At 44.0% G+C, this 122,328-nt stretch overlaps 2 protein-coding genes across 4 annotated transcripts; one reads left to right on the forward strand and one right to left on the reverse strand.

Moving 5' to 3' along the window:
• Positions 1-4,475: 4,475 nt before the first annotated feature.
• On the forward strand, positions 4,476-42,323 carry zdhhc18a (zinc finger DHHC-type palmitoyltransferase 18a). The gene is made up of 9 exons (XM_068011434.1): positions 4,476-4,857; positions 9,357-9,517; positions 10,447-10,596; positions 13,865-14,002; positions 14,661-14,709; positions 15,979-16,081; positions 19,445-19,557; positions 21,437-21,533; positions 40,184-42,323. Exons 1-9 carry the CDS (start codon positions 4,637-4,639, stop codon positions 40,415-40,417), a joined length of 1,266 nt encoding a protein of 421 aa, XP_067867535.1. The 5' UTR covers positions 4,476-4,636; the 3' UTR covers positions 40,418-42,323.
• A 7,311-nt stretch (positions 42,324-49,634) lies between these two features.
• On the reverse strand, positions 49,635-84,182 carry LOC137347209 (uncharacterized). 3 transcript variants are annotated; one of them, XM_068011435.1, is made up of 18 exons: positions 83,920-84,182; positions 78,944-79,171; positions 76,074-76,421; positions 73,730-73,794; positions 72,138-72,300; positions 71,150-71,220; positions 68,957-69,293; positions 68,773-68,869; positions 64,419-64,627; positions 63,035-63,171; positions 61,946-62,111; positions 61,616-61,857; positions 61,367-61,495; positions 58,616-58,793; positions 55,508-55,645; positions 55,336-55,425; positions 53,999-54,124; positions 49,635-52,999 (listed from the first exon to the last, which is right to left on the reverse strand). In XM_068011435.1, exons 1-18 carry the CDS (start codon positions 84,083-84,085, stop codon positions 52,698-52,700), a joined length of 3,192 nt encoding a protein of 1,063 aa, XP_067867536.1. In that variant the 5' UTR covers positions 84,086-84,182; the 3' UTR covers positions 49,635-52,697. The 3 variants fall into 3 exon arrangements, with proteins under 3 accessions (XP_067867536.1, XP_067867537.1, XP_067867538.1); XM_068011436.1 differs by lacking the exon at positions 71,150-71,220 and having other exon boundaries at positions 68,957-69,349; XM_068011437.1 differs by lacking the exons at positions 68,957-69,293; positions 71,150-71,220.
• Positions 84,183-122,328: the final 38,146 nt, after the last annotated feature.

Below are 122,328 nucleotides of genomic sequence, written 5' to 3' on the forward strand. Positions count from 1 at the left end.
TCTCACTATATTAGTGTCAAACATAGTGACGAGAAAGTAAGTCAATAAATTTGTCTTTTCATTTAAAGGTTCTTCAAAAAATGCACATTTGTTGTTTTGATTCACAGTACGATAAATTTATCTTTCCTAAATTGTCTCTCTGCCCCCTTTGAAAGACAAAAATTGTAATGTGGCCCCCAACCCCTCTCCTCCCCCACCACGCAAAAAGGTTGGGCACCCCTGCTCCAAACTTTTAACCTAGCAGCTAGGTTATTTTAAAACACAAGTTTAAAGGCTTGTGTTATGTAAACTCATTTTAAAGTGGCAAAAGTCACTTCGGGAATGTCTTGATTTCTATGCTCTGGCACGCGTTACTTCCACTTGGGACACAAGCTTAGTGACCTGTTGAAGGTTGCTGAAATTGTACTTCTATATAAATGTCGCAGTTCCGCTGCTATACATTTGAAATCACATTGTTCCAGAACTTGTATTGAGGGAAAAACAGGTAGGAAAATCCAAGGAATCTCCAGAAGTCAGCATTGTATGTTCCCCATGAATACAAGGCAAAAACAGGATGCTGCTGACCCATATACAATAGTTAGTAAATACAATGTAACGGTTAGTTTTAATAAACCTGAGTCTATGATGAACTGTCTACGATTCTGTAACACAATCGATGCTGCATTTGCAGTTTAAAAAAATGTTGGGGAAGCCAGAGTAAAAAATTATCATGTTTCAATAACCATGTTAGAAACGGTCTTTAACTGATTTTTTTTTTGCTGTGAATTGGATTAAAGAACAATTTTATAAGTATATCGAAGATCAGTAACTGTGCATCATTTACTATCCAGTTTGAGGGCATATAACCTGAGTGGCCAATGTCATTTGAAAGTTGTCTATCATTTAGTTACATTACATTAAAAGTGCACCTTTGCTGACAGGCGAGAGATTTGACTTGGACATAAATTGGTTAGTCTAGAGTACAACCTTACAGATAATGACTCAACATTTTTTAATAGAATAATACGTGCAGTAACAACTGCTCAACCTTCTGCAGAAAAGCTTTTGTTAATTATCTTATCAGAGCTGAATCAGAATCGATATTGATGGACTGCGATATAGACATGTGAATTTAAGAGAATAGCCTTATTGGAGGAATTGATGGGTGTTCTTTATTTGTAATTGTGTTTATCTAATTTTGTCACTAGCTTTGGTGAATAAGTGACATTTTATCCATGAGAGATGCTGTCTCAGGCTCCCCTCTTGCCCCGTCCTTTTATTTGATCTCAACATAGTTTATTCCTTTTAAACAGTGGTTGTGCTTACCACCTCCGTGAGTGTTTTACCTTTTTCCTTTACTGTGATTGTGAAAGAACCAATTGGACAGGTTTTCTTGAGTTTAAACAAGAAAGAGGTAAGTTGATTATACTTAACACTCTAACCCAATTTAAAAAAATACTAAAGATATGCTACACATTCACGCACACATTCACACGAGAATCTCACACACACAAAAATAGACTACAGAAGGGAAAATAAATTTGGTGGTTGGGTTAAAGTCCAGAATAAATGGAACTTAAACACAGTCTGTAAAAGTGGATGATCCAGTAATCCTCGGCTGAAGCTGTATTCTTGAAGTTCTTTGTTGGTCAAAGTGTACTTTGGCTGGCTTGCTTTGCTCAGGGGTTTCCTGAAGGCAGAATCTGTAGTTGGCTATTTTCCCCTGGTTGCTGGCTGTAGCAGTCAGTAGGCATGGAGGGTCCCCCAGTCGCAGACAGCTTTCACCCTTGCTTTTTTCTGGGGAGAGAGAAAGATCGAAAGGGAAGCACACAGCCTTTTGCTGCTGAACACCCTTACAGCTTGCCTTCTGTCTGTGTAACAAAACTTCTAGTTTCTTCAGAGATGAACAGGTGGTCACGTGGTCATTTCAATCCCCTTTGTTTCTAATGAGGTTTTTCTGGAATCTTCTAATGAAATTCAAGGTTCTATATGCCCAGGATACCCATTCACACTTGTAGGGGGTTGCTTCTTTCAAAGTCAATGTGTGGGGATGGCCTTGACTGCCATACTAATGAAGCCAGTTTAGATAATTCAATCAATTAGAGCAAGCCATTGCCCTGGCTGAGCTTCTTGTTAGACTTTTTGTCTCAAGTTCAGTCTCCTGGTATTTCAGATGTAAATGGCAGTGACCATCTTGCTGCTTGATTTTAAAGGTTACTGTAGTGCTTCTTGTTAAAAGTCTAATGTAAGTTTCCAACCGATTAAATTAATATTTCCCATTTGGCATATATGATTTTTCCTGACACTTCCATACCACGCAGAATGAAATGCGACGATGGGAGCATTTCATTAAAGGAGTGGAAAAGAAAAGGAGGAAACCACACATTCATTCTCATTCACTCCCCAAATTCACTCATGAACCTTCAGCTGCTTTTTCTCTGCAACAGCAATGCTGTTTCACTTTTCCTTTTTGGAGTTTGTCTGGAATGGTTGTGTTGGGTTAGACCCCGGACATTGCATCAGCAATTATATTGTTTTTCCCTGCGATGTGAGAAATTTTTACATGGTAGGGTTGTAACAGCAGGTTCCCTCGAAATAGCCTGGCATTTTATTTTTTGAACTTCTCCACAAAAGTTCAGGGATTATGATCAGTGTAAACCACCGTCTCCCTATATCCATTTTGCACATAGATGTCAGTGCTGGAGAGCGAGTAACATTCCAAGTGTCACTCCTACTCCACAGTGGAATATCTCTTTTGGTGTTGGTTTAACTTTTTGGAGAAGTACCCTACTGCTTCTCAATGCCTGCCTCATTGTCCTGGAGCAGGACAGCACCTACTCTTAGGTCACTAGCATCAACTGCCATTTTAAAGGGTTTATTAAAGTTGGGAGCTGCCAGAACCAGTTTGTTAATATGGCTTTTAACCTCTCAAAAGCAGTTTAGCCCTTCTCTGACCACACTACCTTGGCCCTTTTCTGCAGTAAGTTTGCCAGAGGGGGCACTATAGTGCTGAAGTTTGGTACAAGCTTGCTGTAAAACCCACACATCCCCAGAAAACACACAATTTGCCTTTTTGTCATGGGGATGGGAAAATCCATCAGTTCTTGTACTTTTGCTGCCCTGGGCAGCATTTGACCCTGACCTGCAACATGCCTGAGGTAGGTCATTTGAGTTTCAGGAAACACACTTTTTGTGAGGTTTACTACTAGGTTAGCTGACTGTAACTGTTGGAAAAGAGCGTCTAATTGGACAAAGAGGTCCCCCCGCGTCTCGCTGTATACCAGCAAATCATATAGGTATACTGCACAGGGGGTAAGGCCAGCCACTACCTGGTTTGACAGTCTTTGAAAGGTGGCTGGGCCTTCCTTAAATCAAAGGGCATCACTCGGCACTGAAATAGGCCGTCTGGTGTGACAAAAATTTACATCTCCGTGGCTCGGGGGTTAAGGAAACCTGCCAAGATACTTTCAGTAACTCTATTTTTGTTATGTAGGTGGCATTCCCTACTCTATCAATACAGTCTTCCAATCGGGGAATGGGATAGGAATTAGCTCTGGTCACTGCAGTAACCCTCCTGTAATCAATGCAGAGCCTTAAAGAGCCATTGGGTTTGGGCACCAGCACAACCGGGGCACTCCAACTGGGCTCAATCAGGTTGTTTACTAGCATGTACTGAATTTCCTTCTGAACTTGAGTCAGTTTCTTGGGATCAATGAAATAAAGGTTCTGTTTAATGGAAGGGGTCTTACCTACTGCCACATCATGCAGGGTTAAGGTGGTAGACAGGACGTTAGCTGGCTTATGCCCTATTGCTCATTTTCTACAGTTACATTGCTCTCGGTTGATTTATCATTTGAAGATGTGTTATATAATTATTGAGTACTTCTACAAGGCAAAGTCTTTCTACAGCCTTGTCTACATCACAGACGATTCCTGATTTGAGTTTTTAAACCCACGGAATTCAACAGTTTTAACAAATATCGTTCTGATATCCGTGGGAGGGGGTGAAAGTAGACTGTACAAAGATCGATACGGCTTCCTGCAGCATTGCTGCCTGTACTGTACTACCCTCCTCTTTCCGTCCTCTGGCTGACCTGCTTAAAGTGGAGGCCGGTTCTGCGTCTTTGAGACAGCAGGCGGCGGTGTAGAAGGAAGTCAGCGCGGTCTCCTTCCACCAACTCTGAGCCCCAGCTGGTGCAGGAAGGTGCTTCCTTGTCTCCGAGCCGCCAGATGGCGGTGTTGGTGAAGGCAGGTTCCTTATCTCCGAGCCGCCAGATGGCGGTGTTGGTGAAGGCCGGTTCCTTGGCTCCTAGCCGCCAGATGGCGGTGTTGGTGAAGGCCGGTTCCTTGGCTCCGAGCCGCCAGATGGCGGTGTTGGTGAAGGCCGGTTCCTTGTCTCCGAGCCACTAGATGGCGGTGTTGGTGACGGCCAGTTTCCTGTCGCCCAGCCGTCAGATGGCGATGTTGCTGGGGGTTGGCTTTGTCGGTCCCTCCTGCCTCTGATGTGTGTCGGCTCCTCGGTTAGTCTGAATGTCGAGCGCGGCTTGTACCGAGAGAGGGGGAAGCGGAGCGGCCGTTGCTGGGCGTGTGGCGTCGAGTGACCGGGTCTGAGAGCGGAGACCCCGGGCCGTAAGAGGGAGACCTTGCGGTTCCGGTGATGAAGGAGTGCGAGTACCGGCAAATCGCGCTGGGGCCCGGGAACGGCTCCACCTTGGTCCCGGCCTCAGAGAAGCAACGGCGCCGGCGGAAGTGGGAGTCGTTTGCGGGAAGAAACCGGTTCTTCTGCGATGGGCGGTTAATGAGCGGGCGGCAGAGCGGCGCTTTCTGCTTGACCCTGGGCCTCATCCTTAGCACCAGCGGCCTTTTCTTCGGTTTTGAGTGAGTGCGTCTCCTGTTTTAAGTTGCATCGCTGCGGGAGTCGATCTGGAGATAGTCACCTACAGTCAGTGTGTGTTGGTCTGGGAAGCGTTTTGGAGATAGTCACCTACAGTTGCCATATAAATACCGTGGCTACAAGAGCAGGTCAGAGGCTAGGAATCCTGAGGCGAGTAACTCACCTCCTGACTCCCCAAAGCCTGTCCGCCTTCTACAAGGCACAAGTCAGGAGTGTGATGGAATACTCTCCACTTGCCTGGATGCGTGCAGCTCCAACAACACTCAAGAAGCTCAACACCATCCAGGACAAAGCAGCCCGCTTGATTGGCACCCCATCCACAAACATTCACTCCCCCCACCACCGATGCACAGTGGCAGCAGTGTGTACCATCTACAAGATGCACTGCAGCAACTCACCAAGGCTCCTTAGACAGCGCCTTCCAAACCCACGACCTCTACCAACTAGAAGGACAAGGGCAGCAAATGCATGGCAACACCACCACCTGAAAGTTCCCCTCTAAGTCACACACCATCCTGACTTGGAACTATATCGCTAGGTCAAAATCCTGGAACTTCCTTCCTAATAGCACTGTAGGTGTACCTACCCCACATGGACTGCAGCAGTTCAAGAAGGCAGATCACCACCACCACCTCAAGGGCAATTAGGAATGGGCAATAAATGCTGGCCTGGCCAGCGACGCCCACATCCCATGAATTAATTTTTTAAAAAGTCAGTGTGTGTTGGACTGGGGTTGTTTTGGGGACAGTCACCTACAGTCAGTGTGTGTGGGGTGTGATGAGCTGGATCTTGAGTTGGTGGATTTGAGGTGTAGGATCTGAGGGTGCTTGAGACGAAGAGCGTGAGTATCTGATCCCCACGATGTCTGGGAATGGACTATGCAAAACAAACTCAGTAGATACTCTGGATGCTGGAAATCTGAAATAAGAACAGAAAATGCTGGAAAATACTTAGATCAGACAGCATCAGTGGAGTAAGAAGCAGGTCGATGACCTTTCATCAGAATTGGGAAAAGTTAGAAATGTTTAACAGGTTTTAAGCAGGTGAAAGTGGGGAGGGTGGGCAAAGAACAAAAGGGTAGGCCTGTGAGAGGGAGGTGGGCAGGAGAGATTAAATGACATAAGGGTTGGTGATGCAGGGCCAGAGGGAGTGGTAATGGAACAAGTAAAGAAAGAAAAGAAGTGTCTAGAGGCGCTGTCAATGCCATCAGAAAGCAAAAGCAAGGGAAAAATAAGATACAAACTGAAACCTGCAAACAAAATGGGGCCAGTGATTACGATCTGAAATTGTTGAACTTGATGTAGAGTCCGGAAGGGTGTAAAGTGCCTAATCAAAAGGTGAGGTGCCATTCCTTGAGCTTACTTTGAGCTTCATTGGAACGTTGCAGGAGGCTGAGGACAGTGTGAGAGCAAGATGGAGAACTAAAATGACGAATGATCGGAAGCTCGGGGTCTTGCTTGCAGACTGAACAGAGGTGTTCCGCAAAGCAGTCACCCAACCTGCGTTTGGTCTCCCCAGTGTAGAGCAGACCGCACTGTGAGCAGCAAACTAAATTGAAAGGAGTATAAGTAAATCATTGTTTCACCTGGAAGCAGTGTTTGTGAACTTGGACGGTGAGGAGAGAGGAGGTAAAAAGACAGGTGTATCTCCAGGTGCCATTGGAAGGGGAGTGGGTGTTGGGGGTGACTGAGGAGTGGACCAGGTGTCGAAGAGAGAACAGCCCCTTTGGAATGCTGAAAGAGGAAGATGTGTTTGGTGGTGGCATCATGCTGGAGGTAGCAGAAATGGTGGAGAATGATCCATTGAATAGAGGCTGGTGGGTTGGAAGGTGAGGACAAGGGGAACCTTGTGTGTCATTTTAATTCCCCACCTTGATCTCATGCTGACCTTTCTGCCCTTGGCCTCCTGCAGTGTTCCGAGGAAGCTTAACGTAAGCTCGAAGAACAGCACCTCATCTTTAGATTAGGCATTTTACAGCCTCTGGTCTCAACATTGAGTACAACAATTTCAGATCATAACCTCTGTCCCCATTTTGTGTCCTTTTTCTTTGCAGGTTTCAGTTTCAGTCTCGTTTTTCCCTTGATTTTGCTTTCAGATGGCAGCGTTCGTCATTCAACCATTGACACGTTCTGTAGACACTTTTTTCGTTTCTTGGCCCATTACCATTCCCTTTGTCCCTGTACCACCAACACTTTTCTCAGATATTTTCACCTTGTTGACAGTTTTATATTGTGCATTTCTCTCCAGACATGGGTTGATAATCTGTGTCAGTCAGTGCCTTGCTCCGTGATTGCCAATGCTTGGGATGATCTCACTGACCTGTGACTCGCCCTCCTGAGGAAGTCTCCACAATATCAGGAATTGCTAGCTGCCTGTGGTTTACTGGCATTGTGTCATTAATTGCATTACTGGAGATATAACTGAGTGTACGAGAATTGCTTGTCCCAGCTGAAATGCTGCATGCCACGTGGTGTCATGTGACTTTCAGTTCACCTGCACAAGATGACGATTGAATCGGGTGGCAGTGTTAATCTGCAGTGTTGGTGCCTGTCGGTTAGTTGTATTGAATCTGTTGCTGCTGCTTCGGATTTTTGTTGTTCGGCTGCTCACTGCAGAGTTGCAGATTTTTAGATTAGAAATGCAATTTTTTGAAATGTTAGTTGGTGAACCTCGCATGGCGAGACACTGACTGTGCCCGGCACAACACTGCCTTATCATATTGCTTGACTATGCGGGGCCGTACCTATGGTATACTAGAGTAGCCAGTGGGGAGTGTAACTCAGTTTGAATGTCTGCTGTCAGAGAAGGACGTTGCAGAGCTCAATGGAGGGTTGTAGAACTTTATATCAGAATTATAATTTTTTGAAATGTTAGTTGGTGATACTCAAACTGCCTGTGCCAGGTCCACACTGCACGATGCTGCCTATGCCTTGCGCAACACCTAACTAATTTTGTCTAACCATGCAGAGTTATACCTATGATATGCTAGAGTGAGCAGACTCAATTTGAATGCTTGCTGTCGGTAAAGGATACTGCAGAGATTGGTCAGCCTCTGTTTTATTCATTAGTGAAATAATCAGGATCTTGTCTGAACTCCGATCCTGCTATTCCTTTCCCTCCCTCAATCATGTGCCCCTGGAGGAGCTGCCTCTTGAGGCTGTGGCAGCGTTAGCTGCCTTTCCCAAGCAATGCTTCATCATGTGTGAGGTGAGAGACTGAGTATTGCAGAATATTTAACCATGGAGGTTGGACCTGTTCTCACTCTCTTAGTGATTCAAGCAGAGACCGGTCAACTTTATGAATGGATTAGAGGGGTGGCTAAAGGGATCTTGGGACACAGCAGGCTCATGGGATTAGGATACTGTTTGGAGGATAAACACTAGCTCAGAATTATGGACGGAATGACTTGTTTCCATGTTGTAATTTCTGTGTAACGTTCCCACACTGGCCGTAGCAACAATCTGACTGATACAACCCTTCCCAGAGGACAAACAGAATCCCGCCCTGCTGCTTCATCTGTGATCAGCTAACAGAACAGACAGGCAGGGTAACTGATCCTCTGCCCTGCACAGCCCACTTGCACACTGAGAAATTGGGAGGGCCCCGGGACAGGTGACATGGGAACCCCTCCAAGCATACAGAGTAAAATAAAATACACTCTGCTGGTAATGAGATGTACCGGGTCACTCTAGTGAATTTTCTCAGCCAGGACAGGAAGCTGCACTGTGGTGCTTGCTGTGGACTATGAGGAGGTTTTATGTAGAATGGTCTGAGCTTCTACTCACACCTCCCTTCAAACTTGTAGACAGTTTTGTGCAATTCTGCTGTTTAGTCATTGCAAGGGGAGAGGTGACCCCCACTGTTCACAGAGTTCCAAGGTTCGGCAGGACCTGTGTCTGGGACTGACTGGTTCCAATGCTGCATTAACTCTGGCTGGAGAACTACAGACAATTTCTTGATTCTGTATACTGCAGTCACTTCCAGATGTACAAAAAAAAAATCCATCAAAACTTCATATTGTGACGCCTAAAGGAGGAGGTTTCAGCTGTAACTCTCCCGCTGTAGTGAGGCCAGTCCAGCACTTGGAGGGCAGGTACAATACAGCTGAGATACAGAATAAAGCTCCCTCTACACTGTCCCAGCAAACACACCCGGGGCAGGTACAGCACGGGTTAGATACAGAGTAAAGCTTCCCTGTACACTGTCCCATCAAACACTCTCAGGGCAGATATAGCACCGGTTAAATACAGAGTAAAGCTCCCTGTACACTGTCCCATAAAACACTCGGGGCAGGTACAGCACAGGTTAGATACAGAGTAAAGCTTCCCTGTACACTGTTTCATCAAACACTCTCAGGGCAGATATAGCACAGGTTAGATACAGAATAAAGCTAGAATAGGCACAATAGACCGACGGGCTCCTTCCTGCTTGTGTGGTTTTGTCAAGCATGTTACCCAGTGACCTCTGTATTTTGTTTTGACAGCTGTCCTTACCTGACGGAGAACCTAACTCTGGCCATTCCGATTATCGCGGGGCTGCTGTTTGTGTTTGTGGTGAGCGCCTTGCTGCACACGAGTTTCAGTGACCCTGGGATCCTGCCACGAGCCACACCGGACGAAGCAGCTGACCTGGAGAAGCAGATAGGTAGCTAACTGCCTTATAACTTAGGTAACTGACTGCTCTGATTGACCTCCGAGTGACTGAGGTGACAGGGCACCGGAGTAAATGACTGTGCAACCTGCATTCCAGCATGGCACTGGAGGGCTGGAGTACAGAGAGGTGGAAGTTATGTTAGTTATGTAAATCCCTGGTTAGACCTCATTTTGAGTACTCATTCTGGGCAGTTCACCTCAGGGAGGATATATTGGCCTTGGAAATGTTGCAGTGCGGAGTCATCAGAATGGCACTGGGGCTAAAAGGGTTAAATTATGAGCACAGGTTGCATAGGCAATGCTTGTATTCCCTTGAGTATAGAATATTAAGGGGTGATGTAATTAAGATGTTTAAGATAATTAAAGAGGTTGATAGAAATAAACTATCTACCCTATTTCCTCTGATCATTGGTGGCTGTACCTTCAGCTGCCTGGGCCATAGGCTCTGGAATTCCCTCCTTAACCCTCTCTGCCTCTCTTCCTTCCATTAAAATGAGCCTTAAAACCTACACTTCCTCCCTAATGCCTCCTTATGTGGCTTGGTGTCCACTTTTGTTTGATAACGCTCTTGTGACATTTTGCTGTTTTAAAGATGCTTTATGAATACAAGTAGTTGTGAGTCCTGAACAGGGGAGCATAACCTTAAAGTTAGAATTAGGCTGTTTGGGGTAATGTTGGGAAGCACTTCTTCACACGAAGGTTAGTGGAAACCTGGCCTTCTGTTATGATGCATGAGAAACCCATGTCCCAACAGGGGACATTACCTTCAGGAATGGAGGGAAAGGGCAATTGGGAGGAAATTGCTTCTAAGCCACAGAAAAACTGAGCTCCTGCAGTTTAAACCATCCTCAGGTTCTAGCAGGGTGAACCCCTAAGCCCAGTACACTACAACAAATCTTGCTCCTTTCTTTTCTTTTCCAGATAACTCTGGGGGATCGGGTTACCGCCCCCCGCCTCGCACAAAGGAAGTGGTGATCAACGGGCAGACAGTGAAGCTCAAATACTGCTTCAGCTGCAAAATGTTCCGGCCTCCACGAACATCACACTGCAGCCTGTGTGACAACTGTGTGGGTGAGTGCATGGTGAGGGCAGGCCTGAGTAGGAAGCTGGGTGAGGGCAGGCCTGAGTAGGAAGCTGGGTGAGGGCAGGCCTGAGTAGGGAGCTGAGTGAGGGTAGGCCAAGGGCACAGGGAAGCCCCTCTTTGTGTTGGTGTTGACCCGTTGCTGGAATCCAGTGCCACGGACCACAGATGCCAGTGGCCCAGCTGGTACTTTGCCCCAGTGAATGGCCAGACTCTAACGCATTCAATCACAGCCTGGCCTGACCCTGTCCTCATCAGATGCCCTCCATTCACTTTCCAGCAATCAACGATTATGATCGAGCTGATTTGCCCTTGCTGAACCCAGAGGTGAAAATGTTAATTTCACCTGGCTGAGATCGCTGGACTTTAACAGGGCATCAAACCTGGCACCTTGTGTGTGTTTCTCAGTACCTCAGCATCATCTTCACCTATTAGGCTGTGGGTGGAAATCCATCTAAAGCTCTTGATTCGACAGCATTTTATCTCCAAACATCGTCTATCAATTATACAAAAGTGAAATACTGCAGATGCTGGAAATCTGAAATAAAAACAAAATGCTAGAAATATTCAGGTTAGGCAACATCTGTGGAGAAAGAAACAGAGTTAACATTTCAGATCTATGACCTTTCATCAGAACTGGAAAACTAGAGATGTAATAGCTTTGAAACAATGACAGAGAGAGGGAAAGAGGGAAGGGGAGGAGAGTCTGTGTTAGGGTGGTAAGCAGGAGAGATTAAAGGACAAAAGGGATGATGGTACTAGGCAAAGGGGATGGCAGTGGGATAATTAAAGAAACAAAAGATGCATCTGGAGAAGGTGTAAAGGGAATAACAAAATCAATAGCAAAAAAATAGGGGTAGTGATTATGATCTGAAATTGTTGAACTCAATGTTGCACCAGGAAGGCTGTTAAGTGCCTAATTGAAAAATGAGGTGCTGCTCGGAGAGGTCAGAGTGATAGCGAGGCGGATAATTAAAATGACTGGCCTCCGAAAGCTTGGGGTCATGTTTGTAGACTGAACGGAGGGTGATCAAAGTGATCACAATCTGTGTTTGATCTCCCCAGTGTTGAGACTGTATGTGAGCAGCAAATACATTGAAAGAAGTAGAAGTAAATTATTGTTTCACTTGGGAGGAGTTTTTTGGGGCCCTGAACAATGGGAAGGGAGGAGGTAAAAGATAGGGGGGGTTGTTGCATCTCCTTTCCTTTCACAAGAAGGTGCCATGAGAAAGGGAGGGTATGTTGGGGCTGCTTGATAGTGAACCAGGGTGTTGCGTAGGGAACCTTCCCTTCAGATTAGCATGGAAAGCGTGGGAAATGGGGTAGTCATGGTCGAGGGTCCTGTCAATCACTGGAGAGGAATCCTTGGTTGAGGAAAAAGGAAAACTTATCGCAAATACTGGTATGGAAGGCAGCATTGTCAGAACAGCGATGGAGAGAGAGAAACTGGGGGAATGGAATAGAATAGAGTCCTTACAGGAAGTGGGGTGGGAGGAAGTGTAGTCAAGGTACCTGTGGGAGTCAGTGCACTTATAATGGATATTGGTTGATAGCCTAACCACAGAAGTCGAGGAAGGAAAGACTCTGAGCCGTGCGAAGGTGAGAAAAGTTGGAAATTGAAAGCAAAATTGATTAAATTTTCTAATATTGAATGAGAGCAGGAAATGTCACTGATACAGTCAAAGGAGAAGTTGTTCAATGTGAGAACAAATTCAAATAAGCAGAGGAGGGTGGTGGTGAATGGGGATTGGTTGGGCCTCTGTTGAGGAAAGCAGTGGAGGGCCCTCAGGCCCTCCTGATGGGGGATGGAGTAAAGGCCGGCTACCTGACCCGGACCTGACGACATGTTTGGGCCGGGTTGGGTTGCACTTCTGGGTCCAGCATTCGGGCCGGGTCGGACACGCTCTATCACAGGTAAGTGTCTCCAATGTTAATTTAGTTTTTGGACTAGAAAGGTGGTTTTGTTAGTTATTTTAAGCTTGTGCAGATCAGCAACAAAGTGAAAAATGGAAGGTAAGTTAACTGATGGTCAGGTCAGGCGCGGGTAAAAATGGAAGGACTCTGGCCAGGTCGGGCTCGGGTTGTTTTTTTTTTTTTTGCAGACTCAAGCTGGCCTTTAGGATGGAGTTGTAGAGGAATTGGACGTCCATGGTGAAAAGGGGACGATTAGGGCCAGGAAGCTTAAACTGATGGGCAATGTCGGAAGAGTCATAGAGTCGTACAGCATAGAAACAAACCCACCGCGTCCATGCCGACCATAATGCCTATCTATACTAATCCCACCTGCCTGCATTAATTCCATATCCCTCTATGCCTTGCTCATTCAAGTACCTGTCCAGATGCCTCTTAAATGTTGCTACTGTTCCTGCCTCCACCACCTCCTCAGGCAGCTCATTCCAGATACCCACTATTCTTTGTGAAAAATATACCCCTTTGATCCGCTTTAAACCTCTTCTCTCTCACCTTAAATCTATGCCCTCTAGTTTTAGTCACCCCTACCATGGGAAACAGACTCTGGCTATTTACCCTATCTATACCTCTCATAATTTTATATACCTCTATCATGTCCCCTCTCAGCCTCCTTCGCTCCAGGGAAAACAGACCCAGCCTATCCAATCTCTCTTTATAACTTAAGCCCTCCAAACCAGGCAACATCCTTGTGAATCTTTTCTGCACCCTCTCTAGCTTAATCACATCTTTCCTATAGTGTGGCGACCAGAACTGCACACACTACTCCAAATGCGGCCTAATCAACGTTATGTACAACTGTAACATGCCATCCCAACTCTTGTACTCAGTGCCTTGGCCAATGAAGGCAAGCATGCCATATGCCTTCTTCACCACCCTGTCTACCTGTGTTGTCACTTTCAGGGAACTATGTACTTGCACCTCAAGGTCTCTCTGCTCAAGAACACTCACCAGGGCCCTGCCATTCACTGTTTGTGTCCTGCCCTGGTTTAACTTCCCAAAATGCATCACTTGTCATGAATGTGGGTGGGATCTTCGATGACTTGTTTTTCTCAACCTTGGGTTTTGAGAGCTAAAATCAGCTGAGGTTCTAACTGCTTCTCACTGTGCAGTGGTCTGCTGTGGAATAGGAGGTGGCTGGGTTGGAAGGTCACTGTGAAAGCTCACGTGTGACGTCTGGGAGGCTGACTGTGGAGCCCCAGTATTGAATTCCTCTGTCTAGAGAGAAGAGGGTGATGCTACGGCGAGTGTTTTATTGTACTACTGTGAACCTTTGTCCATCTTTTGCAGAGCGATTTGACCACCACTGCCCTTGGGTCGGAAACTGTGTCGGGAAAAGGAACTACAGATTTTTCTACATGTTTCTACTCTCACTTTCCTTTCTAACTGCTTTCATTTTTGCCTGTGTGATAACTCACCTTACACTACGTAAGTCCTCCAAAGTTTGCCTTGGGACATTTTTATTACTTTAAAGGTGCTATATAAATGCAAGTTGTTGATAAAGTGCAATGTAAATCAAGGCAGAGGCCAGGCTAGGATTGAAGACTTTCCAAGAAACAGGGTAGGATGGAGCTGGTATGTGAATGAACTGGCCTTGGAGACCAGGTTGGGAGGCCAGTGTGTGGGTCAGTTTCCTATCTGAAATGAGGTGGAAGGGCCATGGTGCGAATTGCCCCTCTCCCCAGTAGAAATTAGGTTACGAATACTCTGATGAAACGAGTGAGGGTCACTTATAGTTGGTGCTTTGCTTCTTGTGCAAACACTGCCTATGGCGAGTTTCATCATCGCGTGACTCAGGAGCCTGTGACCTGGGCCAGTGTGGGGGGAGCATGACCCAGGTAAATCTTTACGCTTACAGTCTACCTAGGCCAGAGCTTTGATGCCACCTGGCTGGAAGTTTACACACACGTGAAGGACGGGCATGAGGAAGTTACTCTTTGAATGGGTTTAAACAATTTGCACCAATTGACCTCCCCAAGGAGTCTGACCCAGAGTTTAAGCCTGTTACCACGGTTACTGCACCGTAGCTGTATGTTGTCAGCATGGGGAGTCCACACTGCACTAACTTTTCTCGTTTCATCTCTAGGATCCCAGAACATTGGGGTATTAAATGCACTCCAAGAAACTCCAGCTAGATATCCTTTTCCTTGCTGCTGCATGGTGTCACCAGCATAGCTGTCCACTTTGGAAGGGAGTCATGTGATCGGGAAGGGGAGGCTGCCAGTTTAACTGCATTAAATTCTGATTTTTGTTTTTCATTTTCTCCCATCTGAAGGCACTGACTCACTGGGGTCTTGCTCCACGGGCACTGACTCTCACTGGGGTCCTGTTCCACGGGCACTGGGGTCGCATTCCACGGGCACTGACTCTCACTGGGGTCTTGCTCCACGGGCACTGACTCTCACTGGTGTCCAGTTCCATGGCACTGACTCTCACTGGGGTCCTGTTCCACGGGCACTGGGGTCGCATTCCACGGGCACTGACTCTCACTGGGGTCGCGTTCCACGGGCACTGACTCTCACTGGGGTCGCGTTCCACGGGCACTGACTCACACTGGGGTCGCGTTCCACGGGCACTGACTCACACTGGGGTCGCGTTCCACGGGCACTGACTCTCACTGGGGTCGCGTTCCACGGGCACTGACTCTCACTGGGGTCGCGTTCCACGGGCACTGACTCTCACTGGGGTCCTGTTCCACGGGCACTGGGGTCGCGTTCCACGGGCACTGACTCACCAGTTCTACAGGTTTTGTCTGTTGTGCAATACCACAAGTGCCAGTTTTATGTGAGAGTCTGGATAGCGAGAAATGGTAGAATGCTTGAGGATGTCGAGTGCTGTCCTTGACTCTGTCCATGCAGGAGTGACTGGAAGTGGGGATGCTGTCTGATTGCTCCTTCTGTCCTAGGACACTGAGTCTAGTTTCTAATGACTCACCAGCTGAATGAGTGAACGCAGCCCAGAACTGTGATAGAACCTGGCACCTTGGGCCCTGTATGTTTCAGTAGTTATACTGGATGGTACTAGGCTGGTGGAGGGGCGGGCTTTGTACTTTTGTACTTTTTTCAAGGTGAACTGGTAGGTATTGCGGGGGGGTGTGGTCTTGGAGCAGGTACTTTGCCCAGGGTTGGCTACAGACAGTGCTTGCAGAGGGCTGAATACAGCTCTACTATTTTTTCCCCCTCCCTCACCAGGGAATTGTTAATATAAAGGAAAAAAGCAACAACAGTGAAACTGCTGGAAGAATCAGCTGTGAGCAGTATGAGAGACTGCATGGTCGGAGACCTGAAGACCAATTGAGTGGGCCATCTGTGGACAGTGGGTGATGCATGTGGGGAGGGGACAGGGAGGATGGATAGTGGGTTGTATTTGGACTCTGTGATGATCTTTTCCTTGATTCCACTCACCGCACTTGAGCTGGTGGTCTGTTTTTTCTCCGTATGGTCCATTCTGGGCCTCTCAGGGTTCCACACGTATCTGGTGGCTTCCAACCTGACAACAAATGAAGATGTGAGTAGACTGACTCCTGTGTGAGCAAAACCAAACTTGGTGACGGGCCTTGTTAATTGTGACCTTTCTTGTTATTGTTCCATCAAGACAATAGGGATGGAGTTGCCCATATGATTCCATGTGATCAGTTAAATGGGCCACAAAAGAGCACCCAGCCAACCCTGCCTTTTTGCCATTAGAAAGGAGAACGGAAGGGCCAACACACATCTACTAGCCAGTTCCGTTTAATACACACCGTCACCCTGGTATCCAGTCCCATTTAATACACACTGACGCCCGGGTATCCAGTCCCGTTTAATATACACCGACACCCGGGTATCCAGTCCCGTTTAATACACACCAACACCCTGGTATCCAGTTTCGTTTAATACACACCGACACCCTGGTATCCAGTTTCGTTTAATACACACCGACACCCTGGTATCCAGTTTTGTTTAATACACACCAACACCCTGGTATCCAGTTTCGTTTAATACACACCGACACCCTGGTATCCAGTTTCGTTTAATACACACCGACACCCTGGTATCCAGTTTCGTTTAATACACACCAACACCCTGGTATCCAGTTTCGTTTAATACACACCGACACCCCGGTATCCAGTTTCGTTTAATACACACCGACATCCCGGTATCCAGTTTCGTTTAATACACACCGACACCCCGGTATCCAGTTTCGTTTAATACACACCGACATCCCGGTATCCAGTTTCGTTTAATACACACCGTCACCCCGGTATCCAGTTTCGTTTAATACACACCGTCACCCCGGTATCCAGTTTCGTTTAATACACACTGACACCCCAGTATCCAGTTTCGTTTAATACACACCGTCACCCCGGTATCCAGTTTCGTTTAATACACACTGACGCCCGGGTATCCAGTCCCGTTTAATACACACCGTCACCCTGGTATCCAGTCCCATTTAATACACACTGACGCCCGGGTATCCAGTCCCGTTTAATACACACCAACACCCTGGTATCCAGTTTCGTTTAATACACACCGACACCCTGGTATCCAGTTTCGTTTAATACACACCGACACCCTGGTATCCAGTTTCGTTTAATACACACCGACACCCTGGTATCCAGTTTCGTTTAATACACACCGACACCCTGGTATCCAGTTTCGTTTAATACACACCGACACCCCGGTATCCAGTCCCGTTTAATACACACCGACACCCCGGTATCCAGTCCCGTTTAATACACACCGACACCCCGGTATCCAGTCCCGTTTAATACACACCGACACCCCGGTATCCAGTCCCGTTTAATACACACCGACACCCCGGTATCCAGTCCCGTTTAATACACACCGACACCCTGGTATCCAGTTTCGTTTAATACACACCAACACCCCGGTATCCAGTTTTATAAATCCAGGAACTTTTGATTTGTCAGAAGTTGTTCTTTTATAACTTTGTTTTTGCCATTATTGCCTGTTGCTAAATGTTTCTGATCATTTTTCTCTGACGCAAAAGTGTACAAAAGGTATGGATGAACTTCCTGACTTTCACTGTTGAAGTGGAGCTTGTTTTGTTCTGTGGCTCGATAGACAGTATTAAGCTGTCCATATGAATGGGCAATTAAAGCTGCTCATTAATGTGTGGAGCCGATCAGTGTTCACTCAGTGGTAACATTTTGAGGCCGCTCACCAAGCACTGGGAGCCTCAGGCATGACTGCAAGCTACTGTCCTGGTTTTGCTAGGAGAGATGAAGCAGTACTAATTATAATGCCGTTGCACATACATGCCTCAGCTTCCAGAGTTCCGTTTAATTTGCTGGTTTACTGGAGTTAATAATGATATGGATTGAATGTTAGCTTGTTCCTAATATCGCAGAGTTAGCGGTGCAGTAGGTGATTGTACCTCTAGAATGTGAGTTTGATTCGCATATTGATGGGATGAAAGTCAGTCAGCTGGGCTTGCTCGTGCTCTGTTGGTAGGTCGGGCTCGCTTACTTTGCTTGCTCTCTGTCAGTCTGTCTATTTTAACTTAAAGTAAAGCAGGGATGAAAAATAAATTGACTGCAGTAAATTGGGCTGGACAGTTAATGGGTGAATATGCAGACCAACAGCAGGAAGTACTATTAGGGTTAGAGTTTTATACAATGCAGAACCAGCGCATGCCCCTTGCACTACTCCTGTAGTTAAGCACTGATGATCAACAAATGAGTTAACGGACAGCATCAAAATAAAAGAAAAAGCTGACACAAATGCAAGGAAAAGTAGAAATCTAGCAGACTGGAGGAGCTATAAAATGCAACTAAAGAATACAAAGAAAGCAGTAAGAGATGCAAAAAAGGGAATATGAAAAAGAAACTAGCAAGGGATATTGAAAATAACAGCAAAGGCGTTTATAAATCTATTGAAAGAGAGTGTGGTAAGGAGCAATGTTGGGCCCATTAAAGGTGGATGCAGGTGAGACTATAATGAAATGGCAGACTTGTTAAATGAGTAAGTTGTATCCATTTTCACAATGAAAGAAAGGGACAAAATACCAACGGTACAAAGAAACCTAAAAATAAGTGAAGGGGAGAAACTTAGTAGGTTTAATACGTAGATTTAATGTGTTTTTAAAAAAAAATTCTAATGGTGAAAGTAATGGGACTTAAGATAGATAAATTACCAAAATCTGATCGTTTCCACCCTGAGTGAGCACTTGGCCAAGTATCAGTAATCAGAGAGTTGGCATTTCTTAAGGATTGTTTATGTCTGACTAATTACATTTTTGAGGTCACTAACAATGTGGACATGAGAATATCTAATGATGTCGTAATGCCTTCTGTAAGTCAATATAGACATAGGTTCCTGATTCCCATCACAAGGCTGCACCTAATTTCACTCTGATTGAGAATTTCAGAGAAACCATGGAGTGGCTTGTATAGGAAATGAAAATGTCACATTGATGCAGGAGTGGCTGCAGATTTAGAGAAATGCAATGGGAACTGCTGTTCTTGATCTGTGTAGAGCTAAACTCGTTCCTTCTGTGGCATCCCTGTGAGTGTTCAATGTGACAGCATAAAGGGAGTTTTTCTCTGTATCTGACCCATGCCATACCTGCCTTTGGAATGTTTTATGGGACAGTGTAGAGAGAGTGTTTGTATGTACCCCTTGCTGTATAAGGATGACACTGAATGTAAAGAGGATTATATGCTTCATATCCCTGAACTGTCACCCGTCACTTGACTGGAGTGATGTATCCCTAGGGTGATGGCCTGCCAGCTGCTAACCGGTTTGTACAGAGGGGAGAGCTCTGCAAAGAGGCATTGGAGAAAAATGAGTTTAAAAGCAGAAATTGTGACATGAATGTTTTGATGTTGGTCATCCTATAATGTCATGTGCTTCAATGTTTTAACAGATTAAAGGCTCGTGGTCCAGTAAGCGAAGCTCAGAGGAAAGCACGAATCCCTACAGTTACAACAGTATTGTCACTAACTGCTGTGCAGTCTTGTGCGGACCAATGCCACCCAGGTAAGGACAGAAACCTGCTAACTCTCGCTCTCTCTGTCTATGTTTGTGTCTCGCTCTCCCTCCAACTCCCCCCATTGATGTTTCTGTCTCTGTCTCTCATTTTGTTTCTCACTCTCATTACCCTTCTTAGTGTGCATGTCTCTGCCCCCTGTCCCTTCCTTCCTTTTTGCTGATCCCTGGTAAATTGGACAGCCTGTACTCTATGTGCAATGCTGCCCAGTGCTTTGTGCCATAGGAACATAAGATCGTAAGAAATAGGAACAGGAGTAGGCCATTTGGCTGCTCGAGCTTGCTCCACCATTCAGTAAGATCATGGCTGATCTGATTGTGGTCTTAACTCCACTTTCCTTCCTGCCAGCCCCCATAACCCTAGACTCTCTTGTAGATCAAAAATCTGTCTAACTCAGCCTTGAATATATTCAATGACCCAGCCTCCACTGCTCTCTGGGGAGAGAATTCCAAAGATTAACAACCCTCTGAGAGAAGAAATTCCTCCTCATCTCTGTCTTAAATGGGAGACATCTTAATTTGAAACTGTGCCCCCTAGTTCTAGATTTCACCCATGAGGGGAAATATCCTCTCAGCATCTACCCTTCAAACCCCCTCAGAATCTCTTATATTTCAATAAGATCACCTCTCATTCTTCTAAACTCCAATGAGTATAGGCCCAACCTGCTCAACCTTTCCTGATAAAGCAACCCCTTCATCCCAGGAATCAACCTAGTGAACAGTATTGCAGCACAGTGGGATTTGTTCGGTATTTCCTGCTGCTCTGGTTTAATGGTCAAGTGTTGGAGCTCTTGACAGTCGGAGTTTTTGACTTTGAATTGGAGGGAGAACCAGGTGCTTATATATTTTTGTATTTCTGCACCAGATGAACTTTTAAAATAGCAAATATGTTTGATAGCTCTTGAATTAAAGGATTGACTGAGGAAAAGAATAAATTGCAAATACTTGTGGTATCAATTCCAACAGGCCCAAAGGTTTAATTAAACCTAGAGTGCAATGCGCTTGTGCTGTCTTATCAGATGACAGCGACCCCTCTCCTTGGCCTGTCAGCACTGCCTTCTTGCTGCAGATGGTACAGTGTATCAGCACTGCTCCTTTCTGCAGACACTGCCCCCTCTCCCTAGTGCATCAGGACTGCCCCCCCACCCCCTGCAGACACTGCCCCCTCTCCCTGGTGTATCAGTACTGCCTCCCTTTGCAGCTGCCTTCCCACCTCTGCAGACGCTCCCTACTCTTGCCAGTGACTACTTGTGAAAATCAAATTTAAAACAGATACAAAGATTTCTTTCTGTGGAGAGTGGTAAATATCTGGAATATTTGCCAGGGTATTAAATACACAATCATTAGTGGAGTTCAGGCTGGGCAAGTTGAGGCATGAGCTTCTATGAAAATGAAGGGAGGGCTTCAATGGGGGAATTGGGATACTGGAAGGATGGGATTCTATGGAGATTTGGAGTATTGGAAGGATGAGCTTCAATAGGAGAGTTGGGTATTGGACGGATGAGTTTCAATTGGAGAGTTTGGGTATTGGAAGGGTGGGTGTCTATGGAAGTGTTGGTATTGGAAGGATGGGCTTCTGTGGAATAGTTAGGGTATCAGAAAGATGGGTTTTAATGGAAGAGTAAGGGTAGCAGAAGGATGGGGCTCATTGAGGGAGTTAGTACATTATAAGAATGAGATTGAATATCTGAATGGTCTTTCTGGTCCTGCTGTTATTCTAATGGAGAGAATTTCCAAAGGAATGTCCCAGACTATATTTCCGGACCTGTTTAGCCAAATTAAGCTTGTATGAGTATATTGACCAGTGCTTTGATATGTTCATTGATGCATTGCTGCAGATCTGTCACTACTTTTTCTCTTTGTTCCCCAGTTTAATTGACAGGCGTGGTTTCTTGGACCCAGACACAATACAGCTGTCTGGGCACCAGCATAAAGTTTCTCAGGGAGCGAAAACAGAAGCCAACCTGGTAGGAGGTGACGCCTGATGATGGTGTGAATTAATGCCATGCCTGTCGTGTTTGAGTCCACCTTCCCTCATGCATCTACCCATTTCCCTCTTACCCATAACCTCACCCTGAGCATGAGCAGAAACAGAGGCTACCTGGGGTGGGAATATTTAGCTGCCTGACTCGGTGACATTTTGTATGCAGTTCCCGTGGCTGGAAATGTCACTTGAGCCAAGCTCTCAGAAACAGATAGACTCCATATGTACAAGTGTGTGGGTGCTGTGAAGGATCAGCGCTGGACTGTGCTGCGAATGGGCAGTAAGGACCATGGGACTTGTCATTGTCTGCACTCATCTGCCTGATCAGTTTGGGGACATTTCTTTGGAGTTCCTCTCCATTACAATGAAATAAAAGCAGGATCATCCTGCTGGAATGAGCTAACACGAAACGCTGAAGGCAGCTGTGTGTTTAGACACAGCGTAGCTACTGTTGATGCTGAATCATGTTACTGTTACAGAAAAGGAACTAGTGTTAAAGGGTTATGTTGCATTTGAAAGGGGGAGGTGGAGCCTGAGGGTGGAAGAGGCTATCCTTTTAATCCAATTATGAGCCGCTGAGTTGCATCATTTGCTTCAAAAGGGATTGAGAGTTGATGAATATCATGTGATTGTTACTGTGGGTTGGCACTGCCCAGCAGAAATCAGAATATTCAGGCTCTGTTCATTACCCTGGGCACTCGGCATTAATGTGTTCTGGGTGTTTGAAGGGAATGGACCCAATAAAACACTCCAGGGAAGAGCTGTTGCAGAGTGTAGGTGAGCGTTACTACAGTCTGAAATCTGGTGAAGGTTGGGTCAAAAGGCCTCTATCTGTACCACGGGATGAGGCTGCAGGATTGAAAGTTGCACTCCAGGATCCTACCTGTGCTTTCAACACTATCTTTGCCCATTTGCATACCGCAATGAGAATTGCACAAGAAACCTCCTGCCAATTTGTTCGACCGTGTTGTATTATTTTCAAATGTTTTGTTTAAATCCTCTGTGCCAGCATGCTGTCTGTACAGAGAATGTTATCTAATTATTGCTGTTTTTTTTCCCCATAAACTTGTATTTATAATAAAATCGGTGCTATCCATCTCAAATTCTCCCTTGGTGAACTCTAAGAAATAAAACTGGAGTTGGATCACAGGTTGTGAAAGGGAGTGGAGAAATTGGGATAGACAGAGCTGGCTGGCGTCTGAGAAGATAGAGATGGTTGGTTGGAGTGTTCAACTGTATTATCGTGCATTCTAACTCTGCTCTCGCAAGCTGTATGTTTCTTGTTGACGTTACCACATTGGTTTCCCTACAATACGTGCTTCTGTCAACGTGCTTTTGGGGAAAGAAAGGCAAAATCTGAGGCGTACCATCTGAATGGCAAATACTGTCCAATCTGGAGATATTCAGGTCTATTTTCTGACTCCAAAAAAGGCTTTCCCTGAATTAAAACTGGTGCAGATTCCCTGATGTCTGCATTGGTAAAAGGACTGCCTAAAGTGGTGCAAAGCAAACAGAACAAAAATGGCCCTGTTTCCAACCCTAATTTGTGCTGATTTGGCTCATTTCAGTTGAGGCTACAGTTGGCCCAGGATCGCAAGGAGACAGTCAGCCAGGGTTCACACTCCTGATCACAATCCAGTGACCTTTTTGAAGTGTGTGTGAGTTGAAAAAGGCTGGAATCGTGTTCAGTTGTGATGTTCCCCCACGGTTGAATAACCTGCCGACACTCATGATCTCAGTTCACATGATGAATGGCTCTTGAGGAACACAAGAAATAGGAGAGGGAGATGGACCATATGGCCCATCAAGCCATTGAGAGGAGAAAGCCTACACCTTCAAGGGGATAAGAGGGAGGAGATCTGTTTTAAAAAAAAAACAGAAATCTTTAGGTTTGGAGGAAGGTTGATGTCTAATACTAGTGACATTGAAGTTGCAGAGACCTGAAGCAATTTGACAGAAGGAGTGATGTTGCCCTGATGAAGTAAATGAACTGCCTTACAATCAGGGTTTAAATGAAGATCAGAGGCCCAGTGAGTACACAAAGCCTCAGTGGCAATCTGACCCCCATGCTGCCAGTGGTGACCATCTGTCTCAACCCACAGTCCTCATGACACAAGGTGATGTTGTCTATTGGGGGTGGGGATGAACTCCATTACAGCATGGAGACGAGGCAGCTGGGTCTGTGATGGCTGAATAGAGGGCCAATGGTGGCTAATCAGTAAGAGGCTTGGGATAGGATGTGAGGTTTGAAGCTCAGCTCCAGGTCATATAGGACACCACAGCTGTGCACTGTTGGGTTCAGCTTGAACAAGAGGGATGTAATTGGGGACTAAATACTGGGAGGGGTGGGGGGGGAGGTGAAGATGAAGATCACTTCAGGTTTACATGTGTTGAGCTGGAGAAATTGTTTGCTCATCCAAGATTTCATTTTGGCCTGCAACAAATTCAGAGGCAATAATGGAACACAAAACACTGGCTCCCCATCCCTCTGAGTCAGTCTTGGGGTTAGGCCTAGTGTGGTGGCCTATACAGGTTTGCTAGTAACTAAGGAATTCAGGCAGAATCCAGTTTGATTGGAGGTGGAGATCTCTTAGCTTTTGGACCGATGGGCTCTTGCTTGAACTGTTTCATACGATAGAAGGACATTACTGTGTTTTAATTCTTGGGATGTGTGCGTCGCTGGCAAGGTCGGCATTTATTGCCCAACTGTGGTTGCCCATGAGAAGTTGGTGGTAAGTCACCTTCTTGAACAGCTACAGTCTGTATGTTGAAGATGCTCCCACAATGCTGTTAGGTCAGGAGTTCTAGGATTTTGACCCAGCAAAGATTTTTTTTTAAATTTCCAAAATATACTTTATTCATAAAAATCTGTAAAAATTACATTACCAGTTTCAAACAGCACCAAGTCAAAAAAAACAAACAGTGCAAAGGAGGTCCGTTTGCTTCATTACAATCATGAGTTGCCTCACAACCCTTCCATTTCACATTTGTCATGCCAATTACATTTTTACATTTTACAGCAAATGAAAATTTTCCCGATACAGTTCGAGGGGTTTCCAGCAAAGATGAAGGAACAGCAATATATTTCCAAATCAGGATGGTGTGTCATTTAGAGGTGAAAGTATTCCAATGCACCAGTTGCTGTAGCCCTTCTTGGTCGTGGCAGTCACAGGTTTGGGAGTGTCATTGAAAAAGCCTTAGCGAGTTGCTGCAGTGCATCCTGTGGATAGTACAAACACCCGCCACGGTCGGCTGGTGGTGGAGGGAGTGGGTGGTTAAGGTGGTAGATGGGGTGCCAATAAGTGCACTGCTTTGTCCTGTAGATTGTTGAGCTTTTGAATGCTGTTGGACCTGCACCCATCCAGGCAAATGACAAATATTCCGGCACACTTCTGACTTGTGCCTTGTAAGTGGTAAAGAGGCTCTGGAGAGTCGGGTGGTGAGTCACTTGCCACAGAATATACGAACATACGAATTAGGAGCAGGAGTCGGCCACTGGGCCCCTCGAGCCTGCTCTGCCATTCAATAAGATCATGGCTGATCTGATTGTAACCTCGATTCCACATTCCCGCCTACCCCCAACAACCTTTCACCTTGCTTATCAAAAATTTATCTACCTCTGCCTTAAAGATATTTAAACACTCTGCTTCGACTACCTTTTGAGGAAGAGAATTCCAAAGACACCCGACTCTGAGAGAAAAAATTTCTCCTCATCTCTGTCTTAAATGGGCAACCCCTTATTTTTAAATAGTAACCCCTAGTTCTAGATTCTCCCACAAGGGGAAACATCCTTTCCACATCCATCCTGTCAAGATCCCTCAGGATCTTATGTTTCAATCAAGTCGCCTTGTACTCTCCTAAACGCCAGCGGATACAAGCCTAGCCTGTCCAACCTTTTCTCATAAGACAACCTGCCCATTCCAGCTATTAGTGTAGTAAACCTTCTCTGAAATGCTTCCAACGTATTTACATCCTTCCTTAAATAAGGAAACCAATATTGTACACTACTCCAGATGTGGTCTCACTAATGCCCTGTATAACTGAAGCATAACCTCCCTACTTTTGTATTCAGTTCCCCTCGCAATAGACAATATCATTCTATTAGCTTTCCTAATTACTTGCTGAACCTGCATACTAACCTTTTGCGATTCATGCTGTAGGTCACCCAGATCCCTCTGCGTCTCAGATCTGTGCAATCTCTCACCATTTAGATAACATGTTTTTTTATTCCTGCCAAAATGGACAATTTCATATTTGCCCACATTATACTCCATTTGCCAGACCTTTGCCCACTCACTTTACCTATCTATATTCCATTGTAGCCTCCTTATGTCCTCTTCACAACTTACTTTCCTACCTATCTTTGTGTCATCAGAAAGTTTAGCAATCATACTTTTGGTCGCTTCATGCAAGTCATTTATATAAATTGTAAAAAGTTGAGGCCTCAGTACTGATCCCTGCGGCACACCACTCGTTACATCTTGCCGACCAAAAAATGACCCACTTATGCCTACTCTCTGTTTCCTGTTCGAGAGCCAATCTTCTATCCATGCCAATATGTTGCCCTCTACACCATGAGCTTTTATTTTCTGCAGTAACCTTTGATGTGGCACCTTATCAAATGCCTTCTGGAAATCTAAGTACAATACATCCACCGGTTCCCCTTTATCCACAATACATGTAACTCCCTCAAAGAACTCCAATAAATTGGTTAAACAGGATTTCCCTTTCACAAGACCATGTTGATTCAGCCTGGTTACCTTGAATTTTTCTAAGTGCCCTGCTGTAACGTTTTTAATAGCTTCTAGCATTTTCCCTAAGACAGATGTTAAGCTAACTGGCCTGTAGTTTCCTGCTTTCTGTCTACCTTTCTGAATAAAGGAGTTACATTCGCTGTTTTCCAATCTAATGGCGCCTTCCCCGAATCTAGGGAATTTTGGAATATTAAAACCAACGCGTCAACTATCTCACTAGCCACTTCTTTTAACACCCTAGGATGAAGTCCAACAGGACCTGGAGACTTGTTAGCTGTCAGCTCCAACAATTTGCTCAGTACCACTTCTCTGGTGATTGTAATTTTGAGTTCCTCCCTCCCTTCCATTTCCTGATTTACACCTATTTCTTGCATGTTACTTGTATGCCCTGTAGTGAAGACCAATGCAAAATACCTGTTCAATTCATCTACCATTTCCTTATTTTCCCTTATTAATTCCCCAGACTCGCTTTCTGTAGGACCAATGCTCACTTTGTTAACTTTTCTTTTTTAAATATCTATAGAAACTTAGTATCTGTTTTTATATTTCTAGCTAGCTTTCTCTCGTACTCTAATTTTTCCCTCCTTATCAATCCTTTATTCATTCTTTGCTGTTTTTTATATTCTGTCCAATCGTCTGACTTGCCGCCCATCTTTGCACAATTATTTTTCTTTAACTTTGATACTATCTTTAACTTTTTCAGTTAACCACGGATCGTGGGTCCTCCCCTTGGAATTTTTCTTTCTCGTTGGAATGTATCTATTCTCTGTATTCTGAAACATCCCCTTAAATGTCTGCCATTGCATCTCTATTGACTTATCCCTTAACCTAATTTGCCAGTTAACTTTAGCTAGCTCTGCTTTCATGCCTTCATAATTGCCCTTATTTAAGTTTAAAATATTAATCTTGGACCCATTCTTCTCTCCCTCAAACTGAATGTAAAATTCACTCATGTTATGATCACTGTTGCGTAGGGGCACCTTCACTATGAGGTCATTAATGAATCCTATCTCATTGCACACTACCAGGTCTAGTATAGCCTGCTCTCTGGCTCCAGAACTGCTGTTCTAAGAAACGATCCCGAAAACATTCTATGTACTCCTCATCAAGGCAGCTTTGCCGATCTGATTTTTCGAGTCTTTATCTAGATTATAGTTCCCCATGATTATCACTGTACCTTTCTGATAAGCTCCCATTATTTCTTCCTTTATACCCCGTCCTACCGTGTGGTTACTGTTAGGGGGCCTGTACACTGCTCCCACAAGTGACTTGTCTTTATCATTTCTCATCTCAAGCCGCTTCTGCATCCTGGTTTCCTGAACTTAGGTCATCCCTCTCTACAAGAAGGCATATGGCATGCTTGCCTTCATCGGTCGGGGCATAGAGTATAAAAATTGGCAAGTCATGCTGCAGCTGTACAGAACTTTAGTTAGGCCACACTTAGAATATTGCGTGCAATTCTGGTCGCCACACTACCAGAAGGACGTGGAGGCTCTGGAGAGGGTACAGAAGAGGTTTACCAGGATGTTGCCTAGTCTGGAGGGCATTAGCTATGAGGAGAGGTTGGATAAACTCGGATTGTTTTCAGTGGAACGACGGAGGTGGAGGGGCGACATGATAGAGGTTTACAAAGTTATCAGCGGCATGGACAGAGTGGATAGTCAGAAGCTTTTTCCCAGGGTGGAAGAGTCAGTTACTAGTGGACATAGGTTTAAGGTGAGAGGGGCAAAGTTTAGAGGGGATGGGCGAGGCAAGTTCTTTACACAGAGGGTGGTGTGTGCCTGGAACTTGCTGCCGGGGGAGGTGGTGGAAGCAGGTACGATAGCGACGTTTAAGCGGCATCTTGACAAATACATGAATAGGATGGGAATAGAGGGATACGGTCCCCGGAAGTGCAGAAGGTTTTAGTTTAGGCAGGCATCAAGATAGGGCGGCACAGTGGCGCAGTGGTTAGCACTGCAGCCTCACAGCTCCAGGGACCCGGGTTCGATTCCGGGTACTGCCTGTGTGGAATTTGCAAGTTCTCCCTGTGTCTGCGTGGGTTTTCTCCGGGTGCTCCGGTTTCCTCCCACAAGCCAAAAGACTTGCAGGTTGACAGGTAAATTGGCCATTATAAATTGTCACTAGTATAGGTAGGTGGTAGGGAAATATAGGGACAGGTGGGGATGTTTGGTAGGAATATAGGATTAGTATAAATGGGTGGTTGATGTTCGGCACAGACTCGGTGGGCCGAAGGGCCTGTTTCAGTGCTGTATCTCTAATCTGCGCAGGCTTGGAGGGCCGAATGGCCTGTTTCTGTGCTGTACTGTTCTTTGTTGTTCTTTGTACTGTGCAAATACCATTATTAATTAACAGAGCCACCGCTCCACCTTTTCCTAGCTTCCTGTCCTTCCTAAATGTCATATACCCTTCAATATTCAGACCCCAATCTATGTCATCCTGCAGCCATGTCTCTGTAATGGCTATCAAATTGTACATATTTATTTCTATTTGTTATTTGTTATCTACTTATTTATTTCTATTTCCAGCCTCTGACCTGCTCTAGTAGCCATGGGATAATATGGCTGGTCTATTTTGTGTTTCTGGTCAATGGTAATCCCATAGAATGGTGAAGTTGGGGGAAATGTTGATAGTAATTCCATTGAATGTCAAAGGGAGGTGATTAGACACTCTTGGAAATGGTCATTGCCTGGCACTTGTGTGTCTGAGACTGAGGCATAAGGGCAGCACCTGTGATGCTAAGACTCCACAACACAGTGCGGAACAGACTGCAGGGGATGCTGATAACTGCAGCTTCCTTTGAAAATGTTTCCTTTCTTCCTGACCCTCTTACTGCAGGTTCAGCTGTAATGGACTCTTTGCAGAACCTTAATCTGCTGTGACTTTATGACCCATTTATTTGAGACTGTTCGAAGCAGAGATGTGCATTGTCCCTAGTAGTGATTTATTTTACTACCAACAATCTGCCTTAATCACTATATAGTGCAATGACAGCCTCATTGGTCTGAGTTTCCTGTCTGGACACCAGCTAACACAAAAATAGGGGAAACTGGTTCCATCTGTGAACTATAAATTCATTTTAAGCTCTCCCAATTTCTCTCTATGGCACTGAATTGTGTTGAGGAAGAAGGTCCCAGGTTTGTTCCCTTCCGTTTGCTGGGTTAGTTGATGGCAGTAGAATGCTAGAATTGACCTTGGCAGCTGTGGGTTAGGGAAGGAAGAAATCACCCACAGTTTCTGCTCCTGACCACTGCATGGCCCTGGTGAGGACAGGATCAAGGCCAAAATATCCAACTGACACGACTGACATCTGAAGAATGGCCAGTTGTACGAGCTACTGGAAATGTGTTTGAAGCTTGTGGAACTGCATCTCAGCAAGAGAATTGTTTAGATTGAGTTGTCGAATGACTCAGTGAGCTGTATCCTGTGGTTTTCAAACTATTACCGTTTATTGGCTAAGTGAACCTGAACAAGAGGGAATGTTTCTTGGGAAGCGAGTTACGTATTTATCAGGATTCTGCTTGTTATCGGGCTTTCATCCAAACATCTTTCCCCGTCCCCATGTACTAGAAGAATTCACTGTACTTTCAAATGGGAGCATTCAAGTATCCTGGTGATTCGAGAAAGAGGCTGCCTGGAATGATAGCATAAATGATGGCATCTGTGCTGTGAAATGCAAGCCAAGTGGTCATTCATCATGTGTGCGTTGATGTGATATTCAACCATTGAGAGTACTTCATTCTAGCCAGGCTGAATTGAGAGCAGGGAGGGCGGGGCAAAGACAGAGAGGTGTTATTTATTTATTTTTTTATTTAGAGATACAGCACTGAAACAGGCCCTTCGGCCCACCGAGTCTGTGCCGACCAACAACCACCCATTTATACTAACCCTACAGTAATCCCATATTCCCTATCACCTCCCTACACTAGGGGCAATTTACAACGGCCAATTTACCTATCTCCTGCAAGTCTTTTGGATGTGGGAGGAAACCGGAGCACCCGGCGAAAACCCACGCAGACACAGGGAGAACTTGCAAACTCCGCACAGGCAGTACCCAGAATCGAACCCGGATCCCTGGAGCTGTGAGGCTGCGGTGCTAACCACTGTGCTGCCCTTGGGCACCTCTTTAAATCTCTGGTTAATCACTTATTTCCATGCAATGTGTGTTGTTGGGGCGGAGTGCTTTGGACGAGAGAATCCTGCTCACCCAACTCAATTCTTAACAAGACCAGCCTCACTGAACCTGCCCAATTGACTGTTGTTAAATCCCAGTGGAACTGCCTCTAACTCCTATCAAGGTGCACTAATTACATACAGCTTTTTTTCTATTTTCTTTCCAGCTTTTCTTCTCCCCAAAGGTCCTACAAATAGTCCGCAGCCGTGTGCCTACAATCTGACATCACATAGCTGCTCATTTCAACACTGTTGAAAATCCTGCTGTTCTGCCTTCATCCTTGAGCACAGCATATCCTCACCTGCTCCCAAGGGTAACTATTTGAAATGGGAAAGTCAGAAACATCCAGTGCACAGACACAGCATGGTGTTTCTGATGGCACCATTTGATCTGCTGCCACTGCCTCTCTGTCATTTTCCTGGCCAGCACCATTCCAGCCATCTCTCTCTTTCTCCCATTGCTGTGTCTGTACAGCCCAGTGGCCCTGCCCCAACATCACCCTAAAAAAAATTACAAGATTCACCAGCAGCTATAAATTTCATACAAATATAGATTTCTGCCATGACCAGGTGAATTTGGTGCTTGCGGTCTGTGTCAAGAATTGGGGCTGGAATTACAGAATTTAACTTCCTATAAAATGTACTTAAATTTCATAGGCAATTTAACCCAATTCTTCCCTTGGGTTTAAAATCCCACATTCACACCATTCCTAATAGCAGCAGAGCTATGACCTCAATCCTGGCCTGATATGTAAGCATCACAACACTAGCAAGAACAGGTTGTTCTAAATCCAACTAGAATGCTTGGGGACATGGATAAACTCTTACAGGGTCTGCACATCTTTCCCAGAAATCCCCGTTACATTCGAAATAAAGCCACCTCTCCAAGGACTCTCCGGTCCGACCCAGCTCACGGCCCCAGTCAGCGTTCAGAGTAACACAACAAGAGACCAGGAATTGAAGCAGGAGTTTTCTAATCTTTGTTCTTCAGTGCTAGATCACAGATGGCAATTTACCCATTGAGGTATCAGGGAGCTTTAGTAAAAGTTTAATTTCTTGTTGAAATGACAGAGATAAAGATTGGAACAAACTGCACATTCAGTGTACACCAGCCCAAGAGGAGGTATCTATGTGGTATAACCAGCTAGCTTTATTCAGGGACATTCCTTGTGCTGTGAGTCTGTACTCACAATGTCCATTATGTTCAATCTCTGGTGTCTGCCCATTCTCCAATGGTTTTACTGTGGGCTATAATTGGAGGCTGACTCATTTCAGCCGTGCTCACCTCAGGTTCCTTTTTTTCTCTGTATTGGTAGAAAGAAATTGAAAAAGAGACTGAAAAACCCAGCACAGTTCAGTGCTGGTTGAGTGAGCAGTGAGTGTTGATACATACGCTGGAGTGAGCCACCTCAGGACAGTGTAACAATCCAGTGGGTAATTGCATTGAAATCGAAGATAAAATGCTGTTGATGTACAGCTGGCAGCACCTGAGAGAATCAAGCTAATGGTTTGGGGTGGGGGGGAGAGAGAGAGAGAGTATTTGGCAGAGTGGGGGGGAGGAAAGAGGGGGTTCAGAGGAGGCCCTCCAACCCTGGACAGGACAGTTCATTCCAGTCTGATGTAGATTCCCTGGTGACACAGCTGTTGGGCGAGAGAGAGAGAGCTGGAGACACAGCAGTCATTGGTCTGTGTGTAATGTTGAGTGTTTGTTCCCTAGGAGGATACTTGTGAGGATTTTGCAGTTTCATGCACGGCCTGATGGAATGTAAGAGGTTTCAGAGTGAGGCTGGTGCTGACAGTCAGCTGGTAAGCGTGCTCATACTCTCACTCAACGCTCACATTTTTCATTTTCATCACCCGTGACCACTGCATGCAGAAGAGGCACATCAGCCACCAACTGGCTGCTCTCGCATTAACCTGTTAGATGCCAGATCCTTGTGTGTCTGTTGTGTAAAGGTTTTCCACTTGTCCTGATGTGAAATGTCAGTTCTGTATTTCTGAGAGTGAAACTCTGTTAGCACAGAGAGCTGGAGGATGGCCATTTGAAAGGTGCAGCTCTCTAGAGAATTGTTTTTGCAGGTGATGGTACAGACACTGAATTAAACTGAGAATCTGTGGTCACAAAATTATGACTGCAAAAATGACCTTGCTCCTAGATCCCAGAAAGCTTTCCTTGTATTCATCTCCAGGTACTGTTCCTGGCAGCTTTCTTACTGTTTTGGAATCCCCTGACTTAAATTTAAAGAAACATTTGTTAAACACTCTCACTACCGCTGGCCTATAATTAGTCTCAGAACTCCTGGGCTAAAGTGAGGAAAAATATAAATCATGGTTCCTGCTGCTGACCCAGCAACTCTCACTGGAAAGTCATGTGACTGAGATTGGCTTCCATGCAGCTAATAATTGAATAGCGTACATGTTGCATGGTCAGTGGTGTGGGGTGTCGGGGAGTAATTGGTACCAGTGAAATGTGCATTACAGGGAGAGCCGGTGCTTTTAGGAGAGGGAGAAACTTGGAGGATGTAAACAAAACAAAAAGAGCTTTAAAATTACGGATTAGGTATGTGAGAGTGACCCTTAGTTACAACGTTTACATTAAATTGCACTCGGTATACATAGAAATTTAAATAGTCTTTTCAAAGAATGTGGTCCTAACTGGTACTACAGACTGTACATCTAGAAATAGCTCATTGTCCTACCATCTGTGCTTGTAGTTACAGGAACCGCGCCTGGAAGTGGTTGCGGTCCGGCCAGATGTGCACCTGTCAGTAGTGCAGACTCTGGCCAGAAGCCTGCCTGTAAATAGTGTACGGTCCATCTTAAGTGTATAAATAGTGCACTGTCCTATTGGAAGTGTGACTATTGTTACGACTGAGGTGAGAGGAGTGCACTGTTTATTCTAGTCCCACTTCTCAACAGGTCACAACATGTATTTTAAATTTTCCCACTTACTAATACAGTCAATCCTATACTCTGTTTTTCCCAGAATAGAGCACACTAATCAGGTTCCTTTAATGAACAACAAAATCATCAGTTTATTGTAGAACAAGTCTTAACTAGTCATGAAGTAAAGCATAAACACAAATATTTAAATTTTTAAAGTCCCCTTTTTACCTTAGTTCCTCACACACATACACACATGTACACATATATACATACACTGGTTAACCAGAAAAATAAAAGGGATTATTTTTAAATTTGTGGCTTTGTTACAGATAAAAAGAAACACTTAGGCTGATTGCTTGCTCATTTTTGATGAAAACAGCAGATCAGATATATTGTTCCAAAATTAGCATACAGTCTTGGCTCCGAGTAAATGTAGACAGGTTTCTAGGCTCTTTTAAAACAGTTCTTTCCAGGCGGCATTGAAAAGTAATTTAGCAGGCTTTCTTCAAAGACAGGAGACGAGATGAATTGACACAGCGGACTTCTCAGGGTCTTTTAGAGATGCTGGAAAGCGAGCTGATTTGTGGTCTTCTCTCCTTCCTTGACGACTTCAGCAGCAGGCAAACTTTATCAGCCGCTTACTCCAGAAGGTAAAACATACTCTGACTCTACAACCAAAAGCTTGAGAGTTTTCCGCCCTCGGGTGTGTGCTGCTGCTTTTGAGTTTGTCCAACCATGGGGCGCTACTGACTCCTCTGCCCACGTTTTTCCCTGTTACAAGGATTTCTGTTCTATTTTTAACTTGGGTCATGTGACAACCAATATACATTGTTGTCAAACTCGTTCTTTCAGTGCCCTCTTGAAAAAAAAACTGGTCCAATATTTGTTCAGTTTGACTATGAATTCCTTTAAAAAAATATATATTTTTAACAAAAAACAGAAGCACCTTCATAACACTGTAAATAGTGAACTGTCCTACTGGAAGTGTATAAATCTTACCATGTGCGTCTGTAAGTAGTGCACAGTTCAGCCAGACATGTGTCTCTAAGTAGTGCAAGGTCTGGCCAAACGTGCACCTGTAAGTAGTGCGCGGTTGGCCAGATAGGCACCTGTAAGTAGTGCATGATCCGGCCAGACATGTGCCTGTAAGTAGTGCACAGTCCGGCCAGAAGTGTGCCTGTAAGTGCACAGTCCGGCCAGACAGGCACCTGTAAGTAGTGCACGGTCGGCCAGAAGCCTGCCTGTAAATAGTGCACAGTCTACCTTAAGTGTGTAAATAGTGTGCCGTCCTACTGGAAATGTGATTGTAAATAGTAAACTGTCTTACTGGAAGTGTATGAATAGTGCACTATCCCATGTGTGCCTGTAAATAGTGCACAGTTCCACTTGGAAGTGTGTAAATGTTGCACTATCCTACTACAAATGTGCCTGCATATAGTGCGTGGTCTCACCAGAAGAGTGTAAATAGTACACGGCCTACTAGAAGTATGTTTGTAAATAGTGCACTATCCTACAGGAAGTGAATCTGAGTGCAATGTCCTTCCATCTTATACCTGTCAATAGTGCCTCTTAAACTGGTGACGGGCTGTAAGCGCAATGTCTTACTTGTGACACACGTGTAAATGTGTATGGTCTCAACCACACCCCTCACTTGTGAAAAAGCAGGCTGAGAATGTGCAGTATCGGTGTTCACACTGAGGGTGCCCCTGAGTCTCTGAGGCTGGCAGATGGGTACCATTCTGTGAATATAGCTCACTTAATAATGGCTCTGATCTTTCAGTTTAATGCTGCCCTGAGTTGTGTTATCTAAAATTCCAAATTATTACTGAGTAAAACAACCCCTGCCTGGTTTTGCTGCCAACTACCATGTGCAGGTAAAATGTACAGGGAGACCAACTGAAGAACTTGGCAGTGGAAATATTTGGCGTGATGTCCAAGACCAGTTCAGTCTCAAACATTTGTACAAAGTTTCCAGCTGTGATATATTGGTAATTTTGACATGGTGAAGCTGCTTTACAGTGTCACACGTGACAGGTTTTTATTTCCAGCGGAATTTCCCAGCTATTTAAAAACCTGCTCTGCCCCAATCTCTGGCATCATTAGTACAGGGCCTGGAGGGGGTAGTGTCGTGTTAAAGAAAGATGCTTATTAAACCCCTAAGCAGTTAGGTTACTTGTCTGGACAGTGCAAAGGCTGCCAGCTGCATTTAAAACTTGACACTTGGCAGAGTACTCTCCTTGGCAGCAGGAATGAAGCCCCACTGACAGGTGCAGGTACAAGGGAGGCTCAGACTAGTATCTAGAATCCAGGCGCTGTACATTTTATATTTAATTTCATCTCCACCTTTCTGTATCCAGGACATTGTCTGTGGCCCTCAGTCCAGCCTCTCCAGCTCCCTTTTGAAATTGAAGAGTTAGAGATCCTACATTTTATTTACAGCACAGAAACAGGCCATTTAGCACAACTGGACTATGCCTGTGTTTATGCCCCAGATGTGCCTTCTCCCATCCCTGTTCCTCTCACTCCATCACATAATTTCTATTCCTTTCTCCTTCATGTGTTAATCCAGCTTTCCCTTAAATGAATCAATGCCAGTTGCCTTTACTAATTTATTTATTTAGAGATACAGCACTGAAACAGGCCCTTCGGCCCACCGAGTCTGTGCTGACCAACAACTACCCATTTATACTAATCCTACATTAACCCCATATTCCCTACCACATCCCCACCATCTACCTACACTAGAGGCAATTTACAAAGGCCAATTTACATATCAACCTGCAAGTCTTTGGCTGTGGGAGGAAATCGGAGCACCCAGCGGAAACCCACGCAGTCACAGGGAGAACTTGCAAACTCCGCACAGGCAGTACCCAGAACCGAACCCGGGTCGCTGGAGCTGTGAGGCTGTGGTGCTAACCACTGCGCTGCAGTACAAGTAGCAAGTTCCATAGTCTAACCACTCTCTGGGTAAAGAAGTTTCTCCTGAATTCCATTACGAATTTATTTGCGCCTATCTTCTTTTACGGCCTCTAGTTTTAGTCTCCCCACAAGTGGGAACATCTACTCTGTCAAACCCCTTACTCATTTTAAAGACGTCTATCAGGTCAGCCTCTCTTGAGAAAAGAGCCCCAGCCTGTTCAGGTTCTGTTTCAGTGGGGTGCCAGGGAGAGTGGCCCTATTTAGGATTGAAGGCCCCCCTCCCCACCCCCAACCCCCATCCCATCAGCTGCATGGAGGGAGTTCCTGACCAAGTCAATGCAGTCACTCGACTCCCTTGTACCCGCTACAAATGAGCATTGACATTCACTGGTGTCGGGAGGATGGTGCTGGTAAATGTGCATCCTGCTGTCACGCACTTCTGTGGTGTTCATCAAGAATGATACAAACATAAACTAGGAAATGCTTGTTCTCTGGGAGGCATCATTTCAAGCACTGTACAGAATCATTGCCCTTTGAACACACCATTTCACTGTGTTTAAGTTGCATGGCATTCTTTCCTTGCAGATGAAAGTGGCAGCAAAGGATCAGCAAATAGATACTAAGAGATCCAGGGTGAGGTGCTGCTCAGTGTGCCCATATAGTGACATTCTGAATTAGTGTTGGACTGGTATTATATTTAACAAGCAGCCTGATGGGACTAGGGTTTCTTGCCTGAGATCGTGACTTAGTGCTGCTCTGTCAGGTGTAAGTGTGGTATTAGCCCAAGGGATTCCACCTTTGAGTGGGCAGGCTGTAGCCCCAGCCTTCCGTTCCCACTTTGCTAATTGAGACAAGGCAGTGTGAGCAACTTTACAGACATCTCCAGCCCGTCCCCGTAGGTGAGCATTCTGCCCAGTGTCTCATTGGCCCAAATCAGAGGGAAATGTTTTTTAATAGAGATAATTACACTGCAGAAAAACACTCCAAGCAATTCTTCCATTTTTCCCCTCCAGTTCTACCTCCACCCCTGTTCTCTTCTGCTCTCCATTGTCTCTCTTCCTCTCCTATCTGTGTCTTGCTTTCTCCCCAGTCTCTCCTTCACCTCTCTCAAATATTTATTTTATTTATTGATACAGCACTGAAACAGGCCCTTCGGCCCACCGAGTCTGTGCCGACCATCAACCACCCATTTATACTAATCCTACATTAATCTCATATTCCTACCACATCCCCACAATTCCTCTACCTATACTAGGGGCAATTTGTAATGGCCAATTTACCTATCAACCTGCTAGTCTTTGACTGTGGGTGAAAACCCATGCGGTCACAGGGAGAACTTGCAAACTCCACACAGGCAGTACCCAGAATCGAACCCAGGTGGCTGGAGCTGTGATGCTGTGGTGCTAACCACTGCACCACTGTGTGTTGACATGTTCCTTTTCTCCTCTCTTCCTCTTCACCTCTCTAGAAGATGTTGATCTCATTTTCCCTTTCCTGAACACATTGATTCCTCCTTTTCTCCCTTTCCCTCTTGCTTTCCTTTCCTCTGCAGGTTTTAACTTTTTGCCCTCACTCCTTACCCTCCTCTCTCTCTTCCTCCCCTGAAGATGACTATTCCTTGCTAGATGATGATTCTACTGCTACCTCACTCAAGTGGCCATTTTGTGTTGTGTCTGAGATCAATGCTGCTAATTCATCAGAGATGAGGGATCTCAGCAGTTTATTCCTGTTGGGAGTCCACCATGTCCTGTTCCAGGTTTGTCCATGCTGTGTCCTTCTCTTTCCCTTTCTCCTCCACATCCTGAGCGGTGTCTGCTCCATGTGATGCCATTTTGATTCTGCATCAAACCTGATGTGGCTGAGCTGAGAGCTGGTGAAATAGGCAGGTCTGAGTAATGAGCTGCTGTGGCACAAATGCCTCAGTGGCAGATGTCCAGAAACTGTCATTGTCACCTGTTGCTGGGGTTTGACTGCTAGGAGCTACGGATCTGGTTTAAAAGAATTTGTTAGTTTGCTTTTCTGCATGAATTAATTCACAAATTGCCACATGCAGTGATGTAGAGTTTAACCCATGACTGAAATCTGGATAATTCACAGTATCAGTATTTAGCTGTAGTCTATCACGCTCTGTGTTGTTGACCGTGTGAGTGTTGTTTAGTTGCACTCAGGCCTGTTACCCTGGATGTGAATGATTAGCTTTTCTTATATCCTCGTTTAACGACTTGTTTGTAATATACTGATTGCAACATACTTTTTCATTTGTCCTTTCTGTGCACGTTTCTGTAGGCCACAAGCTTCTGGAGCTGGGAGGTTATTTGGTCCTCGGCCTGTGCCAGTGTCTGTAACCCAGCCTCTGTCTCGGATTTCTTGTGCCTCCAACTGTGAGGAGGTGACAGATGTCTGAGCCCCGCACAGCACTGAGATTGAAATTGGGAGCTAGTTGGACTTCCTCTATCACGAGCGCCTCACCGTTACATTCTGACCTATGACTTTTAACCTGGCTTGTCATGTGAGACTTTCACTTTCGAATCAGTTGGTTGTGTGACTGTTACAGAACATCCTCATTGAATGACACTATCCAACTGTTATTTGCTCCCTTTTAGTGATGCTGACATTTGATTTAAAGCCCTGAGATGTTGCTTAGATTTGATATGAAAGAAACAGGAGGATATTCAACCTCTTGAACCTGTTCCAATATTCAGTTAGATCATGGCTGACCTGTAGCTTTACTCCATTTACCCGCCTTGGTTTGTAACTCTTAATACCCTTTCCTAACAAATTATCAATTTTTAAATGATCCCCAGCCTCAACAGCTTTTTGGGCAGAGTTACAGATTTCCACTATCCTTTGTGTGAAGAAGTGCTTTCTGACACTACCTCTGAATGGCCTAGCTCTGATATTGAGGTTGTGTTTCCTTGTTCTGGACTCTCCCACCCAAGGTTTGTCTTGCCTGGTTTCCCCCAGTACACTGGGTTCATCTTGGTGCAGAATGCAGATGATCAGTCTTAGCGGTTCTGGTTCAGTTTAATGTACACAAGTAACACTGCCAGACATGGAGTGCAAACCTTCTCACTTGGGTTTTGTTGTGCTACCAGCCCCAGTGCACAGTTTAATCATTAGGAACAGGACAGCAGCCAAGACCTTACCAAAGGCTGACCTGGACCCACACACACTCATATCAAGGACGCTTGAAGGAACTTTCTGCTGGAGTGTAATCTGATCCATGTCAGGTCATCAGTGCAGATTTTGTGATGTGGTAAAAGATGATTTAAATGATTGTTCCCAGAACCAGGTGATCATGCTTCTCAGAAGTCTGTATTGGTTATTTTTACCTGTTTTATTCTGTCCCCTATCTGCTGTACCTATTATTGCTGCAGGCTACCCTGAGCCAGCGGCGTGGGTTAGTCTGTGTCACGGGCTCTTCCCCATCATTGGCCAGTCTGCTCCAAAGTGACTGATGGAAGTTGACCTTTGTGGGTTGTAGCCGGTCCTTCTTTCTCCAGCACAAGCTGCTCCATCTATTGTTGCAGGCAGTAGTGTGGGTGAGTTAGCTGAGTCACATCCAGGACTGTAGATTTAACAGTGATGATGGAACTTCTGCTCAGTGCTAAATTTAAACCGTTTTCTTTGTTTCAATAGTTGTGCTTTAGTGAGATAACTGAGCCATTGTAAATATCCACTCACAAAAACTGATACCGTAAAAATGTTAATACTTTTAAATAAACTTTGAATCGAGTCTCAACCAATTGCGGGATTAAATTCTGTTGATCGTATCCTGTTTCTGGTGCAGTTTTTGAAACCTCTATCTAGGAATATTTTTGAATGTTACTAAAGGCCTTTCTCTTTTCTCTCTCTCCTTTCCAATCCCTTTAAACCCTTTGCTCCTTCCTCTTTTCTTCAGTTTGACCAGGGCTCTTGTGTTCAAGGTGTTAGATTATTTTTCCAGAGTACACCCACCTCCCTTATCCAGACAGGTTTGTGTGTCCTGAATAAAACCGTGCCAGAGAAGGCAGCAGGTGCTGTGGCCTGTGCCGCTATGCCCCCTGGCTACATCAAACCTTCACATCCACAAGGAAAAAGTACGATGCAGCTGAAGTTCCAAGCATCGAGGACCGGCTCTTCCCCCAGTGCATGAGCCGCTCCCAATCGAACCATCGGACAACTGCAGATCTTGGACATAGCTAACTGTGAGCTATCGCAGAGACCGCAACCCTGGGCTCTGTTAAAACAGAAAGCTATTTGATTATTGCTGCTTTGTGTTGGAGAGCAGTGGGAGACATAAGTAGCACAAGCTGCTGGCTAACTTGGTGACTGACGTTTCAGTAGAAAGGATTTACAGATGTTTGGACAGATTGAATCCTTGCTGTAGAACCACAGTTGGACAGACTCTAAATATACATGGAAGCGAATGATGCAGGTAGGCTTTGTGCCGCATATTGACTGGATGATAACCTTGGACATTGGGTCAAGTGCTGATTGGATTGATAATTGTGATCGTTTTACTGATCTCTCAATGGATCAAATAATACTGATAATGTGCTGGTTGGGTGAATAAACTTGTTTACTGCATCATGATTGGCTGAGAAACCAATTAATCCACTATGCCTACTGATTGGATGGATAAAGCTTCCTTGAGCACATCTCTTTCGAAGCAGAGCTGTTCATCACTCCACCCACTGGGTTGAAATGCTTTGTTCATTTTCATATAAAATATAATCAATTACTATCCACACTATAGAGGTTTAACACTAAATACTGCTGCAATATAAACACAATATCAGCAGGGTAAATGGTGCCAAGTACCAAATGGAAAATAAAATGTTTGTGCTCATCCAATGTACCACCAAATACCATCAGACAGCCAACTCTTAGCTGTAACTGTGCATACTGTTCACACTGTGCAGAGTGTCGCTTCAACCTGGATCCATAGCAAATTAAAGTGTCCAGGAAAAGCTGTGTATTTAGTCCATAACACTTGCATTGGGTGTAACTGGCTGTATGCCTGATCAAGGAGTTGTACAGATTTAATAATTCAGGTCTCTTATGCACCAAAGTATAACAGGTTAAGAAGTTGATGAATGTGTTGATCACTTTGTGGATTAGGATTATAACAGTTATCTAAACTGCTATGCTCAATAACTCCCACCATTGCTGCACTCGTCTATGAAAGGTGTTTGTTCTCAATCAGTGAAGCTCTCGGGAATCAGTGTCTGTAATTGTATAACACGGCTCATTGCTTCTCAAATGTGTCTGTGAGGATGAGGTCGTGGTGTTTAATTGGCACCAAACTCTGAACAGACAAATCTTATTCAACATCTGCCTGCTCCTTGAATAGTACCCTCAGGCCCTAGCAGTTATCCCATCAAACTCCCCCAGCACCTTACATCTTTGAAACACAATTTATTGTCTGATGCTTTGAGCTGGTTCCACCCATGAATAAACAAGGAAAGCTATTGGAATTGGCCACTTGAATGGCCAGCTCATGTAGATGCTGCATTCTAGAGGACAATTCAGTGAGAATAGAATTATAGTCATAGTGCATTTATAGTGCACAGCGGCGCAGTGGTTAGCACCGCAGCCTCACAGCTCCAGGGACCCGGGTTCAATTCTGGGTACTGCCTGTGCGGAGTTTGCAAGTTCTCCCTGTGACCGCGTGGGTTTTTGCCAGGTGCTCCGGTTTCCTCCCACCACCAAAGACTTGTAGGTGATAGGTAAATTGGCCATTGTAAATTGCCCGTAGTGTAGGTAGGTGGTAGGGAATATGGGATTACTGCAGGGTTAGTATAAATGGGTGGTTCTTGGTCGGCACAGACTCGGTGGGCCGAAGGGCCTGTTTCAGTGCTGTATCTCTAAATAAAATAAAATAAATTTCAAATGGCTTTACCTATAATCTAAATTACTGAGCAATACTGGTGCCTCTGATTTATATTGTGCGTTGCTTCAGGTGATATGAAGTGCCTTGTGCAAATGCTTTGTACATATTTCAGAATGCATCTACTTACTATAGATTGTTCATAGTCTTCCTGTATTCAATTCAATAAATATAGGTACACTTCATACTATATATTGCAGTGGATTCTTGTGTGTGTGTGTCAATCATCTCTCTCTCTATTACACAGACTTTTAGCAGATTCCTTGGCTTTTGTCTCACTAAATTGATATAAGAATGCATACTGCCAGTATTCTCAGAATAGTCCCATGTCCTGAGATTTAGCATTTGATCAGAATTGCAGACTGGATGATGCAGTTGCCTCAACCATTCATCTTTGGAATCTGAATATTCTTTTTATCTCCTCCTCCTGACTTTTGTGTGAAATTAGTTTGAGGTAGTCTCAGCTCTGATTTTTGGGTATATGTGGGATTAAGGTACAAAGAACAAAAAACAGTACAGCACAAGAACAGGCCATCCGGCCCTCCAAGCCTGCGCCGATCTTGATGCCTGCCTAAACTAAAACCTTCTGCACTTCCGGGGACCGTATTTGTCAAGATGCCTCTTAAACGTCTCTGGTACCTGCTTCCACCACCTCCCCCGGCAACAAGTTCCAGGCACTCACCACCCTCTGTGTAAAGAACTTGCCTCGCACATCCCCTCTAAACTTTGCCCCTCTCATCTTAAACCTATGTCCCCTACTAACTGACTCTTCCACCCTGGGAAAAAGCTTCTGACTATCCACTCTGTCCATGCCGCTTATAAAACTTTGTAAACCTATCATGTCACCCCTCCACCTCCATCGTTCCAGTGAAAACAATCCGAGTTTATCCAACCTCTCCTCATTACTAATGCTCTCCAGACCAGGCAACATCCTGGTAAACCTCTTCTGTACCCTCTCCAATGCCTCCACGTCCTTTTGGTAGTGTGGCAACCAGAATTGCACGCAATATTCTAAGTGTGACCTAACTAAAGTTCTGTACAGCTGCAGCATAACTTGCCTATTTTTATACTCTATGCCCCGACCGATGAACGCCGTATGCCTTCTTGACTACCTTATCCACCTGCGTTGACACTTTCAGTGACCTGTGGATCTGTACGCCCAGATCTCTCTGCCTGTCAATACTCCTAAGAGTTCTGCCATTTACTGTATACTTCCCACCTGCATTAGACCTTCCAAAATGCATTACCTCACATTTGTCCGAATTAAACTCCATCTGCCATTTCTCCACCCAAGTCTCCAACCGATCTATATCCTGCTGTATCCTCCGACAATCCTCATCACTGTCCGCAACTCCACCAACATTTGTGTCGTCCGCAAACCTACTAATTAGACTAGCTACATTTTCCTCCAAATCATTTATATATAACTACAAAGAGCAAAGGTCCCAGCACTGATCCCTGTGGAACACCACTAGTCACAGCCCTCCATTCAGAACAGCACCCTTCCACTACTACCCTCTGTCTTCTATGACAGAGCCAGTTCTGTATCCATCTTGCCAGCTCCCTTCTGATCCCATGTGACTTCACCTTTTGTACCAGTCTGCCATGAGGGACCTTGTCAAAGGCTTTACTGAAGTCCATATGGATAACATCCACTTCCTTCATCAATCATCTTTGTCACTTCCTCAAAAAACTCAATCAAATTAGTGAGACACGACCTCCCCTTCACAAAACCATGCTGCCTCTCGCTAATAAGTCCATTTGTTTCCAAATGGGAGTAAATCCTGTCCCGAAGAATCCTCTCTAATAATTTCCCTACCACTGACGTAAGGCTCACCGGCCTATAATTTCCTGGATTATCCTTGCCACCCTTCTTAAACAAAGGAACAACATTGGCTATTCTCCAGTCCTCTGGGACCTCACCTGTAGCCAATGAGGATGCAAAGATTTCTGTCAAGGCCCCAGCAATTTCTTCCCTTGCCTCCCTCAATATTCTGGGGTAGATCCCATCAGGCCCTGGGGACTTATCTACCTTAATGCTTTGCAAGACACCCAACACCACCACCTTTTTGATAATGAGATGACTGAGACTATCTACACTCCCTTCCCTAGACTCATCATCCACCAAGTCCTTCTCTTTGGTGAATACTGATACAAAAGTACTCATTTAGTACCTCGCCCATTTCCTCTGGCTCCACACAGATTCCCTTCTCTGTCCTTGAGTGGGCCAACCCTTTCCCTGGTTACCCTCTTGCACTTTATATACGTATAAAAAGCCTTGGGATTTTCCTTAATCCTGTTTGCCAATGACTTCTCATAACCCCTTTTAGCCCTAAAAACTCCTTGCTTAAGTTCCTTCCTACTGTCTTTATATTCCTCAAGGGATTCGTCTGTTCCTAGCCTTCCAGCCCTTACAAATGCTTCCTTTTTCTTTTTGATGAGGCTCACAATATCCCGCGTTATCCAAGGTTCCCAAAACTTGCCAAACTTATCCTTCTTCCTCACAGAAACATGCCCATCCTGGATTCTAATCAACTGACGTTTGAAAGACTCCCACATGTCAGATGTTGATTTACCCTCAAACAACCGCCCCCCAATCTAAATTCTTCAGTTCCTGCCTAATATTGTTACAATTAGCCTTCCCCCAATTTAGCACCTTCACCCGAGGACTACTCTTATCCTTATCCACAAGTACCTTAAAACTTACGGAATTATGGTCACTGTTCCCGAAATGCGCCCCTACTGAAACTTCGACCACCTGGCCGGGCTCATTCCCCAATACCAGGTCCAGTACGGCCCCATCCCTAGTTGGACTATCTACGTATTGTTTCAAGATGCCCTCCTGGATGCTCCTTACAAATTCTGCCCCATCCAAGCCCCTAGCACTAAGTGAGTCCCAGTCAATATAGGGAAAGTTAAAATCACCCACCACTACAACCCTGTTACCTTTGCATCTTTCCAAAATCTGTCTACATATCTGCTCCTCTACATCCCGCTGGCTGTTGGGAGGCCTGTAGTAAACCCCCAATATCATGACTGCACCCTTCTTATTCCTGAGCTCCACCTATATTGCCTCGCTGCATGACCCCTCCGAGGTGTCCTCCCGCAGTACAGCTGTGATATTCTCCTTAACCAGTAATGCAACTCCCCCACCCCCTTTACATCCCCCTCTATCCCGCCTGAAGCTTCTAAATCCTGGAACATTTAGCTGCCAATCCTGTCCTTCCCTCAACCAAGTCTCTGTAATAGCAACAACATCATAGTTCCAAGTACTAATCCAAGCTCTAAGTTCATCTGCCGTACCTGTTATACTTCTTGCATTGAAACAAATGCACTTCAGACCACCAGTCCCGCTGTTCTCCGCAACATCTCCCTGCCTGCTCTTCCTCTTAGTCTTACTGGCCTTATTTACTAGTTCCCCTTCATTTCTTTCACTTGCTGTCCTACTGCTCTGGTTCCCACCCCCCGCCACACTAGTTTAAACCCTCCTGAGTGACGCTAGCAAACCTCGCAGCCAGGATATTTGTGCCCCTCCAGTTTAGATGCACCCCGTCCTTGTACAGGTCCCATCTGTCCCTGAAGAGATCCCAATGGTTCAGATATCTGAAACCCTCCCTTCTACACCAGCTGTTCAACCACGTGTTTAGCTGCACTATCTTTCTATTTCTAGCCTCACTGGCACGTGGCACAGGGAGTAATCCCGAGATTACAACCCTCGAGGTCCTGTTTTTTTAAACTTTCTACCTAACTCCCTAAACTCCCCCTGCAGGACCTCATCACTCTTCCTGCCTGTGTCGTTGGTACCGATGTGTACCACAACCTCTGGCTGTTCACCCTCCACCTTCAGAATGCCCCCTGTCCGTTCAGAGACATCCTTGATCCTGGCACCAGGGAGGCAACATACCATCCTGGAGTCTCTTTCACGTCCACAGAAGCGCCTATCTGTGCCCCTGACTATAGAGTCCCCTATAACTATTGCTCTTATGTGCTTTGTCCCTCCCTGCTGAACAACAGTGCCAGCCATGGTGCCACTGCTCTGGTTGCTGCTGTTTTCCCCTGATAGGCCATCCCCCCCCAACAGTATCCAAAACGGTATACTTGTTAGAGAGGGGAATAGCCACAGGGGATTCCTGCACTGACTGCCTGCTCCTTCTAGCGGTCACCCATCTATCTGCCTACACCTTGGGTGTAACCACTTCTCTAAAACTCCTGTCTATGACACTTTCTGCCATTTGCATGCTCCTAAGTGCATCCAGTTACCACTCCAACCGATCCATGCGGTCTGTGAGGAGCTGCAACTGGGTACATTTCCTGCAGATGTAATCGTCCGGAACGCTGGAAGTGTCACGGACTTCCCACATCTCACAGGTGAAGCACTTCACCCCTCTAACTGACATTTCTAGTACTAATTAGTTAATTAATATAAAATAAATAAATACTTATTAAATCCTTACTAAATTGTTATATTAACTATATGGTCCCTAGTGCTAGATTTCTACTATAAATATTAAATGCTGACTAAATACAGTAATCTCCCCCCTCTGGTTTTGTTACTCTACTTATTAATTAGTTAATTAAGGGTTTTAATCAATTTTTAACCAATGTTTTATTTTCAAATTCAGTACAGATTCCCTACCAGCCAATCAGGTCACAGCTTTCCTGTGACATCACTTTTCAGTTTTTTTTTTACCAGAGGTAAGTTTTTTTATACTTACCGGTGTGAAACTCCGCCCTCCGAGTCTTCTCCCTGGATGCAGGCCGCGAATCCCCGAGGTACGTTTTTTATACTTACCGGTCCGGAACTCCGCCCTCCGAGTCTTCTCCAAGAATGTAGCATTGTTGAGAGTACAAAAAAAGGAGTTTCACTCTGTATCTAATCTGTACTGTGCCTGCCCTGAGAATATTTGATGGCACATATGGGAGTATTTGAGTGTACTTGGATTTCCAGAAGGCATTTGACAAGGTGCCACATAAAAGGTTATTGCGCAAAGTAGGAGCTCATATTGTAGGGGTAACATATTAGCATGGATAGAAAATTGGCTGGCTGGCACAAAACAGAGAATATGCATAAATGGGTCTTAGATGAGGGCAGCAATGGCTTGGTAGCTAAATTTGCAGATGACACAAAGATTGGTAGGAAAGTATGTTGTGAAGAGGACATGAGGTTACAGACTGATATAGATAGGTTGAATGAGTGGGCAAAAATCTGGCAGATGGAGTATAATGTGGGAAAATGTGAAGTTGTTCACTTTGGCAGGAAGAATAAAAAAGCAGAGTATTACTTAAACAGAGAACGACTGCAGAACTCTGAGGTGCAGAGGGATCTAGGTGTTCTAGTGCATGAGTATGTATGCAGGTACAGTAAGTAATAAAGAAGGCTAATGGAAAGCTATCCTTTATTACGAGAGGAATTGAAAATAAAAGTAAGGATGTGATGCTTCAGTTATACAGGGCATTGGTGAGACCACATCTCGAATACTGTGTGCAGTTTTGGTCTCCTTATTTAAGGAAGGATGTAAATGCATTGGAGGCGGTTCAGAGGAGGTTTACTAGATTGATACCTGGAATGAGCGAGTTGTCTTGTGAGGAAAAGTTGGACAGACTGGGCTTATTTTCACGGGTGTTTAGAAGAGTGAGGGGAGACTCGATTGAAGTATTTAAGATCCTGAACGGTCTTGACAAGGTGGATGTGGAAAGGATGTTTCCTCTTGTGAGTGAGTCCAGAACTAGGGGGCACTGTTTTAAAATTAGGGGTTGCCCTTTGAGGACAGAGATGAGGAGAATTTTTTTCTGAGGGTTGTTTGACTTTAGAACACTCTGCCTTAGAAGGTGGTGGAGGTGGGGTTATTGAATAATTTTAAGGCGGAGGTAGGCTTTTTGTTAGGGAAGGGCATCAAAGGTTATCGGGAGGTAGATGGGAGTGTGGAATCCGAGACACAAACAGATCAGCCATGATCCTATTGAATGGCAGAGCAGGCTCGAGGGGCCGAATGGCATACTTCTGCTCCTAATTGGTATGTTCGTACGACAGTGTAGTGGGAGCTTTACTCTATATCTAACCCTTGCTGTACCTGCCCTGGGAGGGTTTGTTGGGACAGTGCAGAGGGATTGTTTGTTGGTTGGGACATCTTCTCATTCTCCATCTTGAGCCCAAAAATGCAACATTGAAAATTGTTAAATGCCAATGCCCTTTGAACACTAAGAACCCTCAAAATATTATCCCCAAATTATGGGAATTCATATCCTGGAGTGAGTTATCTGTTGGTTCGAACTATCTGTTCATTCACAACGGACAACTTCATGATTACAAGGAACCCAATGGAAACAACACACTTGGGGAGGCAATCTGAAATCCAGCTGATGACATTTCTGGATCTGGGATTAACTGCAACATAATTTCAGCCTATGTTTGATGTGGGGAAGGGAGTTAAACAACATAACTGGAACTGATTAAATACAATTATTAAATAGAGGAAGAGACGGCAACAGAAATGGCACTGTTTGTCTATATAACCTTAATTAAATATGTATATTAACATCTCAATGCAATTATAAGAAATAGGAGCAGGAGTAGATCATACAGCTCCACAAGCCTGCTCGTCCATTCAATACAGTCATGGCTGTTGAACCCCACATTGCAGTATTGCAGATTTTTTAAAATATACATTTAAATTAACAAATGACTAATCATTTATATGAATAATACTTTTTTAAATAGTAAATTTGTTCACTTTTCAATTTTTTTAATATGCTAGGATATATTTAAAATAGATTTAAGGCTGGAAGCTATGCGATATTAAATTGATATTGAAATAGTTCCCAAGAAGTTTTAACAATAGAAATTAGAATGTTGTTGCTTTTTGTAAATTATTTAAATTATTGGCCTCCTATGGGTTATGTCCCTATAGAATAATGAATTTTTCTATGGAGAGATTTCCTATCCTCTTCAAAATGTGATGCCGCTTGCTCTTTCTTGCCACATTTTGCACTGACTGAAAGCTGTAGGCTAGTTTGACAGCGTAAGGTTCAAGTCTGCAAAAAAAAAAAACCCGAGCCGAGCCCAACAGAACCACATCTGACCTGAGCCTGACCTGGCCCATGTCCTTCCATTTTTCCCGCGCCCAACCCGACTCAGCTATCAGTTAACGTACCTTCCATTTTTCACTTTCTTGCTGATCTGCACAAGCTTAAAATAACTGTAACAAAACCATCCTTCCAGTCCAAAAATTAAATTAACATTGGAGCCACTTACCTGTGATAGTGTGAGTCTGGCCCAACCTGACCCAAGACCGAATGCCAGACCCGGAAATGCAACCCGACCTGAACCTGACATGTTGTCGGGTCCCATCGGGTTCAGGTTGGGTAGCAGACCTTTAGTGGTTGGTTAATCCTTAGGTGGTAAATGGCTGTGGAAAGTTGTATCTGGTTTGAGGATGTGAAGTAATCGATGACAAGTTTGTATTTGTATTTATATAGCACCTTTAATACAATAAAACATCCCAAGGTACTTCACAAGTGCATTATCAAGCAAAGTTTGACATTGAGTAACATGAGATATTAGGGCAGATGATCAAAAGCTTAGTCAAAGAGGTAGCGGTTTTAAGGAGTGTCTTAAAGGAGGAAAGAGAGGCGGAGAGGTTTACTGAGCGAATTCAGTTCAGTGCACCACACCTCAGGAAAAATATACTGACCCTGGAGGAGGTGCAGCACAAATTCACAAGAATAATACTGGGATTTAGAGGGTTAAATTATGAGAACAGGTTTCATAGAGTCAGCTTGTATTCCCTTGTGTATAGTAGATGTAGGGATGGTTGGCTCAAAATGTTAAAAGGATTTGATAGGGTAAACAGAAACTATTTGCTCTGGTGGGGGTAGCCAGAATGGGAGCACAAACTTAAAACTAGAGCTAGGCCATTCAGGAGTGAAATCAGTAAGCATTTTTTCCACACAAGAGCTAGTGGATATTTTGAACTCTTCCCCCAAAAGGCTGGTGAACTCAGGAGGGGGGCAGGTGGTTTGGGGGGGTTGCCGGGTGGGGTTGGTCAGTTGCAATTTTCACATTTGAGCGTGATGCCATTGAAAATGATGGGAGGTGGAAGGACTTTCTCTTCCTGGAGATGGTAAGTGCCTAACACAGATGTTACCCGCCCAAGCCTGGATGATGACCAGGTTCTGCTTTAGGCTGGAATAGACTGCTTTATTATTGAAGGAGTTGTGAATGGAACACTGGAATTGTTAGTGAACAGCCACTTATGATGGAAGCAAAGTCATTAATGAAGCAGCTGAAGATGATTGGGCTGAGGATGCTTCCCCTGAGGAACTCATGCAATGATGATTGGCCACTGACAACTAGAACCACCGTCTTTTGTGTCAGGTATGATTCCAGTCACTGAAGGGTTTTCCCATTTAGTCCCACTGACCTTATGAAGTCTCCTCAGTGTCACATTCAGTTGAATACAGCTTTATCCCTCCCATTGTCATTCAGCTCTTGTATCCATATCTTGAATTAAGATCTGGTGCTGAGTGGTTCTGATCACTAGTGAGCAGCTGTCACTACTGATGACTAGGAGGAGGCTGAAAGGACAGTAATTTGCAAGGTTATTTTATCTGACTTCTGTCAGTAAGACACATTGTATTGTTAATGTGCACCAATCACACCACCTCCCTCATTTTGTTTTATAAGCTGAACTTCCGCATCCCCTTCCCCAGGGATATGCGGAGATACAACATCACCTCTCAACCTAGCCCCTCAGTCATTTCCTCACAACTAACAATTGTCCAATTTTCTGTAATAGTTGGTTTTGTTTCAATTGGTAGAGTTCAATAAAATAAAAGCAATCTACAGTACCCATCTATGGAAGAAAAGTGTTACCTGAGCAGTGTCATGTTTGCATTTTACCCATAAAATCTGACAAGTTCATTTGTATGTTGCAGGTCTCTGCTCCGTAGTTGTTAACAGCATAGGAAGGACTGCTGGGAGCTACAGTTCACCTTCCTGCTGTGTGATATCAAGGTACAGTGTTGCTAGATTATGATTTTCACACCACACAGCCTGAATTGTTGTAAAACCTAAGAGCATAAAACTTTATATAATCGTTTTTTAAAGTTGTTCTAAAAGTGGATCATAGTAGCCTTGCGCCTTACAATCCCAAAGTTCTGCTTTTCCTATACTGACTCCTGACAGAGGTGCATACCCAAGGAACTAACACTTGCCCCAATATATAATCATTTGCTTAGTGGATTTAATGCAGTTTCACCCTGTGCTACCAAACTCTTCGAAATGACAGAAGGCACACTCACCAACAGTAACAGATAAGAACAACTTGTATCTTTATTTACAATGGTACCATGGAACCAAAAAAAAAGCAAGTATTAAAAATGCACTCTCTAATGAGTGAATAAACCTTCATAGAAACATCTTTGGATGGAATATCAAAGTCTCTATAGACTTTGGTCTCAGCTGTGGCTCAGTGGGTAGCACTTGAGTTAGAAAGTTTCAATCCAAGGATTTGAGCATAAAATCTAGGCTGATACTCCAGTGCAGAACTAAGGGAATTCCAATTTTCAAGTGAAATATTAAACCTTGCAGGTGGATGTAAAATATCCCATAGCACTATTCAAAGAGGAACAGGGGAATTCTCCCCAGTGTCCTGGCCAATTTTTATTCCTCATCCAACATCACTAAAACAAATTATCTGGTCATTATCACATTGCTGTTCATGAAATTGGATGTCACATTTCCTCCATTACAACAGTGGCTACGCTTTAAAGTACTTTGGGACATCCCGAGTCATGAAAGGTGCTATATAAATGCAAATCTTTCAATATGCAAACCTCTAGCCTTTACATGGCAATTTCTGTTTCATCTCACTAAACCCTGACACTGCACACTCACCAGTTATGCTCTTAAATTGATCTCAAATTTATGGCATACAAATACTGACTCACCAATCAGCGAAAATAGTTTGCATTTACCTTGTCAAATCTCCTCGAAAAAGACAAGCAGATTTTATATACTTTTATGGATTTTATGTATGATACTGCCTATAAAAACATGGAATTTGTACGGGACTGCGGTGAACGCCGTAGTTGTGGTACTCACTCCAGCTCTGGGTTTTACAGGAACTATATTAGAGTTATGGAAAGGGGACAGTAGAAAAGTGAAGGAGGAGTTCACAGAAATGTCCTCCACTTGAGGGTTATTAGAACAGAGAATGCTTTACCAGAAGGGGCAATTGAGGAATGAGCAGAACATCGCTTAAGAGAACTGAACGGGAAGAATATTAAAGGCTACAGGGAAAGGGAAGGAAATAGGGTTAGACAACTCCAGTTGAATGGCTAGCACAGCTTTAATGGGCTAAATGGCCTTTTGTGCTGTGATTTCCATCATTTGAACTCTTGTAAATACTGAACATTTGCAGAAAATAAATTACTTTTGTACTTTACAAGATAACCATTTTCTGACTCTCTTCTATAAGCACTTGCGTTAGACTTTGCACCTGGTAAAGGTGTGTTGATAGAGCAGGTATCTATATTCTGTACTCTACTCTACTGATGATTCCTTACTTTCTATGTCTTTAATAAGCAATGGATGATATCTGTGAAGCAGGTCATGAAAATAATTCATTGCAACACTTCCCTTTTTTATGACACAGTTCAGTGTTTCTCTATTTTGGTCTGAAAGATATTTGGCAGTGAGCAACTTCTCATATTCAATCTCATTGAGAATATCCTTGTTTTTCAATTCCTCAATGATGCTGTGGATTTCCGTGAGCCTGTTTATGAGCTCTGTCTTATTTTTCTGCAGAAAGTGTTTCGGTGTCCCTACACTCTGTTGTGTTCTGCCTGGAAAAATAGAAATACAGACTGTAAATACATTCCAATTCCATTCTGGTGCAAGACTTGTGTAGTGCTCCACAGCCGTTCACTTGTATAAGTGAAAATATCATAAAGACTGGTGTTGGACAGAAATGGCTGCAGAATTTCCCTCAGAACAGTGAGGGCATGTCACAGAAGGAATCTTTCTCGTTGCCTAGTGCAACTAATTACAACTGAAACAGGCTAAGCAGCTCCACTATCTGGGGGGCAGATAAACTCGCATTCCCAGTACCTGAGACATTAATGACAGGAAGGATGTTGTTTGATGTATTCCTGTCTTTACTTATGATGTAAACACACCCGCCCATATCTGGGTGCTGGACTGGCTACAAAACAACCTCCCTGGGTCACACCCAGACCGCTCTGCTACTGCCCAAAAACAAGCATGGAAATGCAGTAAATCCACCCAAGGTGAATGCAGCATGGGAGTCACTTGCCGTGAGTGAATGTGTTTACAAAGTGTTGTTTTACAATAAGTTGTTGCGATCTGGAATGCAGGGCCTGAAAGGGTAGTGGAAGCAAAATCAATAGTAATTTCAAAAGTAAATTGAATACTGAAAAAAGGAAAAATTTGCAGGGTTATGGGGTAAGAGTAGGGAGTGAGTCCAATTGGATAGCTCTTTCCAGGAGCCTGCATAGGCATGATAAGTTGAGTGGCCTCCTTTTGTGCTCTATGATTCTATGATAAAAGGGAGATAGTATACAAGCACCTGATAGAAAATGATTATACAGTTATCCTTTCTGTGCGCTTGTTCTGAATTTCCTATATATAATTCACATTTTGCCTCGCCTGTGTGAACCAGCACCAAAATACACAACTTGATGCACAAATTTGCACGGGATCCTGTATGTGCCCGGCAGCTGGTTGTCACTAATGCCCTGCTGTGATGTAAACCGCCAGTAGCTACAGAACGTGACCAGTCACTGACTGACAGACCACTATCCTGATCCACTTCCTGTCTGTACCTTGTGGTCTTGGGATCCTGGATGACTTGAAGCTCCCTGACTGACTGGATAGCCTTCCCTTGAGTTCATTAAGTGTTGGATCCTCCTCCTCGCTGGTTCCCTCTGGCCTGGGACAGGGAGACTGTTCTACAAAAGTAAATTAATTCAGAGAGGCAGTTCAGGCTGATCCGTCAAATGAGTTTTTACCTCTACACATTTAGGCTACTCTTAACATATTTGATGAACAAGATGCTAAATATTACAGAAGGAAGAAGCAAGGTCAACATAGACAGGACTGAACCAGAGTCTGGACTGAAGTTAATTGAACATTCATGTGTCTCTCAGGTGGTGTTAGAACATTCTTACCTAGAAATACATAGAAGTTACATCATGGAACTGGGCCGTTCGCTCCAACCAGTCTGTCAGCATTTACTATCCATGTGAGCAAATAGTTGCATTCACATCTACCTGCCCTGCTCCCTTCAATGCCATTATCTTCATCCATATATCCAATCACTAATTCTGAAGCAAATCCCACAGCCTCACAACTGTGTGAAGAAGCTTCTCCTGCCCTCTAAATCCGTTGCATTTAATCATGTATTCACGGCCTCATATTAGATCCCTCAACTACTGGAAACAGTCTGCTTCTATCTACTCTGTCCCATTGTTACATAATTTTAAACACTTCCATTATATTGCCCTGTAATCTGTGTTATAATAAAAACAGACCAATTCTTCAAGTCTGTCTTTGTACTTATGTTTCCTCACACCAGCTAGCATCCCATTGAACCTTTGCTGTACCCTCTCTCATGCCACAATATCCTTCCAATAGTGTACAGCCCAAAACTGTACACAGTCCTCCAAAGGCTTTACTGAAGTTTTATGAGAATGTTTCCACTTGTGGGAAAATCCAAAACTAGGGGCCATAAATACAAGATAGTTAGTAATAAATCCAGCAGGAAAATAAGAAATTCTTTACTCAGAGTGGTTAGAATTTGGAACTCACTACCACAGGAAGTGCTCGAGGAAAATAGCTTAAATGCTTTCAAAAGGAAACTAGACGAGTACATGAGAGAAAAGGGAATATAAAGAGATGCTGGAAGGCTGAGATGAGGGAGGTCAAAATGGGAGGATGCCCATGTGGAGTACAACACCAGCGCGGACTAGTTGGGCTGAATGGCCTGTGTCTGTGCTGTATATGCTATATAATTCTACTTCCTTTTTAAAAAAAAACCCAGCAGGTTAAATTAGGGAACACAGACAGGACGAGACACTCCTATGGAAACACGAGAAGCTCACAACTCCAAGTAGAGACATGGGATGTTGCATCAGATTGGCCTTGTATTAGCAATTTTTACCTTCAGCTTCTAGGACAATGTCCCCCATCCTGCAGTGTTTGAGGAGGTACTCTATACTGTTCTGTCCATTAATCAGCAATGGAAGATCTCCTGCAAAACAGTCCAAGCACCTCTCATTAACCAGTGGCTATTCCAAGCTGCATGTCACTGACATATTCCATAGTTACGTCACCTTTTCGTTTGTAATATACATTGAATGTCTCTGCTGGGAAAGTCAATTCCATTTCGGCTGTGAATTGCTGGTAGGTGATGTGATTGTGAATTCTAAGGATGCAGTACTGCTTTCCGTCCACCTTAACAAAGATGTACTCTGTAAAAAAAAAAAAGAGTTCAAGATGATGGGAATGTGTCTCATTTTTTGGGTACAAAATTTGTTAGAAGACCTGTATTTTAATGAATTCCCTTTAAATTGTTATGTTGCTTATCCTGCAGTATTACAGATTATAGTTGTCCAACATACAGCCCGGAGCCAGAGTCTGATCCACCAAAGGTTTCAATTCTGCAGCCCCCCCACCCCGATCATCTGTGACTGACACCAGGCTGCCCGGCGTGGTGAGTACTGATTGGTGATTCGCAGAGCAGGCACGCTGGGATTGGCCGCCCAGTTTTTGCGTGGATCAGGGAGCGAGCAAGCAAATGGCTGCTGCGGGGGAGAGGGAGACTGAAGGAAGTGGGCCAGCGCATGGCCAGAGGTGCGGGGTGCAGCAGCACTGAGGGAGCGCAGAGAGAGAGTGAGAGTCAGGCATTCTGCACAATCACGAAGTTAAAATTCCTACCTAATAATTGTGGGGAATTTAGAACAAAGAAGATTGAGGAGAGATTTAATAGAAGTGTACAAGATAATGAAAGGCTTAGATAAGTTAGACAAGGAAAATCTATTCTCATTAACATATGGTACAAGGACTAGGGGACACAGATTGAAAGTTTTGGGCAAAAGATGCAGGGGGAATATGAGGAAGCACTGTGTTACGCAGTGGGTGGTAATAACCTGGAACTCGCTGCCCACAAGGCTGGTGGAAGTGAAGACCATCAATAACTTCAAGGGATGGCCACCTGAGAGAAATAGACTTGCAGAGCTATGGGGATTGAACCAGGGAGTGGGACTGACTGCATAGCTCTGCGGAGAGCTGACATAGACTCGATGGGCCAAATGGCTGCCTTCTGTGCCATAAATGACTCTGACTCCAAGTGCCTGTTAGAGACCTGCCAGACTTTCATTGGGTGTTTTAATAGCAAAAATGAATGCCACCAGGGTCAATGTTGATTTTTAGGGAGGCTGATTAGTGCTGTGCCCTGGACACCCTACTTTCTCCCTCCCACCTCCACCCTCACCCCAACCACACAACCAGATCCTGCATTAAAAAGAGACTCTGCGATTTTCATGGCCTTAGTCTCGATTGATTTGGGCAGGCGACAGGAGCCCCGGTGCAGCTTGGCGCTTTGCAGCTTCAGGAATGTTGTCTGGTCAGGACACCAGCAGAGACCTACGGGGGGGTGGGAGGGGGGGGGGGGGTGGTGGCCGACAGCTGCTCACAATGTATTTGTGGAGCCAGGAGGAGAATTCCCACTCCTTCAGCTCCATGAAACAATCACCAATGCTAGGGGAGGAAAGACACAGTCAAATAAATCGGACAGAGCCTCCCGTCCCCTCCGTGGGTCCCGATGACTGCTGGTGACCCCTTAGTGCCAACAGCTAGCCACATCGTGTGCCTGTCAGAAAACTGTACCCCTCTCCATGAATTTAATCCATCACCAGCCCGGGGAGTGGGGGTAAGGGAGAGATAGAGGGAGAGGAGTAGAGAGATAGAGAGAGATGAGGGGGAAGATAGACAGGAGGGGAAAGTGATAGAGGGATAGAGAAAGGGAGTGGGGGGGTGGGGGGGGGGAAGGGTAGAGAAAGAAATCAAGATCATTCCTGACAGATGGACATCTATCCGGAATACTCCGCATCATTATATCAAGTGTGCAGGCAGAAACTGACTATTTGTGCAAGCAAAAACAATGCCAGGTAACTCACTAAATCAGTGTTCAACATAGTGATGAGAAAGTAAGTTAATAAATTGGTCTTATTTATAGCTTGTTCACAAAAATGCACTTTTTCTGTTTTAATTAATAGTAAGATACATTTCTAATGCCTCTTTCTGAAATTTGCTCACTGGCTCTCTATTTGGAGACAGTGGTATCGTGGTAATGTCACTGAACTAGTAATCTAGAGGCCCAGGCTAAACCATGGGTTCAAATCCCATCACAGCAGCTGGTGGAATTTAAATTCAATTAATTAAAAATAATCTGGTTTTAAAGCTGGAGTCATTGATGCCATGAAATTATCGATTGTCATAAAAACCCATCTGGTTCACTGATGTCCTTTCGGGAATGAAATCTGCCATCCTTATCTGATCTGGCCTACATGCAACTCCTAACCCACAGCAATGGGGTTGACTCTTAACTGTCCTCTGAAATGGCCTAGTGAGCCACTCAGTTGTCAAGGGCCATTAGGGATGAGCAATAAATGCTGGCCTTGCCAGCGATGCCCCCATCCCATTTTTAAAAATGTAGGACAAAAATTATAACGTGGCCCCTCGCACGAAAAGGTTGAGGGACACCCCTGCTATGGAGGAACACAGCAGTGTATAGAATTGGGTGAGACTATTGTTATCCATCTCACAGACCCACAAATACCATAAACTGTACATCTCAATCCCTTCAGTTGTTTCCTTTGAACTATCTATCCACCTCCCCCAGGCACTATGCACCACTCATTCACCACCCTCTGTCTGAAGTAAGGAAATCTAAACTGCTCATGTTCTGTTTATGTGGAGTCAATACCCAAAAGGACAAAAGCAACTATCTCCAAGACATGTGTCCAGTGGTTCCGCCCATAGACCAGAAGGGGATAGGAAAGACTCACAGGCGGGTACTTTTTGTCAAAATAGGATGGCAGTGAAACCGGAATGGTTTGGCTCCTGGTATAGCTCTGCTGCTCATTTTAGTCGCTGTCTGCCTGACTACTACCAGTTCCTGCTCCAACACACCAGTCCACACAGGCAGTACAAGTTAGCAGGTGCCCATTCCCAGTGACAGTTAAAAGGGATCCTCAGCTGCTGCCAGGTAAAGCTGGACAGAGGTATTGGAGACATTTTTCTGGCAATCACTTGTGGGTTTTTCATAGTAATGGGTTTGAATGCGCTTGTAGTTTCTGCTGTAGTTCAGCACTCCTGTTTCCCAGGGCAATCTTACAACACAACCTCTCCCCGCAATGAAGAAAAACAGACAGGGATACCTTCATTTTCCTGTTGCAGTTGTTCCTCAGTGATGAGCTCATTTAACACCACACAGCTTTTATCCTCCTGTATCAGCTGAAACACCAGGGGCCAGTCATCAAAATGCCCATCTATCTGCAGGACGTATTTTGTCTTTGGCACATTGAGACACAGTGAGTGTATGAACGCTGTGGCACCCTGTGAACACAGTTTAGGAAGGAGTGAGTTGAAAAGCAACATGGTGGCAAGGAGTGCGATGGGAAAGAATGACAATGGCCCTGGTTTTTGGGGAGGTGGGGAGGGTACATTGTGTGCGAGCCCCAAAGCAGGGGTGTCTAACCCTTGAAATGCAACCGACCTTAACAGCTGGGGCTCATTAACTTCGATCGGAACCCTGTCCTAATCCTGCCAATACACAACAAGCCGCTGGCCAGGAGTGAGAGATCGCTGGCAGAGACCTGTGGGATCTGTCCCTGGCATTCAGGTAAGTGGTAAGCGTCGGGTAGGGGGTGTAGGTTATCTCGGCAGGGGGAGTAAGGGGGGGTATGACGGGGGCAAGTGAGGCCTATGGCTTCCTTATGGAGGCCAGAAGAACCATTCCTCCTCCTGGCCAAGGATACCCCTCCCACTCAGACCTAGCCCTAAAATAGCAGCAAAGACATGATCAGGGCTTTGTTTCCATATTTAAAGAGGACCCATTCCTTCCCATGGGCGTCCTGCTCATGTGCTCAAACGAACAGATTAATAGTCAAAGGAATATACAAAGGAATATGGTTGTGGTTGTTGGAAGCCAATCATCTCAGCCCCAGAACACTGCTGTAAGAGTTCCTCAGGGTAGTCCAACCATCTTCAGCTGCTTCCTCAATGACCTTCCCTCCATCATAAGGTCAGAAGTGGGGATATTTGCTGATGATTGTACGATGATGTTCAGTACCATTCATAACTCCTCAGATACTGAAGCAGTCAGTGTCCATATGCAGCAACAACTGGATAACGTTCAGGCTTGAATTGCGAAGTAGTAAGTAACATTCGTGCCATACAAGTGCCAGGCAATGACCATCTGCAACAAGATAGAATCTAACCATCTCCCCTTGACATTCACTGGCATTATGATCGCTGAATTCCCCCACTATCAACAGCCTGGGGGTTACCATTGACCAGAAACTGAACTGGACCAGCCACATAAATACTGTGTCTACAAGAGCAGGTCAGAGGCTTGGAATCCTGTGGCGAGTAACTCACCTCCTGACTCCCCAAAGCCTGTCCACCATCTACAAAGCACAAGTCAGGAGTGTGATGGAATACTTTCCACTTGCTTGGATGAATGTGGCTCCAACTCAGGAAGCTCAACACCATTGAGGACAAAGCAGCCCGCTTGATTGGCACCCTATCCACCAGCTTAAACATTCACTCCCTCCAGTACCGTTGCACAGTGGCAGCAGTGTGTACCATATACAAGATACACTCCAGTAACTCGCCAAGGCTCCTTCAACAACACCTTCCAAACCCACATCATCTTCCACCGACAAGGGCAGCAGATGTGTGGGAACACCACCATCTGAATATTCCCTCCAAGCCACACATCATCCAGACTTGAAACTATACAACCGTTCCTTCACTGTCGCTAGATCAAAATCCTGGAACTCCCTCCCTAACAGCATTGTGTGTATACCCACACCTGATGGACTGCAGCAGTTCAAGAAGGCAGCTCACCACCACTTTCTCAAGCAATTAAGGGATGTGCAACAAATCATCAGCGATGCCCACATCCCATGAAAAAAATATATATTCAGAGATTTCAGGAAGGCAGTACAATGGTGGGAGATTAAGTCCTTCCTCGTATTTTAACTGCCCCTGCCCAGTTTCTGCCAGGCTGTGGAGCGTTAAACTTGGGGCCTGCGCGTCAACATTGCTCAAATTTGCACTTTTTCCTAATTTGCCTGGTGCTAATTCATCTGAACAAAAATGTTAAGACAATGAATGAAAAGATTTAACATCTCTATCATTATTGTGTCCTCAAACTTAGAGTTTCCACCTTTTGAAGCATTAGGTAGACACACATGTACCTGAAGAGAATCTTCATCAGAGAGATTCCAAGCCCAGCTTTAGGGAGAGGACCTGTTGATGCTGCAGTGATATCCTGATCTCTGTAATGGCATCAATTCCAATCCCTACACTCAGCAGACCTCAGAAGTACCAGATTCCCATGTACCTCTACAGGTCCCACTCACTTCCCTTTCACGGCTGAAGACTCAAGGTTTTATTTTAACCTTTCTACATGTAACTCTAGAAATTGGTTGTGAAAGATGAACATAACTTGAAGTGGATACATCACCAAGTCCTGCCAGTAAGTCAGAGAGGAGAAATATCTGAGTTGTCAGAAGGAATCCTGCGACAGGTTTCCATTTCAGTCAAACCCATCCAGATACTCATGGCAGGTGCCTCTTTGGAATTTGGTTCAGGGAATCAACTGCCAGCAGCAAGCCAAGTGACCAGCTCAGCTACAACTGCACAATTTTCAATTTCTAGTTCAGGACTTGATTCATCCTGCAGACAGAGGTGCACATACCACGGGTCCATGGACCCATAATTGTGATATGGTTGGTGACAGGTTGATGCAGGAGGGACACAGGATCCATTCATTCAGCAGCCATACACCATCCTGGAAGTGACCCATAAACTCTCCAACAACTAAAGTGTTTGAAATGACAGTCTTTGTGGGAGAGGGATTGCCGATTCCAGAGCTTTGGTTAAAGCAGTGTCAAACCTACCTCGGGGATGACAGAGATTATGTTGGCTACATTTGTATTTCCGAACTGCAGTCTGTATGACGTATTCTTGTGTACTAACAGTTTTGTTTTAAACACTTGTTTGTAGCTGTCATGTTGTTTGTTTAATGCCTGATAGAAGAAGAAATTAGAATAGAGTGTAGTTCGGATTAAGGAGGTACAATGTAATAAGCAGTTTTGAATACTTGCTTAGAATTTTTGAAGTATTGAAATCGAGTCGAGGTGATATACCTGAACCAAGGCGTCACAGTTGGGAATCAGATATGCAAACATTTTGATTTTGTTCTTTATATACAATCGTCCCACTGGTTTGTACAACAAACAATAGGCCTCACAGTCAGTGAAATAGTTCCAGAGTTTTTCCACCACAGCAATGGGAGAATGGGAGTGAAGCAGAACCCAGACATGCGATCCGGTATCAGCCAGAGGGACAAACAGCTCGAGGTTTTCATCTCTGATTTGTGCGACTCGAACTGGGGGAAAAACAACAACTAGTTTGTAAATAGAGTTCAAAGAGAACAGCAAAATGGGATTCTTGGTAACCTTTAAAAGGAATATTACTTTCTTTGGTTTGTAGCAGGTTCTGATATCTCACAGGCCATGCTCTAATCAGAGCCCCGAATTCCTGCATAACGTCCCACAGTAGATGCAAATGTCGTTTTCCTTTCGATACAGTGAGGTCAACAATTGCACCAACCTCCTCCAGCAGCAGGTAAGTATGAAGAAGCTGAAATATAAAAACAGAGTTCCAACATTTCATAAAAATATGACTCCATAATTTGAAAAATATAAGCGCACACACACTGTATTGAGAAAACACCTTGACTGAAACTTTTCACTGCTTTGTTTTTAATGCAATAACTTATTTTCTACCGCATATCCTCAGCAAACAAAAGGTGGCGATCAGGATAAGGGCGACATTGGGTAGTTTCTCCCCATTTTATCTAGAGCTTTGTACATGGTGTCCCTATGGACACTATCCATTTTCAATCGCCAGATACGTGGAAGATGACTTGGGTGACCACTGCAGCGGAGGAGCTGGGTATGGACCAGACTTGCACCACATACAGCAACACCGAGAGTTCATAGGTTTGATTTTGATACCGTTTTCTGGGGATTTTATTTTCCAGTTTCCACTGTGATATGTGATCATATTGCTGATCTCACTCCATGTTTACACATCAGTGTTAATGTTACAGGTCAGCTGTTGAAAACCTAAAGAAAGCTTCCTTTCTGACTGCTGTTCCTGACACATGTACCCTAGTTAGGAAGCTACCAAGGCTTCTCTGTGCAGGCCTGGGCTTAAGATTCGATGCAGGTCCCAATGACTGCATCAGGACCCGATCTGCATATTTAAACATAGACCCCGCTGGTCTTAGTTGGGTGTTTTTGGCATTTAACAAAATTGTAATTGGCAGGATCAGTGCAGGGAGCCAGGGGTCTGACTCCTGCTCCATTTTAACTGCTTACCCCTCCTCTCGTCTGGCTTCTGCCTCGAAGGGTGAGTTATGATTCTACCTCTGTACCCCACCCCACCCCAAGTATCACAGGAAGATTGTGTTGTAATTAAAATAAAAGTCTGAGTGGATTTCTAGTTGTACGCTCTCTGCTTCCATAGCACTCTAAGGTTTCATTGAAGAATCAGATTACCTTCTGCTCTTCTTCACTAAACAACTGCTGCAACTTTCTGAATATGAGAGTTTTCAGGTGCGTTTTCTGACCTGGATATTTCTCTGCCAAGAAAAGTGCGAGGTTGTGTTTTACCTCAGTAGGATTGATGTCCAGTCCTGTAATCGGAAGAGATGATGTCAAACTCATTGGAAACTTCGACTGTCAGTTTGAGACACTTTAAAGGAAAGTGTAGTTTTAGGTCAGTCCTTATTTGGGCAGCTATTATGGTCCATCCTATCATTAGTAAATCGTGAGTTCTTTAAATACTAAAGTTGGAATGAAATATAAAGTCACATAATCAATCCAACTCCCAATTGCACTGGGATATGGAACGGGATACCCCAGAAGCTGAGCATTTCAAACCCAACTTCCAGCTTCCTCACTTCAGGGTAAAGGTGATCTGGGTTAAAAGCCCATATTTCCTCTTGTGCTCAGCTTTGTAAATAACATCAGAACATATTGGGGCAAAAAAAAAAAAAGCTCTGATTTGAGGATCTGTGAACAAGAGCCAAGTAAATCAGCTCCTTAAACCTACAGTCAATTTGAGTGATGAGCAGACAGTTTGCTGTTCAGTGTAAATGTTCACCATGCACAGAGTGTAAACATCTGTCTGGGGCTATCGAAAACTGTGACAAAGATTGTGAAAGGCCAAAAAGATGAAATAATGCCAAAAAGATAGGCAGACAGATGGCAGATGCTGTTCAGTGTGAAAAATATGAAATATACCTTGGACAAATAGGGAAATGAAATGCATCTAAAATGCTAAGCTTTTAAATGCAATAGAGAAGCAGAAAAATCTTGGTGTGGAGATACACGGCTCGTTGAAGATGGCACTGCAAGCAGATAATGCCATAAAAACTAACCAAATACTTGATTTTGTATTTAGAGCCATAGAATACAACAGCAAAGAAGTAATGATAAACTAGTTGACCCCGGTTGGGGTACTGTGTACAGTTTTAGGCTCCCCATTATAAAGGAGGGTATAAAAGCAATTGGGATATTACCAGGCCCGAGTAGAATCGTAGGCCCTGTTTCTCATGGGTCTGTGATCAGAATAAGTAGCATACACATGGAGAACTGGTTCACATACAACTATCTCCTGCAATCTAAACTAAAAAAGCAGAACCAAAACAGCTTTAATTTAAAATGATTGTAGAATGGATTTGATTTGTCCTTTTAAGTGTTGGGAATATGAAAGAATGTGAGTGTTGCTGTTTAAACTCAGGAGCAATCAATCTATGTTAATCCCATAATAACTCCACCGGTACTTATGTATTCTGAAAGAACAAATACTTGATTAAATAGAAAAACACAACTCTCATGAAATAGCTTTTCATATTGTTCTTCATGATCTGAGACTCACCTGAGCATGATGGGTATTTGGGCAGTATCAAGAGCAGCTGTGTATTAGCACTGGGTGCCTGCACATTGAAAGGAGGCCCAACCAGGGACACCTGGCTCAGAAAACTCTCAAACTCGTTCACATTTATTCCTTTTATAGTTGGAGCTTCATTACATTGATCATAAATCAGTCTAAGACCACCATACACCATGGTTGCTACATGTTGGTACCTATCGGGAATGAGTGCACAGGTAAACAAATCAACCACATTGAACTGGCTACTTAATTAATGTCCTTACAATCCACTTTAATTGACTAAAGCAGTTTTTTGTATTTAGCATTTCATAATCACTTTTGTTATGACCAGGTGAGGAAGGGGTCTAGGGCTCCCCTCTCAGCCTTTTCCTGGTTTAGCTGTAACAGGGTTTAACATTTAAAACAGTGTTTTTAGCTTCCTCTCAGTGAGTCCTTGCTCACAGCTCTCTTACTGTAATTGTAAAGAAATCAACCAGACAGGTTTTCTCAGATTTAAAGAAGAAAGGTGCAAGTTTATTAACCTTAAAACTATAACTCAGTTAAAACTACCAAGAATACGCAACGCAACCATGCTGGCATGCATACACGATAAACACACACGAATAGATACAGTGAAGGAGAAAGAATTAAAGGGGGAAAGGTTTGAAGTAGTAGATGGAATTCAGTTACTGGTTTTAGGTTGGATGTAAAGTCTTTGATTGAAGTTAAGTTCTCATTGGGGCCCAGTGCACACGTTCAAACTTGCTTCACTTGTCTTCTGTCTTGAGGCTTAAGTTACTTCCGTGGATCCCTGGAACTTTGCGTGAGAGAGAGAGAGAGAGGTGCTTTCTTCATGAAGTTCCATTGCAGTTTGTCTCAAAACTTCACTGAGCACAATTCAGTCAACTCCAGGTTGACCAGCAGGTTAGTCACGTAACTAGTTCTTTGTTTGGAACAGCAACGCCTGCGAAGTTTGTTAATTCTTCCAAGCTTACCAGACACTCTCAGTGGGGGTGGGGATGGGGTGGGTGGTGGAATGCTGGCTCTTAACGTCTCTTGAGCATCACTATTGACAGAGGCTGCGTTTGCTGACAATGCAACCACTAGGTGGCGCTGCATGGGCACATGCACAAATGCAGCCTTGGCCACTAAAACATCACAGTCTTCGATGTTCAGGCAGCTGCCAGGACTAAAGATGGCACTGCTCTAATAATCACACAAAGGCAAAGTAAACACATGGCAGCACACAATGGCTGGAGAGAGAGAGAGAGAGAGAGAGAGACAAAGAGAGCGGGCAGGAGCGGGGTGAGGCAAGAGAGCGGGCGGGGGGTGGGGGGAGGAGAGAGCTAGCGGGCAGGCAGGGGGTGGGGGGGGGAAAAAAGAGCGAGAAGAGCAGGCGGGGGGGTGAAGAGGGCGGGCGGGGGGAAGAGAGCGGAGGAGGAGAGCACACCCGCCACCATCAAGGTCTTCAGCCGCTCTCCCACGACCACCCCCCACTTCCTCGCATAACGTGATGACATCATCTGCACATGTGCCAACCAGTCCTGGCAATCCGGAAGGCAGCACACGCGCAGACAGCAGCAGCCCGTTTGCGCATGTGCGTATCTTGGCGCAGTCTGATGATGTCAGAGGTCGGCTGCGTTGCCAAGAATCACTGATTCAATTAGCCAGATGGGTTTCGTCAATCAGGGAGTACTCCCATTGTCTCTCCATGCAACTGCCTTTCAGAATGCAAATGTGCAACCATGTTTTCAGCCACTGTTCTGTGGTTTTTTAAACAAGTTATTTCAATGTCCAGTAAATGTTCAAATAATAGTGTTCCATATGATGCAATTAATATGTTTCCATTTGGCAGGTGTGGTTTCCGTCACACCTCCACATCCAGCAGGAAATGCGACATTAGGGGGAGAATTTCATTATAAAATAAAAAGAAGAGAAAGTACAGGAAAACACACACGCATTTCTCTCATTCATTTAGAAAGCTTATAATCGTTACAGTCTGTCGTTCCTTTGTAGCAGTGCTGCTTTAAACTGCCCTTTTTCCCTTGAGGTGGGTCTGAAATAATTCTGTGTCGCCCAAGGGGTTTAAAGTTTCTTCATTATCAGCCTGCTATATGTTGGGAATGATTTTTGGGGAGGTTTGCAGTCTGCACATTTCCATGACTGTCTAGGGTGCCTTTGTTCCTGTTGAAATCTTTGTGGGGTGGTGGTTAGATGTAATTAGCTCAGGGTTGGAGCTCTGATATGGGAGTCGGCAGTGGGTGGATCCACTCTGATCTCTCTTTCATTGCTCTGATGAGTCATTCAAGTGCTTTTCACTTTAGGGTTATGGTTGGTTCCTTTTTCTCCTGACTGTAGGGGGCACATTCTTTACTAATCTTTCCTTTGTCCTCTTGGACATTCCTGCTTGCAGATATTTGGCCAGATTCTACTGCACTCCCCTGTGGCACTTCAACTAAGTGAGGCATCACCCTCACGGTTTCTCTGCCCTCTTGAGGACTTTCTTTGTCCTTGCAGGTTTCTATAAATGCGGTTAGCAACTCTGGTGGGGTGCTTCGGGTACCTGCATTTACATAGGACGATGTGGGTCTACTTTTTTCAACATTTCAGGGTTGGCTGACCGGACAGTAGGGGTTTTTATTTGGGAATCCTCCTGGACTTCCTTTATCTTGTCCCCTTTCCTCTCTAACATTTTGCCAGCCCTGTGCCTGTCTTTCCCCTTCTGTTCTCACAGTGGTCCCTCACAAGTCACGAGCCCTCTGCTGGAGGGTTCTCCAAACGCCAGTACAGGACTTAGGTGTGCAGGTTTCACTGTAGGTTGGGGTTTCCCCTTAACCTGGCACATGTGACAACTCCTGCAGTACTCCACCACATCTTTGTGGCGTTTTGGCCAGTCAAACTGCTGTCTTATTCGGGCTTTGGTTTTTCGTATACCAACAGGTACAGCCACTGTAATCTCATGGGTCATTCTTAATATTTCTCTCTGGTACCTCTGTGGCACCACTAACTGGTGAACCACTGTCCACTCTTTGTCCTCAGGTCTGAGGAGAACTCCACTTCCTCATCAGTACCTCATTCTTTAAATAGTAGCAATCAGAGACTCCCTCTGCTTCAATTTCAGTCTGGACAGCCTGTGCTAACTCTCTCAGTACTGGGTTGGCTCACTGAACCTCAGCTAGGGAAGATCCATTTAATCCATTCCCTGGGTCCTCTAACTTTCCAAAGAAAGTTTCAGACAGACAGACCTCATGGTCATCTGCCTGCAGTGCTATTTCAGTCTCCTCTGGGGGAGCTGGTTTGGTCATGGCCCGATTCACTACACATGCAGGGGAACTGCAGGGGACCATTTCCTGCCACTGCCCTGTCTCTCCCTACCTACTCTGTGCAGACCTCTCATGATTTTGAATACCTCTATCAAATCTCCTCTCAGCCTTCTCTTCAAGGAAAACAGTCCTAACTTCTCCAATCTATCTTCATAACTGAAGTTCCTCATCCTTGGAACCATTCCCGTGAATCTTTTCTGTACTCTCTCCAATGCCCTCACATCTTTCCTAAAGTGTGGCGCCCAGAACTGGACGTAAAACTCCAGCTGAGGCCGAACTAGTGTCCTATACAAGTTCAACATAACTTCCTTGCTCTTGTACTCTATGCCCCTATTAATAAAGCCAAGGATACTGTATGCTTTATTAACTGCTCTCTCCACCTTCAATGACTTATGCACATATACACCCAGGTCCCCCGCTCCTGCACCCCCTTTAGAATTGTACCCTTTATATTGTCTCTCCATATTCTTCCAACCAAAATGAATCACTTCACATTTCTCTGCATTGAACTTCATCTGCCACCTATCTGCCCATCCCACCAACTGTAAGAATTTACATATATAATTAGCCCATTCCAAGTGTAACATAGGAATTGGGACATGCAAAACCTGACATATGGAATGCATAGTTATCCAACTCCTTTCCTTTTTCATACTACGTTACCTACCTCCAATTCTGATTGGCTGCTGTAATTGGAAGTACAACTACTTCTACAGGAAATGCAAGACTTTTAATACATTATTAGATCTCCAGTGACATTGTTCTAACTTTAGTGGCAGAATACTACATTGTGATACATACATTTATGGTTCAATACTTTTGTTCTTAGAAACTAGCATCCCCTGACTGTCCTGTGAGCAATTCACAGATGCCAGCCAACAATAACAACATTATTTGATGTTTATGTTGCACAAATTGTTTAAAGCAGACAGCCAGAAAATAAGTGATATTTTTGTTCGAACGGCTCTGTATTTGACTGGAAGCTGCTGAGAAAATTTCCCTTTCAGCGAATGGCCATCAGTTCCAGAGGCACTCACCTGTTCTGCTCCCCTGGCTCTTTCCTCCTCTCTTCCTGAAATATATGATCCCGATTACCTGCAGCATCTTGGATAATGTCCATGTTTGAAACTGCATCTGAAAGAAGCCACAATCACTGACTTAGTCTAATTTCTTCAAAATATCCTCTAACCAAACATTCAGAAAAGGAAAAAGAAAATGTACCAGCTGTCAAAGCTGATCCCACGATTTGTCCCAACTCCTTGTAACATTTATATTCTTTGCCTTTGCTCAGCAGGAGGAAGCACAGCTCTGTGAACTTCACACTTTCCTCTCCCATTAGTCTCTTCAGGAAGTGGAACATTCGGTGCTGGTGGTTGTACCAAGGATCCAAAGCCGTTTTCTTTATGTCTGTCTCACTGAAACCCAAATCTCTGGCTACTGCCCTCCATTTAGAGGCCAGAGCCCCTGCCAATCGGAACAGCCAGGGGTCAGCAGATGATGGAGGTTTAAAACCTTCCTGCTTCGTAATGTACTTTCCCAGGGCAGAGTGTTGTGCATGCTGCAGAGTTTGGGGAAGAGAGATTGAGGGCGAGGAATCAGCTTCCAGCTCTTGAACTGCACATAGTTGACAAATCAAAACATTAGTCTCGGATAAACATGCCTCAAGCAGTCTCACAGTATTGTAGTTCAGAAAATCCTCTCCTTCCAAAGCATCTGGGTTCTGTCGTTCAATCACTTGCGATAAAAGATTGAACTGACTCCTTCCAAGCTAACATTCAATTTAAACTATATTAGATCACTTACAATGCTTCCCCCACCACGAGGCAGAGACACAAACATAGACAGAAAGAGAAACACGCATACACCCCTCTCAGACGAATCCAGCACCATGTCACTAAATCTAAACAAATCAGCAATTTAAAAGAAATCTAATTTTCCTTTTATATTTTTCTTTTCCCCATGTTTTAAAATCAACATATGGCCCAAATATTCTTTAATTTCTTGCACTTTTTCATCTGAGCACATAAGAACATAAGAAATAGGAGGAGTAGGAGTAGGCCATTCGGCCCCTCAAGCCTGCCCTGCCATCCAATAAGATCATGACTGATCTGCCCCGGAACTCAACTCCTCTTTCATGCCAGCTCCGCATAGCCCTCAACTCCCTGATATTTCAAAAATCTATCTACCGCCTCTTTAAATACATTCAGTGATCTAGCCTCCACAGCTCTGTGGGGTAGAGAATTCCAGACATTCACTACCCTCAGAGAAGAAATTCCTTTGCATCTCAGTTTTAAATCAGTGTCCCCTTATTCTGTAACTATGTCTCCTAGTTCGAGATTCCCTCACTTGTGGAAACATCTTCTCAACATCTACCCTGTCAAGCCCCCTCAGAATCTTGTACATTTCAAGAATATCACCCCACATTCTTCTAAACTCTAATAAATAAAGGCCTAACCTGTTTAGCTGTTCTTGATAAGTCAACCCCTTCATCCCAGGAATCAGCCTAGTGAATCTCTTTTGAACTGCCTCCAATGCCAGTATATCCTTTCTTAAATACAGGGACCAAAACTGTACACAGTACTCCAGGTGCGGCCTCACCATCACCCTGTGCAATTGTAACAAGACTTCCCTATTTTTAAACTCCAACCCCCTAGCAATAAAGGCCAAAATTCTATTTGCCTCCTTAATTACTTGCTGCACCTGCATGCACTTTTGTGTTTCATGCACAAGAACACCCAGATCCCTCTGTACTGCACTTTTTTTTAAATAAAAAGAGTCTCTCTCCATTTAAATATCCACTACCTTTTTTTAAAATCCCTTCATGGGATGTGGGTGTCGTTGGCTAGGCCAGCATTTATTGCCCATCCCTAATTGCCCTTGAACTGAGTGGCTTACTAGGCCTTTTCAGAGAGCAGTTAAGAGTCAACCACATTGCTATGGGTCTGGAGTCATATGTAGGCCAGCAGATTTCCTTCCCTAAAGGACATTACTGAACCAGATGGATTTTTACAACAATCGACAATGGTTTCATGGTCACCATTAGATTAGTTTTTTAATACAGCACCAACCACTTGTTTTCCAAATATCCAAATACCCTCCAAGTATTCACTTACCTGGCACCAGCCCAAATTCTCAGTACCCCACACCCCAACATAACTGTTTACTACCCCAATAATCTCTGTACCTTCTCAACTGCTCAATATCCCTATATCCTCTTCCATCACTCACTATACTATTCCATTTTCCCCCAAATCCTCACAACTTTCTTCCCCCCGCCCCACCCCCACACAAATCTATTTCTCCCCAATCTAGACATTGTTCCTCATGACTGAATATCAACATTGGTTGTTTGGGTGGGTGGAAGGACTAGGAGGTGTAGGGGTAGGGACTGCTGTTGGGACTCTGATTCTCTACCATTCTTGATGTATTTATTCCTTCACCATCTGGTTGTTGGTCCTCATCCAGTGGTGGCTCCATCCGTTGTCCTTGGAAAGAAAAGTTATGCAGTAAACCACCATCATAAGGGATACTTTCGCTGAACCACTAGACCTGTCCAAACAGGGGTGTTGTTGCTCGATAAGGGTTCGAGTCAAACTATCTGTCTGATTGGCACCAAGTTCAGTGAGTGAGCATGGGTTCCTCAGAGCAGCAATGAGTCAAGCGTTCAGGGATGACCTTCGCTGATGAGCAGCATCCCTCTTACTTGCTGTGTAGGGTCAAAGACTGGCGCAATATGAAGGCATCATTGTGGCTGTCAGGCAGACCTGCGGATTTGCATGGGAAAGGACAAATTTATGGGTAAAACCTACTCAGGTCTTTTCGTCTTGCCACAAGGAGGTCAAGGACATAAGTTACATAAACTAGTTGCTGCTTTTCTACTGGAGCGTTCGGCCATTGAGATATTCAGGAGGGCCCCCTCCCGCCCAAACCCTTGGAGGAGGGGATAATTAATACATTTAAACAATGACGTATTCAGGACCCCAAGCCATTTTTACACAGGCTTGGTGCTGCTAATACTACTTCCTAACCTTAAAAAGGGCCACTCACCTATTCTCGTTAAATTAATATAAACATTTGGCCAACATCTTTTTCAAAGATGTCTTTCTGAGCAGAATCATCATTTCACCTCGAATGGTAGCACAAAATGGACACTTTCATAAGATATTCAGCTTCATTGAAGTCAATGGAATCGACTATCAGGCGGGGTTTGACCGATGTGACACTGCTCATTTTGCGCTACCATTCAAGTTGAATTTCCACCCGTTTGCACAGAAACAGTCCAAGAAGCAAAAGAAAAAACCCTTTTTCTTTTGACGTTGACGAGGAGTCTGGGCTCCCAACGTGCAAATAACTGTAATTATATAAAAATTCAGCACATTTCGCACACAAATATCCAACTTACCACGTTGTTGCTGCTTTCCCAGTTGTTGAGTGAATCTGACGATGTTCCCGCCAGGCTTGTTCCTGCTCAGCTCACAGCTAATGTGTGGGTAACCAACAGATGAGCACGTTTTCAGAAATGTATCAGCTGTAGTGGGACCAAACCACACCATCACTTCAGTCTCCTGTAAAGACCATTTTAAAATATTAGAACTTTGTTAAGCTGTTAAGTGGATGCACAAATGTTGTAGTCCAGAGAGTAGGCGTTGCTAAGCAACGATACCCAGTAAAAAAACAATCTGAATTAATATATAAATCTTGTAGGTAACCTTGGAACAGGAAAAGGCCATTTGGTCCTCCAACCCATTCCGGCCACAGTCCATGTAGAACTCTCAGTTGTAGACTGCTCCTCTCCCAGCCAGGATTTCTAGTCTTTTCTAATCCTGACTGAATCTATTGATGTTTCTATAATACCAAGTTCTCTTTCTCAACAGTTATTCAGTTCTGGAAAGAGTGGGACTAACTGGATTGCTCCTCAAAAGAGCCTGTGCAGACTTGATGGCCCGAATAGCCTTCTGTGCTCTATGATTATTCTACTCTATTCCAAGTTGACCCAAAAATGAATTATTTCTGTGCTGGTCTATTCTGCATCCACTCTCCCAAGGAAACCAAAATGTGTCTAATTGATGGGAGAAGCTGGCATTGTTCTCCTTATAGCAAAGAAAGTCAAGGGAAGATTTAATAGAGGTGTTCAAAACTATGAAGGGTTTTGATAGTGGAAACAGTTTCTCCCTATTTACTGTGTCAAGAAAGTCACTAACCAGAAGCCACAGATTTAAGATAATTGGCAAAAGAACCAGAGGGTAAACGAGGAGTTTTTTTTTTGTACGCAGTGAGTTATGATGATCTGGAATGCACTGCCTGAAGGGGCAGTGGAAGCAGATTCAATATCAACTTTCAAAAGGGAATCGAAGAGCTGGCACAGACATGATGGGCTGAAGAGTCAGCTACCTTCTATGCTGTAAGATTCTATTTGTAATCACTGAAGCCTGTTCTAATTTCACAAACACAGGACATTAGCATTCTCAGCCCTATCATTGTATTTCTGCATTTAGTTACTTGAAATAACCACTCTAAGAATGTTATCTTTACATATGGTTTCTGTCAACTTTCCAGTATAAAATCCTATGTTGATATTTATAAATGGAATCTGCCTATATAAATTTGTCACACTGTAATTACACCTTTCTGCCAGTGATGGCACTATTGTGCTTGAGTATTTTATATCCCAGTTCCTCAGCCTGTATTGCACAGAGACTCTCAGTGCTGACATCCCACTTCATTATAGATGCAAAACAATCTTAGATGAGAAAGAATGATTGTCATTTTATGCTGGGTTCTTCTGATGGAGCCAGAAGTTTACAATTTAGATACAAATGCCCTTTAATTCTCCTACAGTTATGTGAATCAGCCTCCCACGGGGCACTTGAGGAGTGGGCTTACAGGGATAGGCCAGATTAGCAACTCAACAATCACACCTGAGCTCAGGCCCCATGGCAAAGCTGCAAGATCAGCTAATAACCAATTATATACGCCTGTATTTATAATACAAACCTTGAAGAAGGTGTGTTTATGTACAAGTAACATCACTTTATTAAAAATCTTTGACCATCTGGAATCTAAAGAGAATGAAACAGGTTAAAAAAAGATGTGCATTTCTGTAGCATCTTATCTTCTCTCAGCACTTCACACAATGGAGTCATTTAAACTTTGATCACCAGACAATAATGAAATCAGTCACTGGGGCACCCAGCAATAAAAGTTCAAATCACCTGCCATTAACTGTTATGTAATTATTTTATGCACAGGAAGATCCTGAAAACAGCAAGAGATAAACGACTGACTAATCTAACTTTAATAATGTTGGCTGGAAAAAGAATGTCTGCCCAGGGAGGAATATCAGCCTGGACACTGGGAAAATTCCTTGTGTGCCATAGGATCTTTAACATTCACTGAAAAGAGAAAGATCACCATTTTGTGAATCATGCAAAGGATGGCAACTCCAACAGTGCAGCGCTCCCTCAGTGCTGCCCCTCCAACAATGTAGCCCTCCCTCAGTGCAGCACTCACTCAGTGCTGCCCTTCCAACATAGAATCATAGAGTCATTAACAGCACAGAAGGAGGCCATTCAGCCTAGAGTCCATGCCGGCTCTCCACGGAGCTATGCAGTCAGTCCCACTCCCCAGCTCGATCGCCGTAGCCCTGAAAGCCTATTCAACTTCCTCTTGATGTCATTGATTGACTTCGCTTCCACCACCCTTGTGGGCAGCAGGTTCCAGGTCATTACCACCCCTTCAGTAAAAATGTGCTTCCTCATATTCCTCCTGCATTTTTTGCCAAAAACTTTCAATCTGTGTCCCCTGGTCCTTGTACCATTTGTTAATGAAACAGCTTTTCCTTGTCTAACTTATATAAACCTGTCATAATCTTGTACACTTCTATTAAATCTCCCATCAATCTTCTTTGTTCCAAGGAGAACAAACCCCGATTTTCCAACCTAATCTTGTAACTAAAATTGTCCATCCTGGAACCATTCTGGACCCTTGCAAGGACCCTCACATCCTTCCTAAATCGTGGTGACCAGAACTGGATGCAATACTTCAGTTGGGGCCTAACCAGAGCTTTATAAAGATTCAGCATAACTTCCCTGCTTTTCTATTCAATGCCTCTATTTATGAAGCCCAAGATCCCATATGCTTTGCTAACCACTCTCTCGATATGTCCCGCCACCTTCAAAGATCTATACACATGCACCCCCAGGTCCCTCTGTTCCTGCACACTCTTTGGAATTGTGCCATTAAGTATATATTGCCTCTCCCTATTCCTTCTACCAAAATGCATCACCTCACATTTGTCAGTATTAAATGCCATGTGCCACCTCTCTGCCCATTCTGCTAACCTATGTCCCGTTGCAGGTGGTTCATATCATCCTCACTGTTTGCCACACCTCTAAGTTTGGTGTGGTCAGCAAATTTTGAGATTCTACTCTGTATTCCAAGATTCAAGTCATTTATATACATCAAAAAAGCAGTGGTCCCAGCACTGACCCTTGAGGAACACCACTGTTTCCAACTCCAGTCTGAAAAGCAACCATTTACTATGACTCGCCGTTCTCTGTCCATAAGCCAATTTTTTTATCCAATTGGACACTGACTCTCCTATTCCATGAGCTTCAAATTTTCTTATCCAACCTTTTACGTGGTACCTTATCAAACATTCACCGCATTCCCTTCAACCTTCTCTGTTAATTCATCAAAAAAATTCAATTAGATTTGTCAAGCATGATCTGCCTTTTACAAATCTATGCTGGCTTTCCTTAATTAACTCATACCTCTCTAAGTGTCCGTTGATGTTTTCCCTGATTATAGTTGCTAAAACCTTACCCACCACTCTTGTTAAACTACCTGATCTGTAGTTTCTAGGACTGTCCTTACACCCTTTCTTGAATAAGGGTGTCACGTTTGCCACTCTCCAATCCTCTGGCACCTCCCCCATATAAAGGGAAGATTGGAAGGTTATAGCAAGCCCTTCCGCTATCTTCCTTTAGCAACCTGGGTTGCAAACCACCCGGACCAGGTGACTTTTCTACCCTAGGCACAGCCAGCTTTTTAGTACCTCTCCCCTCTCAATTTTTATCCTATCCATTGCCTCTACTCTCACTGCTTTATTGATATTTTGCCAGCGCTCCCTGTGCTGCCCCTCCAACAATGCAGCGCTCCCTCAGTGTCAGCCTAGATTCATATCCTAGAGTCTTCAAGTGTGACTTGAACCCATGACCCTCTCACTCAGAGGTGTGTGCTGCCACTGATCAAGAACCGAAAGAGCAGTTTATGCTTCTTGGTTAATTTTTTTTTTTAAAGAGATTTGCTTTTACCAACACATACAATTTTTTTTTACCGATATTGATTGGCAGCAGGATCTTATCTCCATGGAACATTGAGAATGTATTGAGCTGGTCCTGTGGGGTTTTTAATGAAAGGAGCAGAGCATGCAAGAATTCTCGTGCACACCATGCTGAGCCCTGCCTCTCCTGGTCCGAGATCTCATCCAGACATTCCTGGCCCAGCATTCGGCGCATCTTCTGGAAAAACTCTCTCCGTTCCTGTTGACTGTGTTGTGAGGTCACATCCTTCAGGGAGACAGCAAATTGTGGATGTGCAGAGATTAAAGAGGCAAACAAATCGAAATCCACCTTCATCAAGTCCAGTGTTCCAGCAGCTTCCATGGAGCAGGCCAATAGATTGCCTGATGTAAACCAGAGAGATATCAGAACAGATGGAAAATACTGAAATTATAATAATCTGCGAGAAAACAAAGTTTAATTTATTGAACATTGAAATTCAGAGTAAACTAGACAATTGTGGAGGAGTTAATGAGGCGCTGTAAAAGTAATGCCTTTCAGTTTGTAATTTAGTTTCTATTTCCAACTAATACATGTTCTGAACTGACTGTCAATTATTGTGAATTTGCAACTAGTTAATCCACAAGTCCATCCTCTCTTTAACACCTATGCGCTAATCCAGACCGAGGCTGAGGATTTCCTCTAGAGGCTGTTCCATCGTGTGTGGCGGAAAAAGAGAGAAGGGCACCACTAACTCCTGAGGAACCTCCTGGCTCCACCTAACGGAACAGTTTCTGCCATTTCACAGCGGGATGTCTGCCCATGCTGAGGTGGCGGGGCGGCAGTGTGGGGGGGGAAAAGAGAGTGGCGAGATCTTAAGGATGAAAATCAGACACGAGCAGAATTGCATCAGTCCCCTTTATATGTCCTGCCCCATCTTCATTTTTACTGAATTGAACAGGGCTACATATTGGGTGTGGCAGCATCTGTGGAGAAAAGCAGAGTTAACGTTTCAGGTCAGTGACTCTTCGTCAGAACTGGCAGTGCCAGAAATGTAATAGGTTTTAAGCAAATAAAGCGGGGGTGGGGCAAGAGATAATAAAAGAGGTGTTGCTAGGACAGGGTCATACAGCATAACTCACCAGAAGGTCATGGAGCAAAGGCAAATGGTATGTTAATGGTTTGCTGAAAGACAAAGCGTTAGTAGGGGGTGTTTATTGACAGAAAACTGAACAGCCTGGCCCCAAGCACAAACATGAAAAAAGTGGGTAGGCACAGTAGAAACAAACTAAAATAAAATAATACACATACAAAAGAAATAAAAAGGGGGGCCCCGCATGCTCTGAAATTATTGGATTCAATTTTCAGTCTAGCAGGCTGTAGCGTGCCTAATCGGTAAATGAGATGCTGTTCCTCAAGCTTGCGTTGATGTTCACTGGAACACTGCAGCAATACCAGGACAGAAATGTGGGCATGAGAAAGCGGTCACCACTGCATTTGGTCTCCCCAGTGTACAGGAGACCACATTGTGAGCAGTGAATACAGTATACTAAATTGAAAGTAGTACAAGTAAATCACTGCTTCACCTGAAAGGAGTGTTTGGGACCTTGGATAGTGAGCAGAGAAGAGGTAAATGGGCAGGTATTACATCTCCTGTGATTGCAGGGGAAGGTGCCGTGGGAAGGGGACGAGGTGGTGGGGGTAATGGAGGAGTGGACCAGGGTGTTGCGGAGGGAACAATCCCTTTGGAATGCTGACAGGGGAGGTGAGGGGAAGATGCGGATGCGTTTGGTAGTGGCATTACGCTGGAGGTGGCGGAAATGGCAGAGTATGATCCTTTGGATGTGGAGGCTGGTGGGGTGGAAAGCGAGGACAAGGGGAATCCTGTCGCGGAGCGAATACTGCATTCGCTGCTCACAATGTGGTCTCCTCTACATCGGGGAGACCAAACGCAGACTGGGTGACCACTTTGCGGAACACCTCCGCTCAGTCTGAAAGCATGACCCCGACCTTCCGGTTGCTGGCCATTTCAACACATCCCCCTGCTCTCATGCCCAGATCTCTGTCCTGGAATTGCTGCAGTGTTCCAGTGAACATCAACGCAAGCTCGAGGAACAGCATCTCATTTACCAATTAGGCACGCTACAGCCTGCCGGACTGAACATTGAGTTCAATAATTTCAGAGCAGGATGGGCCCCCCTTTTTATTTTCAGTTTTAGTTATTTTTTTATTTTTTCTTATGTGTTTATTTTATTTTAGTTTGTTTCTACTGTGCCTACCCACTGTTTTTTTCATGTTTGTGCTTGGGGCCAGGCTGTTCAGTTTTCTGTCAATTAACACCCTCTCTGTACTAACACTTTGTCTTTCAGCACACCATTAACATACCATTTGCCTTTGCTCCATGACCTTCTGGTGAGTTATTCTCTGTGACCTTGTCCTAGCAACACCTCTTTTATTATCTCTTGCCCCACCCCCGCTTTACTTGCTTAAAACCTATTACATTTCTGGCTCTGCCAGTTCTGACGAAGGATCACTGACCTGAATGTTAACTCTGCTTCTCTCCACAGATGCTGCCAGACCTGCTGAGTACTTCCAGCATTTCTTGTTTTTATTTCAGATTTTCAGCATCTGTTGTATTTTGCTTTTATTATCTATTGGGTGTGTTGTTTAATGGTGACTGATGCCATTATGCCTGTTTTGCTTCCCTGTCCTGATTTCACTCTTTTGTATCCCCGAGGACACTGGCATCCCCAGAAACTTTAAAGGCCCGGCTCCTTGTCTCCAACACATCTCCTGCCATGAAATGTCTGTGTTGAGCCTCCACCAGTCCAAGAAACATGACACCCACCCTTACACAGTCACAGTTGCTGTACAGATAATGACTTCACTCCATCATTACCCCCTTAATGTGGTCGAGTCAGATTACCTATTTCCTGGTCCCTCTGCAGCAGGTGTTTGTAGATTTCTTGGAATTGACCGTGCCCAATACAAGAATAATACTCATTATTCACTTGTATCAGAGTCTTTGCCATCTCCACCACAAGGTCTGATTCTGACTGGTTTAAAGTCTCCAGGATTCCCAGCCATTCTCTGGTCATCAGACACTTCCCCTCAGTCCGAACTTCCAGCTGTTGTAGGAAGGGCCCCTTGTCTCCTGTATCAACAGAGCCAAACAGATAATTGAGGAATTGTACTCATTAAAATTAAAGTCCCCAGGCCTGGGGACAGGGCCTGTCCATCTTTTGGATGACCATAAACTGAGGGTTCACATGTGGGATAGGTACATGGGCTTTAAAGTTTATTAATTGTGTAATATTAGCATGTCTACTTAGAACCTCCTTCCCTCTCCATACTTAATTCCCACCGTCACCAAAATTCCAATTTAGACACCTTACATTTGCACAAACCAACACCTGGTGTGCTCATGAATTGCAAGACAAAATGATATCCAGCACAGTAATCTCCCAATAATGAGTTAAACAATCATGGGGCAATGTCTTATTCAGCAGGTGAAAAGTTTAATTTTGTTTAAAGGTTAACTGTGTAATTGCAGCTGTTGCCACTAGACGGTAATGCAGGACGTCAGTCACAACTCCTCCTCTCCTGGCTTTCTGCAGCACCGCAGGGGAGGGAGAATGAAATTGTAACAGCTGGATTCCAGTTTACAGCATTTGTTTCAGCAACAAATCTAGGATTGGTAACTGGCTGGTGGAGTTCCTCTTACTGCATTTTACAGTGCACCTTTTGAGATTTATCCCTCTGCACTGGTCCTTTTTTGGGCATCAGAGAAATGTTCCCAAAGTCTTCTGTAGATTAGGAACACACAGGAAAAATCACAAAGAAAAATCCTTTCACTCCTGAGAGAAGCAAGGTTTGGGCATTTTCCTTACTTCGGTTTGTCCATAAATGTGGCTTGACACCGTCCAGTACAAAGCAGCGCTCTTGACTGGCAGCCCCTCCGTTGGCTTAAACATACACTGTTGCAATGGTGCGCTGATGTTGGAGGGAGTGAATTTATAGGATGCACTGCAGCAACTTGCCAAGGCTTTTCGGCAGCACCTCCCAAACCCATGATCTTCACCACCTAGAGGACAAGAGCAGCCACCACTTCCAAGTTGCTCTTAAGTCACACATCATCCGACTTGGAAATATATTGGCTGTTTCTTCATCGTCGCTGGGCCAAAATCCTGGAACTCCCTACTTAACCGCACTGTAGGAGTATCTTCACCTCAAGGACCGCTATGCTTCAAGTAGAAGGCCCACCACCATCTTCTGAAGGCCAACTAGTAAATGCCGGCTTTGCTAGTGAAGCCCACATTTTACAGCCAGCAGAGGGTGCAAGTGCTCTACGGAATACAGATCATCTTTGCCAACTGCCATTTATAAACAGTACTGCAGGACAAGACTAAAATATGAATTGGAAAAACAATTGCTGTTATATGTACTGCAGGCTAGATTCAGAAACTGGCTGCGAAACTGCGGGGTCTGCATCTGTGAAACTGTTTCAAGTCCACATATGTGTCTTTGAGGAACCCTGAAGGTCAGGCAGTGTGAAAAGGTATTACTTAGCAATACAGCTGGGTCAAGAGCTCAACAGCGTGACTCGCAGCAAAAAAGACTCAGTGACTTTACTGATTAAAACTGGCGTTAGAGACTCAGCAGCAAAAGTAACATACTTAATATTTAGAATAAAAACAATAATCTGAAGGGAGTGTGCGCGTGTTCCGGTCTCTCGGATCCCAGGAATGTAAGAACAGGAGTTGGCCATTTAGTCCCTCTAGCCTATGCTGCCATTCGATGAGATCATGGCTGATATGCAACTAACTCCATATACCTGCCTTTGCCCCATATTCTTTAACACCTTTGGCGAACACAAATCTTTCAAACTCAGATTTAAAATTAACAATTCATTTAGCATCAATTGCCTTCCACAGAAGAGAGTTCCAAACTTCTACCACTCTTTGTGTGTAAAAGTGTTTCCAAATTCACTCCTGGAAGGTCTAGCACTAGTTTTTAAGACTGCATCCTCTTGTCCTATATTCCCTAACCAGTGGGAATAGTTGTTCTCTGTCTACCCTATCAGTTCCCCTTAATATCTTAAACTTAGATCAAATCACACCTTAAACTTCTAAATTCCAGGGAATATAACCTAGTTTACGTAATCTCTCCTTGTAATTTAATAGTCAGAGTCCAGGTATCATTCTGGTAAATCGTCGCTGCACTTCCTCCAAGGCCAATATATCCTTCCTAAGGTGTGGTGCACAGTATTCCAGTTGTGGTTTAACCAGAGCTTTATATAGCTGAAGCATAATTTCCACCCCCTTGTATTCTAGTCCTCTGGATATAAAGGCTAGCATTTCATTAGTCTTTTGATTATTTTCTGTACCTGGCCATAACGTTTTAATCATGGATCTCCAGTGTTTTTAGTTTTTCACCATTTAGATCTATCCTTTTTCGATCCAAAGCAGATGACCTTGCACTGGCCTACACTGGCATCTGTTTGCCACAGTTTTACCCATTCACTTAATCTGTTATCTCATTGTAGTTGTGTGCTTTCATCTACATTGTTTACATCATCGACAAACCTGAATATGTGGTTCTCTATCCCATCATCTAAGTCATCAAGAAAGACAGGGAATAGTCAAGGTCCCAACAAAGATCCCTCTGGTTCACCACTAGTCACATGCTTCCCGTCATCCTGACTCTCCTACTGCTCAGCCAGTTTCCTAACCAGGTCAATAATTTGGCTGAGCCACTCCCAACACAGGCTTTGAACAGTATGTTTGGGGAAGGGAGAGTGTCCGAGTCCCTCTGGCCCAAGGTTTGGAAAGTGTATTGGCGTCTCTCTGAACCCAATACCTGCAATATGAACAGTGTGTGACATGATGGTAAAGTCAGATGCGGTTTTTCAGCAGCTGCCTGTGGATTGCTTTGTGGCTGGGTATTTCTGTACTTTTTATTTTGGTTGTTTGGGGAATTCGGGTGCTTTTGGACAGGGCTGGCAACGGAACTTACTGATATCACTGATTATGAGCAGGCAGTGGAAACTCTGGGTAACATTAAGAAAAAGCAAAGGATGCAAGATTCTGATGGGAGATGTCTACAGTCCTCCTGATAGAATGATGTCATAGTGGGATGCACAAATACAGGTCAGAGGAGCTTGTAGCAAAGTCAAAGCAGTTTTATGGGAGACTAACACCGAGGAAGTGCAAAACAGCTCAAATAATAAAGGCAATGAATTTCTCAAGTGTATCCAGGATAGTTTTCTGAAAAAATGTGTTTTGGAATCAACAAGGAAACAGGTCATCATAGGTTTAGTTATGAACAAGCCAGTAATAATTAGTAATCTGACAGTAAAGGAGCATCTTACATTTACATAGCAGCTTCAATGTAGTAAAGTGTCCCAAGGCATTTTACCGGAACATTATCAAACAAAATCTGATCACATGACAGAGGTTGACATTAAGCTCAATCAAGATGCTTTCAAATTTAAGTAAGGCTAACTTTGAAGGAATGAGATGCAAGCTCAAAATTAAACTGGGTTGAGCTGTTAACAGATGAATCTACAGAAAAACTGTGGGAGGTATTCAAAGAAGTATTTAGTACAATACAAGACCAATTCTTGGCCCCTTCCTATTTCTCATCTACATGCTGCCCCTTGACAACATCACCCAAAAACATGTCAGGTTTCACATGGACACTGATGGCACCCAGCTCCACCTCACCACCACCTCTCTTGACCCCTTCATTATCTCTAAATTGTCAGACTGCTTGTCTGACATTCAGGATTGGACGAGCAGAAATTTCCTCCAGTTAAGCATTGGAAAAAGTCTTTGGTTCCTACCACAAACTCAGTCCCTTAAGCACCAACTCAATCACTCTCCCTGGCCACTGTCTCAGGCTCAACAGGACTGTTCACAACATCATTCTGAGCCATTACAAAGATGGCCTAGTTCCACCTCCATAACATCGTCCGTATCGACACCTGCCTCAGCCCATCTGCTGCTGAAAGCCTCGTTCCTTTGTTACCTCCACGCTTGACTATTCCAATGCTCTCCTGGTCAGCCTATCTTCAACCCTCCATGAGTTTATCCAAAACTCTGCTACCTCTATCCTAACCGGCATCAAGTCCTGTTCATCTATCGGCCCCGCGTTCAGTTTAGTTTAGTGATACAGCACTGAAACAGGCCCTTCGGCCCACCGAGTCTGTGCCGACCATCAACCACCCATTTATACTAATCCTACACTAATTCCATATTCCTACCACATCCCCACCTGTCCCTATATTTCCCTACCTATACTAGGGGCAATTATTAATGGCCAATTTACCTATCAACCTGCAAGTCTTTGGCATATGGGAGGAAACCAGAGCACCCGGAGGAAACCCACGCAGACACAGGGAGAACTTGCAAACTCCACACAGGCAGTACCTGGATTTGAACCCAGGTCGCTGGAGCTGTGAGGCTGCGGTGCTAACCACTGCGCCACTGTGCTGCCCCAAACTGATTCACTGATCCACATTGGCTCCTGGTCTGACAACACCTCAAATTTTTAAATTCTGATTTTTTTGCTAATCCCTCTATTTCTCCAGCCAACACCTCAGCACAATACTCCATCTGGCCTCTTTCACATCCTCCACCATTAGCACCTTGAGTGGACCATCAGCTCTGGAACTGCTTCTTTAAACACATCTCCTTGACCAAGCTTCTGCTCAGCGGCTTGAAGATCTCCTTGTGGCTCCGTGTCACCTTGGGTTGTTTTACCACAGTAAAGGTGCTATACAGATGCAAGTTGTTGTTGTTGTTGAAATCTGATATTTAACTGAGGCCAAAGGGCAGTGACCGCCCGACCCAGCCCCAGGGAGCTGGGGGTCAGTGGCCGGAGTGTCCTGCTCTCGCCTACCTTGCGGGCCGTAGACCTGCCGCAAAGCCTCGGTCAGCAGCTCTGACAGGTGACGGTAAAACTCGCTCCATTTCTGGCCGAGGTCGGCGGACACGAAGCCGGAATCCAGCGAGTTCCACTCGGCGCTGTCCTGCAGCTTCATTTCCCGGGGATTCGGCACCGCCATCCCGGCCTCAGCCTCTCACAACAGCGGGGATTCGGGTCCGGCCCGTGGCTTTAACACAGCAGCCGAGCCCGGCCCACATCCGCTACCTCCGCCCGCCCCTCGCTACCTCTGCGGCCGTAACATGGCAACCGGGTACCAGGCGACCAGTAATTCGGTAACCAGGCAACTGGGTACCTGGTAACCGAGTAACTTGACAACCAGGGAACAGGTAACCAAGCTACCAGGTAATCAGGCAGCTGGGTAACCAGGCAACCAGTAACCTGGCTACCAGTAACCAGTTAATCTCACAACCACGTAACAAGGCAACCAGCAACTGGGTAACCTGGGAAAGAGGTAACCAGGCAACAGTGGTAACTTGGCAACTCAGACCAGTGGCAGTTCCACCCTGGCTGGAGGGTCACTGGCCAAACTGTCCTCAGATAAAGACAGTGCAAGGAGTGACCAAAATGTGGGTGCCTGGGCTCCTGCTGATTCCTCAACCCCCTCTGGCAGAAACCAACACTGGACAATAAATCCACTTTATGTTGCTGGCAAAACTGTAGCTGTTCTCCCGAAGATTCAACTTTTCCCTGCACTGTTTAATGATACAGGGCGCCGCAGCACTGGGTGACTGCAACAAGGACACGGGAACATGGCGACAGTGGGTCTCTGCAACACTGGGGGACACATGGCACTAGGACACGGTGACACTGGAACACAACAACACTGGGTGTCCCAGCAATACTGGGACACGGTGACGCTGGGGCACTAGGAACACAGGGTCACTGGGACACGGTGACACTGGGCATGGCAACTCTGGGACATGATATCCCTGGGTTAGGACATTGGAACATGGGACAAAACAACACTGGAACACGGTGACACTGGGACATGGCAACACAGGGACAGGGCGACACTGGCATGCAATGAGACTTGGACACTCGGGCAAGGCAACATTGAGGCACAGTGACATTAGGACATGACAACATTGGGACACAGCAATACTGGGAGGAGGAGAAGGTGGGGAACGGGTCTGGTTTGTAGGCTCTCAATCTCTGACCAGTCTGACATGCTGGGCCCATCAAATTCAGTGGGCATGGCACTTTTACCAGGTGATGTCAGGGCCATGACTGAAACTGAAGCTGAAGTGATGGTGGGCTCAGGCTCGGTTTTAGACGATACGGAATCATTCCCAGTCTCGGAATAACTGAAGAGCGTCCATGAGAACAACCAAGATTCCCCTCACTGTCAGCAGGATGTGAGTCTCTGCCAGTCGAATCCTTTAGTGATCAGAGGGGGAATGGCTACATAAGGGGCGGCTGGAGCATTAATTATCCTGTACTGTCAGGACTGTGGGAGAGCAGGGATTTGGAGGAGAGGTTCACACGACACTGAAGGACAGTATCTGAGGTCAATAATGTAAAAACCTGAATGGAAAAATTAGGTTTTATCATGAGCTTTAGAATATAAAAGTGAATGCTGAGCTTATATAGAACCTTGAGACCTCAGTTAAAATACAGAGTGCAGTATTGGAATACAAACAGAAAATACTGGAAATACTCAGCAGGTCAAGCAGCATCTGTGGAGAGAGTAACAGTTAACAGTCAGAACAATGACCTGGAACATTAACTCAATTTCTCTCTCCACAAATGTTGCCTGACCTGCTGAGTATTTCCGTCATTTTCAGTTTTTATTTCAGATTTCCAGCATTTGTAATTTTAGTGTCTGGTGTTGGGCTGCACGCAATTTGAAGAATAATGAGGCATTAGAAAGGGTACAGTGCAGATTAACTAGATTGCTGCCTGCTGTGTGGAAATTCAAATATGAAGAAAGATGTGAAAATTTGGGCATTTTTTCATCCAAACAAAGCAGTTGCAGGGTGATATAATAGAAGCGTTCAAAATTATGAAAGGATGGGCAGGGTAGAAAGAAGCAAACTGTTTCTAATGGTTGAGCGGTCGGAATTAGGAGATTAGGACAGATAATTGTGAGATTTAGACCAGAGACCAGGAGTAGTGTTGTTACGCAGACAATTGTGAGGTTGTGGAATTTACTTCCAGGGTTCAGGCAAAAACTATTCAAGATTGGATAGGTAAATACAGGAAAAGGGATATGGGGACAGGTTGGGAAACAGAGGCAGGCCATTCGGCCCCTCAAGCCTGCTCCACCATTCAATTAGATCACAGCTGATCTGCATCTTAACTCCATCTACCCACCTTTCTTCCATAACCTTTAATAACCTTGTCTAACAAAGACCTATCAATCTCAGTTTTGAAATTTTCAATTGACTTCCAGCTTTGAAAGTTTTTTGGGGAGAGTTCTGGATTTCCACTTCTTCTTCTTCTTCTTTGGCCTCCTTGTCTCGAGAGACAATGGGTAAGCGCCTGGAGGTGGTCAGCGGTTTGTGAAGCAGCATCTGGAGTGGCTATAAAGGCCAATTCTAGAGTGACAGACTCTTACACAGGTGCTGCAGATAAAATTGGTTGTCGTGGCTGTTACACAGTTGGCTCTCTCCTTGCGCTTCTGTCTTTTTTCCTGCCAGCTGCTAAGTCTCTTCGACTTGCCACACTTTACCCCCGCCTTAATGGCTGCCTGCCAGCTCTGGCGACCACTGGCAACTGACTCCCACAACTTGTGATCAATGTCACAGGACTTCATGTCGCATTTGCAGACGTCTTTAAAGCGGAGACATAGATGGTCGGTGGGTCTGATACCAGTGATAAGCTCGCTGTACAATGTGTCCTTGGAGATCCTGCCATCTTCCATGCGGCTCACATGGCCAAGCCATCTCAAGTGCCGCTGGCTCAGTAGGGTGTATATGCTGGGGATGTTGGCCGCCTCGAGGGCTTCTGTGTTGGAGATACAGTCCTGCCACCTGATGCCAAGGATTCTCCAGAGGCAGCGAAGATGGAATGAATTGAGACGTCGCTGTTGGCTGACATACATTGTCCAGGCCTCGCTGCCGTAGAGCAAGGTACTGAGGACACAGGCTTGATACACTCGGACTTTTTTGTTCCGTGCCAGTGCGCCATTTTCCCACACTCTCTTGGCCAGTCTGGACCATAGCAGTGGAAGCCTTACCCATGCGCTTGTTGATTTCTGCATCGAGAGACGGGTTACAGGTGATAGGATTTCCACTACCTTTTTGTGAAGAAGTGTATCCTGACATCGACCCTGAATGGCCTCGCTCCAATTTTAAGATTATTCCCCCTTGTTCCGGACTCCCCCACCAGAGGAAATTGTTTCTCTTTATTTACCTTATCAACACATTTAATCATCTTAAGCACCTCAATGACATCATCTCATAATTTTCTACACTGGAGGAAATACAAACCTAGTCTATGCAATCTGCCCTCCCAGTTTAACTCGTTTAGCCCAGTATCATTCTAATGAATCTGCACTGCACCCGCTCCAGGGCCAATATATCCTTCCTGAAGTGTGGTGTTCAGAACTGAATGCAGTACTTTAAATGGGTTCTAACTATAGCTTTATATAACTGTAGTTTCCACCCCTTTGTATTTCAACCCCTATGAGATAAACATCAATATTCCATTAACCTTTTTAATTATCATTTGTACCTGTCCATTAACATTTAGTAAATTTTGTACTTGGACTCTCTAAGCATCATGGTTCCTAGCTTCATACCATTTGGAAAATACCATGGTCTATCTTTCTTTGGTTTAACGTGGATTGTTATGACCGTGCTGGGAGCAACGCACTGTTAATTCAGTCCCATCACTCTACAGGTTGCAGCCTATTATTAAACTTCCACCAAATCAGAAAAAAACAGCCAAATTAAACACTCTAGTATCCCCAGAATGAAACAGACCAAACCAGGTATCTTTAGACAAAAACAAATTAACTATTTATTTTAAAAAAACTAAATCTTAAACACTATTAAGATAAACCTATGTCTAAAGACCTTATAACTTCTTAATTTAATCTAACTCCCACATTCACGCAAATACATTCAAAAATACCAATTAATTGGTTTTTCAAAGTGTAGTTTTTAAGATTAGCTGCCTGTTAAGAATAAAATAAATACGTTTTTGCGTTTTACATTTCCGGTCAATGAGTCTTCTGATGTGAAGATAATCAAAGTTCACTCGAAGTCTTCATCCAGATTTGATGAAAATACTCTGTTCTTGATAGGCAATTCAAACAATTCAGCTGCAGTAGCGTTAAACAGTTCTTTCAACGATGAGCACAGCAATACAAATAATTTGTTGAGAAAAAAAAGCTTTTCTTCCTTGCTCAAGGAATTAACTTGACTTGTAGCTTTGTAGAATTTTTCTTGAGAGAGAATAAAGCAACTCCTTTCTTCAGATTGCCTCGCTGGCAAGTCTCTCAGATTCTCTGCTTTAGACTGGTTTCTGCCAGCTCCACACACAGTCAAATGGACACATCATACCATGTGACCTCTCTCTCTCTACTGCTGTTGCCCATGGTAACAAAAATGCAACTGTGTCTCCAGAAATTTCTCTCCCTTTAAAGTGCACTTTTTAAAAAATCGGAGTCTTAAAGGCACACACACAGTTTTTAATCCGAGGAGAAAATATAATACAGACCTTGACAGGATGACACTTTTTAATCAAAGTGAAAATGTGCTGTTTTTCCATTAGATTAACATGGTTCATCATTTTTACATTTACTTTTTGAACATACTTGTACATAATTCATGCAATTTGATGCATAAAATTTTAACATGTATATACTGGAGACACGTAGAAAAAATCAAAGAAAGAAGCAAAAAACTCCCAAAAACATGATAATTCAGAGTTTTGTCCAATCACTTTATCGATGTTCCTTAGCAACTTTCTGCTCCCATCAACAATATTTACTATGCCACCTAGCATGGTGACACCAACAAACTTGGATATATGGCTCTTATTCATTTATCTAAATAATTTATACATACAATCAAAAGCTGAGGCCCCAGTACAAATTCCTGGGGGATACCAGTAATCACATCCTGCCAACTGGAAAATTATCCTTACTCTTTGTCTCCTACCTCCTAACCAATTCCCCCCCATGTCAGTAGGTTACCTCAAATTCCATGTGCTCTGATTTTTGTTAACTCTGTTTGGATGGGGGCTTGATGCCAACATAGACTGGTCGGGCCGAATGGCCTATTTTAGAGTTTGTTATTGTAGACCTTTTTTTTACCTAAAGAGCCTTTTTTAAAAAATGTGCCTAAAATAATAACTATTGGAGCCGCAAGACAAAAACTTCGCATTTCTCAACCAAGTATATGGCAAATTGCCAGCTTTCTCTGGCAGAATGCATAGTTTGCATATATAATAAATAAAATACGTGTATTGAATCTGAGTATCAATAGAAAAAAAAACAAAATTAAAATAGGCCTCATTCTGAATTATTATGTTTTTGAAGATTTTTTGTGTCTTTTTTGATTTTTTTCTTAGTGTCTCCAATATATACATGTTCAGGTTTTATGTATCAATTTGCATGAATTATGTGTAAGCATGTTCAAAGAGAAAATATAAAAATGATGGACCATGTTAATTTCATTTAATGAAAAACAGCATGTTTCCACTTTGATTAAAAATTAATAAGAAATTTACATTAAAAGCTGAAAGACTGCTTTTTGTCTTTGTGTTTTTATATCAAATCTTGTAATAAATGGAATCATTTTTAAAATTTTGTCAGTAAAATCATCTTTAAAACAAATTTTAAGTTAAAATGCTTAGAATTAAGACAATTTTTTTCAGATATTGATTTGTGATTTAAAAAAAGCTTCTAACAGTGCATTCAGAATAATTTATTGTCTCAGTTATATTAGAAACAATAATGGTCGTAACTATAAAACTTGTTCCTCAAACCAAAGGCATTATCTATAATTATGGTGTAGCTACAGCACTTGAACAGGTTTATTTGGAACACGATGATGTTTTTCATTAAAATAATCGTTTTAAACTGTAAAGTGCAACATAAATGATTAGTCTTTTATCCCACAATAATAACACAGCTCTTACTTTTGATGACAATTTTTTTTAAGCTTTTTTCATGATAATGTGATGCAACTGGAAAAAGTTGGAAGCCACAAATGAGATGTTAAAGAATCAGATGCAGCTCTGGAGCCACAGGCCCCTGTTCTAGACTGACTATTCCAATGTTTTCCTGGCCGGTCTCCCACCTTCCACCCTCCATAAACTTTAGATCATCCAAAACTCTTTGGCTGCCCGTGTCTTAACTCGCAACAAGTCCCATTAGCCCCTGAACTCTGTGCTCACTGACCTACATTGGCTCCTGCTGCAGCAATGCCTTAATCTTAAACTTCTCATCCTTGTTTTCAAATCCTTCCATGGCTTCATCCCTCCCTATCTTTGTAACTTCCTACAGCCCTCCAAGACCTCTGTATTCTACCAACTTCTTGTGCAACCCAATTTTAATTGCTCCATCATTGGCGGCCATGCCTTGAGCTGTGGAATTCCTTCCCTATGTCCATCTACCTATATACCTCTCTTTCCTACTTTAAGACACTCCTTAAAAACTACTTTGTTGAAAAAGCTTTTGGTCACCTGTCCTAGTATCTCCTTATGTGGCTTTGTTTCAAATTTTGTTTGGTAATGATTCTGTGAAGTGCCCTAGGATTTTTTTACTACATTAAAGGTGCTATATAAATGCAATTTGTTGTTTTAACCTTTATGTATTTTCCAGTACAGGAGCTGCTGTCTTTCCGTTTCCGAGTAGTTACTTAACTGTGCAGTGGAAACGGCAGATTATTGCACTGATACGGAATCCATCTTTCTGCTTTAACTCAGGTGAGGTTTGTGTTGTGACCAGGTATTCAGTATGTATGAGCTGGAGGACTATCAATTCAGTGAAAGACGCCCTTTGGTCTGCCCGAAACTTGCTGGTCTTCCAGCGCAAAGAGTTGTCCACCACCGAATGTTGCAGACTGGCACATTCTAAGGTCCAGGACTACGTGCTGAGGGACGCACTAAAGCTTGGGGCAGCCACAGCAAAGGCTCAATGGGGAAAGACCACAGTGTAAGGTCCCCTCACCAAGCTGAACTGAGGGGCTGGATCCATGGGAAACCCCTCGAACTGTATACGGAAAAATTTTCATTTGCTGTAAAATGTAAAAATGTTAATGGCATGAGAAATGAAATGGAAGGGTTGTGAGGCAACTCATGATTGTATTGAAGGAAACTGATCTCCCTTGCAATGTTTGTATTTTTTGGTGCTGTTTGAAACTGTTTGGCAATGTAATTTTTACAGATTTTTATGAATAAAGTATATTTTGGGGGAAAAAAAAGTATTCAGTATGTATGACAAAGGATTTCATTGTTTGTTATACCACCCCCTTGGGTCATGCTATGTTCTGAAAGGAAACTACTGATTGTTGGCTACAGTAACCTATGCATTATGGTATTGGGCTAGACAGACCTAGAAGTCCGAGGTTCAAATCCCACCATGGAAAGTTGTGAAATTGAACTTGAAAAATTGTCAGCTGGCACCAGAAAAATCACAAAATTATTGTTAAAATTCACCTGGTACCAAGAGAGACTGCCACCCTTGTCTATTCTTGCCTACCTGTGAAACCAAATTAGGTCTGGCCCCATACTTAGTGTGTGATCTTTAACTAGGCATGGGCAATAAACATATACTTGGCTAGCTAGTGTTGCCCACAGCAAATTAATAGAAATATGGGAGGGATGCTGAGAATATCCTGTATGAATCTGACATCTTTAACAGTGGGTGTACTGGAGGAGGACATGGGACAAATTTTAAAACTAATTGTTGAAAAATCATTATTTCTGAATAAAATAGTAGAAATCAGCATGGATAAATCACCGGGTAGTGATGGTATGGAGCCTGGGCTATTGAAGGAAGTCAGAGAGGAGATAGCAGAAGCTATGACCACAATTTTTTAATCAGCTTTAAACATGTAAATTGTGCCATGGAATTGGGGAGTAGCTAATGTAAAACCCTTTTTCAAAAGAGAAGAAAAGGATAGCAGTGGATAACTATAGACAAGTTAGTCCAACATCAGCTGTGGACAACCAGTTAGTATCCAAATAGTCATTTGGTAGTACAGAACTTGAGTATTGCTGAAAATAAAGACATGTTGTCGAAGCTCTTCTTCTTGCACTCATCAGAACAATCTGAAAGAATGCCAATATAAGGGAAAACAATGACTTTACACTGTATGAGAAGAGAGTGTTGATTGATAGAGGCCAATCAGAGTTCACTTGCCAACCAATCAGCACTCTCTTCTCATACAGTATAAAATCGTTGTTTTCCCTTACACTGGTATTCTTGCAGATTGTCTTGATGAATGCAAGACGAAAAGCTTCGACAACATGTCTCTATTTTCAGCAATACTCAAGTTAGTATCCATAATTTGATATACAATTAATGAGCATTTAAAAATCAATGACAGTCAGCCCGGATCTGTTTAACCAAATATAGTTTATTACTGAAAAAAGAGACATGCTGTCAAAACTTTTCATCTTGCACTCATCAGGACAGATGCAAGAATGCCAAATTTCGAAGGGAGAAACAGTTTATACTGTATGAGAAAAGGGTGCTGATTGGATGGTGCGTTGCCATGGAGAATGCACCAGGGAACTATTGTTTAATTCAAAAAGGTACAACACCTGGACTTGTTCCTTTTGCCTGCAGAGGACAGGTCCCTGTGTATGAATATGTATAGCTTCTAGCAAGTGTAAGTGAGCCACGTTGCGAGCCCAACCGATAATCTTAAATTGGTTGTTATGTAATTCTTAGCACAATCGGAATTGTTCAGTAAGTGCTATGCAGCAGCAACACAAATGATATTTTCCACTAACAGGATGCTGCCGTCAAGCCAAAAAGATGTTCTGCCCTACCACACAAATAAGTACCAGTGCTGGTGCGATGCTAGGTAAGTAGGCAATATGTCCCAATGACTGACGGATCGTATCAAACAGCACGTCCCTTCGGCTGTTCACAATAGGCAGAGTACTAACAGTACTCAACCAGCCCATACTTGCAAAACTCAGAACACAATGTCTAACATTAGATGTGATTCCGCGATTGGGCAACACTTTTGTCTTTGGGACATTTTTCAGCATTCATATAAAGTGTGTAGTTTCAGAACACTCAGTTTGTTGCTATTCTTCCTTTTGTTCACACAGTTCCTGGTTGTTAAGTTTCCTTTTAATAAATTTGTCAAACGTTTTATTGATGTCAATCATGAAAGCGCCGAATCCTAACCACTAGACCACCAGGGTGGCGCAGTGGTTAGCACCGCAGCCTCACAGCTCCAGCGACCCGGGTTCAATTCTGGGTACTGCCTGTGTGGAGTTTGCAAGTTCTCCCTGTGTCTGCGTGGGTTTCCTCCGGGTGCTCCGGTTTCCTCCCACATGCCAAAGACTTGCAGGTTGATAGGTAAATTGGCCATTAGCAATTGCCCCTAGTATAGGTAGGTGGTAGGGAAATATAGGGACAGATGGGGATGTGGTAGGAATATGGAAGTAGCGTAGGATTAGTATAAATGGGTGGTTGATGGTCGGCACGGACTCGGTGGGCCGAAGGGCCTGTTTCAGTGCTGTATCTCTAAACTAAATGACTCTGGCCAATTCCTCCTTTCTGGTGTCACTGCTTGTCATTAAGTCCCATTACAGTGTTAACTTACTGTTTCCACAAGAGTTTGAAATATTGTCCACAATACATGAGCTGTTGACTATTGCTGATCATCATAATTCATGGTTGTGATATCTTCACCCAGAATGAACACTATCTGGAGGAAGCCAAGATAATAATAGTTAACCCTGAGGTTACAGATTGTGGTGGAATACAATTCTGCAGCTGATGATGGCCCACAGCACTTCATGGAGGCCCAGTTTTGGGCTGCTATATCTGTTCTGAATCTTTCCCATTTCACACAGTGATAGTGCCACACAGCATGACGGAGGGTGTCCTCTGTGTGAAGCCAGAACTTCGTCTCCCTAAAGTCTGTGTGCTGGTAACTCCTACCAATACTGTCATGGATGGATGCAACCTTGAAAAGGTTGGAGGTGGTAAAGGAGATTTTTCCCTCATGTTGGTTCTCTCATCACCTGTCGCAAGCTTGTTTGCAGCTATGTCGTTCAGGACTCGGCCAACTCAGTCAGTAGTGGTGTTACCCAGTCACAATACATTTTTCCAAGTGGTGTTCAACATGGTTGATTCATCATCAGGGAGGGCGATAGGTTTCCTTGCCTATTGGGTTATAGCTGTACCTGATGCCATGAGACTTCACGGGGTCAGGAGTCAATGTTGATGACTTGCAGGACCACTCCCTCCCAACTGTATACCACTGTGCTGTCATCTCTGGTGGATCTGTCCTGCAGGTGGGACAGGACATGGCCATGATGATGGAGCCTGGGGCGTTGGCCAATAGGTATGATTCTGTGAGTATGACCATGTCAGGCTGTGTGAGGGACAGCTCTGCTAATTTTGGCACAAGTCGCCAGATGTTAGTAAGGAGAATTTTGTAGGGCCAACTATCCATTTGTCATGTCTGAATCAGATGCGTATCTCAATCTTGAGTGGTCTGTCCGGTTTTATTCTTCTTGTACTTTTTTAAAAATAGAAATGTGATATTTAGTTGGGTTTTTAATGTTAATTTAATAGTTTTACGGTCACTTTAATTTTATTCCTGATTTATTTAATAATTAACAGAATTCAAATTCACAAACTGCCATTGTGGGATTTGAATTTGCATCTCCAGATTATTAGTCCAGGCCCAGCATTAATAGTCCATTAACTTAACCACTATACTACCATACTACCCTTTCCTATCCTGAGTGGTGTGAAACAGGGCTGTGTTCTCGCACCCACACTTTTTGGGATTTTCTTCTCCCTGCTGCTTTCACATGCGTTCAAATCCTCTGAAGAAGGAATTTTCCTCCACACAAGATCAGGGGGCAGGTTGTTCAACCTTGCCCGTCTAAGAGCGAAGTCCAAAGTACGGAAAGTCCTCATCAGAGAACTCCTCTTTGCTGACGATGCTGCTTTAACATCTCACACTGAAGAGTGCCTGCAGAGTCTCATCGACAGGTTTGCGTCTGCCTGCAATGAATTTGGCCTAACCATCAGCCTCAAGAAAACGAACATCATGGGGCAGGACGTCAGAAATGCTCCATCCATCAATATTGGCGACCACGCTCTGGAAGTGGTTCAAGAGTTCACCTACCTAGGCTCAACTATCACCAGTAACCTGTCTCTAGATGCAGAAATCAACAAGCGCATGGGTAAGGCTTCCACTGCTATGTCCAGACTGGCCAAGAGAGTGTGGGAAAATGGCGCACTGACACGGAACACAAAGTTCCGAGTGTATCAGGCCTGTGTCCTCAGTACCTTGCTCTACGGCAGCGAGGCCTGGACAACATATGCCAGCCAAGAGCGACGTCTCAACTCATTCCATCTTCGCTGCCTTCGGAGAATACTTGGCATCAGGTGGCAGGACTATATCTCCAACACAGAAGTCCTTGAAGCGGCCAACACCCCCAGCTTATACACACTACTGAGTCAGCGGCGCTTGAGATGGCTTGGCCATGTGAGCCGCATGGAAGATGGCAGGATCCCCAAAGATACATTGTACAGCGAGCTCGACACTGGTATCAGACCCACCGGCCGTCCATGTCTCCGCTATAAAGACGTCTGCAAACGTGACATGAAATCGTGTGACATTGATCAGAAGTCGTGGGAGTCAGTTGCCAGCATTCGCCAGAGCTGGCGGGCAGTCATAAAGACAGGGCTAAATTGTGGCGAGTCGAAGAGACTTAGTAGTTGGCAGGAAAAAAGACAGAGGCGCAAGGGGAGAGCCAACTGTGCAACAGCCCCGACAAACAAATTTCTCTGCAGCACCTGTGGAAGAGTCTGTCACTCCAGAATTGGCCTTTATAGCCACTCCAGGCGCTGCTTCATAAACCACTGACCACCTCCAGGCGCATATCCATTGTCTCTCGAGATAAGGATGCCCAAGAAGATACTACCATACCCTTGAGTGTGTATGGGTGCATACCATCTGGACTGGGGTTTAATCCTCTTTTAGTTTTGTTAGTTTGTCAATTATTTTCTCCCTTACTATCACAGCTGTATTAATTTTTAAGTTCATCCTCTAGCAAAGTGTCTATTTCATTAATCTCTTTAGTAAAAACTGAGGAAAAGTAGTTATTCAATACTGCGACCATTTCTCTATCATTACATGATTCGATGAGTATGACTATGACAGGCAATATGAGACAGTACTCCCAACTTTCAAATTTAACACTGGTCCCCAGAGGTTACTGAGGACTTTGCAGGGTCAACTGGGCTAGATGTGCTTTTGTAGCATCCTGATCCAGTGCCTAGGTTGTAGCTGGTCAGTCCAGTTTTATTCTTTGGAGCTGGATGACACTCTGTTCCTTCCAGATTTGTGTGTAAAAAAAAGTGAAACAAAGACTGGGATTTTATCCAGGTGACGGTGGTCTTAACCTCTGGGAAAAGCACTGGCGAGAATCCCACATCACCCCTTCTGTGGGAGGTCCACCGAATCAGGTGCCAGTTAGGCACTTAACTGGACAATGACAGGCCTTGCATGGGATAAAGGACCCTGGCAACAGAAGTCCCGCCCTCTGAGAGCTGCTGGCCAATCAGAGGCCGGCAGCACTTTAACTGAGCAGTGTCACTGCAGAAGCGGTGGCTGCTGCCAGTGGAGCATCCACCCGAGGCCCCGGAGCGGTGCTGGACCCAGGCCACAGGGAGGTCAGGGTGGGAGGGGTCTCGCAGGATGGGTGTCACGGGGGGAGGGGGTGTAGAGGGGTCGGCAGCAAGGGTGATGAGTGGCTCTAGCAGGCCCCCCCCTTCCCAATGCTGGGTCCCTCCTTCAGGCACTAAGTGCCTTTTAACGAGGGACCACCTCCCACCCTGGAACCAGCAAACAACCCGCATGACCTTTCTTGCCGTGCTCCACGTGCAGCAACAGACCCGCCTGCTGCTGGGCTAATTGCAGCGGCAGGATGAGACCCTTCATTGGGCATTAATTGCCCATTTGTGGGCCTCAATTGGCTGCGGGGCGGGAAGGTCATTCATCGGCCTCCCTGCCCCAGACTTAATTTCGACAAAGGTGAGAAGGTGGCGGGTCCGGCCCCCCCTGCCACCATCCCACCCAATTACATGCTCTCCCCACCTCCAAACCCACCACAGGGGAGAAAATAAAATTACCCCCAGTGATCCTCAAAATTGGAATTGGAAAGACAGTTCACTGACTCTAAGGAACAGAACTGAAAGAAACAATGGGAGGGAGGTGCAGGTGGGGTTGAGGGAGAGAGAGAGAGAGAGACAGCCACAAATAACTTGAGTGATGAATTTTCCAGGTCGGTGCCTGCTTTTAGTAACAAAAGGAGGTTATTCAGCCCCTCAAGTCTCTCCACCATTCAATTAGATCATGGCTGATCTGTATCTGAAAACTCCATTTACCTGTTTTTCTTTGAAGGTGTTTGGCTCTATGTTATACAACTGTTACATGTTACCACCCATGCCTGTCACTTGGAGTTTTTAAAAATTCTTTCAAGGCATGTGGGCAACAGCATTTGTTGCTCTTGAGAAGGTTGTGGTGCGTTGCCTGCGAGGCCATTTCAGAGGGCAGTTAAGAGTCAGCCATACTGCTGTGGGTCTGGAGTCACATGCAGGCCAGACCAGATAAGGATGGCAGATTTCCTTTTCTAAAGGGCATTAGTGAATCAGATGTGTTTTTACAACAATCAATGATAGCTTTCACCATTACTGAGACTAGCTTTTAATTCGATTTTCATTAATTAATTGAATTTAAATTTCACCAGCTGCCATGGTGAAACTTGAATCAATGTTCCACCTGGGCCATTGGATTACTAGTCTAGTGACATTAACAGTACGTCACCATCTCACCTTTTTTTTTTCATGTTTTCTAGTTGACATCGAAACTGTTGTCCCAAAGCTGCAGCCTGGGATGTTGTTATACCCCACGGTCTGTACTGAAGCCCGATAAGAATGAGAGCTGTCTGGCTGGCCTGGATAATTACTGTGAAAATCTGGACTGTTCTGCGGGGCACAGGCTGGATGCCTCGGTCAATGTCATGAAAACAGTGATTAATATCAGCAGGTATTGGGACATCACTAGACTGTGATGATCCCTTCATTTCTCTAGTTTGTATTCAACTCTCTCAAACATTTTGAATATTTACACTTGGTTACTGAAGCTGGAGCCTGCGGCAGATTGGTGTCACTATAGGGTGGTGGGGTGGGTGTGTAGCACTTCCATTTACCATTCCACTCGTTCAACCTGGCGCAGATCAATAAATAAAAAGAAAGAAAGACTTGCATTTATATAGCGCCTTTCATGACCGCCAGACATGTCAAAGTGCTTTACAGCCAATGAAATACCTTTTGAAGTGTAGTCACTGTTGTAATGCAGGAAACCATCCAAACAATGACGGGCCGCTCCTGTCATCTTTGCTGATCGGAGGAGGAAGCCCAGTGCAGTGATTGGAGAGTTTACAGTGTGTTCCATGTGGTGATTGGAGAGTTTGTGCAATGTCTTGTGTGGTGATTGGACGATTTCCACTGTGTCTCTTGTGGCGATTGGAGGGATTTCCTTGTGTTCCGCTGTGATTGTTACAATGTGCCCGGCGGGCAGCTGATTATTGGCCAAAAAGGGAATAAAAGAAAGACTTGCATTTAAATCGTGCTTTTTTATGACCACCGGACCTCTCAAAGCACTTTACAGCCTAGAAGTATTTTTGAAGTGTAGTCAGTGTGTTAATGTAGAAAATGCAGCAGCCAATTTGCAGAAGTCAAGGTCCCACAAACAGCAATGTGATAATGACCAGATAATCTGTTTTTTTTTGTGACGTCGATTGAGGGATAAATATTGACCAGGACACCAGGGAGAACTCCCCTGCTTTTCTTGGAATAGTGCCAAGGGATTTTTTACATTCACCTGAGAGGGCAGATGTGGCCTTGGTTTAACATCTCAGTCGAAAGGTAAAGGAATCAGAATGCTCATAACTTTTGGCTGACATTACCAAATACACACTTTGGAAACCAAAAAAAGCAAGCCAGAGTTAGGAACATCCATGCCTAGGCTCCAAGCTCTTGAATTCCTTCCTTAAACCCATCTGCTTCTCCACCTCTGTCCCCTCTCAGCCCCTAAAAAAACACCTCCAACCAAGCTTTCTGTCACCACCACCTGTCTCCCCCCGCCCACCCCAGGCACCTTTGGCTCAGGGCCCATTTTGTCTGATTACATTTCTGTGAAGCAGCTCGGGACGTATTTCTATGTTAAAAGTAAAGTGCTATATAAATGCAAGTTGTTGTTAGACATCATAGTCATCAAACTGAACTGTAACCTGCTCTTCAGCAAATTTTTGTGTTTGCCTCTCTTCCCTACTTGCCATCATCATGTGTTTCCTCCTGGGCGACCACGCCTCCCCCCCACCCCACCCACCCCAACTCCCTCTTCAATTCACTGCTCTGCATGCTTCCCCTCCCCCCACAGAATGGTTAATTTCAGTCTAAACAGTTCCTTTATTCTAATCTCAGTTTTCCGCCGGAGGACATTATGTTGAAGTTGCTGATACCTCCACTAAGAGCTGCCCACTAGAATACAATTACACACCAAACACTGGTTGCCTTCCAACAGATGTACCCATCAATATGATTTATTCTTTGATTTCAACTTCTGCAATCCCTCTTCTTCTGACCCCTGTTTGTTCCAAATGACAGGGACTCTGGGCTTGGAATGGAGGGCAGTAGCTAGAGATTTGGGTTTCAGTGACATAGACATAGAGAAAACAGCCTTGGATCCTTGGTACAACCACTGGCACAGAATTGTTCCACTTCCTGAAGAGACTGACAAGAAAGCAAAGTGTGAAATTCACACAACTGTTCTTCCTGCTGCCATTTAAAGGCAAAGAATATAAATGCTACAAGTACTTCCAGGATATTATAGGTACAATCCTACCTGATGCCGATTGTTCACCTGTTTTAAGGTAAGATGGTGAATATTTACGGAAGTGATGAGATATTGTTGTCAAAATATGTTTGGTTTAAATAAAAGCTAGATGAGTAGAAAAATGCATGCACCCATAACTAATAACAAGACTGAAGAAAAGCTGAAACTCAAACCAGGCAGTGTAGTCGCATGATGTAAGACTCTTGTTGGCTGTAAACAGGGAGCTGAATGTTATCCCTGTTTATATCTGCTGGAACTACAGTGCCTTTTTTGCTTTAGAGTTGCAAAATGTTGCCTCGATGAAGGAGGAATCTCAATCTTTATTGCTGAGAGTTCCTCATCAATAGGGGATTGAACAGAGATAAAGGACAGTGATCTCAAGCAGTAGGGTGGGAACAGAATAATCACACTGAGCCTTTTGTGCAAACCCTCCTTAAACTCTGAATTTGAAAACCTTCTAACTGATACACACCCATATTAATGTTTACCTGCATGTGTCCATGTGTCAAGCTCACTCAAATTTCCCCTTTGTTAAAAAATCAACTACTCAAAACCCCAGTCTCTTCCAATCATTTCACTATCCGTGAAGAGCCTGTTCAACAGCAGCCAGTCAAATCTCCCAACAGAAAATTGGGTTACCATGATATTTTCTCATCTAATCAATAATGCATAACCCTAAAAATAATACTTTTAATGTAATAACCACAAAACACTCAACAATTATTGGAGGGTTGGAATTTCTAAACCTGGCCATAAACTCAGTCACTACATCTTCCAAATCCTCCTACGTAGTCGCTGGATGGACCTAACCACTGCTGGTAGTCTCCTGCTTTGTTCCCTGAGCTTGGATCTAACAACCGAGTCTTGATATATTTTGGGCTTTGACACATGTGTAATCACAGTGCCTAAAGCAGTTTTCAGTCTGACAATTCATAAACTGCCTTTTTTATGCCTAGCAAATGAAGTGAGAACATTATCTGAGCAGAATTAAATGTAATGCTGTGGGGTTTCTTAGAACATCACAGATGGTCAATTTATAAGCATACTGTACTGTTCTGGAACTTAAACATTTTTTTTATGTCTGTGACCTGTGTGAATTTGCTGACTTTGAATTAAAGCACTATGTGACTGTCTAAACATGACCCTGTTTATTTATTTTTATTCAGTTCCCAGACAAAGAATATGATATTCCATGCATATTGTTCCATTCCCAGAACATTGAACAATTAAAAGTAGGTTAAACTGGATCACTTGTAGCTTTTTATAAAAAAGGACAAGACTGTCCCATAATAAAATAGATCAGTGGAAAGGAATTTGAGAATTTTCTTCAGGTGGTCTTGTTGCTTGGACCAGTGCTTGATGTGCACCCACCTGTCAAAGGAGCAGAAGTGCTCTTGTACCATCCTAGCCATGTATCTGCTGGTAAGTGCTTTAATAGATGAATTTTGTAGAAACTGGGACAGATGTGCCCGGAATGATCCCCGTGATGTATTTGCACCTGGTGTTTGTTCAGTGTCAAGCAATCACATCAGTCCTGGTCTGAGTTAAATGCTTCAACCATAATGTTGATTCCCAAGGTTTCTAATGCGGCATTTACGCAGTTAGCACCCCAGGTATCATTATGACCCATGAGTGACGTGGCCAAATTTGTGATAAATTATGCAGTTTTCTGCTGTTGACTCCAGTCTGCTGGGATAATGACCCTTACTGCCCTGATTCACTTTACTTAACACTTTAGGTAGCTCGCATTTTCAGCTGTTTTTCATCCAAAATCTTCAACCACCATAGATCACTACATGAAAGCCAATCGCTGCCTCATAGGCAGATCATCTTTATTGTAGCTTTCATTCAAGAACTCTAATAGAAGGTCCAAACCTTCATCATTGTCCAACTGCCGGGCATCAAGCTCATAAAATTCTTTACTCTGATTTTACTTGTTGTGGGAAGCAACAATGCCAAGGCCATACCTTGTTTTCTATTTGGTAGGGACATAACCCATGTCCACATATCCACTCCATTCTTCCACTGATCATATGGTTCAGACTCCGAGTACATCGGAGGGTAACCATACCCCAACAATTTGCACTTGCTTTCTGCCATTTTCCATAATGGCCATTAGGATTTTAGTTTTCTGTCTGAAAAAGATTTTCTTAGTTTCCAACCTTCATTTTTAGCCATCCATTCTGCGCTACCATGTTATATTCCAGAAAGCCAGGTGGTGAAGGATAGAATTGGAGCCAATCTTTGCACACTTTTACAGGCATTTATTTACAGAGGTACACATTACAAGCATAAACAATTACAATCTTCACTCTTCTTGAAATATCAACAACAAACATGCTTCTCATGCATTAATCCTCAACATAAAACTTCAGGTGTGGAAAAATAGTGCCAATGAACCCCTAACTAGCCCATTACCTCTGGCTGACTGACATAAATAATATTCCTCATTTTATCAATTGACAGTGCATTTCACAAGAATTGCTAACTGTATAATGAACCAGAAACTCTGCAGTTTTCAGGCATACAGTTCCACAGACACCAACGTACTTCTAAGACCTTACCCATTCCTCCTGTGAGCCCAGTCAATGAGTATTGGTATGCTATTCAACTGCATCAGAACCAAGCACAGTTCTGTCCTCTCCCAATGCCACAAAAATTAACTTTCCAGAAGAACCCACTAAGAAGCGGTTATGAAACATAGACGTTATGGTACAGGCTGTTAAAAGAAGCAAGAGAGGAAATAGCAGAATGTCTGACTATCATTTTCCAGTCCTCACTGGATACAGGTGTGGTGCCAGAGGACTGGAGAACTGCTAACATCGTACCTCTGTTTAAAAAGGGAGCGAGGGATAGAATGAATAATTACAGGCCAGTCAGTCTAACCTCAGTAGTGGGCAAATTATTGGAATCTATTCTGAGAGACAGGATAAACTGTCACTTCGAAAGGCACGGATTAATCAAGGATAGTCAGTATGGATTTGTTAAGGGAAGGTCTTGTTTGACCAACTAGATCGAATTTTTTGAAGAAGTAACAAGGAAGATAAATGAGGGTAGTGCAGTTGATGAGGTCAACATGGATTTTAGCAAGGCTTTTGACAAGGTCCCATATGGTTACAAAAATAAGACTGGTTACAAAAATAAGATCCCATAGGATCCAGGGAAATGCAGTAAGGTGGATACAAAATCAGCTCATTGGCAAGAAACAAAGGGTAATTGTTGATGGGTGTTTTTGCGACTGGAGGGCTGTTTCCAGTAGCATTCCGCAGGGCTGAGTACTGGGTCCCCTGCTTTTTGTGGTATATAGTAACAATTTGGACGTAAATGTAGGGGGCATGATCAAGAAGTTTACAGACGACACAAAGATTGGCCATGTGGTAGATAGCGAGGAGGATAGCTGTAGGCTGCAGGAAGATATTGATGGTCTGGTCAGAGGGGCAGAAAAGTGGCAAATGGAATTCAACCTGAAGAAATGTGCGGTGATGCATTTGGGGAAGTCAAACAAGGCAAAGTAATCCACAATTAATGGGAAAATATTGAGAAGTGTAGAGGAAGTGAGGGACCTTGGAGTGAACGTCCACAGATCCCTGAAGGTAGCAGGACAGGTCGATAAGGTGGTTAAAAAGGCATATGGAATCCTTTCCTTTATTAGCTGAGCTATAGAATATAAAAGCTGGGAGGTTATGCTGGAACTGTATAACTCATTGGTTAGGCCACAACTTGAGTACTGTGTGCAGGTCACCTCATTACAGAAAGAATGTAATTGCACTAGAGAGGGTACAGAGGAGGTTTACGAGGATGCTGTCAGGACTGAAAAAATGCAGTTATGAGGAAAGGTTGGATAGGCTGGGGTTGTTCTCCTTAGAACAGAGAAGGCTGAGGTGAGATCTGATTGAAATGTACAAAATTTTGAGGGGCCTGGATAGAGTGGAGGTGAAGGGTCTATTCACCTTAGCAGAGCGGTCAGTAACAAGGGGGCATAGATTTAAAGTGATTGGTAGAAAAATTAGAGGGGAGATGAGGAAAAACTTTTTCACTCAGAGAGTGGTGGGAGTCTGGAACTCACTACCTGAAAGGGTAGTTGAGGCAGAGACCCTCAACTCATTCAAAAGGAGTCTGGATATGCACCTCAAGTGCCGTAAACTGCAGAGCTACGGACCAAATGCTGGAAGGTTGGATTAGAATAGGTGGATCGTTTTTCGGCCGGCACAGACACGATGGGCCAAGTGGCCTCTGTCTGTGCCTTAAACTTTTTATGATTCTATGGAAACCATTCAGTCTATTGTGTCAATATTGGGTCTATGCTACAGCAATCAAGAAACAATTCCTGCTGCCCTACTTTCTCAACACAGCCCTATTTCATCCCTCTGGTTCAAATATTTGTCTGTGTGGGACACAGGCTGACTTTTTCCATATTCTAATTTATAGAATTATATTATTATAATTTGGAATACCTCTGTGCAGTGAGGTGTCTCTACCATTTGAGAATTTTAAATTAAGTTTTGAATGGAAATAAACAACCTTTATTGTCATTTAATTTAGTCTTTAAAGACAATTCCCCTCACTGATCTAAACAATTTTTCCATAATGATTTTAGACATTGTAAAAGTTTCTGGCGAGAGAGGAATGTAACTGTTTAGGGGATCTGATGTTTACTGACTCTGCACTTGAAGCCACGATGTTCAGCTGGGTCAAAACCCACAGCAGCGTAGTCTGAGCCTGGCCACAGATGTACCGGCACCTGCTGGAGCTCTCCTCAGGTATGCTGTTGTCCTACAAATATATCTATCAGTATAAATAAAACTTATGCCCTTTAACTCTGCAGTTTCCAAACTCCTTAAGGCAGTAAAAGAGCCAACATAACATAACAGCCAACATAAGTATGATGGGCCAGATGGCCTCCTATCCCTGTAAAATCCTGTGGTTCGATAGGCCCTGTATGGGTCGGGGGACCCTGGCTGTGTTGGGACAATTAGACCAGAGGAAAGCTCCCAGCTCTCTGACTCAACAATATGGCTCAGCAACAACTTCATATGTGCCCAGGGCCCGAGTGATATTTATCATTTCCCATATGAACCGTCCTATGGCCTTGCTGAGTGAGACCAACAATTTACTTTCAGTCGATACACAATTAAGGCAAATTTGTGCTATGAGCCCATGTCGACTGGATTAAGACTTTTCCCACATCGGACCCTACCTGCGGGGAGGGATGGGCGATTTTTGACCTCCGTGTCATTGCCACCAGGTCTCTTTAGTCCTGCAAGCTATGTTAGTTGCTCCTTGGTGACATTAGCCTCGAGACACTTACGATATAGGCCTGCTATATATTGCTAGAAACTTCTATCTTCACCAAAGGTTTCCCTTAGATGCCTTTAGCGGGGTCGAGTAGAAGATTTATTCCTGATGGGGTGGTGAGTGTTGGATTCCTAATGCAGTATGGCAAAGAGTGTGGTACTAACGGATGCTTTCAGCAGCAGCCTACTTTCAGATTCCAGTTTAAATCTTGTGCTTATCGGTACACTACCTCTCATGTTTCTTTTCCAAAGGCTGATCCTGTGTGGTTCGCACTATGATGGTTTTGTACTAAATAGGTCTCAGCATGAGGTTGTCAGTATTTCCTATATGTCACATAACATTACATTTCCACAGCCACTATACAATAGATATACAATAGATGGTGCAAGCTTTTCAAATTTTGCAATCCAGGATCCATCTCTTTAATTGAGAATGTTATTTATATAATCCAGCTTTAGTAATGACAGCCCCACTAATGAAATGCATCAGACATTTGCAGTATAAGGCTGTCTCTTAGATAATGCAAATGTCATGTTTTGACCAACAGAAGGTCACAATGCCAGTGGTCATAATCTACTAAGGTCTCCGCAACAATAGTATTTCTTCCAACCTGTCATTTCAAAGTGCAAGGCCCTGCCAGGCCTGTGTTGGGGCACATTGAGAGAAGTATAATGACTTCAACCTGGAAATGCAGGTTGATTTGGGTCACTGCAGGTGAATGCACTTTGTATCTGCTCCGCCCACCTCACCCTTGGGTTCAGGGTGATTTGAAGAATGACCCCATAGGATCATCAGGTTTTCCAGCACAGAAGGAGGGCATTGAGCCATTGGCCCAGTGCTGGCCCTCTGAAGGAGCTACCCACTTCATCCCATCCTCCAGCCCTTTCCCTCTACCCATTTAAATCTTTCTTTTTGCAATATTTATCCACTTCCCTTCTAAAATCTCCAGCATTACTTCTGTTCAGTCATTCCATGTCCCAACAATTCTCTGCATAAAATAGTTTCTCCTAATTTCTACCTTTGTTATTTTTGGTGTTCTCTGGATATCGATCAGTGGAAATAATTTCTCCCTACTACCATCATCAAAACCCTCATAGTTTTGAACATCACTATCGAATCTCCTTTATGCTAATGAACATTTTTATATAGCTGAAGCCTCTCATTCTTGCTATCACTTTAGAGAATCTCTTCTGCACTCTCTCCATGGCTTTGACATCCTTTCTGAAGTAAGATGCACAAAACTGGATGCAATATTCCAACTGCATTCTAACCAATAATTTGTACAATCAAAGCATTTTTTAAAAATTCATTCATGGGATGTGGGCGACGCTGGTTATGCCAGCATTTATTGCCCATCCCTAATTGCCCTTGAGAAGGTGGTGGTGAGCTGCCTTCTTGAACAGCTGCAGTCCGTTTGGGGTAGCTATACCCACAGTGCTGTTAGGAAGGGAGTTCCAGGATTTTGACCCAGCGACAGTGAAGGAACGGCGATATAGTTCCAAGTCAGGATGGTGTGTGACTTGGAGGGGAACTTGCAGGTGGTGGTGTTCCCATGTATTTGCTGCTCTTGTCCTTCTAGTTGGTAGAGGTCATGGGTTTGGAAGGTGCTGTCTAAGGAGCCTTGGTGCATTGCTGCAGTGCATCTTGTAGATGGTACACACTGCTGCCACTGTGCGTCGGTGATGGAGGGAGTGAATGTTTGTAGATGGGGTGCCAATCAAGCGGGCTGCTTTGTCCTGGATGGTGTCGAGCTTCTTGAGTGTTGTTGGAGCTGCACCCATCCAGGCAAGTGGAGAGTATTCCATCACACTCCTGACTTGTGCCTTGTAGATGGTGGACAGGCTTTGGGGAGTCGGGAGGTGAGTTACTCGCCTCAGGATTCCTAGCCTCTGACCTGCTCTTGTAGCCACGGTATTTATATGGCTACTCCAGTTCAGTTTCTGGTCAATGGTAACCCCGAGGATGTTGATAGTGGGGGATTCAGCGATGGTAATGCTGTTCAATGTCAAGGGGAGATGGTTAGATTCTCTCTTGTTGGAGATGGTCATTGCCTGGCACTTGTGTGGCGCAAATGTTACTTGCCACTTATCAGCCCAAGCCTGGATATTGTCCAGGTCTTGCTGCATTTTTACACGGACTGCTTCAGTATCTGAGGAGTCACGAATGGTGCTGAACATTGTGCAATCATCCGCCAACATCCCCACTTCTGACCTTATGATTGAAGGAAGGTCATTGATGAAGCAGCTGAAGATGGTTGGGCCTAGGATGCTACCCTGAGGAACTCCTGCAGTGATGTCCTGGAGCTCAGATGATTGACCTTCAACAACCACAACCATCTTCCTTTGCGCTAGGTATGACTCCAGCCAGTGAAGGGTTTTCCCCGATTCCCATTGACCTCAGTTTTGCTCGGGCTCCTTGATGCCATACTCGGTCAAATGCTGCCTTGATGTCAAGGGCAGTCACTCTCACCTCACCTCTTGAGTTCAGCTCTTTTGTCCATGTTTGAACCAAGGCTGTAATGAGGTCAGGAGCTGAGTGGCCCTGGCGGAACCCAAACTGAGCGTCACTGAGCAGGTTATTGCTAAGCAAGTGCTGCTTGATGGCACTGTTGAGGACACCTTCCATCACTTTACTGATGATAGAGAGTAGGCTGATGGGGCGGTAATTGGCCGGGTTGGATTTGTCCTGCTTTTTGTGTACAGGACATACCTGGGCAACTTTCCACATTGCAGGGTAGATGCCAGTGTTGTAGCTGTACTGGAATAGCTTGGCTAGGGGCGCGGCAAGTTCTGGAGCAAAGGTCTTCAATACTATTGCCGGAATATTGTCAGGGCCCATAGCTTTTGCAGTATCCAGTGCCTTCAGTCGTTTCTTGACATCACGTGGAGTGAATCGAATTGACTGAAGTCTAGCATCTGTGATGCTGGGGACTTCAGGAGGAGGCCGAGATGGATCATCAACTCGGCACTTCTGGCTGAAGATTGTTGCAAATGCTTCAGTCTTATCTTTCGCACAGATGTGCTGGGCTCCCCCATCATTAAGGATGGGGATATTTGTGGTGCCACCTCCTCCAGTTAGTTGTTTAATTGTCCACCACCATTCACGGCTGGATGTGGCAGGACTGCAGAGCTTAGATCTGATCCGTTAGTTATGGGATCGCTTAGCTTTGTCTATCGCATGCTGCTTACGCAGATTGGCACGCAAGTAGTCCTGTGTTGTAGCTTCACCAGGTTGACACCTCATTTTGAGGTATGCCTGGTGCTGCTCCTGGCATGTCCTCCTGCACTCTTCATTGAACCAGGGTTGGTCTCCTGGCTTGATGATAATGGTAGAGTGGGGGATATGCCGGGCCATGAGGTTACAGATTGTGGTTGAGTACAATTCTGCTGCTGCTGATGGCCCACAGAGCCTCCTGGATGCCCAGTTTTGCATTGCTAGATCTGTTCGAAATCTATCCCATTTAGCACGGTGATAGTGCCACTGTGCTACCCCCTTTGCTTCTGTGCCCTATTTATAAAACTTAGGCTTTCATGCATTTTTACAGCTTTATCAACTTGTCTCCTCACTTTTAAAGATTTATCTCATATAACTTTGTAAATTGTGCTGTTCTGTGATAGACTACTTGTATGTAAGAGTGAACGAGATGAAACGCTGTGTCACAAGAATTCACAATGAGATCACCTACAGAGAGCTCTGTCATTCTGTGGAGAAGCTGTTTCCTTGTAGAAACTTTATTCTCACACACAAACAAAATGTTTAGTGAAAAACTCTACCATCTGTAACCTAAACTACCCTGAGAACATGAGCATAAAAGTCCTATTAATGGCCATTATTGACAGTTGTAAATATCAGCTGTTCATCATGCATACCCCTTTATTTTTGCAGATTCACCACTTGTAATTGATGGAGACTTGGGTTTACAAAATATCATTCTGGAAGCTAACGGTATTGATTCAAACAACTCATTTAAAAGAAGTGTAGGTTACTTCATGGGCTTTTATTGGATAATAAATAAATGGATTTTGCTCTTCAAGTCACTCACAGGGCACAGGCAGGAGTGGAATTTTGTGCCCCTGGAGAGTTTATCATAGTCTATTGTTATGTTAACTTCATTCTCCTCCCCCAAATCCATGTATCACATGGGCTTCCCACACATAAACTAAAATCTTCCTGAATAACTTCACTTCTGATTTTCCAAGCATCGATCGATTATTTGCTTCTGTTGGTAGCTGCAGGTAACATTTTGCTTTCCTCTAGTTTTCTTCCCCTCCCGAGGTGATGACTTCTTGCTGAGGGATGGTTTTCACTCCTAGATATTGTCTTATGGTCATTGCTTTTGTGTGAGCCTAGACGGTGAGTGTTGGCAAACTGTTCCACCAGGGACAGTGAATGATAGCCAAGTTCAATCCTGTGCACATTTGGAAACATACCCTTCCAAAAAGGAAAAGGATTCTGGGTAGCGATGAGCAGTGGTAACGCTAGCTCAGGGGTACTGAGTCCAATTGTAGCACATGTACTTTTGTTTTATTCCCACATGGGATTCGGGCATCGCTGGCAAAGCCAGTATTTATTGCCCAGCCCTTACTGTCCTTCAGAAGATGGTGGTGAGACACCTTTACCAGGGTTTTGACCTAGCATCTAGCAGACATCAGTTCACTCATCACAGCCTAGAAATTGAACCTGGATCCCTGTAACCTCTTTGACTCAACTAGCAGCTGCATTTACCAACTGAACCAACAAGGGGAGCTCTAGCCAAATTTTTATCATCTAGCTATGACCTGTTATGCAACATCAGTGGAGTGTAAAACTGTGCAATGTGAATTGAAGGTTATTTTCTGCAAGATAAAAATTATTATATTCACATCAGTTGTGCCACTGGCACAGCACCGAGCAGCAAGTGTTTACCATTCTCGTAACTCTCCTCTACCTGCTGCAGATACTAATCTGAAGATTATCTCCTGTGTCAATCCAGGGTCCACCAGTTAGATTAGACTTGATGTATCCATTACAACAACTTGCAGAGCACTTTGCAGGGTTATGAGCAACCATTATACACTGCACAAGGCAGAATGGGGAACTGACCAATCTAGATAGTAGCCAATTAGTTAGCAAACTCATTACTTTAGTTAACGTTTTATAACTAGAAAGCCATAGTGACAGAAGATCTTTTTAGGAACAGAATAAGAGATGATAAAGATTTATTTTAATCACCAAAATATTGTAGTAAAAATCAAGTTAGCAGCAGAATATATTTGCTTACTTGGAACCAGATTCAAATGTGTGAAGATAAGTTTGGTGTGGGGAATGAATGTTTCCATGTTAAAACCTACCAGAATGTGAAAAATTCCTTCATCGTAATCATAAAACCAAACTATTTATTTTGGAAAAAACATTAACTTAATATTTTCTTTTTTTTCACACTATGTGTTCTCACCTAATGTTGGGATAACTGACTTGCCACACCCCCATCAAGGGAGACCACATTAGTAATATATTCAGTGAAAGGGTGTTTTGCCAGTTTCAGTGAAATTCCTCTCAAAAGTCGATTTCCTTTGTGTCTGTATCATCTCTATCATCATTGCAGGATATCAAACGATTTGCCCTCTTGGGTATCCTATTTCTCCCTCTCTCTCTTATGTGCCACTTTCTACTCCTCCCAGCTATTGCACTATCCTGTACCATGAGGCACAGCCTTCACTGATGGTCACGGATAGAGTGTCACTCCGTGATAGTCAACACTGCAGAAGTTGCTTTGTCCCCAAGATGTCCAAAGACTTTCCTTTCCCTACCCAGGAAATATGTCAAGTATCAGATGTGGTTCAGAGGTACCCCTCTCTTGCCTGAGTCAGAACATTGTAGATTTCAGCTCAGCTCCAGAGGCTTGAGCATATAATCCAAGCTGGGAGTCCAGTGCAACACTGAGCGAGTTAGTATTTCAGATCCACCACCAACCAATGCTCCCATCTAGCTATGCTCTGCAGCAGCATTGGTTCCTCACGGATATATCTCCCTACACCAAGGCTGAACTTGATTAGACCTTCGCTAATGTTGGATTTGTACAGGACCCAGTTGGAGTATTGAGTGCAGTTCTGGGCACCCCATTATAGGAAAGGCGTTAGAACCATGAACAGGAAATCACTAGAATGATACCGGAAATGAAAGGTTATAGTAATGGACAAAGCCTCAAAAATTTGAGGCTTTATTCACAGGGACAGAGAACCTAGCAGGAGATCTAGAAGATGATTTAAAACTTCTGAAAGGATAACATCTGAAAGGATAAATAGTGAAAGATTGTTTCCACTGCTCAATTAATCAGTAACAGAGGCAATTGAAGAACAAAGGGGGAAGTTAGAAGAAATGCCTTTTACACAGAGGCAGATATAATACCGTAAGGTAATTGAGTAAGAGTTTGAAAGAGGGATTATAAATAAATAAATGGAAATGGAATTAAAGTTCACACCTCCAGTTCAACAACTAGACTTGGCATGGGGCAACTGGCCGAATGACCACCTACTGTGCTGTAAATTTAACAATGTGTAGGGGCTTCAGTATCTCTCCCTGTACTAATTGCAGCCTCAAAGGATCTGTGGCTCATCAACACTCAGTGTTATTGGAAAGGCCTAATAGAGCTGTACGCAGTAGGTGCTGAGCCCATACACACCAAAAATGTCCCAGATTTGGTCCATAGTCTGTGCTGGTTTAGCAGATCTCGGCTGCGACAGCAGTGGGGACTACAAACTGTCGCCCTGGATTATGGAGGGAGAAATTAGCCCGAGTTCCTGCTACTGATCAGGAGCATCACGTGTGTGAACAGTGGATGACGACAGGATTGGGTTTGTCGTGAAGTGCTCATCGTTGAATACCCAATCAATCTTCATCATGTTTATGCTTCTTGGGTGAGGTCAACAGAAGGCTGTACTCCAGCAAGACAGTGCTGTCTGTAACAGGAAAGAAAGACCTAGAACAAATACCATGGTTAAAGATGATAATAAACCAGCAGAATGGATATGTAAATGGCAAATGAATTTCAATATAGAGAAGTGTGAGGTGGTGCATTTTGGTAGGAAAAAATAAGGAGGCCACATAGACTACATACGCCTTTGGGGGTAAAAAGGAGTCCAAATGGAGTCGAGGAGTAAGATGACCTCAGGTACTGAGCACTGAAAGTAGTGATACAATATAAATAAGGCCTTTAAAACAAAACAGAGCATTGGTGTTCATTTCTAGAGGGGTAGAATTGAAAAACAGAGAAGTATGTAAAACTTATATAGATCCTTGGTTCGATCACACTTGGGAGTACTGCACCCAGTATTGATCCCCATGTTATAAAATGGATGTAGAGACACCGAAGAAGGTGCAAATGGTTGATACCAGAACTGAGATGTTGTATGCATCAGAAAGGATTGAACAGGCTGGGGCTCTTTTCTCAAGAATAGAGAAAGATGAGGGTTGTTCTGATAAGGTCTTTAAGTTTTTGAAAGGGTTTGCTAGGGTAGGGAAAATGTTTATACTTGTTGGGGATATTAGAACTACAGACCATAAATATAAAATAGTCACTAATAAATCCAGTAGGGAATTCAGGAGAAACTTCTTTACCCAGTGAGTGGTTGGAGTGTGGAACTCACTACCACAATGAGTAGTGGAGGGAAATAACATAGATGCATTTAAGGGGAAGCTAGATAAGTACACGATGGAGAAAGGAATAGAAGTATATGTTGATAGGGTTAGATGAAGAGGAATAGGAGGAAATTCACGTGGAGCATAACGCCAGCATGGACCAGTTGAGCTGAATAACCTGTTTCTGTGCTGTACATTCTATGCAATCACTACATTTAATGGTCTGAGGGGTGTAATGCTTTTCTTGTCTCTTCAAAAGCTGACTGATTGTCTGACTGCAACACTGACAGAAAGTAAGCATTCGCAAATGGAGCATTTAAAGAATTTTTGTCTGTGGGCAAATTGTGGAAATTTGGATGTTTAACAATTGGGTGCCTCCAATTTAGTTTTTTTTTACAGTAACTCCACTGCTCTGGTCAAAACATTTCATTCGGAAACACGAGGCAGAGCTGATCGAGAGACTGACAAAAGTTGACTCAATCTTAAATGGCTTGAAAATGAAATATTTCAAAGTGGAGCTCTCAGCACAATTGAAAATCAAGTAAGGGAGTTAATGACTTGTGTCATCAAAAAAGGGAATAGCACAATGGATTACTGTCATGGCTTTCTTCGTAAGTACCATAAGGATTTAGAGTCGGAGCTGGAGAAAAGAGAAGCTGCAAAATAAAGCTGTAGCTCTCAGAATATACCAAGACCAGGGCTAACCTCTCTAATCCTCCATCTCTATTCAAGAAAAGAGGAAGACAGAAAGCAGGAAATTATAGGCCAGTTAACCTAACATGTCATTGGGAAAATACTAGGATCCATTATTAAGGAAGTAGTAGCAGGACATTTAGAAAATCATAATACAATCAGGCAGAGCCAACAAGGTTTTATGAAAGGGAAATCATGTTTGACAAATTTATTAGAGTTCTTTGAGGACGTAACAAGCAGGGTTGATAAAAGTGAACCAGTAGATGTAGTGTATTTGGATTTCCAAAAGGCATTCAATAACGTGCCACATAAAAGATTAGTACACTAGCTAAGAGCTCATGATTTTGGTGGTAATATATTAGCATGGATGGAGGATTGGCTAACTATCAGGAAACAGAATCAGGATAAATGGAGCATTTCAGGTTGGCAATCCGTAACTAGTGGAGTACCACAGGGATCAGTGCTGGGTCCTCAACTATTTATGGTCTACATTAATGACTTGAATGAAGGGACCAAGTGTATTGTAGCCAAATTTGCCGATGATACAAAGATAGGTAAGAATGCAAGTTGTGAGGAGGACACAAATTGTCTGCAAAGAGATATAGATAGGTTAAATGAGTGGGCAAAAATTTGGCAGATGCAGTATAACGTGGGAAAATGTGGGAAAAGCAGAATATTATTTACATGGAGAGAGACTACAGAATGCTGCAGTACAGAGGGATCTGGGTATCCTTGGACATGAATCACAATAAGTAAGCATGCAGGTATAGCAAGTAATTAGGAAGGCAAACGGAATGTTGACATTTATTGCAAGGTGGATGGAGTATAAAAGTAGGGAAGTCTTGCTACAACTGTACAGGGCATTGGTGAGACTACACCTAGAGTACTGCATACAGTTTTGGTCTCCTTACTTAAGGAGGGATATACCTGAATTGGAAGCAGTTCAGAGAAGGTTCACTTGGCTGATTCCTGGGATAAAGGGGTTGTCTTATGAGGAAAGGTTGAGCAGGTTGGGCCTATACACATTGGAGTTTAGAAGAATGTGAGGTTATCTTATTGAAACATATAGAATTCTGAGGGGGCTTGACAGGGTACAAGCTGACAGGATGTTTCCCCTTGTGGGAGAATCTAGACTAGGGGACGTAGTTTCTAAATAAGAGATCTCCCATTTAAGACAGAGATGAGGAGGAATCTCTTCTCTTAGAGGGTCATTAATCTTTGGGATTCTCTTCCCCAGAGAGCAGTGGAGACTGGGTCATTTAATATATTCAAGGCTGAGTTAGATAGATTTTTGATTTGCAAGGGAGTCAAGGGTTATTGGGGGGCAGGCAGGAAAATGGAGTTAAGGCCACAATCAGATCAGCCATGGTCTTATTGAATGACGAAGCAGGCTCGAGGGGCTAAATGGCCTACTCCTGCTCCTATTTCTTAGGATCTTATTCTGCAGGTGCTGCCTGTTGCTGGGGAACAGGTTCCTTGACACAAGACTCTCTGGCATCTTTTCTAAGTGGTCATTTTTCATGTGTTAGGCTAGAGTGAAGCTACCCAACCTTGGGGCCAATTTGTTATTTGCTAAGGAACTTAACTAAACTCAAAGCAGCTTCTTATGCCTTAGTTTATGTGGGCTTTCAAAAGTAAAAAAAGACTTGCATTTATAAAGTGCTTTTCACAACCTCAGGATACCCCAAAGCACTTTAAAGCCAATGAATTACTTTTGAAGTGTAGGCACTGTTGTAGTTAAAATCGCTTCTCATTACAAAAACTGCAGTGTAACAGTCTATTAGAATCCAAATTCCATAATGTTAAACTGAATGAGCAATGGCAGTGCCATCTCGCCTTCTCCAGATAGCAGCAGACAATACTTTCACTCTGCTCCAGATAGCAGCAGACAATACTTTCACTCTGCTCCAGATAGCAGCAGACAATGCTTCTCACTCTGCTCCAGATAGCAGCAGACAATACATTCACTCTGCTCCAGATAGCAGCAGACAATGCTTCTCACTCTGCTCCAGATAGCAGCAGACAATGCTTCTCACTCTGCTCCAGATAGCAGCAGACAATACTTTCACTCTGCTCCAGATAGCAGCAGACAATGCTTCTCACTCTGCTCCAGATAGCAGCAGACAATACTTTCACTCTGCTCCAGATAGCAGCAGACAATGCTTCTCACTCTGCTCCAGATAGCAGCAGACAATACTTTCACTCTGCTCCAGATAGCAGCAGACAATGCTTCTCACTCTGCTCCAGATAGCAGCAGACAATACTTTCACTCTGCTCCAGATAGCAGCAGACAATGCTTCTCACTCTGCTCCAGATAGCAGCAGACAATACTTTCACTCTGCTCCAGATAGCAGCAGACAATGCTTCTCACTCTGCTCCAGATAGCAGCAGACAATACTTTCACTCTGCTCCAGATAGCAGCAGACAATGCTTCTCACTCTGCTCCAGATAGCAGCAGACAATACTTTCACTCTGCTCCAGATAGCAGCAGACAATGCTTCTCACTCTGCTCCAGATAGCAGCAGACAATACTTTCACTCTGCTCCAGATAGCAGCAGACAATGCTTCTCACTCTGCTCCAGATAGCAGCAGACAATACTTTCACTCTGCTCCAGATAGCAGCAGACAATGCTTCTCACTCTGCTCCAGATAGCAGCAGACAATACTTTCACTCTGCTCCAGATAGCAGCAGACAATGCTTCTCACTCTGCTCCAGATAGCAGCAGACAATACTTTCACTCTGCTCCAGATAGCAGCAGACAATACTTTCACTCTGCTCCAGATAGCAGCAGGTCCTGTTTTCTCCTTTGCACAAATACTGACTGATCCTACAACAAGGTACAAGTTTCCAAGCCACAGATGTTTAAACTCTCTACAGCACAGCTCAGATGTCTCAGACAGGCCTGGTATTCTTATTGTTACAATCTGTGCATGGGAACGGAAGAAAATCCTGTCGTATTGGAATGGGTGGTGCAAAAGTCTGCTTATATCAGGACTGCTGTTTAAAGGGAAGACTTTAAAGCTTAAGACTCGAAATGAGTGGATCTCAGTTCAGAAGAAACCTTTTCACAACTGAGGTAGAACAATATGGAATTCAATGCTACAAGATGCTGTTGAAGGTGATTTACAACATCTGAAGCAGTTAGACAAAGACTGAGACAAAAAGGATACAGCAAAAGAGTGGGAAAATGGGATTACAGCGCATAGCTCCTGTGTGGAGCTGGCATAATCACTTGAATTTATATACATCTTTGGTATGGTAAAATGCCCCAAGGTGCTTCACAGGAACATTATCAAATAACATTTTGTCATCCCCCAAATCTCTCCCGCAACTCAATATTTGAATCTCTGCAATCCTACCCCTGCCACAGCACTGAAATAGTGCTAACCAAAGTCACAAATGACACCTTCTGTTACCGTGACCATGATATCTCTTCAACCTATCTGCAGCCATTGACATGGTTGTCTGTCCCATCCTCCTCCAATGTCTCTCCTCCATTGTCCAAATTTTTGGGGCTGTCCTTGTTTGGTTCCACTCTTACGATCCAATCGAAGTCAGAGTATCTCCAGCTATGATTATTCTTCCTGCCCATACCTTTGCCTCTGATGGAGCCCAGCTTCACTTCTCCACCACTTCAGTACCTGCCATGCCTCTGTTTTGACAGACTGCTTGTCTGAAATCAAATTTTGGATGACCTGCGATTGCCTCCAGCTGAACATTGTGAACACCGAAGCCATAGTCTACAGCCCTTATCAAAAGCTTCATACCCTTGTCACCAATTCCATTCTCTTTCATCTATTGTTGCACACTGTTACAGACTATTTCCAGCATTGGCATCCTATTTGACACAGCTAAGCTGCAAACTCCATACTTTAATCACAAAGACCACCTACTTCCACCATGGTAACACTACCATCTCCGCCTCTGTCTCAGTTCATCTGCTAATGAAACCCTCATCATTTGCCTTTGTCATCTCCAAATTGGACTATTCCAGTGCTTTCCTAGCTGGCCTCCTATCCTCTTCCTTTCTTAAACTTCAGACTTCTTAAAACACTATTGTGCTGTACCAAATCCTGCTCACCCATCATTCCATTCTCCCTGACTTATGTTGGTTCCTGGTCCCCTAATGCCTCATTTAAAATTCTCACCCTTGTGTTTAAATCCCTTCCTGACCTTGCCCCTCCTTATCTCTATAACCTCCCATAACTTCCTCCAGACTCTCAGTTCCTCTGACTGGCCTCTTGTGCAACCCCTACCTTTTCCTTGCCATCAGTGGCCATGCCTTCAGCTGCCAAAGCCCCACAATCACCAACTCCATCTTTTCCTTTAAGACCCTACTTAAAACCAATCTAATTGACCAAGCTTTTGGTTACCCTGTCTAATTTCCCCTTGGACTCAACATCCTTTTTTAAATACACCTCTGTGACACACCTTGAGATGTTTTTCAATACCGAAGGTAAATTATTACTGTATAATACTTGTGAATTCAATTTGTAAACAGATGTATTATTGCAGTTTTTAAAAATAATTTTACAATAAACTGGATTTAACCAAAGAAAGTTCCAATATTCTTTGGAGTGCCCGATTCTCAGTGTAACCATCGTTGGTTTTGCACAGTTCTGAAATTGTGTGGCCTGATGATGAAAAGCTTATTGTCTTCTGAAATGAATGGAGGAGAGTGGTGGAGATAGCAATACAGGCAGGACTCATCTGCATCTTGGTGCTTTGTCCTTTCTAGGATGATGAGATAATCTGCAAAGAAAGAAGTAGTCTATTCATAAGGAATATTTGCCAACTTTCCACATTTATATGTTAAATGCAATAGCCTGCAACTTCTGCACCCAGCAGGATTTACCACTATCCCACTGCCATATATCCTTCAAACAGTGAAATAGATCTAGCCATTCCCCCCTTCTCCAATCTGCAAGACAGGCCCATTCCCCCCATTACTCAATGAGGCAGACAACTCTGCATTCACTGGAATAGACCAAAATCACCATCTACTCAAAGGGATAGGCTATTTTCTCTTTGCACCATCCTGCCCTCCACCCAGTTACAGACCTTCCCTTTTGTTGTTTCCTCCCCACCCACTTTTCCCTGTCTCTGTACTTGCCCAAAACCTATTAAATCTCTAATTGCTTCCAGCTCTGAACAAAAGTCGACCTGAAATGTTAACTGTGCTTTTCTTTCCGCAGATGCTACCTGACCTGCTGAGTGTTTCCAACATTTTCTGTTTTTTATTTCACATTTCTAGCATCCACAGTATTTTGCTCTTGTCCCATTCACTGGGATATGGCCACTCCAGTCAGCCTGTTAGGGTGGCGAGCTGGGCTCTGCTTGAGCCTCCATTTGCAAGTTCTGGTGATAAGTCCACCTTTAATTCACTTCAAACTTTATCTTATTACCACGTTCCATGACTTACCTGATTCAGCTTCTCCCACTGCTGCTTGTTGAGTTGGTGGTTGCAGCAGTTAACTTCTGTGATGACATTACATGTGCTTGTATTAAATGCAACTGGAAATTGGGGACTGAGTTTTAAGTCATGCATGTTGTCTCAGTTTCTTGTCACTGGATATTTCAGCAAAGGATTGTTTTGTAAAAAGACAAGTTTGCTTTGAAAATCAGGCCAATTTGGAGTCTGTGTGTTAATTGTGATTGAAATTTCAGGGCTGCAATCACACGACTGCAGACTCTGGATGTGAATTACATTTTGGGAAACTTTTCCCTGATTTCAGGTTCAGTGACCAAAGCCCTGTAATGTTAGAGCTGGGTGTCAGGCATAATGTGAGCGGAGAGACTGAAGACAGATCCAATGCTGAGAATGATGCTTTGAGCAGGAAAACTGTATAATGGGGTGTTGTTATTCCTCGGCAGGGAGGAAGCTGCATTACTGGCCCCTGTGTGATGTCCCGTTCCTGTTAGGTCCTGCCCTTCAGCTCCTCTTCCCTCTCGAGCTCTTTGATGAGCTGTCCAGGTGGGGAACAAACCAATTCGTGGTAAGCGGCCTTCAGTCTGATCCCATTTGTCTGCAGGCTGCACCAAGATCCTTTCATATAGTATTTACAGCCATTCGGCCAAACAGATCTATGCTGGTATTTATGCACCACAGGAGCCTCCTTCCACTCCTCTTCATCTCATCCCATCAACATATCCTTCTATTCCTTCCTACCTCATATACTTATCTAGCTTTCCCTTAAATGCATCTTTGCTATTTGCCTCAACTACTTCTTGTGGCAGGAATTCCTCATTCTCACCACTCCCTGGTAAAGAAGTTTCTCCTGAATTCCTTTTGAATTTATTAGTGACTGTCATATTTATGGTTCCCTTGTTTTGATCTCCCACAATTGTAAACATCTTGCCTTTGTTTACCCTATCAGGTGCCCTCATAATTTTAAGGTCATCCCTCAGCCTCCTCTTTTCTAGAGAAAAGAGCCCCAGACTGTTGAATCTTTTTTGATGGTTATAACCTCTCAATTCTGGTATCTTTAGGTTCAAACCCTTCACACAGTGGGTGAGGAATTGTTGGCAGACTGCACAGGGAGACAGCACCAGAAAATTCAAGAAGGAACTTCACATATTTCTGGTGAAAGATTGAGGGGTGTGAAAGGGAGAGACCTGAGTGTTCATTGAAGCTTGTGGCCAGGCCGGTGAAATTTTCCCAGCATCCTGCTCTGTCCCACTCAACGGCTCCAGTCCAAACTATTTGTGTGGCTTAAGTACTTGACAGCACTGAGTGTCAGACTGGGAAACCTGCACCGCAACCAACAGAAGGACAGACATGCACTGAGCAGCATGATGATGTGGTGCTTTATATCACTGTACATTAAACACAGCCGACAGTAGCAAAGACTCGGCTGGGCACATAGAGGAAATCAGAAGCACGTGACATATATTTATGTAAATTCACTTACATTACACAGCAAGTGGCAACTTTGACAAAATAATGGAATCATGCAAAATATAGGAAGCAATAAACCCAACACAGACATAAGGCTCTGCACTCCTGTATAGGAAATGTATAAACAGAAAAAACTGAAAACAATGCAGCAGGGGTACCAGGTAAGATAGGTGAATGTTTATTCCAGGCCCATGCCCCTGGCTCAGGTTCCAGATCCAGGCTCAGGCCCAGGACATTCCCCTGTTTTCCCTCTCAGATCCTGGCAGATGTTCCCTGTTTGCTTGAAGCACTTGGTAACATGAAACAGAAGAATGTCGGTGTTGACGGTGAGACGTGTGAAGGCAGGGACTGAATTACAGATTCAGGGAGAACTGGCTAGCTCTTGGCTGGTGCAAGGAGCAGGCACTGGGGAGGCTGATAACTTCTCCAAGTAGGACAGTACCGGACAGAGTCCCCCTCGAGCCTTCCATGTATCTGGCTCCAGTCTAAGTCAGAAGAGTGTGGAATGCTATCTCCTGCTATCAAATCCATGAACAGCAGGTGCAGGGATACTGAAAGGAGACCAGATTACCATGAGGTTACCCCACAATGAGGGGCGTCAGCCTCCACTCCTGACTCCTAACATCTGTCAGAGAGAGGAGACTGTCACCCTGTGTGCATGCGCTGAGTTCGAAACCACATCTTGTCCCATACATTTCACTCTCATAAGGGACTTCTAAGGGTTTAAATTCCCATTGTTGCTAATTTAGTAAAAGTATTGGTGTGAGAGTAAAATGGGCTTTGAACTGTTCACTGTTGAAATTAGCAAATATTTCATCCATCAATAAGATTTATAATTAAATGGCACTGAGCCAAATCCTTGTATTAACTGAGAGGCCAGGGTTTAATGTGTTAATTAACCAGTAATGATTTACGTGGCTCCATCTGGTTGCTGCAGTCCCACTACCCAAACATCTAGAGATCACGCTGACCCCCCCCACTGTCTAAATCTACTGCCCACCCACCTCAGGACCACCCTGGCCATATCCCATCTCTGTAACTTCCTCCAGCCCAACAATGCTCCAAAATCTCTGCACTCCCTCATCCATCCCCAATTTTAATTGCTCCACCATTGGCATCTATGCCTTCAGCTGCTGAGGCCCTAACTTCTGGATTTTCTTCCCTAAATCTCTCTGCCTCTTCATCTCTCTCTTCTCCTTTAAGATACTCCTTAAAACCTACCTCTTTGACCAAGTTTTTTGGTCACCTGTTCTCCGTGCCAAATTTTATTTGATAATCACCCCAGTGAAGTGCCTTGGGATGTTTTACTACATTAAAGATGCTATTTTAATGCAAGTTGTTGTTGTTGTTGCCCCCCCCCCACCCACCTCCTCCCACTATCCCGCATCTGTCCACACTAACAGCTTGGCATTAGATAATGGGAATAAACACCAGGGATGTGATACCTGCCCATGTAGAAAATCTGGCGGTAGGCAGATAGAATTTGTTTTTAAATCTCCCACCCATTGGTTGCCCGAGTCCTAACACGACCTTTGATTTGTCTCTGAAACAGAAGGGAGATTTATTACAATATTATACTTGGTGTTGTGCCCAATGTAGGACCAGAGGCAGAGCGCAGGAACCAGTGGGCAGAGCCTGCAGTCCTTAAAGGGACCGCTCTGCATACATTGCAGATGAGTTTTGAAACTGATTTTTGTGGAGTCGGGCAGGAGGGACATGAATATAAGTGATTGGCAGGAGCAGGGCCAGGCATGTAATCGGTTCACCTGTGTATCTAAAACTCACCCCAATAACTT

The sequence above is a fragment of the Heterodontus francisci genome, chromosome 31, assembly GCF_036365525.1.
Source record: "Heterodontus francisci isolate sHetFra1 chromosome 31, sHetFra1.hap1, whole genome shotgun sequence".
NCBI lineage: Eukaryota > Metazoa > Chordata > Chondrichthyes > Heterodontiformes > Heterodontidae > Heterodontus > Heterodontus francisci.

What these genes read in the sequence shown, in the direction of transcription:
- zdhhc18a (XM_068011434.1), top strand. Translation starts at nt 4,637, where the DNA reads ATGAAGGAGTGCGAGTACCGGCAAATCGCGCTGGGGCCCGGGAACGGC. An exon ending in TGACCTGGAGAAGCAGATAG is followed by an intron (nt 9,518 to 10,446) that starts GTAGCTAACTGC and finishes TTTCTTTTCCAG; the next exon opens with ATAACTCTGGGGGATCGGGT. An exon ending in TGCGGACCAATGCCACCCAG is followed by an intron (nt 19,558 to 21,436) that starts GTAAGGACAGAA and finishes TTTGTTCCCCAG; the next exon opens with TTTAATTGACAGGCGTGGTT.
- LOC137347209 (XM_068011435.1), bottom strand. Translation starts at nt 84,085, where the DNA reads ATGGCGGTGCCGAATCCCCGGGAAATGAAGCTGCAGGACAGCGCCGAG. An exon ending in GCAGAGGGACCAGGAAATAG is followed by an intron (nt 76,422 to 78,943) that starts GTAATCTGACTC and finishes GGTTTACATCAG; the next exon opens with GCAATCTATTGGCCTGCTCC. An exon ending in TGTATATTACAAACGAAAAG is followed by an intron (nt 55,426 to 55,507) that starts GTGACGTAACTA and finishes ACTGTTTTGCAG; the next exon opens with GAGATCTTCCATTGCTGATT.